The sequence below is a fragment of the Esox lucius genome, chromosome 7 (genome assembly GCF_011004845.1).
Source record: "Esox lucius isolate fEsoLuc1 chromosome 7, fEsoLuc1.pri, whole genome shotgun sequence".
Classification (NCBI taxonomy): domain Eukaryota; kingdom Metazoa; phylum Chordata; class Actinopteri; order Esociformes; family Esocidae; genus Esox; species Esox lucius.
In genome coordinates this window covers 44,736,950-44,881,128 of record NC_047575.1, presented here as the reverse complement: position 1 = coordinate 44,881,128, position 144,179 = coordinate 44,736,950, and the positions used below count along the sequence as shown (strand labels likewise).

General features: G+C 41.2%; 2 protein-coding genes and 1 long non-coding RNA gene across 3 annotated transcripts; 1 reads left to right on the top strand and 2 right to left on the bottom strand.

Annotated features, from left to right (window-relative positions):
- Window positions 1–2,501: 2,501 nt before the first annotated feature.
- LOC105011314 (glutaredoxin domain-containing cysteine-rich protein 2) lies at window positions 2,502–5,187 on the top strand. Its single transcript, XM_034293021.1, has 3 exons — window positions 2,502–2,914; window positions 3,910–4,119; window positions 4,681–5,187. Exons 1-3 carry the CDS (start codon window positions 2,579–2,581, stop codon window positions 4,855–4,857), a joined length of 723 nt encoding a protein of 240 aa, XP_034148912.1. The 5' UTR covers window positions 2,502–2,578; the 3' UTR covers window positions 4,858–5,187.
- A 12,454-nt stretch (window positions 5,188–17,641) lies between these two features.
- Window positions 17,642–21,723, bottom strand: LOC109615933. Its single transcript, XR_002196931.2, has 4 exons — window positions 21,525–21,723; window positions 20,507–20,664; window positions 19,958–20,166; window positions 17,642–19,298 (listed from the first exon to the last, which is right to left on the bottom strand). It is a non-coding gene; the product is annotated as an uncharacterized LOC109615933 (long non-coding RNA).
- A 60,097-nt stretch (window positions 21,724–81,820) lies between these two features.
- On the bottom strand, window positions 81,821–143,045 carry kctd16b (potassium channel tetramerization domain containing 16b). The gene is made up of 3 exons (XM_010871105.3): window positions 142,793–143,045; window positions 141,336–142,477; window positions 81,821–82,427 (listed from the first exon to the last, which is right to left on the bottom strand). The coding sequence occupies exons 2-3, from the start codon at window positions 142,177–142,179 to the stop codon at window positions 81,976–81,978; spliced, it is 1,296 nt and encodes a 431-aa protein (XP_010869407.2). The 5' UTR covers window positions 142,180–142,477; window positions 142,793–143,045; the 3' UTR covers window positions 81,821–81,975.
- Window positions 143,046–144,179: the final 1,134 nt, after the last annotated feature.

Here is a 144,179-nt window from a genome sequence, read left to right as displayed (position 1 = left end):
TTTGATGAAAACACTATAATTACAATAGTAACGTCTGTATAAGACCAGCCTAATGGTTTACATACCTGGTGTGTGCTTTGGTTCTGTTCAACATAGTCCTTTATCACAACCAAAACTACTGAATACTCTCTGAAACTCCTGAATGTCTGCTTTTATTTTGTTTTCTTTCAGTTGCTCAGTCTCAGTCCAAAAAATTATCATGTGTTCAGTTTGGCAATCATTTCGGTTTCAATATTTAAACCTAATATATAGCTTTTTTCCTTGTCATAAGAGGATTGAATGTGAAGGCAAAGTCAAAAAGTGTGCTGTACAGGAATAGACCCCCAAAGGCCAGTCTGGAACAAATCACCTGCAATACATTATGGATGATATTAAAAAAAGAAAAATCATTGACCACAGTATATTGGCTGCCATTCAGAAAGTATCTATTCTGGGGCTAGTCTCAGGGAAGCTATTGAAGTCAGCTTACAAAGACGAACTGTTCATTAATGACACTGAAAGGGCTGTCAGTAACGATGGCAAGTCTATAAGCACAAGGCCTACTTGAAAACGATTATTTATTGTTATATAGTTTTCTTATATGATTTATTTTTATATATCCGCAAAGGGCTAAAACATTATTACTTTGAATACATGAGTTACATGGAGACAGTGACAACCGTTTCAGCCAAACTAATAGGATTTCTGATTCCTTCACTGAGAGCCTCCAAAATAGTTTTCGCAAGAATGAACACAGGTCTGTAGAGAGCAACTTGGACTGGGTTAATGGAGACAAAAGGTGGATTGAGCCTAGCACTGACTCACAATTTAATAAGTAATCTGAAGAGATAATTGCCAGATTGATTCAGACAAGTATGGACATTAATGGAATCCATTTGTTAGATTAGTGGGCTTATCTAAAATGGCTCTCCACAGGCATTAAGCCCCAACATTAAAAGTTACTTATGTGATTTCTAAACCAAGATAATTATACACTTTGTGAGCATGATAGTGTATGAAACATGAACATGTATTAGTTCTCAGAAGCATTCACTCCCAGTAGACTACTCCACATTTGTGTTAAAACATAACATAACATCAAAATTTAGTTTTCAGCCACTGATCAACACAAAAATCTCTTGTTCTAAAATAATTTCAAATACAGTACAGAAAAATAATTAATTGCAGAAGTATTCACCAGCAATCTTTGTTAGAGCAAAATGTATTATTAATTAGAGTCATTACCCAGCGGGCACCTTGATATCAATTCAACGTCAAATATTAGTCAAGACTTGATCAAGATGCATAATTTTTTATTCAGTTTTGATGCAAATTTCTTCCAATGGTAATTGGGTGAAATAGGAAGTTAATCCCACACACTGAAATTGATTTAATGTATATGGGCCAATATGTTTGACTTTTGGATAAGTCTCTTCACATCTGGACACAAAATGTTATATCCATTCTTCACTACAAAATTTCACAAGCTCTGTCAAGTTGGGTGAACAGTCATTTTCAACTCTTCCCAAATATTGTCAGTTAGATTGAGATCTGGGCTTTGATTGGGTAACAGCATTACACTGACCTTTTAGATTTTAAGCCACTACAATGTGGCTTTGGCTGTATGTTTAGGGTCATTCTCCTGCTGTAAGATGAATCTTCTCCCAAGTAACAGGTTTATTCCAGATTTGTGTCTGGATGTCTGTGCTCACTGCATCCATTTAGTCCTCTATCTTCACAGGCTTTCCAGGCCCTGATGCAGAGAAGAATCCCCATAGCATGATGCTGCCACCATTGATGGTGATGGTGGCATGTTAGTGTTAGTCTCTATTTTGGTGCCATCCAACCATAGAATTGTCTTCTACTTTGCCTGAGAGTCACGCACATGCCCTCTGGCAAACGATAGCAGAGATTTGGTGTGCCCTGTTTCATTTTTGGCGATCCCACAAATGCCAATTTTGTGGAGCACCTGGGCTGTTGTTGCAATATGCACACTGTCTCCCAGCTCAACTCCTTTAGGGTCACCATAGGCCTCTTGGTGGCCTCCCTGATTATGGCCCTTTTCCAATGTGTGGAGTCACAGTTCTACCTTAATCTCTCCATTTCTTACTAATGAACCTTACTGTTCTCCAGGGATTTCAGTGCCTTGGAAAACATTTGAGTTCATGTTATAGCACAATAGAATTTCTAAAAGTCCAAGGGGGGTGAATTATTTTAAGAGCCACTGTAACGTGCCAATGGATAAAATATATGTGGTCAAAATGAATTGTCTGCCAGTGGCATAGTTCTGGACTGCACCGCGAAAGCAATTCTCCTCTATTTCTATGTGTACATTTCAAGATTCCCCCTGCCCAGAATCCTTGTTTTCACAACGCTCCACTACTCCTGCCAACATGATTATTTGATGCTACGGTCTCAGTTTTCCCGTTAGCCTTTAGTGAATACAATCTGACACTAAATAATTTAGCTGGAGACAGATTGCAGGTAGAGGTAGAGGCAGCTGTCCGCGGAGCCCTCGATATCTGACCAAGCTCCGTGTCCGAGTCGTTGCAAGGTCTCAGGCTGCTAGCGGCGGTCACATCTCCCCGGCAGCACGACCATGGAGGAGCTCCAGAGGACCCTGGACAAACGGTACGACGGCAAACCCAGGAAGGTGAGGTTCAAGCTGGCCTCGTCGGTTAGCGGGAGGGTGCTGAAACATGTGTACGAGGACGGCCAGGAGGTGGACAGCCCAGAGGAGAAGTACCCCCACAGCTTCCACAGCCACAAGACGCCCAGACACCTGGAGATGGGACAGCTGTGTGGCTTCCAGGAAGTGCAGGACCAGGGCTCGTTCCCTCCTATGGGGCTGATGGCACAGAGGATCAATGTCTACAGAGGCGGGGCTAACTACGGAGCCCCTGCCCAGAGCGAAGCACCAGACGGAGATCCCAACGTGGGTAGCAGTGTCTTGGTTGAAATGTTACGCTGTGGGGGGAATATTCCGTTTTATTTTAATACCCAACCTCTGGATTGCCCTTCGTTGCTGTTACCTTTCATTACCTGGGATTGCATGGTTCGTGATCTTAGATTAGATCTTAGATTCATTCTCTCCTGGTGAGTGGTTTGTCAATGAGTTTTGAAATGCCCCAGAGGTGAGTGGACCAGACCAAACACGAGTAAGACTTTCTCTTCGTTAAACAGAGGATGACTTTTTACATTGTTTTTTATTAATATTTGGCCATCCCAAAACTTTAATAGAGGAAAACAATAAAAAATATATGTTTGTCATTATTAGTGAACACTTCTTCAGCCCATATTTACTATATGATACTTCCTGGTGTAAAATACAGAAACACCATCCATTAATAACTGGCAGAATGTTGTAATCATATGATGTTTTATAACTTGCAATGTTTTATTCAAGTAGAGCTGTCGGGCTACAGCCTATTGAAATGTGAAGAAGGCAAGGGCAACATAATATTTTGGTTTTATGCTGTCATTTTGCCAACCTCAATGGGTGTACAATATTGTAGCCGTACAGCCATAAAGTATCAGCTCATCAGATAACAGTCACATCTTCAGTATTTCATTTACTGGAGGCAGTCAGGAGAAATTACTCCACTGTCTACTTTTATCACTGTGTCATATTTTTCAAAATCACCTTTCATGGAAAGACCGCTGAATAAATCACAAGGCAAGTATTACACAGGCCCATAAACCGTTTTTGATAGTAGCCAACATTTATAAAGGCCTTCAGAGTTGTCACGTTGTGTTTGCTGTACAGCAAAATTCAGACACTCAAAAATAGGCAGTAAAACACAGAAAACAGGCTATTATTACTTTATCACACTGGCCTTAAGCACTAAACCTGTAATGTATACTTCAGTCTGTCTTAATCCACACCTGTACGCTGTCATATCCACCATCATCCTTTTTGTTGTCCTCTAGTCTTCAGTATTGGACTTTGGGAAGATTATCATCTACACCAGTAATCTGCGGATCATTCGAGCCCCCCGGAGGGAAGGCGATGCCGGCAGGCGTCCTCAACCCCCAGGGGGAGCAGACAAGACTTCACAGGGACGTGACAGGGGGGCCAAGAGGAGGCCCAAAGCCGTCTGTCCTCATGGTATGGAGCAGAACACCGATCCACAGGACAAGGTAATTGTGACTGACTCGACCTCCTACAGTGATGCTATCATATGTCTGTCTCTCCCACTAATCACAGTGTCTTTCTGTCTATCCTTCTCTCTCTCTCTCGATCTGTTTCTCTCCCACTAATCACAGTGTCTTACTGTCTATCCTTCTCTCTCTCTCTCTCTGTGTTTCTCTCTGACTAATCACATTGTCTCTCTCTGACTGCCGACTGTGCACAGATACTGATGACTACTTGGTTTTTCTACTCCTGCGGCAGCTGCTGCCACTTACGAGCTAAGATGCTCTCGGTAATTTCCCATGGTCACCCCCCCCCCTCACCACCCCACCTCTCTCTCTCTTTTTCTATCTTTCTGTAAAAACTCAACAACCCAGCCTCTTTCTCTCACTGGGTTTCAAATGTCTTCCGCCTCCTCATAGAATGTTCTTTTCTTCTTCTGTTCTCTCTCTCTCTCTGTCGCTATTTTTTCACTTGTAAATGTGCCATGTTGGTTGGAATCGCCAGAAACGAGTGTGGTGTCAGTGTTCCCTGGTGATACTGGTGACAGCAATATCACCGCTTGTCAGCAGGGCGCGGCATCCGGCTGCCAGCATTGTGGGGGTTCAGGATGCGCCCCCTGTTCCCTGTGCCACGGCAGCAAGCTGTCAATGCTGGCCAACCGCTTCAACGAGTCCATCGGTGTTCTGCGATGCCAGGCCTGCTACCCCGACGGACTGGAGAGGTGCCGGTCTTGTGTCCCGTGACTCCTCCACCACTGGCTGTGTGCTGGCCCCATTGTCTGCCTTGCCTGGAGCGAAGACACCGTAATACAAATATGGTTACGACCGGAAAACGGAGGCCACTGTGTGTGTGTGTTTCAGCGAAGGAGTCGGGGTTCCCTTTCTTGGAAGGGACTGGTGCTTTCAGACGTTCCGCTGGTGGAATCACGGTGAACGGTGTGCCGTGAACACTGCATAATGAAGACCACATAACCAGTCTTTTGGTGTTTAGCCGGCCCGGCTGAGTCCCAACAGAGATAACAGGAACCTCTGACTGCTGTGACGACTTATCATTTTAATTAAAATAATGTAAAACCATTGCATTTTATTTTATCCACAAGGGGAAGCCATTCTATCATCCCCAAATTCACCAGAGAGAAAACGGCTTCTATCTCCCAAATTATGTACAAGGGTAAATTATGCTTTCATTTTCCCAAAGCTTAATGTGCCAGAGTGAGAGAGCAAAAGAAAGAGAGAGCTAGAGAAGAGCGAGAGAGCAAAAGAAAGAGAGAGCTAGAGAAGAGTTAGAGAGCAAAAGAAAGAGAGAGCTAGAGAAGAACGAGAGAGCAAAAGAAAGAGAGAGGTAGAGAAGAGTGAGAGAGCAAAAGAAAGAGAGAGCTAGAGAACCTTCAATAAAGGATGCAGAGTCTCTGGAGGTGCAATGAACTGGTTTTTTATCTTTTTGATTCTGAGGTAATTGCTTAAGAGTTGTCTTGGCAAGAATTAATAAAATGTACTCCAGCCTTATGCTCTTTCTATTAGTCAATTAAGGAATTAACTTACAGGCATTCACTTTGTAAAGCCTTTTTTTCTTACTGGAGATTTAAAAAAATTTAACGAGTGTTTCAGAAAATATCACTGAGATAACTTTTCTGAAATGAAGCAGCTGCAGGTGTCTTTCTGGATTTAGTAGCTGAAAAACACGAAAAGTAATTATTGCCTCTCTTCTATGAAAACGCTGGTCTCGTTCATTGCCTTTCCAATCCTTTGTGTGTGTGTGTGTGTGGGGGGGGCTGGGGGGGGGGCTGCTGCAGAAAAGCCTGAATACAGTGCCTTTACAGGAATCTCTCCTGCGGCACGGACAGTTATTGCTGCAATAACCCTGTGACGTTTAACCCAGAGCCTTTCATATTAGCAACAGAATAATGGTGCCTGGAAAGCTCTCATCAGATGGCAGAGGTGTGTGTGTTCCCCAACAGTGTGCTTCGCTGCTCATTTAACATTCCAAGTTATCCCAGTTCATCTGAACATTCATGAATAATTTCCAGTCATTATATGGAGTTGTTTTCCCCCAAATGTAGCCTATTTATAACTCTCGACATCTGATTACATCTATATGCTCTATACATTCTCAAAAATCTAAATTATGTATATACACACATGTAAAGTTGCTGAATATATGAACGTTCACGGCTTTGCTTATCACTAGAGATAACAAAATAGTGTAGGTTACGCACACATGAAACAAACCTTCAAAATGCCCCTGAAAATATGTTTTTGCACATGCAAGACCAGGCACGGATCAGGTAACAGTGGGGAGACTTCTGTATGAGTAACACTGTTCAGACACTGCTCAGACAATTTTCTCGAAAGGAAATCACTGGGCCTTACAGTGCATTTGCTGTGATGTTGTTCTGAGACTAACAAGACCCAGAACAAAGACTGTTTGTTATTTGCTGTACAACCACCACTTTGTCCGTATTGGTCCAGCAGCTGCCGCCTTCATCAGATTGACCTCTGCTCCATCTCAGCACTTCTCCTCTCACTCCTCCCCAGTGGTCTTCCGAAAGAACCCGGCAAATCAGAGCAATGGAAGACAACAATCAATAATTCAACTCTGAAAGCAAAAACCACAGCGCACCCTTAATTATTTGTTGTATAAGAGGTTTATGGTGTTGGGTTTATTGTTAGATGGTGTAATCCATGTCATGTCTTGATGCTATAATTGGATGAGCCCACGCAGCTGGGAACCTGGAGACCTGTTGTTAGAGGATGCAGATGATGAGACAAGATCTATCACTTCAGAACTGACTATTCTGTGTTTGGCCGCTCTTTGGTTGACACAATGTTTCTCATTCGTCTGAAGTATGATCTGTGAAAGTAGAAAGTGCACACATGTCTAAGAAGTTGAGAAAGGTACTCTGAACATTTCAAGGATTCCCACAAATCAAGTTTCCCTCCCGAATCTACAAAATGTCTCGGCTAAAAGTTGATCATACATCTGAATCTAGGCACTATAAATCCACTCCAATTTGAAATGCAAAAAAAGGAGTGCAGTGAAGCCGGCGCCTGTCAGACCTGACTTCGGCCTTGAAGTGCTTGATTTCCAAACATCCAACTTTGTCTACTTAGGCAGTTTCATTTGCTCAAAATGTCAACAAGGGGCCCCGGGAGACGGAGGGTAGCGCCAACGTTTTGACAGGCCTCTTGATGATGTCAGAATGAGTACGGCGGAAGAGATCAGAGGGCCAGTCTGCAACCGGTCCGTTGTTTGTGCTTAGCTGCTTGAAAGGTGCTCATATTCATGAATCTTTCTCTGTGCAATACGGCGTGCACTTTGGTAGCCTTTAACATTTAACCCGTAACCACTGGCGATGCAGTATTTATTGTCAGGACATCAAGTTCCCATGTATCCCGTGTGTTATGAGACTAAATCCTGCTAGCGTTGAGGTATTTTGTTGTTCATGAACGTCCAGGCATGGAAACTATTGTGCAAAGGGCAAGGTCCCCGATATCTCCTCAAGTCATGAATGTTGACCAACGCGTAATACAGATAATTAAGAATATATTACAGGACAGAATTTCTAGCCACAATAAATACTGAACTTATTCTATATAGCTACTTGGAATCAGGGCTACTTGGCTGGAAAATATCCCAAAGGTCACACCGCATGTAATGAAATTGCTAATGTGCAATTCATATTCCCCTCCAAAAGGATATTTATGACTGCAGCATCTATAGTGTTTTCTTATTATAAGGACTGTACATGAATTACTTCACAGATAAACAGTGTGTATCTGAATGTTACAAAGTGGAAGGCTGTCAAGTTGTCTTCTTTTCAGAGGACACACCACAAACTGAGTTTACACAGCACACATGATATGTGCTGAGGGACACTGGATGAACACAAAGAATCGAATCACAAAACACTATCTGGTATCAGATTTGGCATGAATTGCTTCCCTCCTCATATTTATTGTGGACTGCCGTCGACCCACAGGGCCAGTTATTTCATAGAGTCGGTAATCGTCTACCAGACCTGAAGTGAATTGAGATGAACCTTTCGGCAGTAGTTATTCAAATCCCACCTGTGTGTCAGAACTGCAAGGGGAAGATATGCACCAAGCAGACCAATCTGATAAAGGCTGTAGTTTCAATTGGCTTGTTTGATATCTGGATCAGGAGGTCCATACTTGGGTTTTCATTTGCGTTCGCGAAGATGAATTTGTCTGTGCTGTCAAAACAACAGCTCCATTACCCGACAAGGACTTTAATGCCAACTCACAACTGTTCGTCGGGGTTACCGTTAAGTGATGATAGAGTACCTTCGTAAAGAAACTAAAATCCACACATTTATTCACTGTGATCGCGACCGTGGACAGTGTCTGCTTTGGCAAGAGCACTTACTACATTAAGTACAGAGGAGGCCAGCCGCGAGTGCTAATAAGATGAACACAACAGACTGCCCTTTGAAACCACTGTGCTATAAAGTCATGGAAAATAGAATCTCACTCAGAGTAATGGGAATCATGGAGTGCAGCCATTTTCGCCGTCGATGTTGAAAAGAGAGGCTACTGTATGTAATCTGCTTGTTAGCACACAGTACTGCTGCCGGCCGCTTTCCTCTGGTGAGCCTATCTCAGCCGCGGCACCTCCGCCCACCACCTCTCTGTCCAGAGTCAGCATTCAGTGAACTTGGGCCATTTGCTGAGATTTCTCAGGCCGTTGTCACTAGATTGGATTTCCTGAGTCTGCGTAGGTCAGGGCACCACGCTGTCCCAGGAGAACGGCGGAGAGCTGCAATGTGGCGCTTGGCCTTCAAAAGGGAGCCGTTCTCCGCGGGCTCACCAGGGAGCTCGCTAATCGCTCGGAGCTCCTCTAAAAAGGAGGCGCCGAGGCATTTTGCTGACACACACACAAAACACAGCGGGCAGGCAGCGTGGATGTGGTAATTGATCAATCGTTCAATGTAGACATTAAGGGCAGCGGTAATCTGGGGTTGGTGTACGTCAATGTGATTCTATGGGGCTGTCTTAGTGAATGTGAATGGTTAAAAGAATAGTTTATGCAATTTGGGGAATTTGAAAGAAGTCTCCTTTTCAGGTTTTGTTACCTTGTCCACATATCCCCATCTACTGTCCAGACATTAACACAACGTAGTCTGTGATAAAATGAGGCCGACACGGCAGCCATTTTGTCACATGTACATGTGTAGAAATGAAAGAGATATGTGTAGAAATGAACACAGTGTAACAGTACAGATTGGTAATGGTGGCAACATTTCTGGTCGATAATTAATAAAATGTCTTTATCAACACTGAAATTCCTTTCGTGCCGGGCGAGTTTTGGGTTGGCAGCAGGGGATATATATAAGCAGGAAAAGGTTTCTCAGTGCCACACATAACAAACATACAGTACGGGAATACCTCTTAGGATCATTAGACCATACACGTCACATTCACACCCAAATCTCCCAGCTCTAACTCTAGCCTAGTAGGACAAGTCAAATCATCCCTTCAGCCCACTCTTCTTAATAAATGAACCAATGCCCTGACACCAACTTCAGCCTTTGTTTTATCTGTCGTGTGAAAAAAGAAGCCGGTCAGAAGGCAGATCAAAGCTGTGCTATTTGAGTAAACTTTTAATGAGGGCTTCCAAAGGCTAATTAATTGGAGATTTTAATTGCGGCGATATATTTGGATGGACGTGTGTGGGATTCCTGGGGTACTGGCCAATCATCCCTGCTCATATTGTTGATTGAGCAGAGGCAGAGAGTTCAGGGTGCCTTTGTCCCGATGTGTCCAGGGCTGTGGTCTGACGGTGCTTCATTAGTTCGGGAGAGCTCCTCTCCCCCCCCCCTTTTTTTTTTATATGAATATCTGCAACAATGTCATTTGCTGGGTGCAATGCTACATTAAAATGTGTATCTGCAAAAGTTACATCAATAATGATTTTTTAAACAACATGAAAGTACGTAGTGGACTGATCGAGGTAAGAATGCATAAAGATGAAGTCAAATTCGTCCTTCAGGGGTTGTTTCTTTTGGTCTCAATGTGCCACGAAAGGCAAAGTGCTTCATGTACCTATTTACTCACATTGTACAAGCTGTGAAATGATGAGGCATCTTTATAACTAAGACCAGAGGGGACTGTGGGAGGGGTGGAATCAATATGCATTCCAGTAAATACAGCAAGAACACTGACATTGCAATTCCCTACAAATCTTTTCAATGATGAAGATTTGAGTTTGGAATTTGTGCTACTTTCTGAATTCACTGGAATTGAAAGAGAACTGAGCTGAACTCTAGTCCTGGTAGTCCACTGTGAGTCAATGCAAAACCTGAGTCCGTTAAGTGACTCAAATGGGATCCAGCTACTGCATAGGATCTACTGTGTTTTATGTGATGACTATGTGTTTTACACAGCGTAGTAATGGACCGGCACTCACTGCATGCAACTCAGAGGTCATGAGATGTTATTAGTTCAGGCCAGCCATGCAAGTAAGATTAATTACAGCAGAAATGTGTGACAGTGTGGTTGCTAACTGATTTAATTATCTATTATTTGACTCACGTAAGCAGAATGCATGACAATCACATTCATTATTGTTTTCTTGAAATGAACTAATTACATGATGGTTTCTGTTTTTCTTCATCATTGCCATCATGCATAGCGTGATTTGCTAATATTTAATTCATTTCTTGTTTCAGGCCCATTAACTCAAATGATTAATTTAAAGATTTAACAATATTGTTTAGATGTGACCCGTAACCATAAACAAATTGTCGTTCCTCACGTTGATAAATCACATCCGTCTATTATACTAAATTATACTAACAAAAACCTACAATCAACTACGCAACAATAACATGGTATCTCTCTCCTACTCAAGATGGCCATCACACGTTTGTGGTATAGAGTTGTTACTGTTAGGCTGCGGGTCTGGATTGAAGACGATGTATTCAGCAGGGCAAATGTTTTCCGTCCTGTTTTCAGGTACGAGTTAGTCACACTTGCCTAAAACCCCCACATCAACCGGATCCATATTTACATTGCATTATTACGCCAGAGTTCTAAATTGATTTCATAACCTGCCACTGACCACGAGAGAAACACGTTTTTTTCTTTCCACCACTGAAATTCAGCTTCTTTCATGTCACCGCCCAACTCTCTGTCTGCCTTGTTTCAAATATTAATTTCCTTAAACTAATTCTCCATTGCCCTGTTGTGTGAAAACATTCATGAATTTGACCTCATAGTTATCAAATATCCAGAAACACATGAGCCCAGCTCGCAGATCTGCAGAAAGGGAACCCATCATTCTGTCTCCCAAAGAAAAACAGTTTCACAGAGAGGTGTAGTTCCCTCGGAGTCATCAGCATGTATTTGTGCAGCAGGAGTGCAGACAAATTGACAAAGCCACAGTGTTGGTCCCAACCCAAGAGCACCGGTTCTGTCATGGAGGGCAGAGACTCACTGAGCTAAAACTAAATATGTGGTCTCCATCTCTCCCATGGCATCCCGCTGTGTCATCCAACACCCGTGTGTGGTCAGTCAGGCAGCTTCTAGGGCTGCTATAACTCGTCACCGTTACATGTGAGCCGAGCCGGTTCATGTTAATTGCCCACTCTGGGAAGATGAAAGGGATATTTTACTTTTTTCATTTTATTTATTTGGCCTTTTGAATACACATTTCTGTTAGTGCAATAGTATCATCCATACAGGTTTCTTTTAGTGCAATAGTATCATCCATGCAGGTTTCTTTTAGTGCTATAGTATCATCCATGCAGGTTTCTTTTAGTGCTATAGTATCATCCATGCAGGTTTCTTTTAGTGCTGTAGTATCATCCATACAGGTTTCTTTTAGTGCAATAGTATCATCCATACAGGTTTCTTTTAGTGCTGTAGTATCATCCATACAGGTTTCTTTTAGTGCAATAGTATCATCCATACAGGTTTCTTTTAGTGCTGTAGTATCATCCATACAGGTTTCTTTTAGTGCTGTAGTATCATCCATACAGGTTTCTTTTAGTGCAATAGTATCATCCATGCAGGTTTCTTTTAGTGATATAGTATCATCCATGCAGGTTTCTTTTAGTGCTGTAGTATCATCCATACAGGTTTCTTTTAGTGCAATAGTATCATCCATACAGGTTTCTTTTAGTGCTGTAGTATCATCCATACAGGTTTCTTTTAGTGCTGTAGTATCATCCATACAGGTTTCTTTTAGTGCAATAGTATCATCCATACAGGTTTCTTTTAGTACTGTAGTATCATCCATACAGGTTTCTTTTAGTGCTGTAGTATCATCCATACAGGTTTTTTTAGTGCTATAGTATCATCCATGCAGGTTTCTTTTAGTGATATAGTATCATCCATACAGGTTTCTTTTAGTGATATAGTATCATCCATGCAGGTTTCTTTTTGTGCTATAGTATCATGCATACAGGTTTCTTTTAGTGCAATAGTATCATCCATACAGGTTTCTTTTTGTGCTATAGTATCATGCATACAGGTTTCTTTTAGTGCTATAGTATCATCCATACAGGTTTCTTTTAGTGCTATAGTATCATCCATACAGGTTTCTTTTAGTGCTATAGTATTATCCATGCAGGTTTCTGTTATGTATTGATGTATGGAGACAGAATTGCTTCTGAATTATTGCAAATGTGCAGACCACGATTTACAGATGTATATTACAATGTGTAATAACAATATACAATTTACAAATGAATGTAACATCCACAAACTAATGTCTCAAGATCTGCAAATACAAAACACGATCCACAAATACATTTCACTACCCATAAATGAACTCCTTTCTACTTGCACCTCAAAGCAAGGATTTGAATATATGAGAAATGATTTGCAATTATCCCTCACACCTTTGAACAGTAAATACACTATTGTGGATCACATTATATTTGTGGATTGGTTCCTATTTGTTTGTGTGATTTTGACTCAAGTTCTGTGATGTTACTACTACATATAAATCTACAATTGCACAAATTCTACAAACAAATACATCATGATCTGTAAACAGTCCAAAAATGTAATTCAAACAAACACGTTTAAAATTCACAAATACTGTACGATCTGTAAACATGAAACACGATCCGCAATCACAATTCACAATATGCAAACTATTTTTCGTCCGGTGAAGACGTATTTGTGAGTGGCATGTAAGTTTGTGGAACGTATCGTATTTGTGGATCGCAAACTGTCTATGGATTGGTTCCTGTTTGTTTACAGATTTTTTATTATCAATTAGCCTATTAAAATGATTAACGTGGATGAGCAAACACAACATGCCATTGGAACACAGCATTGATTGTTGCTGATAATGGACCTTTGTATGCCTATTTACATATTCCATTAAAAATCAGCTGTTTCCAGATACAATAGTCATTTACAACAAAAACAATGTTTACACTGTATTTCTGATCAATTTGATGTTATTTTAATGGACAAAATATTTTATTTTAAAAACAAAGACATTTTTCAGTGATCTCAAACTTTTGAACGGTAGTGTAATCACCTGTGAATTCACCTTGATTGAACTTGCAGGTGCTTAAACCATCACAAGCAGTTGCTAGAGCGAGTCAGCAAGACACACCTAGTCTAGGCCTCCAGTAAAACCTCAGCTACTGCCTTAAGTTTTGTCTTCAGCAACATCCAGGGCTTCGTGCCCTGGATGTGCATCCCACAAATCTCCGTCAATTGCAAGATGCTATCCTATCAATATGGGCCAACATTTCTAAAGAATGCTTTCAGCACCTTGTTGAATCAATGCCACGTAGAATTAAGGCAGTTCTGAAGGCGAAAGGGGGTCAAACACAGTATTAGTATGGTGTTCCTAATAATCCTTTAGGTGAGCGTACATTGCATTGCAAGCTTTTTTCATTGACTCAAATTCAAACAGCTGGTTGATGATTCTGCAGCTTGCTAGCAAACGTCAGCTAACCGCAGGCTAGTGTAGTATGACCTGTAATTCAATGCAGTGAAAATGTATGCAGGTGATGGTTATTAATGTGTCTTATTGTATTGAGTGGTAGAAGTAAAGAAAGTCATATTAATATTATTGAAATTATATAGTTATGCTTAGTGATATACTGGGGAGACAAATCATACTTTTTCCCCTAGATGAAGGGGTCCTGTCCCCCCCTTTTTTGGGACAGTTTAATGACCGCACAGGTGATGTTAAATAAAACAGCATCTGAGCCGTCTCTAAGAGGAGACATGGGGCCAATTTAGACCATGCAGAAGGTTTACTTTATAATTCATTGAAGTCCAACGGTGGCCAGAGAGTAGTGAGCAAATTTACAGTGAGGTAAACAACTTTGTAATTAGAGTCATTGATCACGCACCTGGCCTAGTGGACCATGAGAAGGTTCTGTCTGCACAGCCAACATTCTATCAATCCAGTTTCCATTATATTCAGTTGTTTCTGTGTAGTCGGCTCGGAAATTATGAAGGATTTGGATTTCAGATGTGGATAATTACAGCAACGCTATTAATTTTGTTCCCTTAGGCAAGCGGAGTTGTGAGATGCCCATGTGAGCAAAAGCACATGCTTGGATAATAGGCTCCCATTTTCATGTCTGGGGAAAAATGTCATAATTCTGTAGTCTCAATTGTATGTAATCTAACGTCTGTGTTAAGTTTCCTGAGCATGCACTGTTCATGTGTACATACTACTAAGGATATTTTAATATACATATACAATCTTTGAAATTATTTATATTAATGGGGAGCGTTTCCTTTTTACAGAATGTGACTTGACCTACTATCAACAAGGCACAATTTTCTTTCCATTAAGTGAAAAAGGAAATCATTAATATCATGTGTATGTGTTTGTTAATACATTTTATTGTGAGGACGTTATATTAGACATTTGCACTCACTACTGTAAGTCGCTCAGAATAAGGGCGTTAACTAAATTACTCAAATGTAAATGTCCAGCTCCATGTTTGCTGGTATGGGTGTAATTCGGCGAATGTTCGGCCCATAGGTGGCATCCGAGTTGGGTGCTTTTGTAAGTCAGCCTGCTTCTGCAATATAAAATGAACACCAGAACAGATCCTGCTTTGCCAATGAACTGTTTCAGTGGTCAGTTCATTACCAGTTGGCCCCAATATGTGCCTGAATTACATTAAGCCATTGTGTTAAGAACACAAGCAAATTCATGTAACATCCTAATATTTCGAACCAACATATTATGTGGTAACAGGAGGTATTTCTGACCATTTTCAATTGTTATGTGGTAGAGTTTTTCTGACTCTCTACATCTGTTAATGGTCTTACCATCCTATTGAAGAGACAATAGTTCTCCAGGTTACAAACTAGGCTTCTTGTCACTCTTTTGGCTGATGTTAGCGGGATCCATCAAACCATCCCTTCTGAGGTACGGGGTGCAGAGGCAGGTCTTCTGACTTCAATGCATCGCTCTTGTTTTCTGGACTGAAAGAAGAAAAGTAACATGTTATGAAATATACATTGAATTACAGGAAAGTCAATACGATAGTTTCCATTGGAATATGGCCCAGAGTGAGCAATAGTTAGGGTGCATGGTGCTCTGAATTCAATTCCTGCTAATATGATAATAGGCCAACTAGCTGAGGGAGACTTCCATCATCTAGACTTGTGCAGCCTGATCTGTGGGGGTTATAATTCAACACTGTCAGCAACGACGGCCCCAGCCCTCTGTACCCAGGGAAAAAAGGCCAGCACAAAACCCTGTAGCTGGTCACAAGGGGAACTCTACATACAGTAACCACAGAGATCCAGGCTACACTTGTGAGTCGCACAATACTGTTTTGAACGTTGTTTTGAAGACTGAAGCCAGGCTGAAGTTTCGACAATCTTTCATTGAAAATTATACACCATTCAAATCTAGCCAAAACGCCGGCAATTTGACCATCCCAAATTATCTTTACACCCCCTTTTATGTATAAAGGGGGTGTAAAGATAATTGTGGCGGCCAAGCCGATACATTCGTTTTTTCGGCAACAGACCTACTGATCTTTATCGTAATGTATTGGCTTAGTATGTACGTGCTGTGACTTTGATGATATAATACGACTAATAATACAGGCTGTTAGCAGGCCAGCAGTTATTAGCCAACACTTGCGATACGTCCCTGGATGGGCTGTGGTAAACGCAACTCTTTGAATCCATGTCTGACACAATGTCTGTATGAAATTAAATATTCTGGCAAACATTTCTGAGGTAATTAACATGACCAAATACATTTCATGAAGAATATTTCAGTAATCCTACAGTTCCAATCATAAAGGGATATGACTTTCAAAAATGTTAGTATGTTGTATAAAATATACGACAGCCTATTGTAATCATTGTTAAGCTGATTTGGGCAAAACACTTTCTAGTGCTCAGGCTAAATATGAATGTTTGTTAGATCTGATTTTATCACAGGGCTTTGTATAATACTGACAGTCAATGCAGAAGCGCTTGGGCAACAACCAAATTAACACGCCAAATTCTCCTGCCAAATCATTCCTATCCAGTGTCATTGAAGCAGAAGCCATGAAGCCCTACTAAGATTGCTACTAAGACTTAAAAAAAAGTAAGCAGGATATTGAGAAATATGGCAAATTATTTTCCTGAGTTTGATATAATCCTGTAATCTTCTGAACATTTTAATCTCAGATTCATACAATGTTATTATTGCTGTTACTGGCTATTTGTATGAACAATTCTTGATAATGTACCTTTGAAGACTTAAAAGTCACAACACATTTTTTGTCAGATCAGTCTTTGGACTGATCTGACAAGACTTTAAATTTGTTGTTTATTACATTATTATTTTGATTACGTATTTATTTAAAATGTCTGTTTTCTAGCCCCTCTGTCTCCCACCCCCAATATTACCATTGTATTCAAGTCCCTCTCATCCAAACAACTCCAAGCTATGTGGGAAAGTTGAAAATCACGGCAACCTTTCCTCTTAAGCCTGCACCATTTTGCTGCCACTCCTCTGCTAACTACAACTGTTTGAAGTTTGTGGTTAGTTTAGCAAGGATTTGGTACTAGGCAGTTTCATGCACAATTGTAAAGAAATGCCCCTCATGATGTGTGGAGTTCAGAACAAAAGGGCAGCAGTCAGAATGACTGTAGGCACATATTGTTCATGTTATATTCTGACCTGCAATAGTCTAAGTACAGTCAAACTATGAAATACATATGTTGCCGAAAAACAGTATCAACCCAAAGATGTAACTGATTCCAGAGGAGGGACAATACACATTTTAGGCTGTCATCTTGTCTTTTGTTTAATTTATTTGGTGTTTTACAATAGCTGATGTAAGTTGTCTGAACAATTCCCAACCACTCCAATAGCCTACATAGACTAATTAGGGTTCTAATATCAGCAAAAGCACTACTGTAATTCCCAAATGGCTATTTCCATTCTTTCACATTCCTCCCCTACAAATTATGTTGATGTAATTTGGTATTTCAAATGTATCATGATGACTTCTGTCTTAAAAACAATATATTCTGTCAAGTATTTGTGATGGATAGATTTGAACATAAGCCAAGTCATTGGAATATGTAACATTAAAAATATGTATTAATTATTATTTAACTATCAAGTCTCTGAACAGTGCAGTAAAGGTTTTGCAAATCAGCCTCACCAACCTGAAGATTCAATATTTGTTGTTTGTGGGATAAATTGTAGTATTTGGGTAACATAGATCAGGGATGGATGGCCAATTCTCTTGTGAGCTTCGGCCTGGTTTTCTGCATTCCTTTTAGAGGGAAAGTTCACCAAAATAAAGGACCTGCTCTTTTTATTTGATAATGTTTATGGACAATACGAGGCTGCTATCCATTTTATGGTTACATATTCAAAAACACTTCACAGTTTCTGGTCCAAAACCTGGGAACATAAAGATGTTTGTGTGTAGGGTTCTCTTTAATGTGCTCCGTCTTCTCCTCTACAACACATGCCCTGACAACCCCTTTAAAACGAAACGAAAAAGATTTAAGCCCAGATTTCCAGTCCTGCTGAGAATGTCCTTTTGGACTACTGAGGACTGCTGTGATTATTTTATCATAGCTGTTATGTTGTTATTGCATGGACCGAACTCTCACAACGCCAGTAGGTTACAACATGGTCAGAAATCCTGGTCTCATCGTTGCTGTGGAGCAGCATGGTTAAAGTGCTTCACCCTCTTAGCGGAGAGTCTTACAGCTCTTTTCCCGTAATACGTAACACAGCCTTGGGTCCGTCTGTTGCAGATTTATTTAGCGATGGAATTGTTGTTCTTTCTTTTAATCAGCCACAAAATGCAATTAAGCCATTACCAAACCTCTGAGATGAAGTCAATGTCACCTTCCCGGATGAAGTTTATTTGTCCCTTTTCATCCCCAGAACTTTGCAAAGAGAGGCTGTAGTAGCACAGGGCATGGGATTTAAATCTCTGACCTGGATTAGCAATTTCTTCTAAGATAACATATGTAATTGTTTTAAGATGGCCAATGCATGGATCATTTAACAATAAGATAATGAGATGCTGGACAAAAGTTTGGGGTCACTTAGAAATGTCCTTATTTCTGAAAGAGAAGCACATTTTCTGTCCATTAGAATTACATCAAATTGATCCGAAACACAGTGTAGACAGTGTTCATTCTGTAAATGACTACTGTAGCCTGAAACGGCTGATTTTCAATGGAATATCTACATAGGCATACAGAGGCCCATTATCAGCTTTTTGGGTTTAGTCTAAACTGTTCGCTTAGAACAGAACGTCAAAACGTAACATGGTTAAAAAACAGGATTCTGCCAATAACATACACAGACATTGCAAAACGTAAATTTAACTCTTGAGAGTATTCTCCAGAGACCTATCAATGACTGACACCACCCGCCGATACAAACCATTCATGTGTTCCTTCTAATTTTTCCCTTCATATTTATCTCCTTCACAGCGTGTTTCTAAGCCATGGTAGGTCGGTTATAAACATGAATTTGGCCCTCAGTCAGTCAGTGCCGAGTCCTGGGTTGAATTAAATAGTGCAAATGTTGCGAACAGAGAATGTGAGTTTCTTATCAGACATATTCAGGTCGGCGCCTCCCTGTTGTGTTTCCGTTAGGTTCCTTCTGGTTCCTGAAGAACAGAAGGTGTGTGATGAGTCCGGTGGGTCGGGACCTGGCGCCATTGTACTGCATCTCATCATCTCATCTGTAATTAAAGCTGGACAATTAGCCGTGGCCTCCTCATCCAGAGCATGCAACAGTTAAACAGGGCTATTGGTCTCGCCTCACTAATAATCTATCAAGTAATTAAATACTGAGCCAATGGGGGCCAGTCACAAGAGGTTTCCATTAGCATATTGAAGGAAATGGGCTGATTCAGAAAACCGCGTCAGTTGAATAGCTCTGTGTGAAGTTGGAAAAGACGTGAACCTATAAAAGAAAAAAAGCAACCCCGGTAAGACTGATACACTGGTATGCTTTTTAATTACCATTTTAACGGGTCTGTGGTCTGTCCTCATCGGACTGATATTACATTTCAGCCTGGACAATTTAGAGGGCCCCTATGACTAATTACATTGTCCCACTATTCATGAATTCGGTCGGGACGGATCTCATCCAAAGACAGATTGGAAGACACACTCCCCAGCGCTCTGACAGGAAACCCCTTGCGTGGCGAATGAGGTCTAACTTCATATCATACCATTAGAAACTATCAGGAGATATGGAGGTATGACTTTCCTAGTTACGCCTTCGCTTTCATTCAGCTGAGCAGTCGTTTGATTTCCTTGACTTTAAACTCACATGTCCATACTGAAGTCAGATTTTCACAGAGAGCAGATTGGACACTGCCGTTGGCTGACTCACCTGGTCCGTTGTTGATTGGTTGTGGGCTCTGGGATGCGTCCAATTGTTTCCTCTGTTTGAAATGACCCTGCTGATTTGGTACCAGGCTACTCTGGACACATCTGCTGCTAATCATATTGGCAGATTCATAAAAGCAGGTTGGGTAACCTTCTGAAGTGTCGCTCTGGGACAGGCTCAGAGATCGGACGCATTCGTCAGCTCCATCTCCCCTGTCAGTTAAGATATGAAAGAGCTATCCGTTTATTTGGAGGTTTACAATAGCATGCTCAAATACATTATGCCAGATATTATTCACCAGGCGATGGGGTTGCGGAACAAGGGTTTATTTGGTAATCATATTTGATGACTAAAATGTAAATGTGAATTTGGCTCATATTGAATGCAGCGTTGTGCCTGCAGAGATTGCAATGAGCTACTTTCATAAAACCAGTCTTGTTGTTTCATTTTTCAGCTATGTAAAGCAACATAATAAAATGTTACTACAGGTTGCCCGAGATGACTTGTTGCTGCATATGAACGTCTGATGTTTGAGGAATTCTGTAATTTTACCAAAGTATGATGGTTTCTAAGAAGACAAGGAAGTCAAAAATGGGGTCATCGGTTGGCAGACCCCTCCTGCTGCCACCTATATCCTCCTTCCAGTAACGTAGTCTGTCAGTGTCGCCTGGCATCTCATTAATTTCTCATTAGGCCGGATAATGAGGAGTCTTTGCACAGGCAACAGTGTTGGAGGGATATTCACATTGGTGTAAAAAAAGCAACAAAAAAAAAACATTAACATTAGCTTCCTGTTGACACAGAGGACAGAAGACACATCTGCTTGAAATTATACCCAGATCGGGACTCTTCTCAGGCCTGTCTCACACTTTGATCAGGCTACAGTAATAATATGGGAATATTGCAGTATTTTCTCACATTAAATTTGTTGATAAACCAAATTGCTATTTCTCCCTAAATTTAAGATGGCAGTTTCGAAATGTAGTAATCACCGTAGGTTTTGACTGATGGCTTCCAGGAAAGCCTTCAGGTAAATGCAGCAGGTTTTTTTTTAACTCTAAAAGTTAAACGAATTCAGTGGCAATCAAACGCTTCCAAGCAACCAAGCCATAACGATATATGATGTAATTATATTCTTAGCATGCAACCATTTAAATAATTCAGCGTCTAACTTATCATGAATCATTTATCGACTAAATTAGTTCAATCCCTTCTCATGTAATGGGACTTTCAATATCAGAGAGAGGCACTTTCAATCAAAGCCACTCCCTAATTGGGTAAACAATACAATGGCTTTTAGGATGCTAAGCTTATTCTTATTCAAATCATTACTTGTGTCTGGGCACCATGCCACAGTTGCGTTTAGAAGATTGAACGTTATATTTTACAGGCAATATTCTTGCTAGCTATCATCAAAGTATCTCAACTCATTCTCTCCTCGTTTTTTAATTGTATCTGCTTGTGTCTTCAGTCTCCTGCTGAGGAATGATTGATGTTAGCAGGATTTGCCAGCAACAACATTGATTCAGCATCCGTTGACACTTTGGAAGATGTAAATGAAAAGTCTTACCTGTAAATGCTAAGTGTTTTCCTTCTGTCTGTGTGAGCTGGTAGCATAGCAAAGCAAGCACGTTTATTTCTATAGCACAATTCATACATAGGAGCAATTCAATGTGCTTTTCAAAGAAAAATATAAATATAAAAATGCAATCGAATAAAAACAGAAAAAATAAGACGGACTGTTACAACTCTCCACCCTGGTATTTCAGTCCTCGCGCGCTAAGCCCTCGGATGAAGCCGTCAGCATAGGTAGCAAACAGAAATCAGCCCTGGTAGACCACCTCCTTTTTAGCTGTAATACATCTGTCAGTTGATAAGTGAGATATTGTGGTTGGACATCCATAAAAGTATAATTCTCAAATGATGACTAATTCTGATAGAGGGCATTGGGAAGATGTGGGATTTCATATTTTAAATGTTTTGACTTCAGGAGAAGCTCAGCTGCCCTTCCTCCAATTTGCCCTGGGTTGCTCCCCAGTCAACTCTATGGAGTCCTTTTGCTTTCTGGGCACCATCATCGGCCAGGGCCTCAAGTGGGTGCTGAACATCACCTCGCTTACAAAGAAAGCACAGCAGAGGATTTACTTCCTGCAGCAGCTGAAAACGTTCAACCTGCCAAAGACAATGACATGGAAGTGAGTGGGGCTGATTCCTCAAACCCTGGAAATTGACTATTCAGAACTCTACCCTCTGAATCTATAACCCCTCCCACATACACAAACAACCCTCAACTGGACAAATCTATAACCCCTCCCCACATACACACACAACCCTCAACTGGACAAATCTATAACCCCTCCCCACATTCACACACACAACCCTCAACTGGACAAATCTATATCCCCTCCCCACATACACACACAACCCTCAACTGGACAAATTTATAACGCCCCCCCACATACACACACAACCCTCAACTGGACAAATCTATAACCCCTCCCCACATACACACAACTGGACACAATCTTGCACCTTACATATTTGTTTATTTTATTGATAATTTATAATGCTCAGTCCACTGTTCTTATTTCTCCATTATTGCTATTGTATAAATTGTTGCACCAACAGCCAGAACAAATTCCTTGTTTGTTGTGGCTGCCGCTGCCGGCAGTTAGGGGGCCGCTGGCTGCCGCTGCCGGCAGGTAGGTAGGGGGCCGCTGGCTGCCGCTGCCGGCAGGTAGGTAGGGGGCCGCTGGCTGCCGCTGCCGGCAGGTAGGTAGGGGGCCGCTGGCTGCCGCTGCCGGCAGGTAGGTAGGGGGCCGCTGGCTGCCGCTGCCGGCAGGTAGGTAGGGGGCCGCTGGCTGCCGCTGCCGGCAGGTAGGTAGGGGGCCGCTGGCTGTTGCTGCCGGCAGGTAGGTAGGGGGCCGCTGGCTGCCGCTGCCGGCAGGTAGGTAGGGGGCCGCTGGCTGCAGCTGCCGGCAGGTAGGGGGCCGCTGGCTGCAGCTGCCGGCAGGTAGGTAGGGGGCCGCTGGCTGCAGCTGCCGGCAGGTAGGGGGCCGCTGGCTGCAGCTCCCGGGCAGCAGGGAACAGTCGGCGCCATGGGGCAGGCACCGGACGTAGAGGGGGCGCCGTCGGGACTTTCCTTGTGCACCCACTCAGCCCCCCCCCCCCCCCCCAAATATTTCCTGGGGGGACCTCGGTTCAGGAGGGGACCACGGACCGGGCGTTGGGCACCTCGCCCCCCTCTTCCTCCGGCCTCCCCTCCTGCGTCTCGTCTGTCCTGCCGCCTGCAAGTCCTGCAGGAGGCTTTTCACCAGCTCCTCCTGTTCTTTGGTGAGGGGCTTGACCACTCCCCATTGGTCCATGCCCCACAGCAACCCCCCCCCCAAACCCTTCTTGGGGCAACCCCCAGCATTGCTCCTCAAGGTCCTCCTCCACTCCCTCGCAGACGGTCTCCTCATCGTCCGAGGAGAGGGAGTCAGACCCCCAATCACCCCTCCAGGTGTACATCCTTTCTGGAGGGACTGCCTGCTGGTTCTGGTAGCGGTGGATCATTCTGTAATGAGGTGTAGTGTTGCGTGAGCAAGGAACCAGGTGCAGGCAGAGGTAGTAGGTGTGGATATTTTAACTGAGTAAACACACACTGAGCAAACAAAACAACAAAAGAAAAGGGCTGACTAAAGCAGCAAAACGTAGGTAGGCAACGGGTATAACGTACTTACAACAGCAACGTACACGCCAGCAAACATGACCATGATCCACACTGTGGATTAAACACTTACAAACGATATGAATTGGGACCTGGTGTGAATGATTGAAGACATGTGACAAAGCAAGTCCGGGATGTGTTCGTAAGATATGGGAAACTGAAGATGCACGGAACGGTGGTGCTGCTGCTCATCGTACCATGACAAAAACTCTGATTCTGAAAAAAGTGGAGTTGCCAAAACCCACTTTTGCACACCATATTTAATTTTGCAAATAAGCTGTTGTGGAAAGCTGTTTGGCTGTCAGTTGCGACTTGTAATAGTGAAGCAGGTTTTCTTGATCAACAAACATTGGCATGCTGGTGGGTGGGAGCACAGAAAGAACACAGCCCTGCAATGAAACCCAAGATGAAAAGAATATTCAAGTCATCTCAGAAAAAGAGATGACATCTAACTGGAGAAATCTGAGGTAAGACTTTCAGATTTGCCACTTAAATGCCAACTATACCATAGTTTGTCAGAAAGATTACCTACTGAGGTAAATTGTTGGCTTTAAGATGATGTGAAATGAGGATCCCGAGTGGTGGAGCACACAACTAAGTTCCTCAGATAATACATTTAATGTGGACTGTGTCTCTGAACGATTATTAGAAAGAAATCTAAACAGTTAGTTTTCATGGAATTGAAAATTAAATTAATGTCAAAATGGCCGAAACTTTTCAGACGGATGCAACACTTGAAATAGCTGAACTATTGAGGCGTGACCACCGGACACTCCCAACATTTTGTTGCGAATAGTCACCTGGGGTGCAAAAAATGCATGGAGAAGAAAAGACGCAAATGAACTGCAAAAGACTTGAGAAGAATTAAACATGAAGCTACCAGGAACCCATTATCCTCCAGTGCCACCATATTCCAGAACTGCAACCTACCTGGAGTGTCCAGAAGTACAAGGTGTCAAGTGCTCAGAGACATGGCCAAGTCAAGAAGGCTGAAAGAAAACCACCGCTGAATAAGATTCACACGTTGAAGCGTATATATTGGGCAAAGACTATTTTTCTAAGGTTTTATGGTCACTCTTGGATGGACCTGATGGATGGGCCTGTGGCTGGATCACTAATGGACACATGGCACTACTTCAGTCTGGCGCCAGCCAGGTGGAGGAGGGGTACTGGTATGGGCTGCCATCATTAAGGATGAGGTAGTTGGACCTTTTTTTGGTTGAAGATGGACTGAAACTCAACTCCCAAACCTACTGCCAGTTTCTGGAAGGTACTTTCTTCAAACAGTGGTACAGGAAGAAGTCCTCAGCATTCAAGAAGGCCATGATCTTCATGCAGGACAATGCTCCATCACATGCATCCAAGTACTCCACTGCTTGGCTAGCCAGCAAGGGCCACAAAGATGCCTGAATAATGACCTGGCCCCCTTCCTCTCCTGACTTAAATCCTATTGAGAATTTGTGGGCCCTTCTTAAACGTGAGATTTACAGTCAGGGAAGACAATACACCTCTTTGAACAGCATTTGGAAGGCTGTGGTTGCTGCTTCAGCGAAAGTTGATCGTGAACAGATCAGGAAACTGACAGACCCCATGGATGGAAGGCTCATGGCAGTTATTGAAAAGAAGGGTGGTTATATTGGTCACTGAATATTTTTGAACAGATAAATCATTTCATGTAACTTATTTGTTACACTTTAAAAATGTAGAATAAACAAGTGAGTTGGGAGTTTTTTTTTTTTTATTAGTTGCCTAATAATTTTGCACACCAATTGTTGCCTATAAATCTGCACTCTTCTGTATTCCCCTGAGAAAGATCAAAACTCACTTTGTTAAACATTCAGGTTTGAGGTTATATTATATTTTAGATTGACTGAGATCATTGTGTTTGTTCAACAATAAAATAAATCTTGAGGAAAACGATTGGCCTAATAATTGTGCACGCAGTGTGTGGGTCATTTTAGCTGATACATAAAAGGCTCTGGCAGACTTAAATAGGGTGGTGTTCATGCACCTAACAGTCATATCTGAAGAACCAGAGAGTGTACATTTTTAGAACTTTGCTGATACTCAGAGTGAAGTATGAAAAATACCTGAGAAGAATGCCTCTGCATCAGAAAAAAAAAAATTGGGGCCGAAAATGTCTCCACTTTCTCTCCCTGTTTCTTTTAAAATACATTGTAGATTGCTTAGCCTTAACTTATTGGCCTGGGAGAAAGCAATCAGATTTCTTGGCCATGTTGGATTGGGTCACTGGGAGGAATATATTATACAGTTGGGTCTCTGGTCTTGCCTTTCTTTCTCATCTTGTATAGCACACAGACAAAGAAGAAATGAACTAAGTAACACTTATTTATTATTAACTTCTAAATGCCACATTAAGAGAACAATATGAAGTGCATTAGGCTCATTTCAAATTCTAGTTCTACACAACCTTCAGGTTGTAGTCCAGCAGAAAATGTATACCATTGTAGGATTTCCAAATAGAGCCTTTTGTTCCTGGAAAATGATGATCCTATGATCAATGGGATTTAAATAGTTGAAGAAAAAAATTGGTTGACTGGATGGTTAATCGAAGTCTTCACTCTGAGAGCTCCAGTAGTGCCGGAGCATATCATCCAACTACTTCTCTGTTAGTCAGTTGAAATCACACTCTATTAAAGGAAAGAATCCTGAAGGATCCTTTTCATTTGGATAAATACAAAAAGAGTCAGCGTTGGTAGTCTGAAGAGCCTTTGTGACACAAAGGAGAACGGTCTTTGTAGAGTCTCCATCTAATAGTTATTGTGAAGTACACTAAATTGCTGGCACTACTGAATTAAATCCATGAACCTATTTACCTCAGTTTATGGAAGTGTTCCCTAGACACTGTACTTTCAGAATATGCAGCACAGTCATTTTTTTTTGCACAAATGGTTGGGGAACTACAGACATGTTTTTTGTTTTTTTGGAAACCTTTGTAATACAAACTTGGTGTCATGCAATGTTTTCTGTGGGACCCTGACTCTGGAAAGCTTGCAGTTTATTAGGATGCCAAAGGAATGAATAAAAATGAACTCCACTGGGAGGGGGGGGGCTCTGGTGTAAGTGCACAGTTGTATCCAATAAGTTTTGTGGGTCTTATTCTGGTAGCAAGAGCAATTGCTCTGATCCTTATTAATGTCATCACGTACGATGACTATATTTTCAAGCTGTTGGTTAGAGTGCAGGTGCCAAGATAAGAGTAGGCACATTTGCTATTAAACGGTTCTGTGATAAAGCTACTGGTATGCTGAAACCTATGCAAAAATTATCTTATGTGTCTTTTATCATTGTGTATTCCCTTCACAAAGATTCTGGTGTAAACATTGCTGGTAGGATATCCTGATGCAGAATTCATAATGCTTGCACAAATTCTGTTGCCACCTGAATGGTAACATAGTTAATTATATCGTCTGACTATCAGGATCTAGTATTCTCCCAGTTGTGCTCTGGAATATTGTTGAAGTAAGTCATCATTATATCTAATGTTTCTAACAATACTGACCCTGTTGCATTTGTCTAACATTTTTCACCTTTGCAAATGTTTTGTTTGGACCAGGTATCTCTTGAAAAATGTATTTCATACCACTAGTCACATTTTCTTTTAACTTTATTATGCAGTGAATAACCTCACAATGGAAACAAGATATTAGTAAAATGTTGTAAATGTCAACAGACAATTCCTCTGTGGACATTTTGATATTTTGAAAACATAGCTAAGGAGACCAACCTGGATAAACTGAGGTTCAATAAAATCAAAAATGATTCCTTCAGTTCACAAAGTCCAGACATTTGTCAAGGACCACTGTCGCGGTGCATTCAGGGTTAATATATTGTGCACTCACAGAAAACCTGGAAACAAAAATGATTCTCTCATGTAGACAATCGAATAACCCCGTTGGAATCCTTTTCCAAGAAATGTGTTGCTTTAATCTCACAGCCTCTCCGTCAGTTGGCTGCTTTTGAAATATGATTAGCCACTCAGACTGTATTGATTCCAAACACTGTAATGCTTGAATAACCAGACAACAACGATATTTACCCAAAGGGAAAAAACCTCAGCATTCCATGAACAGATGCAGAGCCGTCCACCTGAGGGCGAGTAGGTTCCCATTATGTCCCATACCTTGTTCATGGTCAGCGATTCCATTTAGACTCTGCAGAGTTCAAATTTAAATCAGTTTAACCTGTGCTCACTGATCAGGTGTCACTAGGCATTAGCTTAATGCTGGTGTTTTGTGAGGGCCAGTTATAGGAATAGAGGCATGGATGGATAGTGTTGAGAGATGTTAGAGGGGGAACAGGGACATGCGTGCACGGCCAACTCTCTGCCTCGGCATGGAAATCAGAATGGAATCTAAAATGCCAGGGATCTGTTTCAATAATGGTCACGCCTTTTTATGAGGCCAATGAAATTGCTCTGCAACAGGCAGGAGAAAATCTCTCTCGTTTGGGGGCCGTAAAGTGAAACAGACATTTCCTGCAAGTGTTTTTTTATGCAATGGGACTCCGAGGTGACATCAGTTTGAAGGTTTTACTGTCATATCAATGTTCAGGGGCCAATAGATTGGGATAAATAAGGCACCAACAGAGAGTTCTTGTCACAGTGATAAAACATTCTCTCTTTGAAATGACAAAGTGGGGACCAACAATTGAATGCCTGACCTTTCAATGTGATTTACATATTGTCTTGTCCGCGGTACTATTCTTGTTCTTGTATTCCCTCACCTTGCGTGCAGCATCTAGTCTAAGTGCCAGCCTCTTTATCTAACAGTCCACTCCTGGTCTTTAGCACATGACACAGAGTACCGGAATTTGAATATACTCAGGCGAATCATACCCACACTGAACAGCCTCCAGTCTGGAAATAACTTTTAATCTGATTAAAAAACACATCCTCTTTACATATAGTATAAACAAAGCACCAACGAAGGCTCTCAGTTCAGAATCTCTGATCTTTTAGTAACACACATTAACCTCACAAAAAGAAATGTTAATTCCAGGGGAAGTCGCTAGGTCTACAGTGGGGAGAACAAGTATTTGAAACACAGCAAATTTTTCACGTTTTCCCTCCTACAAAGCATGTAGAGGTCTGTAATTTTTATCATAGGTACACTTCAACTGTGAGAGACTAAAACAAAGGGAATCTAAAACAAAGGGATCTCCGAGGGAGATTGACCGTCATCTTGAACTTCTTCCATTTTCTAATAATTGTGCCAAACAGTTATTGCCTTCTCACCAAGCTGCTTGCCTATTATCCTACAGGTCTGTGAGAGACGGATTTCTTACTGGTTGGTATGTGATCAAATACTTATGTCATGCAATAAAATGCTAATTAACTACTTAAAAATCATACAATGTGGATTTTTGTTTTAGATTCTGTCACTCACAGTTGAAGTGTACCTATGATAAAAATTACAGACCTCTACATGCTTTGTAAGTGGGAAAACCTGCAAAATCGGCAGTGTATCAAATACTTGTTCTCCCCACTGTACATTACTGACGAATTTTCTTGTGACGTCCCTGGTTCATGCCATGTCCTGGGGAGATTGCTTGGTAGACCGTGAAGCTCGCAAGGCCGGGGTTGTTGGTTGGTCTGGATAAAACGGTGTGCTTAAATTATTAATACAGTAAACAGCTGAACGGCGTGTAAGGCTTAAATCATCCGTTAGTAGCCATCCACTACGGATGAGCACACAGCTAATCATTTGATTCACGACCGCGCTAATAAAGTCCCGACCAGAGCGGCCTGCGTGTCTGTGTGTACGCGGGTGGCCTTTGCCTGCTGGCGCGCGTGTGACGGACGGGTGTGGCCCAGTGGTATTGTGCCGAGTCACCCAGCGGACACGTGAGGAGTCTCCTTCGGTTTGACTGGAAGGTTTGTGGGATTCACTTACATTCGCTGTGATACGGTGAAGCTTGGAATCCTTCACGGTTTGTCACGTTCAGTCCGTTGACGCCATCCTTCCCCTCTGACACGGCGCCCTCTGGGTTAAAAGAGGAGCTGGACTCTGGTTGTAATCCTCGGGGAACAAAGCAAGTGAGCATATTAGCGGTGGATCAAATCATTGCTGCCGAGTTGAGAGGAAAGAGAGATGGGCCAAAGACCGTGGGAGTCTGTGGTGATTCGTTTCTAGAGTTTAAGACGAGTTTAAATTGCACTAAATGTGCTCGTTTACTTTACCTGTTCAAGCTGTTCCACTCTTTGCGGGGTCCTGGCCCCGTGTCACATCTCTCTTTCTCCACCCCCGGAGAAGATACCATTCAGCACTGCTTGAAGAAGGCAATTATTCTGCAGGACAAGTTCAATATTGAACTTCAAGCCTCTCTGACATTTACATTTCTGCTGCATATTATTACAAAATGTCTTAATCACTAGATTGTGGAAATTATCTTATTTGACTTTTATGTAAAAAAATCTGATAGGCTTTTTGCTTCTTTGCTGAATATTGAAACGGCAATTGTCCTAGAAATGTACTTGTGATTTATTGGAGATTTTAGTGAATATAGATTTGGAAAGGAAGTAGCATTAACCCTTCACTGCACTGGGCTAAATTGGAGACACAAAGTTTTAGGAAAGTCCTAAACAAATGTAATTCAAATCAATATTATATACCTCACACACGTGATTATTGGCTTGTAACAGACAATACCTGTACAATATCAGATAAAGAGATTGCATTCATCAAGGTTTGAATCACAATATTGCATTATATGATTTAAACATTTTTACAAAATGCCTACTTAGTTAGGTGAAGGGATATTTCAGTTTTAGAATGGTAGATCTAATTTTCCACTTACTTTTAGTGTTGAAGGATCATGGAGATGGTTGTTCTGGACGAAGTTTAACTTCAGAGATGGATTTGAGATCCGCCCTGAGTACCTCAAGACTCTGGATGTTGTGGGGCTGTCTTGGTTGACACGCCTCTGCAGCATCGCGTGACGGTCGGGGACAGTGCCTCTGGGATGGCAGACCGGGGTGGTGGTCCCTCTTTTTAAGAAGGGGGACCAGAGGGTGTGTTCCAACTACAGGGGGATCACACTTCTCAGCCTCCCCGGGAAAGTCTATGCCAGGGTACTGGAGAGGAGAATATGGCCGATAGTAGAACCTCGGATTCAGGAGGAACAGTGTGGTTTTCGTCCGGGCCGTGGAACACTGGACCAGCTCTATACCCTCTACGGGGTGTTGGAGGGTTCATGGGAGTTTGCCCAACCAATCCACATGTGTTTTGTGGATTTGGAGAAGGCATTCAACTGTGTCCCTCGCAGCATCCTGTGGAGAGTGCTTCAGGAGTATGGGGTCCTTTGCTAAGGGCTGTCAGGTCCCTGTACGACCGAAGCAGGAGCTTGGTTCGCATTGCCGGCAGTAAGTCAGACTTGTTCCCGGTGCATGTTGGACTCCGGCAGGCTGCCCTTTGTCGCCGGTTCTGTTCGTAATTTTTATGGACAGAATTTCTAGGTGCAGCCAGGGGCCGGAGGGTGTCACAATTTCGTCTCTGCTCTTTGCGGATGATGTTGTCGTGTTGGCCCCTTCAAACCAGGAACTTCAGCATGCACTGGGACGGTTTGCAGCCGAGTGTGAAGCGGTCGGGATGAAAATCAGTGCCTCCAAATTCGAGGCCATGGTCCTCAATCAAAAAAGGGTGGCTTGCCCACTTCAGGTTGGTGGAGAGTTCTTGCCTCAAGTCGAGGAGTTTAAGTATCTAGGGGTCTTGTTCACGAGTGAGGGAAGGATGGAACGGGAGATTGACAGACGGATCGGTGCAGCTTCTGCAGTAATGCGGTCGATGTATCGGTCTGTCGTGGTGAAGAAAGAGCTGAGCCGCAAGGCGAAGCTCTCGATTTACCGGTCAATCTACGTTCCTACTCTCACCTATGGTCATGAGCTTTGGGTCATGACCGAAAGGACAAGATCCCGGATACAGGCGGCCGAAATGAGCTTTCTCTGCAGGGTGGCTGGGCGATCCCTTAGAGATAGGGTGAGAAGCTCGGTCACCAGGGAGGAGCTCAAAGTAGAGCCGCTGCTCCTCCACATCGAGAGGAGTCAGCTGAGGTGGCTTGGGCATCTGTTTCGGATGCCTCCGGAACGCCTTCCTGGGAAGGTGTTCCGGGCCCGTCCCACCGGGAGGAGACCCCGGGGAAGACCTAGGACACGCTGGAGGGATTATGTCTCCCGGCTGGCCTGGGAACGCCTCGGTGTCCCCCCGGAAGAGCTGGAGGAAGTGTCTGGGGAGAGGGAAGTCTGGGCATCTCTGCTTAGACTGCTGCCCCCGCGACCTGGCCCCGGATGAAGCGGAAGAAGATGGATGGATGAATGTGATCTAACAATCTAAGATATGAGGTATCCTTTTAAGTTGTATGTTAAGGCCTATTTTGCACGGTTGGGAAATATCTCCCTCAAGTGATTCCCCAGCATCTTGTCAACATGTCCTAAGAATTAAGCAGACTGTCTGTATATACACATATGTTTATCCATAGCAAGGCCTTGGTGTGTCCTAATGTATTATTGTACAAGCAATGATAAATAACCTGGTTAGAGAGGCTGATTAAGACCTCAGCAGGTGATTTGGGTCGCTGAGGGAAGTTTTTTTTAGGTTTCAAAATTGTTACAGTTTTTTTTTGTTTCTGTGGTACTATTATCTGTAGTATTTTGTGTTTTCATTAAATCTTGCATTCAAAACAACAGACTTTGCTTTAATTTGGTTTGTAAATATCTTTCACCCCCATTTTATTGATTCAACCACTACATTTTTGGTCAGAATGAGAATATTGTTTAAGTCATCAAAACATAACATAGTGCAACTCTCTCAGTTTAGTCATTGATACAATCAGTTAGTCAAAGAACAAACAATGTAGGACATGTGTTTTGATGTTAGACTCTTTGAATTGCTAAAGGTAATCTGTTACAGTTTATTTCACTTTTAGGCAAAACTGTTACTGTATACAACCCAAAACTGACAGAAAAAGATTTCCAACATTTCTATGTGTGATCAATTAATATATCTTTTACAATAATTGATGCAAAATTAATGCAAACAATCTATTGCACCATGATTTTTTTTGTCCAATCAGTTGTAGCAAATACTATCAGAATATTTTTTCAATGTTTAGCATATACTCCAACAATTTGCGTCAATTCTGTCTTTGGCTTTTGGCCATAATGTCTTGTCTCTGTCACAATGAATATATTCATTTTTCATGCACTGAGGGAAAAATATTTTGGCGTGGCAAATTCCAAATGTGACATTAGTCACCAGTGAAGGCATAACATGGGTTATCCACAGGTTGGAGGAGGGTGACATGCTAGCCGGGATGCTATAGGAGGTTATAGGTCAGGAACCTGGGATTGACCCAAAACCATGCCTGAATTGCCCCTGAATGGTGGAACGTATCATTATCACACACAATTTCATAGAGGAACTCAATGAGGTGTGTAGCCACAGCATTGCAAGACCCAAGAAGGGGGCTTATGTCCTACCACCCTATCTTCAGATACACACATGAATATATTTCCCCACACATTGTGCATGCACACTGACCCTGTGTCAGGTTTTGGCCGGGTAGAATCCTTTTTGTCAACAAAGATGAAGCTCAGTTTACAGTTTTACCCTGTCCAGGGTCTATCTGATTTCTTCCTCTGCCTTGCTGTCTCTCCTGCTCCAGGTGGAAAGACATTGCCAGTGTTTACATGGTTTATATGCTTACCAATTGTGGTTTCTACTGTGGATGGCAGTGATTTCCTGTACCTGACAATATTGTATTGAACATAGGTAATGCAGTAATGCACCAAGGTTGTGGATTTTGAAAACAATGTAAACTATTTACAGAATACTCACCAAATGGTTGAATTTGGAACAATGAGCATTATGATGGTAAACATTATTTTGACAATAGAGAAGAAAATGAACATAATGTATTTCAATGTGAACGTTTTTCTAGACGACACACTGGTCTTGTTCATACTCAGTCAGTGTCTGATGTGCTCAGGGTTTTGATCTGAGTGGTGAAATATTAATATTTTTGTTGCTTTGGTGCTACTCACACAAGCGTGATGTAATATCATTAATATCATCATACGTGTGAATAGCACCAAAGCAACAAAAAAAAAGGTAAATTAAAGAAACAAGGATTTCCGTGTGTCCACAAGAGGGCACTGTTTTTCCTACTGTTCCAGTAAAAGGGTCTTGAAATACAGACTGGTATAAGAAAATTACATTTCTTGGAAACAACAGTAGATTTTCTGGGGTGTGTCAACAAGCTGTTGGGGATATACTAAAAGGAAATATTGACACTCTCAGCACTGAATGGTCTAATTGGCATATAGCTGCATCAGCTAACTAGGCGTTTTTCTTTGTATTTCAGTTCTCTGTGACATCTGTACGTTCTTGAGACACAAACCTCAAAACGGTGGAAATTCTGAACATGAAACAGGTGTCTTTTTTAAAAGTCCTTTATTCGCGTGTATGAAGGGTGTACTTTTACTGCGACCTACATTGGCTCTGTGGCAGTATGATGTCCTGCTGGACATCTGAATATTCCTCAGAGACATTTATCATGATATGTAAAGCACCAGGCATTCTCATACGCATCTACAATGTGTAAATAGGAAAATGCTTGGTTTTGTCCATATTGGCAGCATGCAGGCTTAGAGGTGTGTCTCTCTCTCTCTCTCTCTCTCTCTCTCTCTCTCTCACACACACACACAAACACACACACACACACAAACAAAAAGCAGACCATTATCGCAAAACCACTCAGCCCTTTTCAATCTGCCTACCTTCTCGATACAGCGATCGGAGTTGCTACTGCCTCCCTATCACAAACTCTTTCCAAACACGCTTACCACTCCGAGATAAACCGGAGAGCTGTCTTACACGATGTTCATTGGTGTCTAATCCTCTTCCCGATCCCCGATTTTGCTCCAGCGTCTAAAGATGAGCGCCTTCTGTGCTTTATGGCATTCGGCTAACCAGTGGGATTCACAGAATGAATCAGAACGTGTCCATGCCTACAATAAGACAGGAATATGGACTGGAGTTAGCTGTGGAAAACGTTTCCACAGTGCTTAATTTGTATACCGCTGCAATTTCACACTTTGGAGAAAGATAAATGAGCGCGTTCCCCTCGCTCTCATTGAACACGGGGCCATATCTCGGCCTAAGGCTTATCTCACAGCATAAACAGTGTCACTGTAGCCCACTCGTTCGGGGTCTGTGTGTGTTTTGTGTAAATCTGGCTGTTTGGTTGATCTTGATAATACGCCCTGTGAAGATTGAATAACGTTGGCGTTTCAGTCCAAATGTAAAAGCAGCAAAGAAAGGGCAAATGTAAGTATTATAGAGAAATAAAGGCAATCGATATGCTTCTTGCATTTTCATCTGATCACGTTTTGCAAGTTCTCAACATATGGATATGGATACTACTGTGACAGCTTTATTAAAGTGCTTCATTAAAGTTTACAAATTAAACTCAGCAGTGAATTAGCCTTGTCCTCAAGCTATTACGTTCAGCTCACATAAACCCAGAACAACAACCATCAGAAGTCAGCCTTAGTGGAATGGACCATATTATTCTGGGGGAGTGGCCTTACTTAGTGAATTATATTTGTCATCTTTTGTTTGTAGCAAGTATTTACCCATTACATATAGCTAAACACTAATTCCCACCTATTTTCCACTAGTCCTGGGAATGTGGCAGATGTCCTATCACATAGACAATGCAGCTCTGTTGGAATCAATAGTCTCTGGAACATGTGGGTGTGTTTACGTTTGTAGCAAGACTTCCACAAGCTTGTTAGAAAAAAAAAAGTAAGTTGAGGAGTGGCCGAGAAAAGTGAAAATCACGTTCAATAGGTGCACTTTTGTAAATAATAAATTCCTTAAAAATGAACAGTAAATGATAAAAACATTGTCTATATGGCGAAGATGATAGATGAACATTAATCTTGAAAAAATTGTATATGTCTAAACTATAGTTTGTATTACTTTTAAACCTTATCCAATAATTTATCATCTATTTTTTCTAAATTGTCTGTAATCGAGTAACAAAATGTATTTGGTTTATAACCTACTGAATTACAGTTAATGCTTTCTGTAATCCGTTTCAGATAATTGCTTTGTTGACTTCAAAAAAGCCAATGCCTATAGAGCTGGACCTTTCTTACTGGCAAATGAAGGCTCAAAGGAGTCTTATAGGATTTGAATTACTAGCATGATTAGAAAGCACCAAATTCCCATACTTATTGCCTAAATACACTCACCTAAAGGATTATTAGGAACACCATACTAATACTGTGTTTGACTCCAAATGAAATGTTGTACATGGGTACATCGTGGTCATAAAGGGATTGACATGGTCAGAAACAATGCTCAGGTAGGCCGTGGCATTTAAACGAAGCCCAATTGGCACTAAGGGGCCTAAAGTGTGCCAAGAAAACATCCCCCACACCATTACACCACCACCACCAGCCTGCACAGTGGTAACAAGGCATGATGGATCCATGTTCTCATTATGTTTACGCCAAATTCTGACTCTACCATCTGAATGTCTCAACAGAAATTGAGACTCATCAGACCAGGCAACATTCTTCCAGTCTTCAAATGTCCAAATTTGGTGAGCTCGTGCAAATTGTAGCCTCTTTTTCCTATTTGTAGTGGAGATGAGTGGTACCCGGTGGAGTCTTCTGCTGTTGTAGCCCATCTGTCTCAAGGTTGTGCGTGTTGTGGCTTCACAAATGCTTTGCTGCATACCTCGGTTGTAACAATGGTTATTTCAGACAAAGTTGCTCTTCTATCAGCTTGAATCAGTCGGCCCATTCTCCTCTGACCTCTAGCATCAATAAGGCATTTTCGCCCACAGGACTGCCGCATACTGGATGTTTTTCCCTTTTCACACCATTCTTTGTAAACCCTAGAAATGGTTGTGCGTGAAAATCCCAGTAACTGAGCAGATTGTGAAATACTCAGACTGGCCCGTTTGGCACCAACAACCATGCCACGCTCAAAATTGCTTAAATCACTTTCTTTCCCATTCTGACATTCAGTTTGGAGTTCAGGAGATTGTCTTGACCAGGACCACACCCCTAAATGCATTGAAGCAACTGCCATGTGATTGGTTGATTAGATAATTGCATTAATGAGAAATTGAACAGGTGTTCCTAATAATCCTTTAGGAGAGTGTAGTGTGCTATGTTAAGATGCAGCCCGGGACTATTGCGATAACCATAACCATTTTAAAATTTCCCATTTTCAGGAGGGTGTGTAAAATGTTATTTATTTGCGCATAATCTATAAATTCTAGTTTGAGTGGTTTTGATGACATGTGGCACAAATAGGCACCTAATCAGTGGCTAGAAATCATGGACTGCATCTTTAAATTTATGAAAACCGTGCAATTTCGCTTTAGCTCTAGATGCCAGGATGTCAGAAAAACTCTTAACATATTAGGTGGTGACATGAACAAATGGCCACTTGCATTTTCATGGATTAAAGCATTAAAAATGTAAAATTAAAGCAGCAGCACATTGTGTATTTTCTTTGCCACTTGGCACTTACTGTTTTTTGGAACTTCTATATCATTATGTACAGCAGGAGACAGTATGCAGTTTATGTCAGAAAGTGAGCAAGCCATATGTTTTCGATCAACTATTCTCAATAGAAACATAACAGCATCCCCTTGCATAGGCAGTGAGACACAGACCAGATATTCATCTAATGGATTTGGATCTGAGAGAGAGACTACCAAACATCACTGCACTGATTAAAAATAAATCAAATTCTTACATCACAAAAAAATCTGTTGTGGGTAGGTATGAATAATGAAAAGAGCTACTGTCTGCTGTCTGCATACTACATTATGAATGGGACATAGTTATGAACATTTTAAATGGATAATAATGTCTGTGCTATCAGACTTTTTGTCATATCTAGCCTGGTTATTGGAGGTGTATCATTGTACTGCTCTGACTGGGATGTTGAAGAAAAACTTGATCACAATGTTTCACTTGGTTCAGTAATTTCGTGTAGCTATTAAGAAGATATACACTGGTACTGTAACTCACAAATGTGCCTTCGGGCTTAATGCCATCACTGGAACCTCATGCTGGGGTAAAAACCACACACTGGCTGAAGGATTGAAAAATAAATCTGAAAATGTAAACATCCCTTACCCATTTCCTCTGGCAAAATTAAACACATTACTCTGACGCGGTACACATTACTCTGACGCGGTACACATTACTCTGACGCGGTACACATTACTCTGACGCGGTACACATTACTCTGACGCGGTACACATTACTCTGACGCGGTACACATTACTCTGACGCGGTACACATTACTCTGACACAGCACTGTGTCAACAGGGAACTAGACTTACAATTCGGTCTTAGTCCAGAACCCGGTTTTATTCCACTTGCCCTCAAGGCCCGTGGATTAACTTTGCTAAGATAGGGAATATCATGAATGAGAATTGAATACCCCCCTCTCTCAGCCCCAAGGTCTTATGCTGCTGTATTATTGTGCTGGGGGAGTAGGGTCAGTTCTCCTTCTCCATTATAAATCCTTCTAGATATAAGGAATGCATTTTCTAAATTTTCCCTGTCTCCTGCTGTTTTAAACTTAGGAGGACATGAGGTCCTGGCCCACACCTGAGGAGTACCTGGCTTGAAAGATCCGTTGCTGTCCCTGTCCAAAGTCCTCCTGGTTGTGTTGCATATCAGTACGATACCAGACGATTTCAGGTGCCACTGTGCTGACACCTCCCCCTCCCCCGTGTTGTCCCTGTCCTTGTCCATCTGGTCATGCTTTGGACCTGGACTAAATTTAAATAGACTCTGGACTCAGCCTCATGCATTTATTAATTGTTACAATTTGTACTCTTAATGGCCCTCATTTATCATTCTTGCGTAGAAACGGGTGTATATGTTGGCATAAGATTTTGCTTACACTCCTCTCACCGCCTGATTTATGAAGCTGTGCTTACCTTTAAAATCCAGGTGTACACAATACCTGCCCTTGATAAATGCCGCGGGTGAAAACGACCGTCATTAGAATAACACGCCCCTATATATTCAAGTCTCCACTTCCCCCACGCCCTCATTTTACGCCATGGACACACGGAAGACGGCAAAAAAGAGAAACTTCTCTGACGTGGAGATTGAGACGACCACCAGGGAGGTAGAAATAAATAAAATTGTTTCATTTGGCAGTTTAAAAAGCGGAATAAAAGATGATAATGTGATGTGGAGTACCATTCATTCACATTAATAATTGCATGACAATTTGTAATATTCGTCTTATTATTTTATGATATTTATTATTAATGACGTTTATTGTTATTTAGAAGAAGAATGTCGTTATTATTATTATTTCTATTATTATTATTATTATTTAAAGGAAGAAGAATGTCATTTCTATTATTTTGACAGTCTGAATTATATTTTGGTCATTAAAAGCCTTTTATTACTGAACCCAGTCCGTGCGCAACTGCCGGGCCTAACCCTGAAACGTCATGTAAAGCGCACAGGCTCGCATCTGAAGGAATACATATAAATCAAATGCTTTGGTAAAGTCACACAAATTAAACATTGAAGTCCATGTTGCACAAAACTAAACACTGAAGTTTTTTTTTTTTACAGTGGGTCATAATATATCATATATTTTAGTTTGTCAGTGCGTTAGGATTTTTTTTTCTGCGCATTTCCGCACTAACTCAAAACGTGCGTACACCACCTCCTGAGCTGGCGTAGGATTTGAGAGTGCCGTACGCCAACGTCCATATTGATAAATCTCAAAGTCACCGTGGTTTTGGGTGTACGCCAGGTGTACGCTGGAAATTTGGTGTACGCACTTTTGATAAATGAGGGCCAATATGTTCACCCGGCACAGCCAGAAGAGGACTGGTCACCCCTCTGAGCCTGGGTCCTCTCGAGGTTTCCTCCTAAATTTCAGCTTTCTTAGTGAGTTTTTCCTAGCCACTGAAATTCAACACTACTGGTGTTTGCTCCTTGGGGTTTAAGTACGGGTGTTACAACTGCTGATGTAAAAAGGGCTTTATAAATACATTTGATTGATTGAATACATTCACTTGGACAATGCAGCAACACTCAACACTAAGTGATGTGTGACAAATTACTTAAAATTTAATTCAGTAATATAATTAAGTAGAGCTGAAGTTAAATGTCCCTCAGTACATACCAGTTACCACTAAACATGCTATTTTATTTATGCTATCTTATCTTTTGGATCCTTACAAACTTTGAAGTCCCCATACAGTCTTGGTAATATTAATTTAAATATTCCCTGTATATCTGATACTAAAAAGATCTCGTTGGGACATCATGATGTGGGCTAAAACTTCCATCCTAGCTGATCTAACTTAGTTTATAAGAAAAATTATTCGAGACAAAAATTGCATTAACATCATTTTCCCCAATTTAAAAGTATTATTTCAAACTCATGGTTAGGGAATATATAAGGAAAAAAACATTTTCACTTCACTGCATTCCTGCCACTATAAAACTTTGTAATGCAAATGGGATTAGCTGTGGATTCCCACTTGGGATCGTCCTTGGCCCACTTCTCTTCTTACTCTTTTTTTAACGATGGCAGCCTGCTCTTGTATGTTGTTGTATGTAGATGATTCTGCTCTACAGGTGTCCCACAAAAACATGTATTTTGTTTATTTTGGACCTAAAAATATCTTGATAGTGCCTACACTTAAGAGTCAGGCAGGTACGCTACAGTGTCATTTTGATTATGCATGCGTATCAGCTACATCCCTTAACATTCATAGAATATACTAGAGACCTACAAAATCAAGCTGGGGAGAGTTGTTTTTACTGTTTTTTGTTAGTCTCTTTGATTCTATTCACACATATGTGACAATAGCTCACCAGTCTGAGTATTGTACCAAGAGTTTTAAAAATTGCAGCATACTATTGATAATAGTACTAAAGTGACAAACAAAAGAGTAAAATTCCACCTCACACTTATTTGGAGAACCAGCATTCGTGGAGAAAATGATATTATTGATTAAACTTGGTCTGATCCATAGAATTGTTACTGAGTCAGACCAGAGGTACCTATCAAACAATTAGAATTATGGATTATTAGGGACTCTAAGACTGAGTCTACCTGGTAAGAACACATTGGTATATACCGCCACGGGTGACTGGAACAAACAACCACCCCAAAGACATGCCGACGGAAACTTCCTTTCAGAAGATGTCCACAGCCACCCCAACTGTCACTAGATCTCACCTTTCACATGGCACAGCTCCATCGATAGACAACTACTTTAAAACGTAATCTAACCCTGTCCAACGACAGGAGCCTGACAAATCACCAGCGATCATAATCAAATTGAGGATCAGGCTGGCGGTGCGCGGTTTCAATGGGCTGGAATCAGTTGTCACTCTAATTCTGTCATTTAAACCAATGAATTGCTTCCAAGGTTTGCCTCAGGCAGAAGTAGATTCCAGACAGACGATCATGCGAGTGTTGTTCAGCTTTGGAGACGTTTAGTCACCAGGCATACTTTACAATAATTTGATGAAAATTATTGTTCCAGAGAAATACAAACAGACATCAAACAGCCTAAAATTGTTCTGTTTGTTTTCATTTCATCAAGGTAACTGGCTATTTCAATTAATGTGAATTGATGATGAAAATCTGCCCTAGATATATGTAGAATTAAATTCAACAAAACATTTACAGTTTCTATAAAAATGTCATACAGACTCACCTAACTTTACATTATCCTAACCATAACTCTAACTTATAATAACTGCAGTCGTGTTTGTGTGCGTGCATCTGTGACCAACTGAGTCCAGTAGGTGGTCAGACGTGTCAGACGTGCTCATCTAACTGATGCCAGACAAACTAACATTGTGTGGCTCGGGTGGGAAGGGGGTCCTTGATAATGCTTCAGGCTTTGGTAGGGCATCGGTTCGGACAGATGTCCTGGATGGGTGAAGGCACCGTCACAGTGATGCGCTGGGCCATCTTCACCACCCGCCAGAGGTTCCTGTAGTCAGTCTACATGGTGCTGCGATAGTATTTGGAGAGGAGCCAGAGTTGCAGGGCACATCTATTTAGTCGCCTTGGGGAGTAGATCTGCTTGAGCATCTTTTGACAAATCTGACTCCCTCTCCTGAAGCGCTGTTGATCTGGATTGGGCCGTGTTACTTCCTGCTTCAGTGTCTTTTGTTTTGCCGACTTATGAGCGCGAAGTTGTTATTATTCTCCCTGCGCGATGGCAGTCTCCACGCTTCCTGCCCCTAGGCTGACTCCTCGCTGTTGGTTACCAGGCGTGGTGTCGTCGGCAGATTTGAAGATGAATTTGGTGGTATGCCGGGCCGCGACACAGGAATATATTTATTAAGCATCCCGAAGTGGGACAATCAGTCTGGTCAATTCAAGGACGAATATATGCCACTTTGAATAATATAATGACTTTATGTAATGTATGTACAGTGCCAGTCAACGGTTTGGAAACACTCATACATTCGCTTGATTGAGACAACTATATATCTTTATTTATATTATGACTTACTTATTTACAGCTTTTCAAGTATTTATAATGCTCTTCTGATTACATTTCTTCAGTTTTGGGTTGGGAGGCATAGTTCTGAAACCCACAGTTTCCCACAAATTAAAATACAGTGTTTTTGTTGCTCTCTGATGGAGAAGTGCCATATTTGTTCTGAGCATGGAAACCTAGAGTCTTTAGTATTTCACTGGTCTGTGTGTGTTTCTCCCAAGTGAGTTGCTTGCACTCCTAGTTGGCTGCATCATTTTCACATGCTTTTTTTCCCCTTAAAAAACAAAAAGGAATAATATTAAAAGGGATAAACATTGAGGCAGAATGCAAATTGTTTTTCTAAAGCATTCCCCCGGCACCGCAGAGAAGCACAACAGAGAAGCAAAACAGAGCTGCTGCTATTGCTCAAAGCACCTCAGTCAGGTAGTGTTGGAGCCTGTTGTTCAGCTGCAGCAGCTACAATGTTCTTCTAGCAACTGAACCAGAACAAAAACACAGTGGACATATTCTTCTTTTGATAAGTTCCACATGCAATCTGACTAAAACAGTATTGCGTTAGTCATCATTTTGATGAAAGTAATGGACAGTTCAGTATAGTTTAAGGCTTTGCTGAATATACGACAAAGAGAAAATGCTGTAGAAACGTTTAATAAATAGTTGGGTGGGAGCCTCGTCTCTGAGAGATCTTCTAACTCAGACACTTCAATGGCAGGAAATCCAATCCAGGGTGTCAAAAAGAAAACCTTAAAGCCAAATTTGATCTGTTTATTCCAGTGTTTATTTTGTTTTCAGCATTTCAAAAAAGAGTAAAATAGCTATGTTTGAGTATCCTGAAGTTCCCAATAGTCTGTTTGAGTGGATTTGTACAACTCCCAAGATGCCTATCTCTCTGAGTGGAGCGGCTATCACCATGGCTAAGGGATATACTTTATGACGTTAGCCACTGCTAGTTTGCCGAAACAGGAAACATAAGCACTAACAATTGTCAAATTAAGTCCTGCTAACTTGATAGACCAGGAAGAAATTACAAGAAATGTTGAACAATTTCATTGCGTATTTGCCTATTTGCCACCGACATGACAAGCTGATCCCATGTCATTGTACCTGTAACGTGCCATTGGGGGTTACTGACGAGACCAACTTAGTATGACCTCCAAGTAGATCATTGAGATGATTGCATTTGCTCAAGCAGTCACCTTTGCTTAATGTCCAGCTGTCCAGCTTTGTTACAGTTATTCACATGTTCACTCACTGACCCCCACGTGCACCCAGTGCTTCAGTATAGCATATGCCTTATGCCTTCCAAATGATGGTTTGAGTGCATGCACAATTAACATCAACTGGTTAGGTTCAGGTGTGCACATCAATAAATAAATAAATGGTTGTATAGATGAGGCTAGCGGGTTTGTTATTCTGCATGAATAAAACGTGTCTGACAGGCTCCCGAGAAGCAGATCGAGACGAGTGGCCAAGTGTGCCAAAGTCACTACAACCTTCAGTGGCAAGCAGCTTTTTGGTCGCAATTTTTTTTCCCCCCACTGAGGAAAATTGTGCCTGCCAATCTGAAGCAGAGAGGGTGTGTTGTGTGGATGCATCTGGGAACGTGGACTGACACCTCTGCCGTGTGGGTTCCTTCGGTTGAAACACTGGCATTACTGGCATTGCATTATCATCACTTGACGAAGAGGAGGTGGTTTCTGAGCGCCTACAACTGCTGAAGGTTCGGTTGACCCAGGAGGGCTTTTCAGGCTGGTCCACTCATCTTTCTGACAGACAGTGACAGAGCACAAAGGGCAGCTCAGCTGAGATCCTTTCCACCACTCGTTCTTCTCTGCTCCTTCCGGTCACTCCAAGCAGTTGGGAGAGAGTTTTTCGGCCCAAGAATACAGTCATCTTGAGAAGAAAGTCCAGACTAAAGACACTGGCCCTACTAAATAAAGACCGATAAGCCCCTGCATGCTGGCCCCCCTAGATAAATACAGATAAGACCTTGTATTCTCTTTTACTTAGGTAGGTGTTATACTTGTTTTCCAATGGTGAAACACAAACTCCTCAAGAGAAGCTCACAGTCATATATTTGAATATTTCATGGCAGCCTGTTAAGTATTTATTGAACTATACATGTAACATTATACAGTAGATCAATGAAAATAATGTATTATATGTATTTTTTTATGATTTCCAATTTATGTAAAACTCCACAGTCATTGATCCAAGGTTTTATTGCACTAGATATAAATATTTATTTATTTATAAATGTAACAGTGTGCAGTTGATTAATTAAGCTTTTTAGTAACAGATTGATGGAAAAACATAATTGTCATTTTATATGAAAAATCAGTTTTCTTTTCTCAGTGACACCTATCTAACAAATAAAAATAATTTGCCTGTCTGCCCTCTGTGTGTAACATAATGTAGCAATTATCAAGCGCTGGTGAGGTGCTGGTACCTTTTTATTTCGATATTTTTTTGTTTTTATATTTTCTGTTTTTTTCACCAACTCAGTGCTTTAAAAGAAAGATGATCATCTAACTACATCCCAAGGGACCTGTAGGCAGGAACACATTCTATAACAGAACTGTCAAGTTCAGCAATTGAGGGATTATCCAATTTAGATTTTCTGACAAATGAGAAAACGTCATACAGTTCATTAGCCTAAGGTATTTAAGTGACGTTTCTCCACCTGTTTTAAAGAACTGTAAAAACAGTATTGTTTTCCCATCTATTCTCAATTTTCTCTAACGTTAAGTGCAGGTTTTCACAACATTTTTTGAACCTATAGTGGATTTTGCAATCAGAAATGACAGCCTCAAACTGAAAACAGCATAGCCATTTTGACTGAATATCAGAGTAAACAAAATCACAACACTGTCAGGTGAGTGATGTTGTTAAAGAGTGCCATTCCAATATTACTGCAGATGCATTATTGCCATTCAAAGTATTTGTAACGCAACAATCTAATCCCACATGTTGCACCTTTAATCTCACTGCTCTATACTTTAGAAAGGCATTCCTTGTAGAAAACAGCTTTGAGACCTTGTGGTTTTCATGATGACGGCATTGTGTAAAACGATAAACATTACAGTACATCAGCTAGCCAACGCTGTAACTGTGACTTTGGTTATGTTGGGTTTGTATTTGTAACGTCTGCATTTATTTATGAATTGTTATTCTCAAAGTTCAGGTTTGCCTTTCGTATTTCAGTTTACAAATTGTCTTTAAAGCCATCTCCTAATCTCCTAATGCATTAACTGAGCTAATGTTAACCTTATGTTTAACATTATGCTAACTGTCAAACTGTACACCTTAATACAGAGAGGACAGCGTAATGACAAACTCAATCAAGTTTAACATGAAAGTATTGTTCTTCTGAAAGGAAGTCATTAGCTTTAATCACCTCAAGGAATTAGCTATTGCCTGTGGCAACACTATTATCACTTGTTCTTTAGTATGGCTACTTCTTTTCTTTATCAATTAAAGACAGCTAAGACCCTGCATTATGGCCCCCTCGAAAGAGACAGATAAGACCCTGCATGCTGGCCCCACTTGATAGACAGATAAGACCCTGCATGCTGGCCCACTAAATGAAGTGTGAGCCTTCTCCTACCGAAGGGGCACAAGGATCCAGGAGCGGCCAAGCAACAACACCCTGCCCTGGGTGAGAGGAGCAACAGGTGCCGCTCGTCAGGGAAAGACTGAAAAGTCTAAATAAACACAGAAAGGACCCTGCATGCTGTCCCCCTAGATAAAGAAAATAAGGACCCTGCATGCTGGCCCCCTAGATAAAGACAGAAAAGACCCTCCATGCTGTCCCCCTAGATGAAGACAGTTAGGACACTGCATGCTGGCCCCCTAGATAAAGGCAGTAAGGACCCTGCATGCTGGCCCCCTAGATAAACACAGAAATGACCCTGCATGCTGGCCCCCTAGATAAAGACAGTAAGGACCCTGCATGCTGGCCCCCTAGATAAAGTTAGACAAGACCCTGCATGCTGGCCCCCTAGGTAAAGTTAGACAAGACCCTGCATGCTGGCCCCCTAGATAAAGTTAGACAAGACCCTGCATGCTGGCCCCCTAGATAAAGTTAGACAAGACCCTACATGCTGGCCCCCTAGATAAAGTTAGACAAGACCTTGCATGCTGGCCCCCTATATAAAGACAGAAAGGACCCTGCAGGCTAGCGCCCTAGATAAACTTAGACAAGACTCTGCATGCTGGGCCCCTATATAAAGACAGATAAGACCCTGCATGCTAGCCCCCCTAGATAAGACAGCAAAGACCCTGCATGCTGGCCCCCCTAGATAAGACAGCAAAGACCCTGCATGCTGGCCCCCCTCGATAAAGACAGAAAGACCCTGCATGCTGTCCCCCTAGATAAAGACAGCAAGGACCCTGTATGCTGGCCCCCTATATAAAGACAGAAAAGACAATGCATGCTAGTGCCCTAGATAAAGTCTGATAAGACTCTGCAGGCTGGCCCCCTAGATAAAGTAATGTAGTATATTTGTCTAAGCTCCCAACTCCGGACCACACGTTGGAGGGGGGTCAAGTCTTAGCCGACTGACTGTGCCTCTACTTTCTTTCTAACTCTACATATCTGTGTCCCTGGCCTCTGCCTTCTGTCAGTAATATATTACAGAATAAAAAAAAAGAGAATTTTTAACAAATGATCTTATAAGAATATGATTCGTTGAAGCCTTCTGATGATTTAGAAAACATTCAGTAGATGATCTAAAAATATAAAGTTACGGGTTCCGTGAACAGATTGGGTGATTGGTCTGGAACTCGAGAGGACCAGGAAATCATGCATATACATGAGGTGACACACCCACAGCCTCTCACCAGTGTATTACATTACAGAAGTGATGGAGTCTGTAAGCATGTTATAGTGGTGGAAATGACCTTGTCATTTCCATATCCTTACAAATCTGACTTTGGGGGTGTGCATGCTTCACTATGGAAACTCTGTTTCCCATGACTGCAGACAACAACAAACAACTACTACTTGAACTAAATCTTACAGTCTCACTCAATGTCAACTGTCCAATCTATATGTTAACCATACATATTTTTTTGGCAGGACCTGGTTCTTTAGAGCATCTGACACTAACCAAGAGGTTGTAAGATTAAATCTGTCCGAGGGCTGGTAAGGTAAAAACATCCTTGAGCAAGACAATTAACCCCAATTGCTCTTGTAAGTTTCTCTGGATAAAGTTGGGCGTCTGACATATAGCTACAGCAAACATATTTGCTCAGGCCTGTGCTCTGCCATTCACATTTCATGTCATTTTACAGTGCTTTCGTATTTCATTGAGTGGCAAATACCACACAGGCTAACAGATTACAGACACAATATTACCTAACTTGGGTAGAACACAAAGGTTTCGGGCATCCACCAGAGACATGTTGAATTGGCAGGAAGTCTTTCCAATTACTTGTTACGCAATTCCCCTGATTTGTTCACTGTAGTAATTGTCAGAGAAATTTTAGTTTTTGCTTATCGTTGCAAGCTCATGGCAGCTGGAGGGAATGTTGCAGAGTGATATTACAATAAACAGACTGCTACTTCACCACACAGAGTGTTTCAGCGTTATCTTGTTCACATTAACCTACTCTACTGACAACCAACATTCTCAAGCCACCTGATGCATTGTAATGACTTTGTAGGTGTTGAATAAATGGATGTTGCCCAAACTAATACTACAACAGTTAAATGACGTTAGCTTTTTCATGGATTAAAGTGGCATTACATATGTACACTGCCGTTCAAAGATTCCTTTTTAGTTTTTTTTTGAAAGAAAAGCTTTTTTTTTGTCCATTAAAATTACATCAAATGTTTCAGAAATACGGTGTAGACATTGTTGCTGTTGTAAATGACTATTTTAGCTGGAAACGGCTACATTTTCAGTGGAATATCTACACAGGCGTACAGAGGCCCGTTATCAGCAACCATCACTTCTGTGTTCCACTGGCACTGTATTTCTGATCAATTTGATGTTATTTTAATGGAGGAGAAATTTGCTTTTCTTTCAAAAACAAGGACATTTCTGAGTGACCCCAAAGTTTTGAACGGTAGTATATTTGGTACTTGAGTCAATCTGCTAAAAGACTTCAGCTGTGAGGTCACTGCTTCGATCAATGGATCTGAACACGGTTCAGATTAGGTGGCCAGCTCAACGATTGGTCTAATGGAACAAATTGATTAACCTCAACTAACAGGATAAATAATTATAGGGAGACATGCTTGAAGAGAAAATCTATTAAATGTGTAATTTGTCATTGGCTCTGAAAAAAGCATTAGATCTTCAATTACTAGATTACCTAACAATTACGAAAATTGTGATTTTTGACAAGCGTTGCAGGATTTTTCATCCTTTCCAATGCAGTTTGCGCATAATGTGTTTGCGTCGGGGTGATGAGACTAGCTTTAAAGCCGTTGGGCCATCCAAAGTGGCTGGCTGTGGAATAATGATTCATCTCATGAAGCAAGGCCGTTTAAATAGAAATGGGTGCTGATAATGTTGTTTTGCCAACAAGCAAGATTAGATTTAGCTATTAGTAGAAAAGATTAATGCCCAAAGGGGTGTGTCATAGCCAGACCCCAGCAGGCTTTCATTCAGCTCTCAGAGGTAAAGGCTTTTGTCCTGATAAAAGATAGCGGTGACCCACCCATATTTCCTAAAATATGGTACAACTATTAATTACTGATGTTGACATCATTGTTGTTGAGCCAAAATCGTTTTATGTAAAGGGTCTTGGAAGAGGTTAGGCAACAGTTTTTAGGGCTTTTAACTGTGAGGAGGCCACAGCAGATGGCTTTACCTCACCCAGGGTGAGGCTTTGTATTCTTAAAGTGAGGATGCATAATGCCAGTGAACTCTACAGATTTACAAACTATAACAAACTGGACAATGATCAAGAAACAAACTGAATAAAATACTTAGAGCTTTAGTTTAAAAAAAAAACCAGGCTCATCTTGACTGAACCTGGCAGCATGCCAAACTGTTTCTGGTCCTTTCTAACAAACAAGTTAATGACAAAGTTTTAATAGGACTGACTATCATCATGAATCTGACAAAACCTGAAATACAATACATTATGTTTAGATAATAAACATATGTAAAAAAAAAACATTTAATAGCATGACACAAAAAAATACAAATTAGATTAAATTAACTTTATTTTAGAAAATGTATAAATGTTTGCCTGTGCAAATTAATGCTCTAGACATTTGTGTGGAAAGTCATTTTTGATTTCTGTAAAACAAATAAATGTTTATATTGATATCATATTGTAATTTTTTATTTCATGTTGTGGTTCAAGTTCCTTACAAGCCTGGGTTGTTGTCATGTTTATTCTAGAAAATAGTCAAAGAACTGTGTTACCATCTCTATGACAGAGTTTGAATAGAGCAGTCCTTAAAGCAAAGCTGGTGAAGATGAAAAACTGTACTGTCTAAGAAAGGAACCCAAGGAAACTGAATAAAAGTGGAGGCGGATAAAGCTCTGTTCATTTTTGGGATGCGTTTGCTGATTAATGGTGGCAAAACCCCATTGAGGTGTCAAAGATGATGAAATGTCCTCAGGGAAAAGTGGAATCTATCACTGGCCTAATTCTGATAAATTCGGTTTCTGAAGAACAGTGTGCCTCAAAATACTTTAAACTATAGACATATCTTACTTTGAACTTCAGAGCAGAGCGCACATCAAAGGACCGATATCAGGGATGTAAATGTCAGCGATGTAAATTCATAAAGATGATTCCAGGTGTGCATGAAGGCTCATTGGCTGCCACCTGCCCTGCTCCGAGTTCCAACATGACTCTAGGTTAAGGAAGCTTAAAAGAAAGGTCTTTGCTGATCGTTCCAACCCTGGTCACCCTTTGATCCAAAAATTATGCTGTTGACAGATTGAAAAAAATACATCCGATACATATCCTTATGCATACAGGCTTAACATAAAAACAGTTTTGAACCAGGCCTGTACCTATCATTGAGGACACCAAGGTCATGTCCTCTGTATAAAACAACAGTTTTGGAACCAGGCCTGTATCTACCATTGTGGACACCAAGGTCATGTCCTCTGTATGAAACAACAGTTTTGGAACCAGGCCTGTAGCTACCATTGAGGACACCAAGGTCATGTCCTCTGTATAAAATAACAGGATTAATCAATCAAATCTGGCAACTCTGTTACTTTGACAAAGAGTCTATGCTGCAGTGTGGAATTAGTTGTGGAAAGTTGTGGAAAGAGTACTGATATTAAAAAAAGCTAGTGTAATCACAGCCTTTTATTTATTTGTCAATAACTGTTACCAGCGCAATGTCAATCTCCAGATATCATCTAAATCCTTGTGATATTTTTTGTATCATCTAAGCTAACTGGCTGGTGTTGTAGCTAGCTAATGTTGGCTAATGCTTTGAACCCAATCGGCTTTGTTGGAAACATGATTTTCTAGTAGTTTAATGTCATAATATCAAGGTGATTAGGAATCTAAGATATACAAACTTAGCTAGAGTTGATAGTTGTGATATTTACCTAAATACATTTTAATGCAGCTACTTTTATATTTAGCCTCAGTCCGTGATATCTTGACTGGTTTATGCATACTCACAGGAAGATGTCTTGATCAGGGGGTGCTGACAGTTTAGCTGGGGGGAAGACTTTCCGTTATATCAATACAGTGATTGGATCTGAGTTTCCTTTCTTGACTGACACAGAGGAAAATGGAAAGATATAGCCAAACATAGCTAAACTTTGAGAAAACAAGAGACAGCAACAGTGACATAGAAAAAAAGAGAAGGTGAGGTGATGGAGGACAGAAATAACAGGTTTTGCAGAGGCAATTACAAATAACCTAGATGATGAAATCATGCAAAAAAGAAATCCTAAATCAGTGAATACTAAAGAAACCCCTAGGTTTAGCCAATACAATGACCATGTTTGTTAGGAACTGCTTTATGTTAGTAAAGAGGTTAGATAGGGTGGGAATTTGTGCAAAAGGGCTTTGTAAACATATTTTAAAAAGAAATCTGTCAGCATTGTCAAGTGGGAGAAGACAGAGATAGGGACAGACAGTTAGCACAGAGGATATCTGTCTAAGATCTTTCTATTGTGATTGACTTTTCAGTGTTTATATTGGGAGTGTTTGGTATTGATTCTAGTGGGCAAAGAGCAGAAGTTGTTCTCTGGGCTTAAATTAAATATCGAAATCAAAAAGTATATAAAGCATTACAAATAGTGTTCTGGAGTCGTACAGACGGCACTGATTTGAACATTACTAGTCCCCATAACTTGCCCCCATTACTATCCCCCATTATTTACTGCCATTACTAGCCCCCATTACTTGCTCCCATTACTAGCCTCCATTACTTGCTCCCATTACTAGCCCTCCATTACTAGCTCCAATTACTAGCCCCCCATTACTAGCCTTCATTATTAGCTCCTACTGTATTACTATCCCCCATTACTAGCTCCCATTACTAGCCCACCATTTCCAGCCTCCATTACTAGCGCTTTCTGTATTACTAGGCCCCCATTACTAGCCTCCTTTACTAGCTCCCACTACTAGCCCCCCATTACTAGCTCTTACTGTATTACTAGCCTCTATTACTCCCAATAATACACCTAAAATGAGCATCTAAGAAGTTATTTTTGTGGTTATTTTTTTAAGTTCTTGTATTGTTCCCTGTCATTGTGTGTTTCATAAAATAGAATAAATGTGTATCTCATGATTGGCATTGTACATTTGTTTTTCTCATAATAATTATATCTACAGCCTGGCGACAGAAATACATAAATGTGAACCACAAAGGCGAACACTTCCTTCTTCTACTCACTTCAAAACAGAGTACAAACTGTAGTTAGCACCATCAAAGGAGAAAATATGGCATGCCTTATCAATTAATGTTTGTATGGCATACTGTAAGAATTTTATAGATGAAGGCTATCGTTTAGAGTAAAATACTGTGGATGGCAGACACATCTACAGTATATAAAAATACTGTAATTGATGAGTCATGAAAATAATCAATAAAAAACGAAAAAATTATGCTATAATTTCACAGGACTTTTCACAATATACTGGGAAAATAAATAATATCTTTGATAAGATAAAAAAGGGAAACATTCAGAAAATACTGCTTAAGGTGTTTGAAAAGAGGTTGCATCATTAAACCACTGTGGGAACAGAAAATAATCTCCAAATGTGAACATTTCTATTAAAGGAAATTACACGTATCTCCTTTTACTCAGGAGCTAGAGGCATTTTCATATTAAACATTGTTCAGCAGTGGAAGATGTGAAGCAGTTTTCAGCTTACTGTCACCCTGTGTCTTATGAACAGTCACAGGGAGTAAGAGAAAAGGCCCACTGGTCAGTGTTTGTATCTATTTCTATTACAATGGGATGGAGACAAAAATAAATGACTTTTAAACTGGGCTTTTCATCTCTGTCAAAATAGGATTCGTCTCTGTGGTAAAATGTCTGAGGGGACAAAAGCACTCCCCGTTTCCAAAAAGGTTGTGACACTGTGTAAAATGTAAAGAAAAACAGAATGCAATGATGTGCAAATCATTTAAACCCTAAACCCAATAGAAAACAGTGCAAAAGGCAACATATCAAATGCTGAAACTGAGCAATGTTATTGTTTCTTGAAAAATATACACCCACTTTGAATTTGATGCCAGTAACACATTTCAAAAGCTGGGACAGGGGCAACAATGGATTGGAAAAGTTGTGTAATGCATTCATGCAGAACAATATATACAGGTTTTGGAGCCACATATCCAGACTACAGAGCATCTTTTTCAGGGAAGGCCTTGCTTATTTCAGCAAGAAAATGGCAAATCACGTTTTTTTTTTACAACAGCATGGCTTCATAGTAAAAGTGTCCAGGTGGAAAACAGGCCTGCCGGCAGTCCAGACCTGTCACCCACTGAAAACATTTGGACACGAAAAAGGAGAACCTGAACAATTGAGCAGCTGCAATTCTATAACAAGCAAGAATGGAAAAATATTTTCGCGTTCAAAACTACAGCAATTTGTCTCCTCAGTTCCAAAATGCTAACAGAGTACTGTTAAAAGAAGAGGACATGCAATACAGTGATAAACATGCACCTGTCCCAACTTTTTTGAAACGTGTGAGCAGGCAAAACACATGCCTTTTATTTTTTTATAGGATTCACATTCAACTGTAGGTCATAACAGAATGGCACAATCATAAAACAAACATGGCAGCAAAGAAATAAATGTTCAAAAGTCTGCATACCCTAAGTTCTTAACACTGTGTATTGAGAACTAAGGGTTCTTGTCTCACAAAAGGACTGACGAGTTTATCCAAGCACTGGAGTGCAAGGGTGGATGGTTCAATAAACAGTCATGGTAACTGTAATTCCTTGAGGATGAATATAAAATGCATGTACAGATATGGCATGAATGTCCCATTGGAGACAGCAGAGTAATGAATTGTAACAATCTGACTGTTTTTCTTATCATTGTGAAGCACATTGAATTGCCTCTATTTGCTTCTGTGCTATATAAATGAACTTGCTTGCTATTGCCCCCTTTTGCATCAATGACAGCATGCAGTCTTTTGTAATTGTTGTCTTCGAGGCCTCCAATTCATGCAGGCGATATAGTTTGCCATTCGTTTTGCCAAAATGCCTCCAGGTAATGCAAAGTCTTTGGTAGTCTTGCATGAACCGCACGTTTGAGATCTCTCAGGTGACTGTGATGCTGTAACCACTGGAGGGTGGGGAAAAAAAGCCACAGGTGTGGGAAATTCAGCTTTAATTGCCATTTTCACCTGTGTGTGTCACATTGTGTGTCTGTTACATAATGATAACAGAAATCACCCAAATGGCCCTGATCAAAACTTTACTTACCCTTCGTAAAGTTTTGATCAGGGCCATTTGGGTGATTTCTGTTATCATTATGATTTAAAAAGGAGCCAAACAACTATGTGATAATGGCTTCATATGATCACTATCCTTATATAATTCCTTATATACACTCACCTAAAGGATTATTAGGAACACCATACTAATATTGTGTTTGACCCATAGACTGTATATATAATGGACGACGCCCTTTCGCTCTTTTCCATTGGTGAAAAATGAAGCCACCAGTGTCCTGATACGGCGCTGACATCTTGGACTTGCGTCTGCGCAGATAGCGATCTTGGGACCAGTTCTGAGCAGTAGTTATGCGCAGTAGCGAGAAGGAAGTAAAGCCGTAAAGCCGCGAAATCAACGGCGCCACCCCTGTGCCCCGCCCTCACTCTCCCTCGCAGAATGCGCATACCGTAATCAATCGCAAGTCCAAGTACAGTACAAGCTTTGCTTGTTAAACCTAGAAGATATGTTATAGCCTAACTTACATCATGTTTAACCTTAATTTAGAATAGGCCTAATACAAAAATAATTGGTAACTTCGAGCTAACGATCACCTGCTAGCTATTAACATGGCTATTAACGAGGCTTGTTGTCTTTTAGCTAACGTTAGCTAGCCCATTACATTTATTTACTAATTAAATAGCTTATAAATTGAACTTACCGAAAAAAATTCAAAGATCGATTGGAAATGCCAGATCGGTTAGCACAATGTACTGCAGAACAACCCATTATGTCCGTGTGAAATTATATCAATTATAGAAATTTAGAGATTAAATGTAAAGTTCCAATCTCCTCAGTCCTCCGAAGATTCAGTGGCTCCTCGGCTCAGATAGCTGTCAATCACAGCTGTGAATCACGACATCTCACCACCGTTTTTAGAGCATTAGATAACTAACTAAAAACAAACTTATTTTAAAAACAAACTCTTGAATTTACATTAGCGTGATACAAACTACAGTAAATGACAGAAACCAGCTTCGGAAAAAATATATTTGAAGGGTAATTTAATTGTTTAGTTGATCTCGCGTCCCATTGAATAACATGGGGAGGGCGGGGTTTATGACCTATACTGGGACCACTCACCAGGGGGCGATCGAGACGTTTTGGCTTCACTTTTCAGGGCTTGTGCGGCACGTTTGGTTTGACCCCCTATCGCCTTCAGAACTGCCTTAATTCTATGTGGCATTGATTCAACAAGGTGCTGAAAGCATTCTTTAGAAATGTTGGCCCATATTGATAGCATAGCATCTTGCAGTTGATGGTGATTTGTGGGATGCACATCCAGGGCACGAAGCTCCTGTTCCACCACATCCCAAAGATGCTCTATTGGGTTGAGATCTGGTGACTGTGGGGGCCATTTCAGTACAGTGAACTCATTGTCATGTCCAAGAAACCAATTTGAAATGATTCGAGCTTTGTGACATGGTGCATTATCCTGCTGGAAGTAGCCATCAGAGGATGGGTACATGGTGGTCATAAAGGGATTGACATGGTCAGAAACAATTCTCAGGTAGGCCGTGGCATTTAAACGATGCCCAATTGGCACTAAGGGGCCTAAAGTGTGCCAAGAAAACATCCCCCACACCATTACACCACCACCACCAGCAGCCTGCACAGTGGTAACAAGGCATGATGGATCCATGTTCTCATTCTGTTTACGCCAAATTCTGACTCTACCATCTGAATGTCTCAACAGAAATCGAGACTCATCAGACCAGGCAACATTCTTCCAGTCTTCAACTGTCCAATTTTGGTGAGCTTGTGCAAATTGTAGCCTCTTATTTATAGTGCAGATGAGTGGTACCCGGTGGGGTTTTCTGCTGTTGTAGCCCATCCGCATCAAGGTTGTGCGTGTTGTGGCTTCACAAATGCTTTGCTGCATACCTCGTTTGTAACAGGTGGTTATTTCAGTCAAAGTTGCTCTTCTATCAGCTTGAATCAGTCGGCCCATTCTCCTCTGACCTCTAGCATCAATAAGGCATTTTCGCCCACAGGACTGCCGCATACTGGATGTTTTTCCCTTTTCACACCATTCTTTGTAAACCCTAGAAATGGTTGTGCGTGAAAATCCCAGTAACTGAGCAGATTGTGAAATACTCAGACTGGCCCGTTTGGCACCAACAACCATGCCACATTCAAAATTGCTTAAATCACTTTCTTTCCCATTCTGACATTCAGTTTGGAGTTCAGGAGATTGTCTTGACCAGGACCACACCCCTAAATGCATTGAAGCAACTGCCATGTGATTGGTTGATTAGATAATTGCATTAATGAGAAATTGAACAGGTGTTCCTAATAATCCTTTAGGTGAGTGTATATATAGTTTCTTTGCATAATCAGTCATTTTCAAAATCAATGCCAAAATTTTACAATTTCTGCCAGGGTATGCAAACTTATGTTGTGACACAGAAGAAGGGTGTTCTACTAATACTGTCCAAGTAGTGTACTATATATCAGCAATATATTCCTACTTTTATCAGACAGCAAATTATTTAATTAAATACAATTTTCAGATGTCTTTTCTTTTCAAAATAGTTATCCTGGTTTTGCAATAACACAGTTTACTGGGAGTAATGTAATTGCTGAGGCATTAGAGAGTGAAGGATACAGCATCTCTGAACGAAAAGTTCATACAGAATTTCTTAGTTTAATTCAATCTTTTGGTAAAATGTCCTATATATGGCGTTATGGTATTAGTAAGCTTGGAAAATAATGAATCTGGGTTGTCTGTAGGTTTAGTGTCAGAAGTTGAATTTTTAATTGAGGGATATATATATACAGTATCTCACAGAAGTGAGTACACCCCTCACATTTATGTAAATATTAGATTATATCTTTTCATGTGAGAACACTGAAGAAATGACACTTTGTTACAATGTAAAGTAGTGAGTGTGCAGCTTGTATAACAGTGTACATTTGCTGTCTCAAAATAACTCAACACACAGCCATTAATGTCTAAACCGCTGGCAACAAAAGTGAGTACACAAGTAAAAAGCTCCAAATTGGGCTCAATTAGCCATTTTCCCTCCCCTGTGTCATGTGACTCGTAAGTGTTACAAGGTCTCAGGTGTGAATGGAGAGCAGGTGTGTTAAATTTGGTGTCATCGCTCTCACACTATTTCATACTGGTCTCTGGAAGTTCAACATGGCACCTCATGGCAAAGAATTGTTGCTCTACATAAAGATGGCCTAGGCTATAAGAAGATTGCCAAGACCCTGAAACTGAGCTGCAGCACGTTAGCCAAGACCATACAACGGTTTAACAGGACAGGTTCCACTCAGAACAGGTCTCGCTATACTGCATGTGCTCAGCGTCATATCCAGAGGTTGACTTTGGAAAATAGATGTATGAGTGCTGCCAGCATTGCTGCAGAGGTTGAAGGGGTTGGGGGTCAGGGCTCAGACCACACGCCGCAGACTGCATCAAATTGGTCTGCATGGCTGTCATCCCAGAAGGAAGCCTCTTCTAAAGATAATGCACAAGAATGCCCGCAAACAGTTTGCTGAAGACAAGCAGACCAAGGGTATGGATTACTGGAACCATATCCTGTGGTCTGATGAGACTAAACTTATTTGGTTCAGATGGTGTCAAGCGTGTGTGGTGACAACCAGGTGAGGAGTACAAAGACAAGTGTTTCTTGCCTAAAGTCAAGCATGTTGGTGGGAGTGTCATGGTCTGGGGCTGCATGAGTGCTGCCGGCACTGGGGAGCTATAGTTCATTGAGGGAACCATAAATACAAAAATGTACTGTGACATACTGAAGCAGAGCATGATCCCCCCCTTTGGAGACTGGGCTGCAGGGGAGTATTCCAACATGATAACGCCAAACACACCTCCAAGACGACCACTGCCTTGCTAAAGAAGCTGAGGGTAAAGGTGATGTACTGGCCAAGCATGTCTCCAGACCTAAACACTATTGAGCATCTGTGGGGCATCCTCAAACGGAAGGTGGAGGAGTGCAAGGTCTGTAACATCCACCAGCTCCGTGATGTCGTCATGTAGGAGTGGAAGAGGACTCCAGTGGCAACCTGTGAAGCTCTGGTGAACTCCATGCCCAAGAGGGTTAAGGCAGTGCTGGAAAAAAATCGTGGCCACAAAATATATTGACACTTTGGGCCCAATTTGGACATTTTCACCTAGGGGTGTACTCACTTTTGTTGCCAGCAGTTTAGACATTAATTGCTGTGAGTTATTTTGAGGGGACAGCAAATGTACACTGTTATACAAGCTGTACACTCACTACTTTACATTGTAACAAAGTGTCATTTCTTCAGTGTTCTCACATGAAAAGATATAATCAAATATTTACAAAAATGTGAGGGGTGTACTCACTTCTGTGAGATACTGTATATCCGTAAATATATAAGATTGAGGACAAAGCGACGAAGAAGCTGAGAAACAGAGAGACAGCTAGGGTGGCGTAGACAGACTGACAGGCAAAGAGAAGAAGAACAACAGAGTGTGTTTGTTAAACAGACAGAGATGGAAAAACAAAGAGACTGAGAGATTAAAGGAGGAACAACAGAGGGAGACTGAAAGGATTGAAGTAAAGGCCAGAGAGAGAGAGAGTTAGAGAAGGACCGGGTAGGGAAAAGGCAGACCAAGATGACCGAAAAAGAATGGGATGGGCAGAACAAAAGATGCAGGAGCCTTGGAAAGAGCAAATCAGGCTGAGACTAAGACAGAATGGGGGAGGGAGGGAGAGGAGGAAGGACAGAGAGAGTGGAAGCGACAGAGATCAGGATCAAGACCCAGGTAGCTGAGCAGACGCAGGTTCTGAAAGAGGAGCAGAATGAGGCGGCCGGAGAGTGGGAAGACGAAGAACAGAGGAACGACAAACACGCACACTTGGAAAGGCCCAATAAGCTGGTCAGTTTCTAACAGAGGAATAGTCCAGCCAACCAGCAGAAGACCTGAGAAGGAAATCTCCTGGACAAGTTGTCAAGGAGACTAGGCCTGACGTGGCCATGCTAGTTCCTCTGCTTATTATCTGAAAACCAAGGCCAAAAATGGGTTGGCGTGCAGGGACCCAATCACAGACCACACTCCCAAACCTGAGGTTGTTCCTGAGTGGGAGGTTCTAGAAATTGAATGGATGTGAATGAACGTGTGGGTGTGGAGGTGACGTACCAGGGCAGATTTACATGAAGAGGTGAATAGCTAGTTCCTGGTAGAGCCTCTTCACACCCAGCAAAGGATTCATTTTGCACAGCCAAAAACCCACCCAAATAAGTTTTTTTAGGCAGAAGGGGGAAATAAGATTTCAGGATGATTCATTGTTTTTTCCACAGTGATGTAGAGGGCAAATCTAGTTCTGAACAGGAAGAAGGAAGCAACATCTTTCAGAAAGAGCTTAGCCAGCCTCCCTGGAATAAAAGCAAGACGAGGTCTGTGACTGGTGTCTGTGAGCCTATGTTGGAGTGAACCGTGCTGTGTGGGAAGAGGACCAAAGTCCTGAAAGCTGAAGCAAAACGAAAGAAGACTGGGGACCATTGACTCGAATGAGTGATATCAAAAGTGAGAACTAAAGAGATCAAGAAGATACAAAACGAGGGTACTAATGGCTATTGAAGATGGAAAAACTCTGCTTGCCCACACTGCATGCATTCTAATCGATTGCCCATTCACTGTCCTTCTTCCAGCTCTGCTGCTCTACACAACTGATCAAACTTGAAAATCACACCAGAAAATAGAATATATACTCTTTTCCATCTTTCAATCAATCAATCAAATGTATTTATAAAGCCCTTTTTACAACAGCAGTTGTCACAAAGTGCTTTACAGAGACACCCGGCCTTAAACCCCAAGGAGCAAACAACAGTAGTGTTGGATTTCAGTGGCTAGGAAAAACTCCCTAAGAAGGCCGAATTTTAGGAAAAAACCTAGAGAGGATCCAGGCTCAGAGGGGTGACCAGTCCTCTTCTGGTTGTGCCGGGTGAGATATTAAGAGTCCAATTAGAATAATAAATACATTTCTCTGGGCTAAATCCAGAGTCTATTTGATTCTAGACTAGGTCAAAAGTATGATCAGATGGACAAGGACAGGGACAGCAACGGGCCACCCAAACCAGGTACTCCGCAGGTGTGGACCAGGACCTCATCTCCTCCTAAAATTTTAACTGGAGGAGACTGAGAAAATTTAGAAAGTGCATTCCCCATATCCCCCAGAACAATAATATAGCAGCGTAACACCTTGGAACTGAGACGGGGGGGTCCGGCGACACTGTGGCCCTACCCGGGGGAGGCCCCGGACAGGGCCCAACAGGCAGGAAGTCAATCCACCCACATTGCCAGGCATCAACCAAAGGGACACCCACCAACCGCAACCCCCCTGAAAGAGGGCAGAGTATTGCCAGCAGCGTACAGCCCAATTGCACAAGTGCGCAACAGAGAGAAAACAACAAGCCAGTGACTCTTCCCCCGAAAGGCATTGGAGGGAGGGCATCCCAGTGGCGACGAGAGCCCACTTGGCAAGACAGCAAGGGTGGACAGTATCAAGCCTACTGGTCACCTTCACGCCCCTGGGCCAGGCTACACCTAATTATAAACCGTGCTGTAAAGATGGGTTTTTAGTAGACACTTGAAAGTTTGCACTGAGTTTGCGTTTCTAACCTTAATTGGCAGATCATTACACAGTAGTGGAGCTCTATGAGAAAAGGCCCTGCCGCCAGCTGTTTGTTTAGAAATTCTAGGTACAATTAAAAGGCCTGCATCTTGCGATCGTAGGTTACGTGTAGGTATGTATGGCTGGATCATTTTAGCAAGGTAAGTAGGAACAAGTCCATGTGTTGATTTATAGGTTAAGAGTAAAACCTTAAAATCAGCCCTAACCCTAACAGGCAGCCAGTGTAAGGACGCTAGGACAGGAGTAATGTGTTCACATTTTTTTGTTCTAGTTAGGATTCTAGCAGCCGTGTGCAGCACTAATTGAAGTTTATTTATTAATTTGTCTGGATAACCAGAGAGAAGAGCATTGCAGTAATCTAGTCTAGAAGTAACTAAAGCATGGATTAATTTTTCTGCATCAGTTTTTGATAGAAAGTTTCAAATTTTTGCAATGTTTCGAAGATGAAAATAAGCAACTCTTGAGACATATTTTATATGTTCTTCAAAGGAGAGGTCAGGGTCAAGGGTAACGCCAAGGTTTTTTACAGTTTTTTGGGAAACAACCATGCAGCCATCGAGGTTCACAGTGAGATCTGCTAACAACGCTATTTGTTTCTTGGGTCCTAAAACGAGCATTTCTGTTTTCCTTGAGTTTAAGAGCAAGAAATTCTCTGTCATCCACTTCCTAATATCTGAAACGCATGCTTCCAAAGTAGCTAATTTAGGGGCTTCTCCATGCTTCATTAAAATATATAACTGTGTGTCATCAGCATAACAGTGAAAGTTTACATTGTGATTTCGGATTACATCGCCCAGAGGGAGCATATATAGTGAGAACAATAATGGGCCCAGAACCGAGTGAAAGTTTACATTGTGATTTCGGATTACATCGCCCAGAGGGAGCATATATAGTGAGAACAATAATGGGCCCAAAACCGAGCCTTGAGGAACACCAAAGCATACCTTTGACTTGTCAGAGGATATGCCATCCACACTAACAAACTGATAACTTTCATATAAATAAGATTTGATCGTTTACAGATTTTTTTTACTCTGTCGTTAATGAGCAAACTTGAGCAAACTAAGAATATCAAGGAATTTATTTGTAGTCCGAGAATTTATAGTATGGCTTTTGAAACTCATTGTTTGCGGAGCAAGTGGATTTCTTGTTTTAACGGTAAATATAATAAGACAGTGATCTGATATTCCAGGATTTTGGGGAATTATTATAAAATTTACAATATCTATTTCTCGTGACAGGACTAAATCTAAGGTGTGATTGTGGCAATGTGTTGGACCTGAGACATGTTGGATAAAACCCATTGATTCAATTATGACTTCAAAGGCTTTTTGAAGAGGATCATTGGACTTTTCCATATGAATATTGAAATTGGCAAAACTTTGAATACTATCTGCCATGACTACAAGGTTAGAAAAGAATTCTGGAAACTCAGTGAGGAACATTGTGTATGGCCCGGGGGGCCTATAAATAGTAGCTATGTAAAACGATTTATCGGCCTGGTTAACTTTCATTAGTAAAACTTCAAAAGAATGAAACTATGTTTACTATATGTTTGAGAGTAAATTTATATTTACTGTCATAAATATTAGTGACACCCCCTCCTTTTCGGGATGCACAAGGGATATGATTACTAGTATAACCAGGAAGAGAGGCCTCATTTAAGGCAGTGAATTCATTAGGCTTTAGCCACATTTCACATAAACCAATAACATCTAGTTTATGGTCAGAGATTAATTCATTTACGGCAACTGCCTTTGGAGCAAGGGATCTAACATTTAGGAGTCCCATTTTGAGATGCTAGGTGATACAGTCATTTTTATTTTTGACTGAGGCGGAGGAAGGCTTTATCTTAATAAGGTTGTTTTTGTTAGCACTACCTTGTTTAACTTTTCTCAGCCTGGAACGAGTCACAGTGGCAATAGGTAAAGCTGTACTAACTACTCTGGCTATGCTATCGACAGACTCCACTATGCTAGCAGGCTGGCTAACAGCCTGCGGCCTGACCTGCACCCTATCTCATGTTAAGGCTATGGGAGTGAGACTCCTGTCAATGTTCCTAGATAAAAGAAGAGCACCACTCCAGCTAGGATGGAGTCCGTCGCTCCTCAGCAGATCAGGCCTGGCACTATTTCTGGGAGAGTCCCAAAAAGTAAGCCAGTTATTTACAAACTCTACCTCCTGCGACGGGCAGAACTCAGTTTTCAGCCAGCGATTGAGTTGCGCAAGTCTGTGGAAGAGCTCGTCACCACCCCTAGCTGGGAGGGGCCCAGAGACAATTACTCGACACATCTTTCTAGCTAGTTTACTTGCTGATGCTATGTTCTGCTTCGTAACCTCTGACTGTTTCATCCTAACATTGTTGGTGCCAACGTGAATAACAATATCTCTGTACTCTCTATACTTGCCAGTTTTAGACTTCGCTAGCACCAACCCCAGATTTGCGGCTACGTTGGTGGCTCTGCCCCCCGGTAAACAATGTACCATCGCCGGCTGATTCTTTAGTCTAATACTGCGTGTAATGGAATCGCCGATGTCTAAAGTTTTTAGTTTTTCAAGGCCACCGGTAGAAAATGCCTGCCGATCATTCCCCTCCAAAGACGGCTCGGGCCTTGACTCCGACTCCAGTGGGGAAAACCTGTTCAAAGACTCAGTTGAATTTAGCAACGATTCAGGTTTAACTGGTCGACGGCATTTCTTCCCAGTGACCAAGAGAAAGTTCTTGCCCGGCTGCAGGAGCTGTGCCTGGGGGCTAACAAAACTATTGTTTCTTCCTGGTGGCACTGACGCAGTTTTTTCTATTTCTACACTAGCATAATCCTTGCCTGACATTTGCGTCAGAAGCCGAGCCTCTAACTCTGCTATCTTTAACTGAAGACGATAGTTCTCCTCCGTGTTGTTGCTACAACAATTACAGTGGTAAGGCATTGTAATGATACTTAGCCTCGGGTGTTCAGGGGTGAGTAGTTCCGTTAATTATGTCCAAAAAGAGTCCCGGTGTAGTAAAGTTGGGTAAGAGGTCAACAGATAAAAATATTGCCTTGGTAAAACTCTTAAAATAGAATTTTGACCAATTAGTTTATATAGAGTATATTCGAAAAAAGTTTGGCAGGTAGGTAACAGCAGGCAGCGTACAGCACGTCAAAAATCCGCAATCCCACAACGCAATATTCATGTGTATTCTGTTTCTTCTTCTACCACTTCATATTTCTCTTATTATTTTGCTTTTCAGTACAATTTGCAATCTTGTAATTAATTGTCGCTTTGGTTTTTTTCAGCATTCTTTTAGACAGGCTTCATGGTTCGCTTGAACACGCCTGCGTGTTTGCAGCTCAGCTCCTTCAACTTCCTGTTGCAGTCCCCCTAGGAAAGCATGACTTGTCTTATTGATATTTATGCTCCGATTCGGCCTCTATAGTGGCCTGGCTGTTTACTCAGCAGAGCCATTTGATTGTTGCCTGTTGTGGGAAAGGCAGTGATACATTTGTCATCCATTGCCCAAAGCCGTGTAAGACGCTGTTCTTCTGTGTGTCGCATTTTCTACACAAACAAAGCAAAATATGTATCCTTATTCATATATTATATTGATACATAATGTAGGTGAAATGGTAAAATAACAATTGATCGTGCAAATAGGACAGGTTGGAGATGATTGAAGGGATTTGATTGAAAAGATGTGCCAACTGGTGTTTTAATGTCAACATGTGAAAACAGCAGGAACATAAGAGCAAGAAAACAAATGTTACAGCACATTTCAAAAATAGATCTCATTATTCTCTCCATTTTACATGAGATGACTGGCTACGATGTAATCTAGAGATTTACAAGTTCTCTTGTGATTCGATTAGTATTCACTTGCAGGCAATCCTTTGTTGTTATTTATGACTTCTGTTTGTGATCACTTCAGTTTAGGTCCCGAGATAATCTTTCTCAACCATTTCCCTTCCAAGTTTCCTCAGTCGATGTGTGATCTTCCCTGGTACTTTGAGAAGATGTAGAATTGCTCCCAGTGAGATTGTTTCAGTATTAATATTTTATAGGAACATATCATGTATTACAGTCTTTTCACTCAATTGCGAGATGCAGATTTCAAAGACATTTTTGAATTCTTGAAGAGATTGAATTGGGTTATTTATAGAATTTCACTTAAGAGTTATTCTTTGCGTGGCATCGGGCATTAGTCCCCAACAAAAGCTGAAAGATATTCGGTTGAGCAGACAGAGATCGTGTGTAGTGAGACAAAGAGAAAAAGAGAGGTACAGAGAGAGAGGAGAGAGACTGAGCGAGAAAGAGAGAGTGACAGAGAGAGACTGGTGCTGTGTGGGAGTTTTGATGCTGTTAAGCAACCAGATCCATATTTTGGTCTTTTAAAACAAATCCCATAGAAAAGGAGGAGGCTGTCTTTTTCTTTGTGTTTTATAGAAACCCATAATTTGTTTATCATCAGAAACAGCTGTGTGTCTATATCAAAATACTGGCAGGGGTGTTTTTATCGGAAACAGTCACTTAAGTTCCCAGTTCCAGGTTCCAGGTGAATCTGAATAAACGCAGATAAATCCCCCACCTCATTAAAGGGGTTGGTCTGTCTCCCCGAAGGTATTCTGTTATAGGCTAGTGATTTATGTGCAACATTTTGTGACATGAAAACTAACGCAGTGACTCAAAAGCAATTATCCCACTCGCCTGCTGTCTAACAAGCATGTCCACCAACTAACTTCAGATTCCCCTGTGCCGCCAAGCCAAATAGCTTTATTTAAGGAAAAATGAGCAAAATGGCTGTCAGGCTGCCTGAGAGGGAGATCTAGGGGTGATAGTGAATGTCTTGCAATGACACTAGCACACAATAATGTTTAACATACACATACAGGAAGAGAGGACTTGCCCCTTAATCTAAATCCTTCTCTGGGAGGTGATATCGTCTTGAGTCTCTTGGTGACACAATGTTATTTATTTTTTTAAACACAGCTGTGCATTTCAGTAAAACATGGTGAAGCTCCAACTTTGCCTATCCTGGAAGACTGTTAAAGACGTTTATTTAAATCAGAAAAAAATCTAATACTAATTTTAAGAGATTTGCTATCAGAACTCACATTGAACCTCAGTGGTTATACAGTGAAGAAGCTCTGAGTTACTCTGTACTTCAATTTATCTTTTGAGGAACATATTTCAAGAGCAACTTTTTTTCATCTCTGGAACACTGCAAAGATTTAAAACCTTTTGTAGAAAAGCCCATCCATGCATTTCTTACTTAAGACTAGACTATAGCAATGCACTTCTCTTCAGTAAGCATTATAAGTACACAAAATAAACAATTAGTGCTAATTACGGATGCTAGAATCTTAACTGGAACAAACAATGCAGCACATCATTCCAGTAACCTCTCATTTGTCCTGTCGTACATGCCTATTCAAACTCTATGGTCACAACACACAGGCCTCCATTATGTAGCTACAATTCCTACACAAACAGCTGGTGGCAGGGTTTTATCCCATAGAGCTCTATTTTTGTGGAATGAGCTGCTTTTAATAATATTAGAGATGCAGACTCGGTCTCAGAAGTAATTACTGAAGACTCATCTCTTCAGCAAGATCTATGATTAAGTGTATTCTGAACCAGAGGTGTGAAGGGGAACTGTGAGGTCAAGACCGGGATGACGGATCTTTACAACCTCAGTTCCAAAAAAGTTAGGAAGCTGCGTAAAATGCAAATAAAAACAGAATGCAATGATGTGCAAATCATTATCCCTGTATTTAACTTAAAATAGTTCAAAGACAACATGTCAAATGTTGAAACTGAGAAATGTAATTGTTTTGGGAAAAATTCCTTGCACATTTTAAATTTGATGGCAGCAACAATTTAAAAAAGTGTTGGGACTTTCTCCTTATTGTACTGCCCATGTGGAGACTAATGACTTTCTCTTTATCCTGCCCATGTGGAGACTAATTACTTTCTCCTTATTGTACTGCCCATGTGGAGACTAATGACTTTCTCTTTATCCTGCCCATGTGGAGACTAATGACTTTCTTCTTATTGTCCTGCCCATGTGGAGACTAATTACTTTCTCCTTATTGTCCTGCCCATGTGGAGACTAATGACTTTCTTCTTATTGTCCTGCCCATGTGGAGACTAATGACTTTCTCCTTATTTTACTGCCCAAGTGGAGACTAATGCATTTCTCCTTATTGTCCTGCCCATAAGGAGACTGATGACTTTCTATTTATTGTCCTGGCCATTTGGAGAATAATGACTTTCTCCTTATTTTACTGCCCATGTGGAGACTAATCACTTTCTCCTTATTATCCTGCCCATGTGGAGACTAATGACTTTCTCCTTATTGTCCTGCCCATGTGGAGACTAATGACTAAGTCTAATCTTCCTCCTGCTATTTTCCCTGCCCCTAAGCAGAGCGTTTAGAGAACACCCCTCCCTCTACCCATTCAGCATACCAGATCTGTAAATCATGGGTGTGTAGTGAAGTAATATTCGGTATATAGTGTACACCTTATCTCTAACATGTTTGGGATGGACTGTGCAAGTGAATAAACTAAGTACTAAAAGGTAATCAGACTCAAATTTCCAGTTTCTAAATTTGGTCAATCAATAATTTGAATAATTTTTGTCTTGATATGAAACTCTGTAGGCTACTTATGTCTGTTTCGCGAGTTGCTTGTGGTTGCATATGATTATATATCCACACTGTTCGCGTAATTTCAGATAGCCAACTGGGCATGTCTGTTCTTGTAATTGTACGGAGAGCATTTCACAACCACCTATGCAATATCCCGACAATTCCGGGTAGGCTTCATTTTTCAGCATCAGAGTTTGCCCCTCGGTGTCCCATAGGCACTGTGAGGCACCTTGGCTAGGAGAAACTTTCGCCTGCAATTCCTTTTCACGTGACCATGTGCGCAGGGCACTGTGGGATACCGAGTAGTGTGAAGCAAGAACTGATAAATAGAGCCACGGGCTATATTATGCAAATGTGAGATTCATTTTGCTTGCCGGCAGTGGGAAACAGCCACGGCCATCAGGAAAGTCGTGTCTGGTACACTTTTCCGCTGGTTCCTTTACAATAGTTCCTACCATACAATCTTTCCTTTAGCAAAATGGACCAAAGATTTATCAGTCGTATTGAAATACTAAACAGAATACTTATGACAATACTACTCATAAGCAGGCAGACATTTCCTTTGGTATTATAAAGCTACATCGTCATCAAATACACAAACATTTGCTACATAGCCAGCTCCTATGACACTATTACTAGTAGTAGCTATAGCAGCTGCTATAACTCCTATAGAGCAATTTTGATTTTAATTAAGCTAATAAACGTGTGGATTTACATCATACTACTACTACTACTACTACTATGTAGCTGTACTAGGTAGCTAGCTACAAGAGCTAGTAAACATGAACTCTTTGCATTAATATACAACAAATAGTGTACACGTCCACAAGAGGCTAGCGATGAGTGAATCAAGCGGAAAGGCCAAAAAGCAGATGGACACTCATCGTAAAGGCCCATGTCCACTATGGCCTTTAGCATTTTTGCTTATTTCGCTGTTCGGTGGGCGCTTGTAGGCGTGTTCGTTTGTTACGAAAAGCTTTATGGTTTTCTTATCAACAAAGGAAGTTACATTAACTAGCTTATGTGGCTAGCAATATTTTGATGACAATCAATTTTTTGGAGGACAGGTAAGGATTAGAGATAATTAGGTTAATAAAAATAAACCTTTATTTTTTTTTTGTTCTATGGAAGAAGAAAGTAGCTACAGGGCAGTACTTGGCTACAATAACTAGTGTAGTGTTTGTGTATTTGATGACAACCTATTATATTAGCTAGCTATTAATAATACCAAATGAAATGTCTTCCAGCTCAGTAGTAGTATTTGAACAGGGACACATTGTACAGCTCTGGAAGTACAGACACCACAATAAAAAAAAATCCTCCATGTTGCCTGTAGAATAGTGAGATATTAGGCTTTGGTAGGACCTTTTCATAGAGGTACCGCGGAAAGGAGGAACAGACACACCTTTTCTGATTGGTTATTGCTCAACGCCGGCTAGCGAAATTCATCACAAATTTGCATATTATAGAGGGGAGCTCTGTTTTCCAGCTCCTCTCACGCCAGCCTCGTGCTGCCAAGTATACCAGGCTGCCTCGCGCACAAAGTCATGTGACTCCATTGACAATTAATGGGAGGCAAAATTTCAGTGGCTGAATTTCATCTTTAAAACGCTTAGTGGACACAGCCCGGAACACTCACCCCTCCTGACAAGAGAGTAACAGCCTCCTGTTAGCGAGCGAAACAGAGACTGCTAAAGCCCACGCAAGGAAAAATTCAAAATGCTTGTAATATATAGTTGAAGAAATAAATCGTGGACCAAAAAAAGTTGCATGCATTATTTTAATTCTGAATTGATTAATGAAAAGATAATAGATTATACTTTTAAACACACCATGTAATAACCGGAGCTTCCTTCGTGTGAAGACTTCAAACAAAACTGAACATGCTCCTAGTAACCTGCACCGTGAGCAGTTTTCCGTTTTGTCAGAAGAATTGAAGTTGTAAAGTCACCCACTAACTACAATTTATTGGGCAATATGAAAGTGCTCCGTTCAAGACATCAAAAACAATACGAACATTCTGCTGAATCAACATGCTTCTGTACAACAGTGTTCATTTGTGACGGAAGAACTGAATGCGGCTAATGGGGTCTTTGCGCCAAAAGGCCCGCGAAGTGTTCCATTTTGAGCGGCCAAGGCGTCTCGTGTCAATTTGCGCCTTGCCAATGTATCTTCATGAGACAGACATCTCTAGCGAACAGGCATTTGTCCAGATCATAAGGTACACCTGTGAATGGCCTGTTAGCAATGTAAAGTTAGTCTACAATTAATTAATTATAGAAATGCTCTGCAGTTCGCAAGCTATGTGCATATCACCCTTGCAGTTGTCAAGCAAACAATTCAATCTAATTGTTTTGGAGCCTCAACTAGACCTACAGTAGTTTTAATTGCATTAATAAATGTAAAACAATATTATGCCTAGCAGTTACCAGCGTTACTGACTCAAATGAATGAGATCAGTTAAAATATTTGTGCTTTTTACTGAATGACTCAAAGATCTGAGTATGTAAAAACCATTGAACTTCCTAGTCCTTGTTGGCCATAGTGTAATCTAGCAAAGATTTACTAAAATGTAAATCAACCCTAGAGAAATCCAAGGTTAAAAATAATCTTGTTAATAGGTGTATTAGGTGTGGGCATAATTGCATTTATTAATTTTTAAACATAAAGGCGTACACCACAATGCTAATAGCCTAATCATAGATGCATAGAACAGCAGTCTAAATATGAAATTGAATGAAATTACATAATTAAACTTAATGTCAAAATAAAATAATTATAATTATTTTATGTCAACAATTAACTATTATATGAAACTTGTTTGGGGGGCTGCAACCAAATCATGTTCTGGTGCCTCCAGCTGAAAAACTCAGTGGAAAATTTTGGAGCCCTGCTCTAAGGATTAGGGCATTAATCAGAATTTGCAGGCGAGCTATATAAATCAGTAAGTTGATGGCAAGAATGAGTCTGAGAATTGAATTATACGGGCAAATAGATTTTCTTTTACATTGTAAAATGAATGATTATATTAGATAAGCCCTAAGGCTTAAATTACAAGATAGTACTAACATTTACAAATCATTATTCTAGACATGATCAGGGAGGGAGAGAGATGAAGACATGTTTAGCTAGAACCCCATGGGGAGGGAGAGAGAGAAGCACAGAACATACAGTATCTCACCAGGGCAGGATACCAGTAAAATGCGAGAGAGAAATGGAGTCTTGGATACTTTTATATCCTTCAACCTGTTCAGATGTAAACAGGTTAGATGTCCAATAGTGTGACTGTAAAGATGACAACTATAGGGTGTAAAGACAGCAGAACATCCGTTCACGAAGGTGGCAGAACGGTAGCTGAAGAGAGCAACACAGTATCCCTAAGGATGCGTTTTGGACAATAACAATTGACCTGATGAGAAATTCATTGAAATGACATTTACATAAAATGTGAATACTCATCAGTTCATAAAGATCCTAATTGTATTATGTTGTCTAAAAGTGTAACAACAAACGTGATAGCTTATGGGCAGGGGACATTCAGTCTGTAATGTACAGTAAAGAAAGACTTTTAATGCTCCTTGTTTTATCATTCAGCCCAAATTGGAATGTTTAAAACATTTATATTTTTTTAATTGCGAAAGTCCAGGGACCTAGTCCAGCAGCTGACTAATTATGGAATATTTTTGTTTTAGGTTTACCAAGATTATGTTAATGAGAATCCACCATTAATCAAAATGGATTCTTACATAAACACAATATCACACCCCAACAACCACAAGATGGGTTGTTTAAATGTACATTAAGCACAACGTCATAAAGCATTGATCATATGCACACACAGCAGCAATGCATGGCATCACTTCCATTTACATATTGCTGTCTTATGTAAAAGTATTTTCACATGAAAATTAGTTTAGCCATTTAGATTTAAGAGGTGATTTTGCAAAGGGCATGTGAAGTTCCCTTCCCACGATGGTGTACTGTAGCAAGGCTAATTAACACTGTAAGTATTCAAACATTAAGCAATAACAATGTCACCAGTTTTTCTTTATAGGCCATTTTCCAGGAATCCATTGTTAGTTGCAATAATCAGACACTCAAGGAGGAATCAATTGCAACTGCAATTGGCAAATGACCCTGGACAGATGTCTTTAGCTATTTAGGTGGCTTAGACAGATTGGTGGAAACACTGGGAAGATGTATATTGAGTGTGCTTCTAACTGACCCATGTGGTTGAGGTAGGAAATTGTTATAATGTGGAGGTCCATATGGCAATTTTCATGTCAATGTCCAGGTTCAAAATAAAGTCACAGTAATTACGATGTGCATTTCCTTTAAATGAAAGTCTCTTGCAAAGTCAATGAAGAAGTCATGTCTAATTGGGGATTGGGCTGCTGTGTCAATGCTACAAAGGGAAATATTGACTTCAAATGTAAAGCAGCAAAGACAAACAAATCAGCTTCCAACTACAACTGTGAGCCTGTGTGTTAATTTATGCAAATCAATAGCTTTGTTTTACTAAGCTTCCCTAAACATTGCTTTTCCACTGACATCATATCTCCTTCATGTTAGAGAACTGAAAGACAACAAAGGATGACTTGAAATGTGAAATGTGAAGGAAGAGCGAAAGAAAATCATCACCCGAGGCTTCAACAGCTGTACATTCAAAGTCTATTTGAAGATCGCTGATTTAGCCCTCAAATTATTTTGTTTGTGAAGTTTTGGTAGCTATTGGCTATTTGTGAGAGAAATGGGAGGCGGGATGTAAAGCGTGAGAAGGAGTGAGAGGGCCTATTTACACTGTTAAACTCACTGGAGGTTTACGATGCCCTAGCTGGACTTTAAGAGTTTAAGGTGGTTTTGTTCCATTATTCAAATGTTTAATAGATTTGAAATATTAAATAAATTACAAAGTATTATAACAAAAATGCTAGCAGCTATGTAAATACAAAAAACATTGAAATGTAATTCCAAAACATCTAGTAAATGTGAAAACTGCCCAAGAATGAGAGCGATAATATTCATAACACATACTATGTCTTCCCTCCCCAAGAATGCCGAGGACTTGTTGCCCTCTGCCCTGCCGATGCTTGAAGCAATGTCTCCAACAAGTTGATCACAAACTAACAGTAACTCACCACCCATTTTTGTGTAGCTTGCCAAACAATTCTGAAGGCACATGCAGTTTTCATGTGTTCCTTTACAAACGCTGTCAAACAACCTACCAGTTATCACTATCAAGCACAGCAGGCTCCCAGCCTGTGAAGGTGAAACATCCTGTTGTTCCTGTGCATGGCAGTTAACCCTGTCTGAGGTCAGTCCAGAACAGTGAGTTTCACCTGCAGTCTGAGACCAGAACAGAACAGTGAGTTTCCCTGCAGTCTGAGGTCAGCCAAGAACAGTGAGTTTCCCCAACAGTCTGAGGTTGGTCCATTGCTGATGTAGCTGCCTCTGGCTGATATCGAAAAATGATTTCCTTGAAACATGATGATGTGTTCCATCATGAGTGACAAAACCTCCAAGAACAAACAGTGGTCATCCAAAACTTAATCCATAAACACATTTACTTATCTATCTTTATGTAACCTAAGAGGCATTGCTAGGATCACAAGACATTCGGGGCTTAGCCCCCAGACAGAAAGTACAGGGTTTTGAATGTACATGAGGAAAATGTCGATGTACACACTAGCGACCTACACTGTCATTAATCTACATTGTCATAATGCACGATCAGAAATATAGATGAATTGATCTGGGGCTTTACATTTTTTGGTCAATTTGAGATCGGGGGCAATAGCCCCGGACGCCCAGGTCTAACGATGCCACGGTGTAGCCTGATATTTTACCAGGTGATTATATGAATTACACATTCAATTACTGACCCATTCAATTACAACCCTTCAATTACTGACCCAGTGCTCTTTGACCACTAGGCTGCCCTGACACCCCAGGAGAACCTAACCCTATCCTTATCCTCAAGCTAACCTCAATAAACTTACATTTACACCTAAATTTAACCTGGCCTAATGCCCAATCCTAAACCTAACTAGTAATGCCTAACCCTTAACCTAATCCTAATTCTCACCCTATAAACCTTTACTGTAACTTTTTAGTAACCAAAGTTTGAGGACACTGTTGAAGCCATGCTTTTGAAGATTTGGATGTGTGTTTTGGGTCGTTGTCATGCTGAAAGCTGAACTTCATCTTCAGCTTTCTAACAGACGCCCGAAGGTTTTGTGCCAAACTTGCCTGGTATTTGGTACTGTTCATAATTCCCTCCATCCTGACTAAAGCCCCGGTTCCAACTGAAGAAAAACCACCCCAAAGCATGATGCTGCCACTACCATACTTCACTGTGGGTATGGTGTTCTTTGGGTGATGTGCAGTGTTGTTTTTGCACCAAATATATGTTTTGGAATTATGGCCAAAAAGTTCAACCTTGGTTTCATCAGACCATAACACATTTTCCCACATGCTTTTGGGGGACTTGATGTTTGTTTTTGCAAACTTTAGCTGGGCTTGGATGTTTTTCTTTGTAAGAAAAGGCTTCTGTCTTGCCACCCTACCCCACAGCCCATTCACATGAAGAATACGGGAGATTGTTGTCATATGTAGCACACATACAGTACTTGCCAGAAATTCCTGCAGTTCCTTTAATGTTGCTGTAGGCCTCATGGAAGCTTCCTTGACCAGTTTTCTTCTCGTCTTTTCATCCATCTTGGAGGGACGTCCAGTTCTTGGTAATGTCTCTGTTGCGCCATATTTTCTCCACTTGATGATGACTGTCTTCACTGTGTTCCATGGTATATCTAATGCTTTGGAAAAAAATGTGTGCCCTTCTCCTGACTGATATCTTTAAACAAAGAGATCCCTCTGATGCTTTGGAAGCTCTCTGCGGACCCTGGCTTTTGCTCTGAGATGCAACTAAGAGGAAAATCCTACTAACAGAGCTGAACTTTATTTGTGATTAATCAGAGTGTCTTTAAATGATGGCAGGTGTGTAATGACTTCTATTTAACATGAGTTTGAATGTGATTGGTAAATTTAGAACACAGCCACATCCCCAGTTATAAGAGGGTGTGCACACTTATGCAACCAGGTTATTGTAAGGTTATAATTTTTTAAAAATCCCCCTCGAAGATTTCAGTTTGTTTTTCAATTGAATTGTTCACATTATAGGTCAGATTCAAAGTGGAAAAAGTTCTGACAGGATTTATCTTTGAACCTGGCATTTTAACAGGGGAGTGTAGACTTTTTATATCCACTGTAGTTGATACCACACACATGCTAGCATATGCAGTCACTGCTTCTTTTCTGTGATATACAACTTACATCGTCTTTACACCTCAGTGTCGCTTGGATAAGAGTCCCTGGAAGGTGGCGTGCGACAATTACCATTTTTATCCATTTGCCAATATATCTTTTAAAATCTCAGTCTCGTACATCTGAATAAAACTATCGTAGTGTAAAAACCCTTAAGCCTGGTTTTGCCTACACAGATTAAGTCTAGGACAAAAAATTAAAGCTATATCAAGCTGTATAGATTATTTTTTTTGTTGTAGATTTGGATTAATCTGTCAGTGTAAACCCAGCCCTTTAAGTTCAGGAATGCCCAGACCCACCCCACCAAACATGCAATGTCAATCATTTCCATTGATAGTCAACATTCCAAGGCCTATTCTAGCTATTCAAGTCATTGGTTAATAATATCTGGTTGCATATATCCTGATCTTTATGCTATTGTATAAATTTAGCTTATGGAATATTACCACATCATAGCTGCTCCTTTTTTTTTTTTACCATGAACTTCCAGTAAACTGTCTATGGGGCAAATAAATAATGGTTTATCAGTGAGAGCCATTCTGTCGTATTGTGGGAAGGACTGCTTCCCCTGTGGCAGACAAAAGTGGGATATACACTCGTCATCTGATTGCTGCACAAGAGCGAAAGCTTTCATCCGAAAAATAGATCATGTTGCATCTTTATCTGAGAGCTGGGACTGACAGTCCCACAGTCTCCTGAGCCCCTGCTTCTGAGATACAGATGGCATACAGAACACAGTCCACAGCACAGTCTTAGAGAAATTGTTCTACCATTTGCAGCCCTGTTCTACTATTTCCAGCTCATAAACATTGCATGAAGAATGGATGTGTTCAATAGCAAGAGGCATGAATGAAATCCTGTTTCACCGTTCCTGTCATTTTGCTTTTGAAATCTACAGTTGTTTGCCGTATGAGGGGATAAACATCTCACCACAACAGAATGTAGAATGGAATAGTGTGAAGCCCACTCTTTTCATCCCACACATACTACAACTTCTGTCTTCTATCAATAATCATTTGTTTGTTAGGATCATCTATGTAACGGTGGGTGTTTGTGATTGACTTCGTTCAAGATCAAACCCATTTACATTGCATGTTGGGGTGGCCCTGATCACTGTATACAACTCTTTTTCTTTCCTTTCCAAAAAGGTAGAAAAGGAAAGTTTTGAGTGAGGAACATTTAGAATTTGGTGTTCCAAGAGCCTATTTGGAGTACAACAATGTTTCATTTGTCATAACAAATTAATTGAAATAACATTAGTATAATATGTAAATACAATAATAATTATTATTACAGGTATTATTTTTTTCTGTTTCTGTGTATACGTGGAGCCTGAAGGACATCAGAACCAGCTGGACTTCAGAACCTGCATCTGTCATCCTTCTGCTAATTCCACTTCAATACATATTATGTAAAATAATCATCTTTATACCACAGTAGTCGCCGGGAGTATCTGTCAAAAAAGTGTCTCATGTTACTTTGGAAGGTGATATGTAGCAATTGACCTTTTCACCTGTTTACATTATTAGAAAATATATCTCAGACACAAATCTGGCAACAATTCTCATAGAAAAATAAATACAACATTTGTATTGTAAAAAGACAGACCCCCCCACCCACATTCCCCGATATATACTTTTCTTATCTCCCAACACTATCCTCCAACTTCCAACACCAAACCAACACACTTCAGAACACCAAGACACTTCACAACCCACTCAGTGGTCTCATTTTAGCGACTCTACCATATAAATGTATCTTGTCTTTTCACAAGTAGAGAAGAAACGCAACTGACAAGTCATTGTACAGAACGTATTTTGTTTTTATTTCATGTACTTGTACATTTTCAAAATACCTATTCTTTACATGTACAGATGTTTAATTGGAAGTGGTTGTCTTTTATCCATTCAGGTTATACAATTGTGGAGAAACATCAGCAGACAATCCACAATTTTGTGCTTATCTTTTTTTTTGCAAATATTTTGGTAATTATATCAGTTTTGACATTTTCACAATAACAGACAACTGTATCTGCAATAATTTGTATACCAACATGCGCACAATGTTTTGAACCTTTTGTACTCAAAACAACATCAAACAACACCCTCCGTTTAAGTGTCCTGGTCTATCGTGGCTGCTTCATTCAACTATATTGTGGGGTTCTCTATGGATCACATATTCAAAAGGGTTTGTAATGAGAACAAAATGATGGGACTTGCAGTCACTTACAAAGACTTAGCCACTGGGTGTAACTAGCTAGAAAACAATGTAAGAGGACTTTTTGCTTTACCTAACGGAAATAGAAAATTGCATACTTTATTCTTGCTCTGTCTACTAGTACATGTCTTTGACCTCAAACGGATGCATTCTGATTTGCGTTCATATCAACATTGATTCCTTAGACTGCAATAAGATACAAGTTATAATAATGTTAAGTTGTGAATATCATGTTTGTTTGGGGTAGTAAGTGTCTGTTTTTGATTATTATTGAATTATTCAAATGTATTGAAATACAATCCTTTCTGACGAATGGTCTATGGTTACTCCATGTGGCTATATAGTGTCTGTGCATTTAGTGATTATGTACAGCTTTGTCTTAATTCAAATACTTTCTTGTTATGTACAATATAATTCACCCAACATTGTGCGAAAGAAAATTCCAATCTACATTTGAAGGCCACTGTGTGTTATTTGTTATTCCACTGTGTGTTATTTGTTATTCCACTGAGCTCTTTTTCAGAACTTGTAAACTAGAGTACTAACCCAAGTGAAAACATCACAATTTTTGAATATACTGAACCCAGTCTATAACAATTCTAAATACATTAAATGTATTAAATTACATTTATTTGTGTTTTATTACCATTTATATATATATATATATATATATATATATATATATATATATATATATATATAGATATATTAACATTCTATTTGGAAATCCTTTTTGTGTACTTTGTTCCAATTGACAAATAATAATTAATAAAACACAAATAAAATGTACGTAAAATACAGTAAATGTATTCACAATTATATCAACTAAGATAATTTACAATATATTTAAAGATATTTATATTTCTCTTGGGGAGACTGACCTTTTTGAACTGGATGTTAGTATGGTGACAGTGAACAATATAAAAACAACTCAATAATGATGGTAAAATGAAACTGCACTTGGATCCTCACTGTCTGCTCAGTGTCTCCTGATGCTTCCACTGTGTTCAGTATAATGTACAGAGAATGGAAATTATGCCATATTTACACCTCTGAAAAACTGGGCAGTATTCACTTATGCATCTCTATCATGGCATTGTTGTTCAGCGTTTAACATGCTGAGTGATGCTGGGGAAAACGTAGAGTCACGATGCTGGCTCTCCTCTAACTGAGTTACATTTGGGAGACAGCCAGGTGTTTTGAATTCCCTCCTCCCATTGCTGTCATTAATGTCAACATTAACAGAGTTGTATGAAACACAGTAATTAGTGATTGTATAATCTCTAAGCAATCAGAGTATCAATTCAAATATAAAATATTGCTTTAGCCACTGCTGTTCTGGCTTTGGCCCAAACCATTGGTTTCGTGGGCCAGTGAGAGTCCTCAGATCGTTTTTTGTGATCTACAAATTGTCCCGAATGTCCTCAGATAAAGACTCCTTTCTGAGAAGTAACTAGCGTGAAAGGACGTGGCGTGGCGTTTGGCCGTTTGCCAGGCAATTTGTTCCCTGCTTTACTAGTTTTTGTTACTCTCACTAAGTCATGAGTTATGTCCCACTACTCACAAACCAGTACAGACTCCTGCCACTATCATTCTAAAGAAACAGTTTGATGGAGAGGAAAACATTAATTGTGGACTACTGAATTACTTACACCTCCGTTTGGTTCTCAGAGGGACGACAAAGCACTTACACCCACTTGATGGATGTCATTTTAATACATTTTTGGGTTACTCAGAATGTGGTATGTACTGTATCTGTGATATGTTCTGTAGCGATCATATGCAAAGGCTAAGTGGGCTAACCTCATAAACTCTAAATACTAAAATGTAAAATGTAAGGGACAAAATTGAATACCCTGACAAGGTAGACGTATAATATGAATGACTGAATGAATGCAGAAAACCAATAATGATTGCCAAGCCTTTGTTTATATAGAGAACTAAACTGTACTGTATGGAATAGCTTTATAGTCAAAATGCATGGCTTGTAAATCTGTTATTTAACAAACACTTGTTTTTAGGAAATCAGCAACTACTGTATATTTAATCTGTATATTTAAATGTATGGATATCCAAGATTGTGATTTTGGAAAATACATTTTACGGGCAGCGCAGATATAGAAATATAAATACAGTATTGCATCAACTAAATACATATATTTTTCTTGTGTTGATAGCCAACTTCAAAAAGATCTGAATCAAACATAACTACTGATATCTGACAGTCGGATGTAGAGTGTCATTTTCGATACAATTGTGCTTTGAAGATGTGATTGTATCAAAAATCTGTGTGTATCATTCGATTTTCTAGAAGCATTATTGATCCTTTGCCTTGATATCCATAAAATCCACATCATTCTGTACATCCATTTCCTTTCACGTCATAGCGCTTTAGATACAGACAACGCCAAAATAATAACCCAAAACTGTGAAGTCATTAGGAAAAGCATAGCATTCAGTAGCAATGCCTAATGGAAATTAGTAAAAAGCTCAACTATTGACCATGCTGTTTAAATACAGAGCATTTTCAGGTTGAAGAAACAAGAGCAGCATCACCATAGTTGTGACCCTTAAATCCAGTGCTATTGTGAAAGAACGTCCTACAGTACGGTGCTGAGGTGAATGGAGCACATCAGGTGGAAGTGCTCAGCTGCACATCATCGTCACGCGCGGCTCTTTGACATGGAAATTATTGAAAATGTTATCTTTCCGTTAGCACTGGACATGTTAGCAGCTAGCTCTATAGAACTGAAGTTTACTGCAGCAGCAATTAAACGTACAATGCAGTCCATATATACATCTCATGATAAGAAAAGAAGATTTGGAAAGTCGTGTCAAATTTCTGTCGTTTTTGAAACAAGACGACGTGAACTCACCTACATCCTGTTTCGTCATACTGTTATAATAAAGGAGGATTTCACTATTGTGAAATCTAATGAAAGGTGGTTGCTCACTGTGAAAGTAGTCCGTGGGCCAAAAAATATAATATTTCTGTTTTCTTAGCTTCTTCAACATACTTCAGCAATCGCTAGGTTTATATCTACGATTGTGATGTGTGTGTGCGAGCTTGTGAATAGAAAATCTATCAAGAAGCCACTTGAAGTAAATTCCATATTTGGTTTGGTTACTTAAAGGTGGTTGGGTCATGAAATAAAAATGTCAAAATGCTAACATACCACTATAACGTTCATTTATTTTTAGCATGAGTTGGTTAAAGTTTGCAAAAGCTGTTTAAAGAAATGTAAACCTTGAAGTAGTCTGTTGGCAGATAGACTATTTTCATTGTAAGTAACCATCTAGCATCAAGATAGTGAATTTCTCCTTTAAGAGTAATATCCTACAAAACTATTAAATCCATGCTAACTGTTTTTTCCTTTATAATTCTCAAATTCTTAGTTTAAGAAGTTTAAAAATAAATGGTCACATGGGCCTGATTCATACTTGGGATAGAAACAACATTTAGCCAACTTCTCTCAAATCTGAGTCAGGCCCATAATGAACTTCTCTGTTGTGCCATTAATAACACTCCCTCTTAAGCTCTCAGGTATTAAACAAAGCACCAGGATCATAACCAGTGCACGTAAAGGATTAATCAAACAAGCAATATTTCAAAGTGGTATTCAGTGGAAACTGGAACAGTGTGTTCCCATCAATAATCTACAAGCCTCAACATCAGCAGGGATGTCTCTAACCATGTCTATTAGCCTAATCAATGCACTCGACACCTAATCATCAATATCTACTGACCACCATGTCAACTGCGGACACAGAAACCATCAGTCTTATCCTGTCTGATCTCTTCTGCACCCTTTTCACATAGCCATTGTTGAAATGAGCCCCATGTTAATCTCTGTGTGTGTGTGTGTGTGTGTGTGTGGAAGAATACTTTAGCTGCAGGTAACACCTTTGGGGGAAGCACCTGCACACAGGGCTACGCCCCCTTTCAGTTCTTGGTTTTTCTTCTGTATAAAAACAAACCCAACCTTAAGGAGCACCATCTGTATATATTTCTATTTCTGTCTGAAAGTTGTTTTGATGTATCTTTCAGTGTTTTTAAAATGTGGTTTTCTCCATATTAGCAGGTACGACAGCGGTTTGATACTCCAGGGTCTGTAAAGAACGTTGGCCGTACCTCCTCTGGAGTCTCCTGTGGTCCTCAAAGTGCTGAAATGGAACCAGCTATTCATTCCCTCCACACTGGCAGCAGGTATTTTTAGAAAGAGCATTGTCGGGACAGTGTGAATAATTTATCATTCTGATACCACATTTATCTCCGACCTCTGTGCCACCGGCATGAAGCCACTGCACCAAAAACATGATGGGGTCAAAACTCAGCAGTGTGTAACACAATCTATCTCTCTCTCTGTATCACACACACACGCACACAGACACATGAACACACAGACACACCCAAACGCTGCTCTTCACTGACTTCAAAATATTTAGGGGTAGAACTGTGCGATCAGATAACATCTGAGAATAAGCAGTTGGTGAGTCTTTTCCATTTCATTATTACAGTAAGATGGTAGACACTACCAGTTACATACATACATGTACCACTTACATACATATATACCACATACATACAACATATATACCACATACATACATACATACATACATACACACCGCATACATACCACATACATACATACATACATACATACATACAGTACTACATACACACTACATACATACATACATACATACTACATAAATATACACATACATACATACATACATACACAGATACACACTACATGCATACTACATACACATAAGCGTACATAAATACTACATACATACTAGATCCATACTACATACATACTACATACATACATGCTACATACATACATTCTACATACATACATCAATATATAATACATATTACATACATACCAGATACATACCACATACATACATGCATACATCCTACATACATACATACATACATACATACAAACATACAGTTATCTAAACAGTCATGGTTTTATTCTTGTGTGATTATTTGTTTTCATTTTTTGCAGTCTCTATGACTCCAACAGTAGCTGGCCTGGGTTCCTTTCAAAGGCGGTACTTCCTCAGCAGATCTGCCTGCCAATTATACTTCCTCTCTGGAAAGCGTTCAGGGATCTTGATCTTACGGAAGTCCTGGATGCACTTTTCCAGCTCCTCCTCAACGGTCATTTTCTCCTTGACTGGTCTTTTCTTACAGGTGCTGGTGTCTCGGGAGCTAGCGGTTAGCGTACGAAGGAGGTCACTCTTCCTGCGCTGCTCAGACTGCTGCAGCATCTGCACTGGGCCCTTCTTTAGTGGGCGGTCCAGAGTCTGGACATGGGAGTGTGGCTGCCGGTTGACCGGGCCACAGATAACGGTGCCCTGAGGGGAGCTGGCCTCTGACTGGCTCTCAGAGCTGGACGTGGAAAGCTCGTTGAAGGAGGTGCCGCTTTCACCATCACCTTTGTGGTTCTTGCAGCAGCAGTCGCAAGGTGGGGAAGACCACCGAGAGCTGCCACCTGGAACAGAGAGTGGAGAGATGTGAGACAGCGTGTAACAACACCACACAATAAGGGATGTGAGACAGCGTGTAACAACATCACACAATAAGGGATGTGAGACATCATGTTACAACACCACACAATAAGACATGTGAGACAGCATGTTACAACACCACACAATAAGACATGTGAGACAGCATGTTACAACACCCCACAATATGAGATGGTGAGACAGCATGTAACAACACCACACAATAACAGATGGTGGGACAGCATGTAACAACACCACACAATAACAGATGGTGGGACAGCATGTAACAACACCACACAATAACAGATGGTGGGACAGCATGTAACAACACCACACAATAACAGATGGTGGGACAGCATGTAGCAACACCACACAATAACAGATGGTGGGACAGCATGTAACAACACCACACAATAACACATGGCGGGACAGCATGTAACAACACCACACAATAACAGATGGTGAGACAGAATCTACACATTAATGTAGGCAGTTTGGCAACCGGCAATAAGCTGTTGTCACTGCATTGCAAACTGTTGAGCATCAACATAAAGAGAATAGGAATGGACTCTAAAGGAATGAACACACCAATAATATGAGGTCTCTGACACAATAGTGGAACAGGAAGAATAGATCAAAATTTGTTCCAAAATGAAATCCTTCACTGAATGACATGGTGGTTTACATACAATCAAAGATCGAAACAACAGTTGTTTTAGTCACATTCAGTCACATTTAGTCACAGTAGATGGGTCAGAAAAGCTTAGGGACTGTTTTGCTTTAATCCTCTGATGTCTTTGAACCAGACAGCACACTCACCTGCACTAGACAGTGCTTTGTAAACTGTCTTTGACATTCCACTATTGTTTGAATGCAATTTTGTTGTTCTGTATGAAATGTCTGTGCATAGTCTGGTTGTATAGTACAGTACCATTCTAAGCTCTCGTGTTGAGGGACTAACATACAGCATACATGCATTGAGATTTCACAGCTCACACAGCCGGAAACAAACGCTAACTCATTTTTCATGGCTACCTCTTAAATAATTAATTAAAGAGGCAGTTTCAAGACATCCCGTCTTGAAACACCTGTTAACTTTGCACATATTTCCTTTCATTGTCTTCGAAATTAGCTGCCTTAATAAAATGTTACCTGAATGGGAAGTCAAATTGATAGTTTTTACTAGAGATCTCAGCAACCTAATCCTACTCCACATTTTCCTAAAGCAAAATATCTGACTGTGTAAGTCTGCACACCCCAGGCTTAATACTTGGTGAAAGCATCTTTGGCAGTCATGGCAGATGTGATTTTTTTTTAACAATTTTGTTAGAAATTCCATAACTTTTGCACATATCTGGGATCAATATATTTATAAAAATATATAAATACATATTTACTCAGGACCTCAGACTGGGGCGAAGCTTCACCTTCCAACCGGACTACCACCTTGAGCAAACAGCCAAGCATGCCGTATGGTTTCTGGCCCAGTCTATGAAGGCCCTTAAGTGGCCCAGGCAGAGTCCATGCTTGAACCCAATCGTACATCTCTGGAAAGATCTAAATATTATTTTAGAATAAGGCTGTAAAGTAACAAAATGTGGAAAAAAGTGAAAGGGTCTGAATACTTTCCAAATGCACTGTATATACGTTGGGAAATTGTCTATTAACATGGGGAAAGTCAGAGAACATACAAGAAATAAGGTTGTTGCAATGGATATTAAAAAAAGCTGCACGACTGACAATATCTCAACTCAAGTTTCAATCAACAGAAGCTGACCTGAAGGTGGAAGGAGCACAAAGAAAAGGTTTAGCCCAAGAATAAAAACTTGAGGAAGACCAACAGATAATTCCAGAGGTGTAGACAGCAGGCCCTCAAATTTGACACCCTATAAATGATTAACAAAATAGTTTCAAACCAGGCTAGACAATCCCCTTGGTTGTCAAATAATTACAAAGACTTTTCAGAGTTTGAGATATATCCATTGCCAGGTCTATGGTGAATGACTTCACCATAGACCTCAAGCCTGACTTCATAAAACACAAATGGGACTCAAGAAGGGCGGTTTAATGTTTTTGGACCAGGCTTTCAGAACTATTAGACAGGCAGGGCACATTTGATATGACAATCAGGATCTACACAGACCTATCACCGTGGGGGTCAAGCCGGTCGCCTCTGTTTAATAAAGGAATGATGGCAGAATCTTTGCAATCCTGTGAGAACACCGATGTTTGTAATCAGAGGTGGAACGGGCCGGTGGTAGACGCTGAGATAATAGACCCCTTCTGCAACTGTGTTAGCATTTCAAAGATGGATCCCAGCAACGGCTGCACCTTGATCAATGGGACCTGATTACATTATGGAGATTGAAGAGAGCTTGTGGTGAGGATTTTCACTGATCTGTATTCCGTACAGTGGCGGCAGCGGAGGCATCAGCCAAGTGGGTCCTACATGCTGGTTGGTCAGGAGTTAGTCCAGGCTACAGAGGGGCTGAGCTGAGGACAACAACAGGGTCAGCAAGCCAACTCCGTTAACATCACCTGGCAACACGTGCCGCGGAAACGCTGAGGCTAACTAGCAAGCAAAAACAAATCACCATCATCTGACTCAGTTCAGCAGCTTTAGATCACTGATCTACTGAGGGACAGTTGTAGGCTGTGACTCTGTCCTCCTTGTACATTTCATTTTCCATTTTTTTGACTATTAATGTGTAAAGCTCTATCTATCTACCTTAGAAATACATTCTTATAGGCCATAAAAAAAAAAAAAAACTTTAATTGTCTCAGCTGAAAATAGAAATAGCTTTTGCAAGGTTAGGTTTACAAAAGACTGAAGAAAGTAATGTTTATCTGGATGACAACTGGAAGATTATTATGCCAAAAACACATGAGTTGCCCAAGCAATCTTGTGTTTCCATGAATGGTCCAGTCTCCACCCTGACTGATATCTGCATTACAAATATGTCACAGAGTTGCTGTCCATCATAACTCCCAAGCAAATATAATCAGAATTGGTTTACAGCTAAAGGCTGTCAAAGGTGGTTCCAACAAGTAATTACTCTGGGGTTTGAAGGGATTAACACTCAACACATTCTGATTTTCTTTTACTTACTAATTACTTTCACTTTAAAAAGTTTTATGTGCAGGATTTTATCTTTTTTGGTAGATTTAATGTCTTTGTACATCTGAAAACTGTGGAAGGGCTGTGTAGTGTGTTCCACTATCAACTGTAGATAACATGGCTTTCAATCATCTAAACCCGTACACAGACAGGTCACAAATTAAAGGAAAAACCAACATAAAGTGATTCAGTAAGCCATCAGAATTGCTTCAATGTACCTTGGTATAGATTCTATGAGCCTCTGTAACTCTACTAGAGGAATGGAACACCATTCCTCCCAAAGGTATTCCCTCATTTGGTGTTACGATGATGGAGCTGGAGAGCACTGTCTAACAGTCAGATAATTTTCTTCTTGCCATCTTGATCAAAAATCAAAGTCAACTGGGCATGCTCAGCATTTTTATACATACCATAAAGCATGATAGGACGTTAATTGCTTAATTGCATCATGCAGTACACCTGTATGGAAACATCTGCATTCACTCGTTATGTTCCTCCACCCATTTATTCAGGTTTTCCCCTTAACATTTATAGCTATTCACATCTTTCACTTAATTTAATTAAGTAAAACCTGTGCATAGTAGTACACGGTTCGAGTGCTACCTCAGTTGATTCAGCACGCCCATCAAAGTGAGAGAACTACACTGCCAGCCACCCAGCAACTCCGGCTGCCACCCAGCGTCCCACTTCCACTGCGGTGCACTATGTTGGACTGCACTACACAGGGAATAGGGCAACATTTGGGACGCAACCTCTAATTACCACCGACCTCCCAATACAACTTTCACCTCTCGGTGACCGGACCGGGGAGTACTGGGCTAACAGCTGACATGGGCGATGGGGGTTTATGTGCCAGGGAAGGCAACAGTATTCATTTGTGTCATTCAGCATGAAAAGGAACCTTTGATGGATGAGCTGGCGCCTCATAATTGGTGTTGTGAAAAATGGACCCTGACTCTACAGAACGGCCACATCTGCAGCAAGCCAATTTTCAGAAGGTGTGAGCCCTTTCAGCTGTGTTGGACTTGAGATAATACTGTAAGTTCATAATGCATGTGATCAACGTTGCTTGAGATTCGCGACAGAACACACAGTATATTATAATAATGCTCCCCCAGTTGCATCATACTCCGTCTTTATGATTACATAAGAAAACGTCCATAGTTAAAGTAACCTTGAAATGTGACCATTAAAATGTGACTCATTCTAAAGGCTGAATAAATAGTGTTACAGTAGTTTGTAATATCGCCTTGACGTTGTTTTGGTTTGACAACATAACCGAAGAGGGTTTTTAGAAGTAGTTCTATTTAGCTGAATGAGACTTGATGCCAGATTTGCATCGGAGAGGCAATTGCTACATTGTAAGCGGATGAAAATAGCAACTGTCGCACGTCTCCTTCCGACATATTGTGGGACACCTTTTCCAGAGATTCTCCCCATTGCCACTGAGGTCTAAAAAAATATCTCACTCAGTGTGTGTTGGAGTGGAGTGCGCGCTGACACAGAAAGTCTGGCTCTGTAAGTCCTTTCAGCTCCTTAAACAGAAAAAAAATCATTAGAATTTTTTTTTTTGGGGAAGCAGCTAAAAGTATTTCCAATTGGCACTGAAAAACAACTGTACTTGCAACAGCACTTGCTTGCCATTAAGTGCAATTTATCAGGTAAGCAAGATTGTCTGTGAATATACAAGTGCTGGTCATATAATTAGAATATACTCAAAAAGTTTATTTCAGTAATTGTGAAACTTGTATAATGTATACATTCATTCCACACAGAGTGATATATTTCAAGTGTTTGATTCTTTTAATTTTGATGATTATAAGTGACAACTAATGAAAACCCCAAATTCAGTATCTCAGAATCTTTGAATATTGTGAAAAGGTTCAATATTGAAGACACCTGGTGCCACACTCTAATCAGCTAATTAACCCAAAACACCTGCAAAGGCCTTTAAATGGCCTCTCAGTCTAGTTCTGTAGGCAACACAATCATGGGGAAGACTGCTGACTTGACAGCTGTCCAAAAGACGACCATTGACACCTTGCACAAGGATGGCAAGACACAAAAGGTCATTGCTAAAGAGGCTGGCTGTTGACAGAGCTCTGTGTCCAAGCACATTAAAAGAGAGGCGAAGGGAAGGAAAAGATGTGGTAAAAAAAAGTATACAAGCAATAGGGATAACCGCACCCTGAAGAGGATTGTGAAACAAAACCCATTCAAAAATGTGGGGGAGATTCACAAAGAGTGGACTGCAGCTGGAGTCAGTGCTTCAAGAACCACCACGCACAAACGTATGCAGGACATGGGTTTCAGCTATCACATTCCTTGTGTCAAGCCACTCTTGAACAAGACACAGCGCCAGAAGTGTCTCGCCTGGGCTAAAGACAAAAAGGACTGGACTGCTGCTGTGTGGTCCAAAGTTATGTTCTCTGATGAAAGTACATTTTGCATTTCTTTTGGAAATCAAGGTCCCAGAGTCTGGAGGAAGAGGCACAGAATCCATGTTGCTTGAAGTCCAGTATAAAGTTTACACAGTCAGTGATGGTTTGGGTTGCCATGTCATCTGCTGTGTTTTCTGAGGTCCAAGGTCAACGCAGCCGTCTACCAGGATGTTTTAGAGCACTTCATGCTTCCTGCTGCTGATCAACTTTATGGAGATGCAGATTTCATTTTCCAACAGGACTCTGCACCTGCACACAGTGCCAATGCTACTAGTACCTTGTTTAAGGACCATGGTATCCCTGTTCTTAATTGGCCAGCAAACTCACCTGACATTAACCCTATAGAAAATCTATGGAGTATTGTGAAGAGGAACATGCGATACTCCAGACCCAACAATGCAGAAGAGCTGAAGGCCACTATCAGAGCAACCTGGGCTCTCATAACACCTGAGCAGTGCCACAGACTGATGGACTCCATACCACGCCGCATTGCTGCAGTAATTCAGGCAAAAGGAGCCCCAACTAAGTATTGAGCGCTGTACTTGCTCATACTTTTCATGTTCATACCTTTCAGTTGGCCAACATTTCTAAAAAATGTTTCAAAAAAATATTGGATTTAAGTAATATTCTAATTTTCTGAGATACTGAATTTGGGATTTTCATTAGTTGTCAGTTATAATCATCCCAATTAAAATAAATAAACATTTGAAATACATACAGTCTGTGTGCAATGCATTAATATAATATACAAGTTTAACTTTTTTAATGGAATTACTGAAATAATTCTACTTTTTGATGATATTCTAATTATATGACCAGCACCTGTATACTCCTTCCTCATGATGTAGTGAGAGCTAGTGTGAAGTGAAAATTGTACATACATTTTCTGTAAATGTTATTTTGTTAACATCGATTGTTTATCATTTACATTCAATGTTTTAGACGCTGGTTAAAATTTGATGAAAACTAGCTGTTTTGACCCACTTCCGGAGCTGCAGTGCTTCTCAAAGTATTCTGTTTGAGCGTTGTACCCATAGCGATAGTGAATGACAGTTTCTCAGCTGTTTTTTAAAAACATTTTCTTTTCCAAAACACATACCCTATAGGTCTTACCACTGTGTGAAAAACCTACATGTTTATGAACTCACATCTCCAGTGAAAATATTTTTTAAAAGGCTACCTGAACAGTACTCCCTTGTGCAAATACAACTGTCACGAGTTCTCTGGTGCTGACAACAGTGAGAGCCCAGTTGAAACAATGTTGAAGTAGACCTATGCAAGTTTACTAGAACGAGAGTATAAGCCAGACCAAGAGAGGCAGATAGGCAAAGCAAGAGAGATGAATGCTGAAAAAAGTGTCCTGACGCAGCGGCAATGTGTTGCAAATGTGATTTTCATCGCCATAGCCTGTATTTCCCTTAGTTGGAATTTCACATATTTTGCGACAGACCATGATCCGACCTGTGATCCAAAGGTCAGCTACAGAACTTTGGGTCCGATTCAGTCATACACTGCATGGGATCTTTGAGTATTTGGGTTTCTGACTGGAATCATTTAAGACAATTCCTGTGTTCCTGTTTTCTCTAAAACCAGCCATGTGTTCGCGTCAGCAGTTAGTAGGGTTAGGGTTAATATTAGGGCAAGGGACCATGCAATTTCTATTTTCTGGTCCCCATGAGGGTAGGTGTACAAACTTGTGTGTGTGTGTGTGTGTGTGTGTGTCTTTTCATCCTTCAGATATCTTGGCCAGTCGTAACACAGTTCACCGCAAAATATAAATCACTTCCTAGTTGTGCAGCCGTCTGTAGCCGTGAGTGGACCGTCGGAGCCCCAAAAGCAGGACCTCTACCAGGCTTTTCTGTGCTTTCCTTGTCATTAGCGTCACTCTTAATTAGGGACATCTGTTACCAGGCTATTGACAAAAAGGGTATTTTTAAGTTTAGCTTTCAGACTCCTAAACTTGTTAACAGTGACCAAGCCCAAGTAAATGAATGGTACCAATTAGTGTCTGACATAGAGCTGAGTCACAGAGTAATTAAAACCCTGCTTCATGTGTTGAAGGGACTGCAGGTCACTCTCCTGGGAGCACAGCCAAATCTGACTGTGTTTTCCCTTACAGGCCCCCAGGCCAGGGCTCATCCACTCTTTTATTTGGGCCTCTACTCTTACAGTGACTTACTATAGACTCAAATGCTGTGAGGTTGCACTCTAGAGTTAGGAATCTATTATTTACAAGCATGGTTTAAAAGGTATATTGACCGGAATATACAGTAAAAGGCACACCCTAACTAAGAGTATTTTCAAAGGGAAAGTGGGGGGAATACTCAGATGACCTGAGCAGAAATGGCCACTCAGAACTCATGCCTTCCTCACCCTGGAAGACATCTGACATCCGACAAGCTCCAAAACCAACCCAGCAGAACTAAATGATAAAGCCCCGATGGCGTTGGTGTCAGTGGTTGTGAAGTGCATTGAGTACCTCGACCTAACACGCCCCAGGTTTCATGGCTGATGCAATGGCAACTAGGTCACACTAAACACCAAGAAAACCCAAATAAAACTGCCGGCTGACCTCCGGTGATAAGGTAGAACCGGCGAGTCACCTTCTCCGGGTGAGTTTCATGTCCCTGGGGAAACATTACTGACAGAAGATCTCGGTGCCGACACTCCAAAACATCAATGACAATGACTATTACTGAACGAGCAAACAGAATATTACCAACCAGATGCTCTCTAGCTAAAATGCCTTGCGTACAGAGAGCGTGCCGCCGACTCTTCTGGCTTCCCGCGGTGAACTGTCAGGAGCCAACAAGGACATCCTCAGGAGGACTCAAAACTGGGGGTTGTTGTAGAGAGGGCTTCCGGGCCTCTATGATCGATGGGTAAGGGCTGAGGCCGAGGCGTGGTAGAGTACCCTACACACAAACTCGCCTGATGATGTGAATTGTTGCCCTATTGGAGGAAGATAGCAACCGCCTAGTGGGAACTAAACGCAGGCTTATTTAATTGCATCAGCCTTCAGACTGCTGAACAGTGGGGCGTAGTAGGGATATTGGCTGTACACATTCATTATTATGGTCCCAGTATTTTCCATGTCGTTCTCCAAAGTGTCCTGCTTTTCTTGTGTGCTTATTTGCTGGCTTCTCAAAATGCTTTAACAGGAAGATTCCCTCGGGAGGCCATCCAAACCTTCTGAAACTATTATAGACAATGATTTGGTTCAGGGTTGGGGTCTGAGCTTGGACCATCTTTGAAAAGCCTTTGGGATGACGTACCCTGCATCACTGGCTGTCCTGGGAAATCGAAAGGTTATATTCAAAACCCCAAAAAAATACACAGATCACATATTTTTCACAATAAATAAATACTTAAATGACCAGCACTAGTAGGAGTCCTGACACTTCCAAAAACAGGGTCCAATAGACGTTTTTCATGTCACTATACGTGTTGTTGGGTTTTGACATGGTTCCATGACACTGGTCAGTCTCCCTGTCGTTTCTAACACAGCGTTGGGCAGAACGGTCATTACAGCATTGGGCACGCTCCAGCCCACTGGCCTCTGATGAATTATTAACTAATGATCTCAATACAAACCTCCCATAATCTGCTAACAATAAGAATATCCATTATCACGGCCCAGCAGAGCTTGTCCTGCACTCTCTCTCTCTCTCTCTCTCTCTCTCTCTGTTTCCTGAGCATTTTCTTTAGCCCCTCGCTCCGTCTTTCAATCTCTCTCCATCCGCCTCGACCCTTTCACTCTCTCCCTCATTTGTGTCCCTCTCCCGCTGTCCGCCAGGGCTGCTTACAGAGAGCAGACATATTGGCACGGCCATGCTGACTTCTTTATCTTCCTCCCTGCAGGAGCAAAGTGTTGATGCTGCATCCAGGGCAGAGTGGTCTGGGAGGCCGCGGGATGTTGACGACAGATTAAGGATGTGACAGAATTGGATGCTGAGCTCCAGGACGCAAACCACAACGGAAATTAGCAATTCATCCACTCCCCCTTAGCAAACAATCGAACGCCGGATTAATGTCCAACTTTCCTAAAAGAAAACCAACCTTTTCTGGGTCTTCTGAGGGATGTAAGAGTGCGTGGGGCTCGGGTCAAATTGATGGGTGTCAGATCAATATGCTATATTGGCCATAAATCCCTTCATCCTGTCCCCTGATCCCACCTGTGGCCTGGCCTGTCGTCAGACCTGACACTTTTCTTAAAGGGTATGTGAAGAAGGTAACGAGGGAAATTGGGTCCAACAACATTCTCATTGCAGCGGGGGAGGTGTCTCTGTCTGCTGTCCCCTACACTGTGTGTGTGTGTGTGTGTGTGTGTGTGTGTGTGTGTGTAGACTCACTGGGGAAGCAGTAGGCGTACAGTATATGCCTCAACAAAAAGTGTCTGTTAATTAGGCTGACCCTGCTCCTAGCTAGTTGCAAACAGTTTTATATTTAGCAGATGTTGGTAGAGTATCCTGGAGAGTAAACAAACCCATTGACCACATATTGCAATATACAGTACAGTATGTTACAGGGCTGCTGGCTTCTATATTATGCCTCAATCAACTTTATATGTAGCTATGCTTTTCTAGCAGTTGCTTATTAAACACAGGAAGTATGGATTTTCCTTCATCATTGCCAACTTGTCCAGACTAAAACGCAATATCCTAATGACACACAGTTGTGATTCCAGGGCCGAAAACAAGTGACAGAAAAAAAACTAAAAAAGGTGATAATGTGCTATATTCATCAATACAATGCATAGATAACACACTGAAAATCCCGCCTGTGGACAAATATAACGCATCTTAAAATAACTTTGGTGACGGTGCCAGGGTGTTCTCACCAAATGGGCCAAACGCAGGCCTTGAGTTTCAAAGGCAGCTAGAAACAGTCTTGGAACGAGCGGAGCCCTTCCCAGGAGTCTCATTATGACCGGTGCTCACTGTGAAGGCTGGGCAAATGAAACCGCTTGAAGGATGTGGAGAGGGCCTTAAAATATGGCAGAATTATGCTAATTCAAGCCGCAATTAAGCCATGTGTTTGTCAGCTTATCCGTGGTGACTCAGAGGCGTTTGGATAAATGCTAGCTCATCACAACTTAAGACGGAGAGAGGTTCAATAAGCTTGGCAGTGTCAATGCAATTTAATTCAGAGTCAATACGCTTCAGTGGCTAATTGAATTCTCACTTTTTAGGCAAACTTAATGGCATTAAATGTGATGTGTGCATCAGCTCGGCTTACAGCGCTTAGTTGTGTATCATTATGTACAACTGTTTTGGCTCATTGTGACTTTTCAACTCGTTCCCATGCTTGCTCTCAAAGAAACCTGGAACACTAGCCAGCTAAATCGGTGAGCCTGTTGTAGGGTGTGGCACGAAAGACTAGGCAGCAGAGCCTACCGAAATAGACATGTCAATTGTGTTGTGCTTGTTTTGACCAACTGAGGGAGCTGCTCGCTATAGCAGCTTCATTCACTCTTCTACTAAATACTTGCTCATGCTAGTTTTAGAGAAAACTGTTGTGGAAAACTTGACCCAAAGCTAGCTGTCAAGTGAATGAACAATGTCACCACAAACGTCTTTTCAAGCCAGGTTTCACCCAGTGAGCAATCGATCTCAATTTGCATAAGCTAATATGCATCTCAAGCGGCATTCCACCAGCGGCCCGACTGCTTTACGCTGGCAGCTAGCCGCCGAAGAGAGGGCGTGCGCTGTGATTCGCTGTATCTGCTTGTGTTGCCATTTTCTTCCAGCAGAGATGCTATTGTACCCCTTTAACTCTTGTACTGATTATTTGTATTAAATTTATTTTAATATTGTTAAAGTTAGTGTACATCATTTTGGTACAACATTGGTATTTTGTAAATAAAATAGACTTTATCTTTTGCACTATTGCTTGTGTAAAGGACCTTTGTGTAGATATGTACAGTAAACACATAGAAACAGCAATCTCTCGCCATTAGTTACCATAATATTTTCCTGAACTAATGGCCAGTTTCCACTGCATGGTACCAGCTCAACTACTCGCCCATAGCCCCGACTTTAATACTTCATGGGGGACAGTTCTTTACTGTGTTTAAACACTGCCGTGTCCGTAGATGGTGCTATAGCGAATGTGAATTGCACGTAAGGCAAGACAATCACCACTTTGAAAGCTAGGAATCCCATGCTGTAGTACCATGAAAGCTAGTAGGATCATTTTAGTTATTTGGTTCTTTCGTTGAGGAACAGGAACAACTATTGTTCAAAGTGTATAAGGTATGAGCTATATGCTCTGAATTGGACAATACAACATGCGGATTATGACATTGTTTTACTACAATTTGATGAACTCCCGAAACAAACGAAGATCAAGATTTTTCTGGACATCGGACTGAAGATTATTGAACACTGAGTCACCCACATAGCTATGGTGAGTTCTGTTCTGCGCTATTATAAATAACTAGCATTAAGTGTTGTTAGGTTACTGAGTAAGAACGTATTTCAATTAATATGCACATGTTTATTTAGTATACGTGCAGTATAATGCATGTTTTTTTATGCATCTTGCACTATTTGAAATAAATTGTTTAGATTTTATTCAGTTCATTGTCATTTGTGATATGACCAAAATTACTGTATAGGATTATTATAAATAAAACCTAATATTGGGGCGTGAGGCGTCCCGCTGGGTTTAGTGCATCAGGGCGGATCAGGGTATTGTTGGAAGGCATTGTAATGAAAGCGGCCCACCGGTGACCTGACTGCGACGCGCGCTATAAAAAAGCGAAGAGGCCGCGGCAGCAGAATGCTAGTGGGCTGCCGGTGAGCCACTGGCATGTTGCTTGCTGGGCAATCGTTTGAGATACTACCTAGAGATATCATAGAGTCACAATGAATTAAATAGATGATCTGCTCTATAAGGTTTTAAATAGGTTATGCCAGCTAACGTTAGCTGTGTAAACTAAGTTAGATAGGTATTGTCATGTTAGCTAGGTTAATAAACGTGCAGTGGGTGCAAAAATATATAATTATATTAAATGAATGCACAATTAGTTATAAGAATATTTATTTGGCATTATAATGAGTAATGTGAAAATATATTTAGAAATGTTCATGATAACAATGTGACAAGCAATCCTGAAATACATTGAGAAATATTCAGATTAGGTTGTATTTACCAATCTCATCATCATCTTATTTCTTTATTATGTTGTTAAGTGGTTCACAAAACTAAGTTCTCTTCTGGTCTTATTATACCCAGACTACTAGGACCACTGAATGGTTTTTCAGATTGGACAGTATGGTCTTGTCTGTAGTGTTTCTGTAATATAGTTGTTTTCTCTGTCTCCACAGTGTGCCTGTTAGACTAAATACATGGAATTGTCTCCCTTTTTTATTTCATGGATATTAACAGTGGATGTTTTAATTAAATATTGACCGCCAAACTGAAAATGTCCCCAGTTTTCATTTCAGAAATCTGGTCACCTTAGCCTGTTGCCACAAAGATTGGCCATTAGATTAATGCCAATGGATCTCATGGAGTTAGATATCTGCCCAAAGTTAAGCATACCTATGGAATTGTAAGAAAATCCATACGTAAATGGGTATGATCGTAAAAAATAAGTAATACATAAAACACTAGTATAACAATCCTAAAATACAATATTACGATCTGGAGTTTTGGTAGATCCCAAAAAGCATAACCAAAATTTTTCAGGAGGAGTGAACAACAGGAAATAAGGGAAACTAGAAATAGGTATTGTGTAAGATTTCAATTTAAGTTTCATGTGTAATAGAAAATAATTTAATCTTTAGAAAATGTATTGTTGTGTAGGCCACACACTTGTTGTGTTGCCAAATACTCAAACAGGGTTGCTTAGTGGGTCTTTGTTTTTGTCCCTAGGTTGTTGCTGTAAAATGAGAACTTGTTAAAACACTGAATAACTAAAACTAAATCACTACAGTAGTTCAAGGCCACACGCAGCCATCATTACATATGATGGACAGAACACAACCATGAAATAGCACATGCCAGACTGTAATATTTAAAGCAATTCTTTTGACCTAAATCACTTAAATATATTTTGCAGCTGACATTTTCACACACAAGTATTTTACTTAGTACCTAAAAGCATTGTAGTTTACTGGTGTAATGTCGTTATGCAGTCATAAAATTCAGCTATGGACTTTTTTTTTACAATCATACCAATTTACATATGGATTTTCTTCCAATCATAACCAGGGCATAGGTTTGTTTTCAGATGTGAGGGGGACAAATATTTTTTTGCCAATGCCTGTGGTTTTTGAATGGTCCATTGACCATCACACCAACAAGCTCACATGTGTGATGGTCGTGGGACCACATACATTTGGCCATAATAAGCTCATAGGTGTGATGGTCGTGGGACCACATACATTTGGCCATAACAAGCTCACAGGTGTGATGTTCGTGGGACCACATACATTTGGCCATAACAAGCTCACAGGTGTGATGGTCGTGGGACCACATACATTTGGCCATAACAAGCTCATAGGTGTGATGGACGTGGGACAACATACATTTGGCCATATGGTGTATGTGCACTGGTGGACATCACTTTGATTCTGCTAGAATAAACATGAAAAATATGGCTTTCAGCCATTTCATGTAATATTACTTATTTAAGATATTGTCTGTGAAGTGTGCTCTTAGTGAAGAGCTACTATACAGATCTCTGTATTTCAATGTGTGTGGGTGATATAATGTGATCTACATCTTGCCTGTACTGTACTTGAATTTCACAACCTCACCTCCCAAGCTCCACCACAACCCATCTGGCATGAATACACTGGTTTCAAGATATGGGCTACAAATTATAAAATAAATAATTGTACCTAAATGTTACAGTCTACAGTGCACTCGCGATGTTCTGCACACTCCACTCGTGGTATTCTGTACAGTGTGTGCGTCAATAAAAAATTAATTCTACCAAGTTAAATATGATTTGAATACCCAAATCAAGTTGAATTTCTACTCATTCCAACTAAATCATTGTGGAGACATTGGCAGTTTCCCTCGCTACAAGAAGTAACGGAGGTACACCGGTTTCTTTGGAAAAAATGGCAGGGCGGAAGGAAAGGGTACAGGTGCGACGCGGATGGGTGAGACCGGCTTGGGAAAACCATTTTTTTCACCAGACGTTTTAATGATGAACTATTAAATATGAATAACATACTATGAAATATTATTACGTTACTATTTCAAGATTGTCAGGTATATATAAAACCACGTCGACATTGAAAAGTTGTTTCCACGCGGCGCGTCCAACTTTTTTTCCCCATTGGATTTCAGAAATACTGTCATGCTCTCAAACTGCAGTGCAGGCTACTATACCCGTTTGTACACGGCACAGATTTTTCTGTTTGGCGCCTGATCACAAAATGATTTGTATATATGAGAATAAATAAGACTTCTTGTAAGTTCTGTGGTTAAATGTGTCTTAATCACACCAAAATCACAGGAGAAAAAAAACACTACAGAAAACAGCGAGTTACATGACGCTGTACGGAATATCGTGACATTTCACCGTATACTATACAGCGTCCGAGGGTCCAGTTTTTCCGATTTTTCTCAAGTACTATTGGTCCATTTTCATGTCAATGAAGTATCGAAAATTACACATTTACTATAGTTAGATTGGTTGTCGTTGTAGCCTCGTTTGAACGCGGTAGTACAGAACACCGTGAGTGCGCTGTACTACTATACAGCAACACTTCATCTCAGCTCCACGGTTGACCTTTTCTCCCTGGCTGTCTGATCATGTTGTGACAGGGACCCCTGTCACGGTCACCAACTGATCCTGCTAAAATGCCGTACAGATTATGACATGAACAGCTTGATCTACATTGACGCCTGCAGAACCTGATGGCAATGTTTGATCTATAAGATCCACATTCTGAAATGTAAAATGCAACCACCTGTGTAGGGAACTACATAACGTCAGCTAACTTTTCAAGAGACCAACTATTAAGCTAGTTATTTAGCTATCTTTTATTATCTCATAGCTAGCTAGCTGTAGCACTCACTTTTTCTTTGCATAGAAAAATCGTCTGTATGTCTAACTTAAGTCTCTTCTTGGCTGGTGTCATCTCAGTGCTAGCTGTGAGATGAATACCATTAATGTGTTAAATTGTTTGCTAGCTACCGGGACAAAATGTTTGCTAGCAAGCTAATATATATTTCGCAACTATCGTTAATATTAGGGTGACCACATTTTCAAAACCCCAAATCGGGACCTGTGTAACCGCACTCTACCTCAGTCTCATGTTATGGGAGGTAGTTGCTGGAGGTAATGTCAGCAAAATTATCTAACTTTAATGAGCCAGAGATCACAGTTGCAAGTAGCAATGGTTGCCTCTACATTACTGCGGTAACCAGCCCCGTGTGCATGAACTTTCCAGCAGCAGTGCCTGCGTGTGGTCTTAAAGACAGTCTGAATTACAAATTTCCGCACTTGCTTACCGTTCTAAAGCATAGAGATTGAGCCTCTCTTATAATAGTTTTGTTGATAAAAAGTGTGGGGAGGGGATGCCATTTTCAAAAAGTGGTGGGGTCATGTCCCACATATAACAATACTCACGTTTCCCCTATTGGCAGATACTCCATGATCCCTCTGTGAAACATTTATACTCACTAAAGTCAACTGAATAGGTTATCTCAATTGCAATAATCAATAATGCTTTATGTGAATAGGATATGCCCATTGTCAACAAGGGGAAAGGAAATAGATCTCAACTATCAGCTACACATTTGACAAATGAATCAAAACCATGAATGTGTTTTATTTAGAATCATATGATATGGTATCATAATACATTCAAACATGAGCAAATATTGTCTATACTAACAGGCTTTTTGTAAATGATAATACATTTATATAATCTCATTGTGTGGCGGACCTCTTTTTGCCAGACCGCGTAAGCGGAGCCGGCTAAGAATAGTGAATGTCTCAGACTGAGTGACTGACTACCCTTTGCTAAAGAGCATAGTGGATAAAGACACAGACTGCCATACAGGAGACTGGGTATCGAATCTCACCTGAGACAAGAACGATTGGCTGTCAAGCAGGCTACAAGTATCAGTTGCTACATGCAGCAAACCAAGCAAACAAGCCAAAAGGAAAATACAGCCGAATCAGCTTAACTTTCTACAAATGTAGAGCTAAAATCCACTAGTATGAAATACAAAGGTGACTTAGAGTACCTCGGTCGTGGCTAGAAGGGATAAAACCCCTCAACCTAGCCAGGACTACTGTCCAGAAAAAAACGAATGGTAATGATGTTTTCCCCCTAGCAAACATATTGATTTGAATTCAGGTTTCTAACTGGGAAAGCTGCCCAAAACAAAGCTAGCTGATGATGGATGGAAACGAAAAAAACATATCAAAAACCAAACAAAATCAAAGTATTTTTATTGTCAAATGCACAAAAAAACACTGAGCAGTGAAAATTCTTATGACATGCCACGCGACATGGGGGAAACACTGATTGTGAGTCTGGAAGTGCATGTCCCGATGCTCCAATAAAGTCTACATGACGGCAAAAGCGTGAAAAGACCATAGCCTGGGTGGCTGTAGTCTTTTATGATGTTTCTTGTTTTCCAAAGGCATTGTGTGTGGTAGATGCCTTGCACAGAGGGGAGATGACAACCGATGACTTCAGCACCCTCTGGAAGGCCTTGCGATCAGCAGGGAGCAGCTGCTGTACCAGGCAGTAATGCAGCCGGAAAGGATGCTCTCAATCGTGCACCTGTAAAAGTTGGTGAGGGTTTTTGCAGACATGCCAAACTTCCTGAGTCTCCTCGGGAAGTAAAGGGGGTTTTGGGCCATATTCACTGCAGAGTCTGCTTGCCTGGCCCAAGTGAGGTCATCTTAATTTGTTTAATTTACATAGCTAATTATCAATGTGTCCTCATTTCAATACTTCAAATTTTTTCTAACGTCTTTGTTGTTGGTCATGTTTGGACCCAGTCCATTCAACTGCTATTGATATTAGCTAGTTATCTTTGGGGCAACAGGGTTAGCCGAGCTATTTTGTTATAACCTTAGTTATTGTGGAGATCTTTTCGTATACAGTATACTGTTGAGCTATTCAATTTGGTTCTGCATTATTAAGGTGTTGTAGGATGAAGTGCATGCCCATGTTGACTGCATTATCCCTGAAGTCCTCCACTGACAGAAGCTAAATTACAGGGATTACTGTAGCTTCTCCAGCATTTTTCTCCTGATAATTTTTGTAACTTTCCCCACTTGACAAGCTGGGTTCATGGGCACTACTGACGTCTTCCCCCTATGGTAGTAAATCAAGCCAAGAATAATACAGCTTCCAAATACAATCATTTTCTGATTTTATTTCAAATTAAATAATTAATTTGAAATAAAATAAAATAATAAATAAAATAAATTAATAATAAAATAATCATTGTGTTGCGCTTTTGATCTCCCACTCATTCTAGCTATGAAAAATATTTAGTTTCCAGTCTGCCCAGTGTGGAATCTGAGCATTAACAATTACAATGTGAATGTATGTTTCATTGGAAGTGAATGTGCCTAGATAATGGGAACAACAGAAACCTCTCTGTTTAGATTATCTCTCTGTAGGTTGCGCTCTGATAACCACAGGAATGTTTACATTGACCATTTGGCATGGGGGTTACTGTCTTGGAAACCTAATCATTGCTAGGTAGACACACCCTTCAATGTATATATATATCAGCTTGTAACCAACATTACAGTGAGAAGAGATTGAGTGAGATGAGATTGAGGTTGTATAAGGAAGACTAGGTCTGTAACCTCATGAACAAGACTTTCTAATGCTGCAATAAATAATTGAATTACTCTCTCCCTTGACAAACGGGTATGCGATAATTATTACAACCACTAAACGAAATGGCTGATTTCTAACACCAAGCTAGACAGATAGACAATGCCGGATCTGCAGATTCGTTAGTTGAATAAAATCAAAGTGTCCTGATCAACACATTAGGCTACTCTTCATGCATGTCTTTAATATTTCTGAAATTCTGCATAGTAACTTTTCACTGTTCAGGAATATAGTGGATTGCGCGTACAATCGTTGGAATACCCGTCCGATTGTTGGAATGCCTTAATGGTAGCTAGAGGTTCTGGTGTGATGGTGTTAAATGCAGAGCTAAAATACACAAATTGGACCCTTGCATAGGCTCCTGGATTATCAACTTGTAGGATAAGGTGCAGGTCCGTCCACACATGCTGATATCACGTACAATATAATCTATAGGAAAGTCTTCTCACAAGATGGCCTTGACCCAGAAGTAACTGCTCTCCAACCCTCCTAATTGGCTCAACATTGTCACTTCTACGCGCGGAATGACTGACCCAGGTTTGCCTAGTTTTTCTTGTTTATAAATGCAAATATTAATTTTAAAATGTATGTTTTAGTGGTGGCCCTGTTTGTCCTGAGTTTCTCATTGTCAATCATTTGTGAGGCAAAATCTGAGGGAAGAGCCAATAAATGAAAGTGGATGGGTGGAACATATTTTAGCTTTTACCTCATTTTTGATTAGGTTAATGAATATTAGATTAGATTCAACATCATTGTCATTGAAATGCATGTAGCATCTAACCAGAAGTGCAAATAGAAGAGGGCAGGAAATGTACAAGTCTGAAGTATAGTGTATGTTAAAAGTGGAATATATAGATGTGCAATGTACAAAGGCAAAAGGCAAATACAGTGCAAATGGTAATTCTAAATGAGCAAGGAAGGCAAACTGAAGGTGCAAGGTGGCATGTGCAACTGAAATGCAGGGTTGGCAGCAATTAATATCACTAACATAGACCATTGTGAGGGATTGTGTCAGCCACCAGGATGTCCACAAAAACAAAGGAACAAAGTCAATCTATAGTGTTAGTTTTTTTGGAACGCTCGCCCCTACTCCCGCCCCCAAACCCCTGCTCAGAACGTTGGGAGACAGTATGCAGCACCTGTGACGCCTTCTGGGGGGTGAAAAGCAGGAAGCGTTGACGGTGAGCGAGGCTTAAACAGAAGGCTACAGTACGTGCGCCTCAATGAGCTGATTCAGTGGCGGTGCAGCGGGAGGTGGGAAACACTGTCGGTTGTTCGAGTGTCTGACAAAACAATCCGGTCGTTGCGCATTTGGAAGTATTAAACGATGACGACTTACTCAGTGACCGAGAACTAATGGAAATTAGTGGTGCCTGAACGGGAATTGGGGATTTCAGTAAGCCCACGGGCTGCTATTTACTCATCATGGCACGGATGTCAGAAGAAGTATTATTGTGAACCCACCACTGAAATGTATTACACAAAATGCATACATCAATCAATCAACTGGGGGTTCACTACTGTGTTTTTTTTTTTTACTGTGAAATAACATACATTCTGGTTTGATTTTCATCACACCAGAAAGTTCTATGCAATTCAGTTATTTGGGAGAAACGTAACCCTTTGATGTAGCTTTCATGCTTGCTGGACCCTGCTCCCCCCCGGGCAAGAGAGCTGCAAGCTTAGACAGACAGTCCAACGATGACTCAAAGGTATTCATGATTAAAAAGAAAATCCCATAATGAGCATTAAAGTCATCATTGACCATCAGTGACACCAGCGTTGTCAACTGGGCACCGTAGATACTCCTCCTCCTCCTAAAATGTATGCCCTACGAAGTCTAATGCAATCACTGTGCTATTGCTATTGTTGGTTGTAATTGTTATCTGCTTTGTATCACTTCTGTCACAATCCATCTTAATAATCCATCTTTCCGATCAGATGTGCCATGTACAAAGACAGGCTTAGGTTCTCAACCTAATTGCTTTGTATTTCATCCGAGGCGTGTGTAGAAACTGCACAGCTTCTACATCTGGCAGACTTTCTCTCCCTGAGTGGGTGTCAAGCGTTTTCTAAAGCTTGGCAAAAAAACGTTGGGTAACTCATTTTTGACTGCCTCCTCCGTGGTTCAGTTTATGACCTTCCATTTGCAAGAGAATAAGCCCAGTAAGACTCGTCAAAATGTCTGCTCCCATCTTAAGTGTGGAAGGCAGATGTTGCTCTGTCATAACTCCACCGTGTGGCTTCCCTTTAGCGTTGTTTAGACACAGAAGGCCTTCACAGGAACTGGAGTGTGGAGCTCTAATTCAACCAGATCCTGCCTCTTATTTTGCATTCTGGGCCACAGCCAGCCATCCCTCTGCTCACTTTCTCTTCTCTCTCTGCCAGACAGGTCCCCAGTGTATCCAGTCTGCCAGCAAGCACCAGGAGGTGCACCTATTTAATCTCCTAATTGGCAAACAGTCACTGCCATTACCTGAATGATGGGTAAGAGAATCAATAGAGGCGAATGCTAAATGCCATGTCATGCTCTCTATTCCACCCATGGTACAGGAAAACCCTGTAGCAGGAGTCATCCTTTTCAGGAGAGCAATCAAAAACAGCACTGTTAAATATTTCTTGCTTTAAAAATTGAATGCATTGAGTTTCGTAATCTCCTTCCAACATATACAAGAACAGTGATGATCAATCCAACAGCTTTCAGTCAATGTCTGGGGATTTTCTCAGATGATACATTTTCCTTTCATTCAATGACGTTTCAATGCTAGTTTTAATAGACTTTGATAGAATCTGTAAATGAAGGGAAAATCATGTTGAAAGAATAGCCAGACGGTGCCCATTTAACAAAATGAAAAATGCCCTGTTAATAATTTAACGATTTGAGACATTAATATTTCAAGACCTCCCAAACGTGCAGTACAGAAGCATCCCTCCCAAAACGTACGGGGGTACTGAAATTAACATTCCATGTCATCTGCCTTGTGGTTCACTGACGAAAAGATTTAAAACGTTGATGAAATATGATAGATAATCCACTCTGACAGTGAATATAATTCAATAAATTATTTTTGATATATTCACAATTGCATATGATTGTCATAACGCCCAGCCGAAAGAGCAGTCGGAACGCACACCTCAGATGCTATTCAATTATAAATAACCAACACATAATTACCTGACTGTTATTCAAACTTTGCAGGATAGAAGGTCACTATAGATCTGTTGTGATGTCCAGAGTAAACAACTGTTTAACAATGAGTAAATGCTATCGGCCCAATGAACTTTGCCAAGATCATCACTCTATACTCTTCATTTTTTGGACAAGATGATGGATGCCTTCCATTATTTGACTGTAATTGTCAACGTAGACTGTCAAGCTGATTTTATGTTGCAGTTTGAATATCTGGCATTAGCAACTTTTGTCATTAAAAGCCCAAATGTACAGGATCTACTGAATGTCAAAGATGACATGAAAATTGAGAAACAAGACGTTGCCCTGTGAAATGGAAATATAATTTCCCCCAACCTTATTTACGACAAACAATATTAAGCTAGACACGATCAGGAAACTAGAGTGACACTGCGAAGCCCTTAAATACATTTACAGTTGTGCTCAAATGTTTGCATACCCTTGGAGAATTGGTAATATATGTACCATTTGTAATGAAAACATGAGTGTGCAGGCAAAACATGTCTTTTATTTCTTATGGGATTCACATTCAACTGTAGGTCATAACAGAATTGCACAATCATAAAACAAAACATGGCAACAAAGAAAAAAAGTAACTGACCCCTGTTCAAAAGTCTGCATACCCTTAGTTCTTAATACTGTTTAATGCCCCCTTTAGCATCAATGACAGTGTGCAGTCTTTTGTAATAGTTGTCTATGAGACCCTGAATTCTTGCAGGTGGTATAACTGCCCATTCGACTTGGAAAAAAGCCTCCAGGTCATGCAAATATTTGGTCGTCTTGCATGAACCACACGTTTGAGATCTCCCCAGAGTGGCTCTATGATATTAAGGTCAGGACACTGTGATGGCCACTCCAGAACCTTCACCTTTTTCTGCTGTAACTACTAGAGGGTCAACTTGGCCTTGTGTTTAGGGTCATTGTCATGCTGGAAAGTCCAAGAGTGTCCCATGCGCAGCTTTCGTGCAGAAGAATGCAAATTGTCTGCCAGTATTTTCTGATAACATGCTGCATTTATCTTGCCCTCCATTTTCACAAGATTCCATGTGCTGTTAGAGCTCACAAACCCCCAAAACATCAGTGAGCCACCAGCATGTTTCACAGTGGGTATGGTATTCTGTTCACTATAAGACTTGTTGACCCTTCTCCAAACATAGCGCTTATGGTTGTGACCATAAAGCCCTATTTTGGTCTCATCACTCCAAATTACAGTGTGCCAGAAGCTGTGAGGCTTCTCATTATTGTTCCAAGTATCATCGTATTATGCTCCTTGAAACAACCACACCATCTTTTTCCAGAGCAGCCTATATTTCTCCTGAGGTTACCTGTGGGTTTTTCTTTGTATCTCGAACAATTCTTCTGGCAGTTTTGGCTGAAATCTTTCTGGGTCTACCTGACCGTGTCTTGGTATCAAGATGTCCCAGGATTTTCTACTTCGTAATAAGTGATTGAACAGCACTGACTGGCATTTGCCAGGCTTCGGATATCTTTATATATCCTTTTCCATCTTATAAAGTTCCAATACCTTGTTATGCAGGTCTTTTGACAGTTCCTGCTCCCCATGCCTCAGTATCTAGCCTGCTCAGTGCATCAATGTGAGAGCTAACAAACTCACTGACTATTTATACACAGACACTAATTGCAATTTAAAAAGGCACAGGTGTGGGAAAATCACCTTTAATTGCCATTTTCACCTGTGTGTGTCACCTTGTGTGTCTGTAACAAGGCCAAACATTCAAGGGTATGTAAACTTTTGATCAGGGCCATTTGGGTGATTTCTGTTATCATCATGATTTAAAAAGGAGCCAAACAACTATGTGATAATAAATGGCTTCATATGATCACTATCCTTAAATCAAAGACAGTTTTGACATATTTTCAAAATCAATGACAGACATTTCACAATTTCTGCCAGGGTATGCAAACTAATGAGCACAACTGTATGTCACTATATGTTGACAAACAGGCCACATGGAGGTTGGTTTTTGAATGGATTAAAATCCTTTCTACCTGTTCACCTGTGAAGATGTAACATCTCAAATGTATAAGTATGTAAGCAGCACCAACCGATTTGACAACAGCACAATGTAGCACATGGTAAACCCAAGCACCAACAAACAGCATTAACATGTCATATTTAACTGGAGCACATTATTAACAGAAGTAATGTAAAAGGGTGAGAAATTAACGTGTGCCATTGTGAAAACACATAAAGGATGGGATTCATTTAAACCAGCCACAACGACGTTTTACCTGTGTCTTGACGGACAGTTGTCATCCCAAACCAAACTTCTGAGAAGTGAAAGCCTTCCTTTGCGGAGTGTTGCCCAGGTAACAGTCTAGGTTTATGTTAATGAACTAAGTTATTTCATTCATTGACCTTTGAGAAGAGCCACGGCGTGAACCTTATAATGCGGGTTTGATTGAACTGAGCACACGGTTAGCTAGCAGACAGCCTTGCAGGTATCATTTGGCGCTTTCTGTGTTCAGCTCCACTAAACTGCGCACAGTCCTAAAAAGGCTCTTAATTTAATCCACCAATTAGTGTCTTGTCTTTGGGATGGCCTCCTAGTCCCTCAAAGGTATTCTACTGCTCGACTTTCCTCCAAACTTCACAGCAGAATTCATTAGCATGTGAAGCACAGAGCCAATTATATGGCGTTAGAGTCTGTCTGGCTAAAAGGCTTACCTACATGACCGTGTTAATCACAGATGGATCAACTCAAACACAATAACAAACTTGACAACTAAATATCATTCTATTTGTGTTCTCTGTAATGCCAGTAACACACAATCAAAAACGTAATTTAGGATTGACCAGAAAACGAAAGGTTCATCAATGGAGCTTAAAGATTTTTTGCCCAATGGTTTTAAAAGTGTAGCTTCCGAGGCAGAAAGGGTCCCTAAGAATTGTGTACAATAAAATGTATGTGCTGATCATCAAAACTACTGGCTTTCAAACATAAACAGCTAAATCAGGTTAGCTGTTAGCTACTCCTTTTGTCACAAGCCTAACATTAAAATGACATGTGTTTCTGGATCCACCCAGACTGGTTAGAAACCCAGAACTCAGGGATGCACCCAAACGGCACGTGTCCCAGGGACCACACAAGACTGTTCAGAGACCCAGAACTCAGGGATGCACCCAAACGGCACGTGTCCCAGGGACCACACAGACTGTTCAGAGACCCAGAACTCAGGGATGCACCCAAACGGCACCTGTCCCAGGGACCACACAGACTGTTCAGAGACCCAGAACTCAGGGATGCACCCAAACGGCACGTGTCCCAGGGACCACACAGACTGTTCAGAGACCCAGAACTCAGGGATGTCTGGTCACTTCTACTTACGTGTGTGTGTGTGTGTGTGTGTGTGATGATCAGTAGCGTTACGAGCTTGAATGTGAAGATGAACGAGGACCACCGTAGGAACCCATATAAGTACAAATCCAAAAAGTACAAAAGTCACAATACAAAATATTGTTACATGCCAACACAATTCTACGTCATCCCAACTAGTCTAAAAGTCTACTAAGTATACCATGAGACACACTATAGCACAAAGGTGTGCTAGGAGCTTCTGTTAATTATAGACTCTTAAATATGACTACAAAATGACGTTTTGGGAGGTCTCATTAATGATGAAAAACTCAACTTAATAACTTTTTGGAGACATGGCTAGTTATCCAAAAATCAGACATATCTAAAATACTCCCCCAAATAGGCATTAACATTACTTTACCTTGGCAAACACAATGAACACAAAGGACAGGAACAGTCCCAGTTAATCAATGCTAAATTATCGAATGGATGGGGCATTGCCGCCAGGTCTGACATGCAACAAGGACAATCATTTCTACAATTTTCTTGTGAAATTTGATCCATAAGCCGTAAAAGCATAATAGACTATTCAGCCCTTTATGGGGAACAGGAGAAATCCAAACACTACAGATAAATGTCCACAATATCAATCATTTAGTTACATTCGCTCGGCGTTTCACACCTCTCCAGGTGAGCTCAGGAGGGTGGAGCTGATGGCCCACACCTGGTGTTCCGGATCGAAGCCAATGTTATGCAGGACCCCTGATTAACATCACCAAGGATGTGTTGGAGACTTGGTGGGGCCAGACGTGCCTCTTTGTCAAATACACTTCCACGCTTCCTCAACAGACATTTCACATTACACTACAAATGCCTATCAAGGTGCTTTAATCAGTAAGTCAGAATAAAAACTGTTAATAAATAATGCTTGGATAAAATGTATGAATTACAGTAAAGATATAGATTAAAATAAAATAATACGTGTTTAGAACAAATGAGAGAACTGATTACATAAAGTTAATGTTAAGAGTTGAAGAAAAAACTTTCAGAAAGCCCAGGCAATAAAGGTTTGTCTGAAGACCTTTATTAAAAATGTCAACAGTATCTGACTAACTGAAGTGTGATAGAATGTAATGGCTCACTGAAGTATGATAGCGATTCAAGTTCATGTGATGCAAAAATAAACAGATTTCACCGCCAGCCCAAAAGGGGAGTTTAAAATAACATGCTGTCAGTTACAGAAGTCGCAGACTGCATCTTTAAGTACATCTAGGTGTAGTAGCAGGCATAGGTTATCTGCCAGTCCTTCCAAATCGGATGGATGGAAAATCTTACAGCAAGACCCAGGCATTATATGAATGCATTGATGGACAGACAGATATTGCCTCCTAATCTCTCTGTCTCAAGTACAAACACACACACACACACACACAAAACAATGCACACCTACACACACACTGATTTCTATAATCAGTGCTGTGGATCAGACACCCCCAAGCTCAGTCTGAAGGACAATGTGAAAGGACAATACGCACACACAACACAGAGGAGTGTACCATAGTAGTAGTCTCCCCAAGAATAGAAATCCAATCATTTGACATTTTCTACACGTTCGACATGTGCCTCCGTTCCTTTTCGTGACAGTCAGAGAGTAACGTCTCCACTGATGTTGGTAAGGGTTTTGCTGTGTTCTTTTTGATGTGCCCACGACCTGATTGTGAGCATGACCTGGTTCTGCAAATGAGAATCTGTTCCTCAAACCTCAAACATGGAATAGAAATGAGCGCTGCTTCAGTCAGCTGTCGGAGGAGAGAGACGTGGGCTGAGACAAAGGGCGGGGGGGGGGGGGGCTGATCATAGGGACACATTGAAGTTCTGGGTGCCTCTGAAGGAGAGAGGTCTGAATTGGAAATCAGCCCTTATGTCTCCTGTAGGGCAAGATGAAATGACTGTTCATTGAGTTAAGCCAGTTGTGGGGGTCAGATTGTGTAGGTGGCTTATAGGAACGAGTGAAAATGCTTTGCTGTACATTTTATCTCAGTTTATCAATGCTGGAATGTTGCAGTGACACAGGTCAGTTATAATTAAAGTGTCCATCTCACAGGTCAATTATAATGAAGTCACAGGATAGTTATAATGAAGTCACAAGATAGTTATAATAAAGTCACAGATCATTTATAATAAAGTCACCGGTCATTTATAATAAAGCCATAGGTCAGTTATAATGAAGTCCCAGGTCATTTCTGATAAAGTCACAGGCCAATTATCCTATTGTGTACTTTATTGAATTAATTCACGATTGTTAGTTAACCAACAATTATTTTTTCAGTACTGTAGTCCAACATACTGTATAATTGGCTAATGTATAAAAACATGGCCACAATATTTACATATTTTCATATTAAAATGACTACCCATTTCAGTCATATTTTCAAGAATTGTTTACTTTCAATTCCTAGAAATATTAATTAAATGGTTTTCCTCCAAAAGACTAGTATGTTAAAAGCAGTTTATCTGTGTTGGAATTTGGGCCGGCCGAACAACAGATTGGTGCGGGTGTGTCCAAATCCTAGTCAGGTGAGTAGACCCCTGATTGGCCGGCTCGTCCTCTTCAACAGTCTTACATTAGCAGGGTTTTTACCTCTAATTCATGCCTTGGTCCCAAATACGACTGCAGAATGAGCAAACAACATTATCTAAGTAAGATATAGAGATGGACCGATATATCGTTCTACTATTCAGCCCTGTTCTATCGGCCGCTCACCCATAGGCCATCTCCATATGAACGCATCCAACATTTTACTACCGCCAATGGAAAGCCATCAGGGGCCGTATTCACAAAACATGTTATCTTACCACTAGGAGGACTCCTAAATAGCACTAAAAGATCCTAGCTAAGAGTTTCCTCCTAAAACCTATTCACAAAGCTGGTAAGACCAACTTTCACTAAGGAACGGGGAGAAATCTTAAGCTATGAGAAAGGTTGGGGTTGACCCTGTTGCTATGGATGATGTTGTGTTCCACGATCAAGCTTACTTACGATGCCCACAGTGATTGGCTGATAGTGGAGGGGTTTGTCAGTGAATTTATCATAGGAATACTATAGAAAGATGTGTCATGTTGCCAATATTGAAATAAAGATAATCAAATAAAAATGTAGGTGTCACTGGCAGCTCATAAAGAGATCCACCTTCATCTTTTGATGGTGCAATAATTTTTGCAATTATGTGCCCCACCACCAGCTACACTGGGTGGTCGAGCTATGGCCAGGAAGTCGGGTTTGTTTCTTTATAGTTGGTGAACATCATGAGGAAACCGAATGATTTGTCGCACATTACGGGGTCTGTTGAGAGCATTTCTTGTTTGATGTAATATTCCAATGACAGATGACTTTGATATATACGTAGTTCTTCTGCACTGCATAGCTGCATTCTCCCTGTGGCCAAGTAGCGTAGAGTTGTCTCAGCCTTGATGTCCGATGTTATTGGGTGGTTTCTGTTTGTTGGTGAAGTGACTGCATCCCTGACTAGCTCTACTATGATCATAATACCCTCGCGATTAAGCCGATACCTTGTTAAAAGCTCAGCATCAATACATGTTTCTAGAATGTTGACCGGATTACGAGGCAAATTGCCGGCAGCAGCCTTTAGGATTGTTTGTGATTTGGTCTTAGTGACTTGGGAGTCCTCCTGACTACTCCTGACAGATTTCACTAGTAAGAAATGCATGTGTAAAAGGGACATTTTCACTGGGCCGTTACTTTACTCTAAGAATGATTTAAGAAACAGAATGGCGTGATAGCTATATTTTCTCCAAGCTCTCACACGCCTTGCCTCTTCTGTTGGTTTGAATCTGACCTGATGGCTTGGATAATCTGGCAGGTGTGACTCCTAGCTGTCGAATGCCAGATGTACAAAGCCAAGTCAGCGGTGTCTTTAATGTGCGTCATGGTGGCATGATGACAACTTGGCTTTGACATGAAAGTAGACAAGGAAACATCAGAGGAACGTCCAAGGCCTCTGTTCATCGTGCAGTTCCCCCGTCCACGCATGACCCCTTCCCCCACGTCAGGTAGGGCAACAGAGGAACAGACATCCAGACCTTTTACTCCTTCTACCCCGTACATCCATGCCGCCGCAGATGACCACCACAGCTCTGACGTGAGAACTTCCTGGGTGGTTCTGCGCGTGAAGAGTGTTCTTGTATTTATGGTTCCCGGCGCCAGAGCCTCCTGTTCAGTCACTAGAGAGGCCTGTCTCCATCAGTCGTCTGACCTGCTGAAGTTAATGAGGCAGAGGACACACGCGCTGCACCGAACCTTTCCACAAACTGTCTCCCCCTCCTCCGCCCTGTACCTCCTCACACCCCTCCCTCCCTTCCCTCTGTCTCCCCCTCCACCCCGTACCTCCTCACACCCCTCCCTCCCGTCCCTCTGTCTCCCTCTCCACCACTCCTGTACCTCCTCACACCCCTCCCTCCCTTCCCTCTGTCTCCCCCTCCTCCACCCCTGTACCTCCTCACACCCCTCCCTCCCGTCCCTCTGTCTCCCCCTCCGCCCCGTACCTCCTCACACCCCTCCCTCCCGTCCCTCTGTCTCCCCCTCCGCCCCGTACCTCCTCACACCCCTCCCTCCCGTCCCTCTGTCTCCCTCTCCACCACTCCTGTACCTCCTCACACCCCTCCCTCCCGTCCCTCTGTCTCCCTCTCCGCCCCATACCTCCTCACACCCCTCCCTCCCGTCCCTCTGTCTCCCCCTCCACCACCCCTGTACCTCCTCACACCCCTCCCTCCCTTCCCTCTGTCTCCCCCTCCTCCGCCCCCGTACCTCCTCACACCCCTCCCTCCCTTCCCTCTGTCTCCCCCTCCGCCCCGTACCTCCTCACACCCCTCCCTCCCGTCCCTCTGTCTCCCCCTCCTCCACCTCCGTACCTCCTCCCTCCCTTCCCTCTGTCTCCTCCTCCGCCCCTGTACCTCCTCACACCCCTCCCTCTCTTAACCGCCTCCGCCCGTCCCTCACCCCATCCCAGCCACTCACCATCTTCCTCTTTACGTATTCATGAGTCTTTGCCGAGGCAGATTACTTATTCAGAAGAAAGTCTATAACTCATGTCACACAGAGAGCGGCCTGGCTGAATTATAGCTTGAATTATGGCTTTGCTGGAATTTTTTGCCGTACTGACAACTAAGTCCAGCACTGAATTCATTTTAGCTTCTTAGACAAGACTGAATGCTGATGTGAAAGCTGCAAAACTAAAATACATTTATTTCATGACAAACATGTCGTTATATTGATGTGTGGAAATAGCCCCATTTTACTTGCTAAATAGGCAGGTCAATGTAGTAGGAAAGGTGAACCACTGTTATAACTGCGGGTGCGCTTGGTGTCGTCTGAGACACTACATGAGGGTAGTTAACGGAGAAGTGGAAGGGGATGGTCTTTACACCAACACTAACACCAACCAACACTAACACCAACCAGCACTAACACCAACCAACACTAACACCAACCAACACTAACACCAACCAGCACTAACACCAACCAGCACTAACACCAACCAACACTAACACCAACCAGCACTAACACCAACCAGCACTAACACCAACCAGCACTAACACCAACCAACACTAACACCAACCAGCACTAACACCAACCAACACTAACACCAACCAGCACTAACACCAACCAGCACTAACACCAACCAACACTAACACCAACCAGCACTAACACCAACCAACACAAACACCAACCAACACAAACACCAACCAACACTAACACCAACCAACACTAACACCAACCAGCACTAACACCAACCAGCACTAACACCAACCAGCACTAACACCAACCAACACTAACACCAACCTCAACACCAAAAAGAGTGAAAGATGCCGTATAATAACCTCCATTACCGTCTTCACTCTTGTATTCAAATGCAGCCGTTTTCGTTCTCCTTCTAGAAATGGCCCAAAATAGTTTTTAATGGTAAATTATGCATTGTGATTAAAATAGATGAACCCCCACCCTCACACTCCTCGTCTTCTCAGTGATCTATTCTCTCCAGAGTATATCCTCTCATTAATCGTCCCAACCTTTCTCAGCTCTGACTCAGCTGATGTGATGGAGGCCATCTTGACAGGCCCATATTAACTTCAGTAAGGGTGGAGCCTTTCCTATTTTAGTTTATTTGCTTTGCCTCCTCCTCCACAATTACGGCAGAGGGCCTTTCAATGCACTCTCATTAGGAATGCAAATAGCATTTTGTTCAGAGAGCCCTACAGCAAGTTGGTCTGTTTTTTCCCCCACATCAGTCTAACAGCCCGATAGAGAGTACTACACAGGAAGGCCTTAACGCGTTTCTGGGAAATGTGGTTCATTTACATGCTGGATTTGCCTGAAAGGCAATGCAAACATACATTTTATTAAGAAGGAGGTAGTGGGAAGCACACATGTCTGGTTATTAAGATCTTGCAGATTAATGGGCATACTGACATTGTTTATCTACTTTCCAATTCCATGGTGCCATTAATGTGCCATATGAGATAAAACCACGAATCATGCAATTACCTTCTACATGGGGGTAATGGTTGATAATCACCAGATCCGCGCTGGGGTAATGGTTGATAATCAACAGGTCCGCGCAGGGGTAATGGTTGATAATCACCAATTGCACCAAGTGGTAATGGTTGATAATTACCAGTTCCACACAGAGATAATAATTGGTAATCACCAGTTCCACACAGGGTTAATTGTTGATAATTACCAGTTGCACAAAGGGGTAATGGTTGATAATCACCAGTTCTACACAGGGATAATGGTTGATAATCACCAGTTCTACACAGGGATAATGGTTGATAATCACCATTTCCACACAGGGATAATGTTTGGTAATCACCATTTCCACACAGGGGTAATGGTTGGTAATCACCATTTCCACACGGGGTAATGTTTTGATAATGAATTAATAGCTGTATTCTAATGGACAACAGGCTTACCTATTTTATGTGTCCACGGTCCCCATTCATCGGTTAAATGCCAACCATTATAACTAGGGCTGTAACCATACATTTATTTGTATCCATATTGGGCACCTCTTAGCGGTTTGCACGTGAATCCGAATGAACACATCTGCAAAAAATGTGAAATATATAGCCATCTACACTGTGTTGCATGCCTCTTCAGTAAGACTGAGCTGGAAAAAAAAAACACATTAGGCTATTCTGTTTAAACAGGAGCCCTTGAAATTATAATACTGCTGGAGCTTTTTCCAGCTTCATTTAAATCTCCTGTAAAGCAGCATTTTGGCATTCCAGTAAGCAATTACTGTCAATTGTATGTCATCACTGCTTGATGAAAGTAGCCTATGTATCATCTAACAAATAAAATATTACACTATGTGTAGTTTGCGAACAATTAATTATTTTTGAACAACTATTTTTACTGTCTTGAGAGTTACTGTCTTTTTGTAATTATTCGTTCAACTGAATCATTCATTCGAACAGCTAGCAGGAGATTTCTAAAGCATGTGTCTTCCTGACGGTGTTGATTTTACAGAACAACCCGAAAATATTTGAGTCAGTATTCATTCTTGAACTTCCAAGCACTACGCCATAGTTACATATTGCACACTATTTGAAATTGTGCTCTCATCAGGCATTATGGCATCAGGCATATATTCTCTCTGAATTGGTGCTGTGTCTTTTATCAAGTAGTCTAAAGACTGACTTTCAGTAACTGTTGAGAATAAATGTTTGCGCTGTCCCAAACTGTGACCCTCAAATCGCAGTACGTACCGAACCGTGACCACAAACTACAGTACATTCCAAACTGCGACCATCAAACCACAGTACATTCCAAACTGTGACCATCAAACCACAGTACATTCAAAACTGCGACCATCAAACCACAGTACATTCCAAACTGCGACCATCAAACCACAGTACATTCCAAACTGTGACCATCAAACCACAGTACATTCCAAACTGCGACCATCAAACCACAGTACGTTCCGAACCATGACCCTCAAACCACAGTACATTCCAAACTGCAACCATCAAACCACAGTACGTTCCGAACCATGACCCTCAAACCACAGTACATTCCAAACTGTGACCATCAAACCACAGTACATTCCAAACTGCGACCATCAAACCACAGTACGTTCCGAACCATGACCCTCAAACCACAGTACATTCCAAACTGTGACCATCAAACCACAGTACGTTCCGAACCATGACCCTCAAACCACAGTACATTCCAAACTGCGTCCATCAAACCACAGTACGTTCCGAACCATGACCCTCAAACCACAGTACATTCCAAACTGCGACCATCAAACCACAGTACGTTCCGAACCATGACCCTCAAACCACAGTACATTCCAAACTGCGACCATCAAACCACAGTACGTTCCGAACCATGACCCTCAAACCACAGTACGTACCTTGTGTAACCGTACCATCACACACCTACTTATAACACTACCTATTTGCTTGCTAACAAGTTGCTAGCCCTTGTTCAGTTGTAAAAAACACAAAAAAGATGAAGACATCACTTAAATGGCTTGAGGGCCTTCATTTCATATGAATGACTTTAAAGCGAAACACATTTTCTGAATTATTGCGTTGTTTTTAATTAACTGTAATTTGTTTCCTTCTCCCATGACGTATTGCCATTAAAAAAGCCTTTGCTCTATTACCGGATAACACTGATGAACACTGTACCAACAGTGTCGCCAAGCCTTTCAGTTGAACAGGGCTTATGGCAACTCACAGCCATTCATCAGTGACTGGTACGAACTGCGATCAATGCGCTGAACATTTAGGAAATAATTAACAATCCCTCCTTCGCACTGCAGAGCTAAAATTGCTTTGTGTAAAATGACTACCGCCGGTAATGGTGATATTTTCCAAGGTGATGGACGAGAGGAGGGGAGAGCACTCGAAATGAAGTTATTGACTTGTTCTAAGACTGAGTAAACCCGACACCGTGATCCAGCGCACCCGAGCCATCCTCTAGCTCACCTCTCAACAGCCCAGCCAAGAGGAGAGGAGAGCTCTATTAGTCAGCCAGGGAATCCCACGCAATCCAAGCGCTGATGGCTGGCGGGCCACAGACACAGCCTCCTGAACTGGTGGAGATCCTGATGGGCCCTGATTGGAGGACAGCCCCCGGGGGAGGTATCCCTGGGCTGGGTCAAGGTGGGTGGGGGAGGGGCTAAGTGATACAACTGCTGTTGTAAAAAGCGCTTTATAAATAAATTTTGATTGATTTTTTTTTTTGATTGAAGTGATGCAGTTCTCGCTGCTCTGTTGGATTAGACAATGACTCTAGCTTCAGCTGGGTTCCTAGGTGAGGAGTTTCTGAAGATTATCTTGAGAGGCACTTGACTTGACATTCCCCCCCTGTCTGCTTGGTGCCGTTACAGCCCAGAACAGACACAGCGGAGGCCGTGCACAGCTGGGCTCCAACGGCTGCCAGACCCGAGTCAACACAGCCCAGCAAGCAGAAAATGGCTTTAACTGTTGTAGAGCAGTTTCAATTGGACTGTAATTAATGTTTTTCAATCCATTTTGAAATCAATAAAATGTGGACGTATTTTATTATATGACTTAAATGGGTACCACCTGCGGTTATATTTTCTCAGAGAACATAGTCCCATAATTTCCTCAGAGACAGCGGTTTGATTTTCTAACATGAAGAAGGATTCTTACAGAAACACGGTCAATACAGACTGAAAATAAATAATACAGCAAAAGCATAGGAGTTTGACCGCCAAGTGTACAGATGTTGTGCGGTACAAATTGCAGGTCGGCCCCAAAATGTGGAGGAGCCCCATGGAAAAACTCTTTTTTCTAGCGCTGCAGCCACTGCTAATATCTATTATTAATTTTTTTTTACATAAGAGTGAGCCAAAAACTGAAAAGCAGCAGCAATTGAATACTGTTTATCCCCTGTCTATAATATTCACAAACTCAAGCATAGTCATGTTTTTTTTAAATGTGACTATTCATAAAAATAACAAAACAACAAAACAAACCTTCTTAGGTGTCCTGAATATTAAATATGAATATATAAGTTGCAGTTAACACTGAAAAGGGTTTATCTGACACGTCGGTCGTCATGAGAGGACGCTTTCACTACCGTTCAAACGCTTGGGCTCGCTTAGAAATGTCCCAGTTAAAAAAGAAATAATGAAATACAGTGTAGACACTGTTAATGCTGAGAATGGCTATTATACAGTGGGGAGAACAAGTATTTGATACACTGCCGATTTTGCAAGCTGCTTGCCTATTGTCCTGTAGCCCATCCCAGCCTTGTGCAGGTCTACAATTTTATCCCTGATGTCCTTACACAGCTCTCTGGTCTTGGCCATTGCGGAGAGTTTGGAGACTGTTTGATTGAGTGTGTGGACAGGTGTCTTTTATACAGGTAACCAGTTCAAACAGGTGCAGTTAATACAGGTAATGAGTGGAGAACAAGAGGGCTTCTTAAAGAAAAACTAACAGGTCTGTGAGAGCCGGAATTCTTACTGGTTGGTAGGTGATCAAATACTTATGTCATGCAATAAAATGCTAATTAATTATTTAAAAATCATACAATGTGATTTTGTGGATTTTGGTTTTAGATTCTGTCTCTCACAGTTGAAGTGTACCTATGATAAAAATTACAGACTTCTACATGCTTTGTAAGTAGGAATACCTGCAAAATCGGCGGTTGTTCTCCCCACAGTAGCTGGAAACTGCAGATTTTTATGGTATATCCATGTAGGCCTGCAGAGGCCCATTTTCAGCTACCATCACTCCTGCGTTCCAATGACACGTTGTGTTTGCTCATCCAAGTTCATCATTTTAAAATGGGTTCTTCCCCTTTCTGTGTTATTTTGCCCATTTTAATAATTTCTTTTATTGGCCAGTCTGAAATATGTCTTTTCCATTGCAACTCTGCCTAGAAGGCAGAGATCCCGGAGTTGCCTCTTCACTGATCCCATTGGGACTGGTGTTTTGCAGGTAAAATGTAATGTAGCTGCCAGTTGAGGACCTGTGAGGCATCTTTTTATCAAACTAAACACTAATATACTTCTCATTTCCAACTTTAACAAGGTCTACACTGTATTTCTGATCAAATGTTAGTTTAATCTACAAAAAAATCAAGGAAATGTCCAAACTTTTGAACGCTAGTGAATGTTCACATTTTGCTGGCAATAACAAAATATCCCTGCAGTCCAAAAAGAAACAGATGAGGGCTCAGGGGCAGTCCACACGTTGTTTCCAAAGTGACACAGAATAAGGAAACAGATATTTTAGTGTTAAAACTCTTGGAAAATGAATGCAACACTGTAAGGAATAATTCAGTGACATGAAAGCAATGGCACAGGAACGAGCATCCTCTTGGTTCAGCAGTTTCTTTCTGTTTCAGAAACACAACTTTACTGCTTTACCAGACCCTGACAACATGTATGTGCCAGTGATGAAGCACTAGTTGCATCAGCTGTGTCGCTGGCATCAATTTACAAGGACGATCTTTCACCTGAATTCCCACCGCAGCTACCATCTTTTCATAACGCTTTGAGGCCATAAATCAGGTTATTAGAAGCGATGCAATGGCCGATCTAACAATCCTGCTCGTAAAACGCAGTCCTGTTCTGCCTTCAATGTTGAGGATGTTGGCACAGCTTCAAAACAATTTCTTACCGTGCCAGTGGTGGCGGCGGTTGCTGAACTTCAGTGACCCAGGACAGACTCACTGTACTAGGAACTCTCAGTGGACTAGCAACTCTCAGTGGACTAGCAATTCTGTGTTGAGAATCAACAAGCTCACCATTTGGATTATAACAGCAATGGTGACAGAGTTCGCCCTAAGGAATGCAATGAGAAGCAAGTAGACGTTTTCCAACTTGAAGGTAGGCATGAATCAGTATTTATTTAAGCCTGGCCTTGGCATAACCAGATCATTGTTTGCTTCGGCAACATGTTGCCTGAACGGCACACATTAGCAACAACACATCACTTATGAAATAGTGATTCCTGTGGTAGGTGGATTAGCTTTGATGGGCAAATATCCACTATTATCCAGCTTCAAAGAGCAAATTTCACTTTACGTTTATCATTCCCTATATGTCCACGTCTGACCCAAAAAGGAAAATAAGGACATTTCCGATTTGCTTGGCAAGAGTTTTTGTTACAAATTGTCTGTGCCGAGACAGCAGGTGCTTAGATTGTTTTTGACAAAGCAATCAGAAGAGATAGCTTAGTCTCTCATCTCCTGTGTCCATGCAGAGACTGTGTTTTTTAGAAATGTTCATGAATAAGAGCTGAAGGGGCAAAGGAGAAGAGAAATAGGAGAAGAGTGACGGTTTTCCCACTGAGCACCTATGTCTCCATTCAAAATAAATGGACAAGGCCCAGAACTGACCTCTGTCTGATCCTGTGTCCAGGGGCCCTGAGTATGTAGTCAAAGGAATGAATGGTTGGTCCTGTTGGGAAGAGGGAGGAAAACAGGGTGATTTATTAACCTGCTTCACAGGAAGGCAACTGCTAGGAAATGATGGACCCAAGCTCCTCTACATTCATCTAAAACCTCTCTTTACAGCATCGGACAAAAAACCATGGAGAACTGCCTTAGAAAACGCAACCAGTAGTGAAAATAGAGCCAAATAAGATTGGGAGAGAATCAAGACCAGACAGGAGACTTTAAGCCCTGACCTAACGCCCTGCTTAAGCTCTGACCTCATGCCCTGGGCTGGGCCCTCCCCCTGTCTGCTGCTGGTGCTCCCTAGAACAGAGCGGCTGTCTTCTTCAACATGCATCAGCATGTCAGTCATTTACACGCTGCTTGCTGTCAACAATGGGAGCATCCCGTCCCCAGGAGGACCACCAGGAGGACCACCAGGAGGACCACCAGGAGGACCACCAGGAGAGCCCGGACAGGAGCCTGGACAGGGTTCCACTGACCCAGCTCTAACAGTGCAACGTGGACGACTGGCAGGCATTCTGACGCCTGTGTTTTCGTATTGGTGGGTGACAGAGGCAGCCCGACCGTCCCATTCTTTCCTTCTCTTCCGTCGTTTTGGCCACGGCGTAAACGGCCAGGTAAGACCTGGTGGCCGGGCGGAGGCCTGGATCTGTCATCCTGGTTCAGACTTCACCCTGACGGGCCGACCAGCAACTGCTGGTTGCAGCCAGTTTGTGTTGTGGCTTCGGACTTGGGCCTAAGTTGTTCAGGTCTGGCATTTCAAGACGCAGCTTTACGCTGGCTTTACGCTGGCTTTACGCTGGCTTTCATTCCACTTCCCTATTTAACCTCACAGGGCACAGGGGTTATTGATCGTCTCTGGCTGTTGTAAAATGACGGGACGGTCACTGAACTACGGAAATCCTCATTATTATTGCCATCACAGCCGGAGCACTTCTCTGCCTTGATTTTGTTGGCCTCAGCGAAGTATTTGGATAAGGAGGGCAGCGCAAGCATTCACGCTTGGGATAAAAGTCTGAGGGCTGGCTCCGGACTGGCTGAGTGGGGTCAGGGGTCAGAGGAAAACAAATACATAATTTTCCCGAGCTGTAAACTAGGGCTGGCCTTCTGAACATTGAACTTATTGTGCCTGCATTCATTTAAGGGTCTGTCTCCCTCTTTGATATTTACAGCTCATAATAAAAAGCAAGGCTTCTTGATGAGAATAAACAGGGATGTCGGAGTGATTTAATGCCACAATCCATACTGAAAAAAACATAGATTATTTGCATTGCTAAGCAGCCAGCGTAATTTGATCTTGAGTTTGTTCTTCCTTACAATACAATACATGTTCTACATATCAAATGCCTGTCATCCAATATAACAAACAATCCATGTTCAAGACATTGCTCACCAGGCATGGAAGCCTGCTTCAACAACATAACTGGCTCATATGGATCCCAGATGATGATGCAATAGATATGTGGTCCCCAGTGACTGGGTGTAATGTAGGTCCAACAGCTTTTAGCTAATGTAATGGCTAAGTGCTAGAGACCCAGACGGCCACTGCTGTTCTCTCTCTCTCTCTCTCTCTCTCTCTCCCCCCAGTCTCTCTTTCTCTCCGCCTTCAGAGGTTTTGTCTCGTATGATTACTAGGAAGAGAGACAGCGACAGAGACACAGTGGGAGAGAGCACCAAAGGGAGGGAAAGAGGGAGAAAGTTGGAGGAAGACCAAGAGGAAGAGGAGAGAAGGGGAGAAGTGAATACAGAGAGTTAGAGAGAGAAGTGGCGAGAGACAGAGACCCATTGCATAGAAGCAATTTAGACAGATCTAATCACATTCATATTGAATGTGCAGGAATTAGAAGCTAGCCAAAGGGCCCCCAAGCCAACACAACACAAAACCCTCCACCACTGAAACTTTCACTTCCAATAACTATTTGGATTTAATTCAAGCTCAAGCAACCAGCTTATTCTATTATTTATCGAAATGAGCAGAAATGAACTCTTTTTTTCCCTAAATTACTTTACTTTATTGTGTTAGACAAACAACAACATAATTCTAACTGTGGAAGTATTGAGGATTTAGCCAGGGCATGGGAAAAGCCTATAGCAATTACTGATGGAGATAATGATAAACTGCTACAGCTCCATGGTCATTTAGCGTTAGTCAGCTTCATATTGTCAGTAAATGTAAATGTTATGCTACCTGGTAATGGATAAAATGTGGTTTTTGTATGTGCCTGATAATGTATTAGAATTGAATAGGAACAATAATCTCTGAAACTGTGCTGCTGGCTGATGAAGTGGGGGTAACCACTGCTCAACATCTCGGAAGATTTCCATGCCATCACATCCTATCTTTCTAGATCCCAGGATTACAATCTCACTTATTTGTTTCCGTTGCAGAATTGGTGCAATGAGGCAAACTGAGTTACGAAAAGGAACTAGGAGAGCGAGAGGGTGAGTGAATTTCTGTCAGAGAGAAAAATCGCAAAAGAATGGCACATCAGACTAGAAGTGTTTTTTTTTTCTCCCAGAGAGTGGATTAGCAACTCGTGTTTGTCTTCAGTCTTCTGGGCTGGCCAGGGACGCTTTCCTGCTAGAGCCACGGCTCCTCAGAGCTGCAGTCAGAGAGACATAAATGGCAGAGCCCAACAGATCGTCTTTCTGCCTCCACTGCTGCTCCTGGTATTTGCTGCAGAGCTAATTCAGTTACCGTGTGAGACTGCTGCATTATGAAGTGTCTAAAGCAGTGCATTTCTGCTCTCCGTGCCTGAGTGGATGTGGAAACAGAATAGTGTCCGTCTAACATTTAGCTCTCTCCCTCTCTCTGTCCCCCTCTCTCCCTCCCCCAGTCCCCCTGTCTCCCTGCCTCTCTCCCTCCCCCAGTCCCCCTGTCTCCCTGCCTCTCTCCCTCCCCCAGTCCCCCTGTCTCCCTGCCTCTCTCCCTCTCCCTCCCTTATGGAAACCTGACTGGGCTTTGATGTCTGTGAGACTTCCAGGAAAACTTCAGCTGTCTCTCGGAAGGTTTCAAACGTGGAAACCGTTTGAAGAGGGAATGTAAACTTCCCTAATGGTGTGTGGGTGGAGGAATGAAAGAGAAGCTGAAATGATCTCACAATTTGCCAATGAAAGCATTCAAAACTAGGTGTTCGCTGGCTATTCAATTTCAGTGGTTGTACCCGACTGGCTTCTTAAAGCAAGACACTGGACTTCACAAAGCTTGTACAGACAATCATTGAGGCTACGCTCATTCCCCTCAAAGGAGTCCTCCTGCTGCCTCCCACCATGGCGCTTTGTGTAAGGAAGGCAGAGTTCAAAGAACACAGAGACGTCAGAGAGAAATTATCTTTACAATTTAAATCCCTGCCACTCAAACTTAGTCCTCAAGGCCTACCTGCTCTCTTGTAGACCTTTCTGAGTAAGAGCGGAAGTAATCTGAGTAAGAGCGGAAGTAAACCGCTAATATAGTTACAGTAGCTAAACAAGCTAACAGGAAAAAACGTCCAACATTCTGCAGTTACACCACACTGTAACTGGAGTTATACTTCATTTGAATTGCACTCTAATGGCAATCTTTTTGTGAAGGGGGAGACCTGTGAAACATGCTAAACCCTGTCTGGAGATGTTGGTCCATAAAAGGCTTTTCCTAATTCAAATGTTTTTGTTGCTTATAGAGTTGTTGTGCAAGTGTTTAAGATGTGTTGTTGTTATTGTTATTAACCCAAATTGCCTTGTTATGTTGGGAATGTTTATTTTCTATTGGGAATGTTTATTTATATTGGGAATGTTTATTTTATGTTGGGAATGTTTATTTATATTGGGAATGTTTATTTTATGTTGGGAATGTTTATTTATATTGGGAATGTTTATTTTATATTGCAAATGTTTATTGATATTGGGAATGTTTATTTTATATTGCAAATGTTTATTGATATTGGGACTGTTTAGTTTATGTTGGGAATGTTAATTGATATTGGGAATGTTTATTTTATATTGGGAATGTTTATTGATATTGCGAATGTTTATTGATATTGCGAATGTTTATTGATATTGTCATCAACCTAAAGGTTACTTTCTGTTCAGAAGGAGGTTCTTAATCATGATGCAACAGGATCCTACATGAAATGTGCACCTACGAAGGTATGAAGGTATGAAGGTATGAAGGTATGAAGGTATGGACTGCCAGTTAGGTGTTTTGGTGCATGTATATAATTTATGTATCAAGAGTCATTGCAGATGTATTTTTGTTTACTGTTAAATGACATGCATTTACACTTGGCTTGCATGCACACAAAAGAGAACCCTCCACAGTCTAACTGAAGAAATATCTTCACTCAGTTTGTGTTTACTTTCAATTCCAACCAGACTTAGAGTATGAAAGCAAAAAGCCACATTCTTGGATCAGTTCCATTTTATATAAATGTTTATCAAAGTCAAGCAAAACAACTAAGAGCCTTCTTGAGGGAGAGAGTGCCCAATTGTCCTTAGCTAGCAGTATTCCACTGCTCATTGGTAGGAGAGCTGTAGCAACCATGTGATTGTTGACTCAGGCATTCTCATGTAGAAGAGGGAATTGTGTGCTAATTAGCCCAGATGATCTTGCAAACATTTGTCTTACAATGTACACTTGCATGATAAGCAAACTGTAAGCAAATAGGTTCGCAACAGAAGGATAATATTGTTAAGATATCACAAGCTTCCTGTTTTGTAATTATTACTAGAGATGTTAGTCAGCACTGGCAGGTGGCCGCAGAATGCAGTTCAAAAGGCCACTTTATTACCGTTTCGAAGGAGATAATAACTCATGATATTCACCATACATTGATCATAATTGTTATTGTTACACCCAGAGATAACATTTGGAGAATCAATAGTAATGGGAGCTTTGCAAGAAAAGCAGAGAACCAAATTCTTTGTAGCACAAAAGACTTGCAAACCTCAAGGGTACTTGGTTGCATGTTAGACATTTTCTAATTAATTTCTACTGTTTGAGTGGAAGAGATTGCTTCCACTAGGATTACAGTAGTACGTTTTTGAAGCAATTATATTTCTGTTATTTTGTCTTCGACCTGATTGAACATCAGTCATTACACAGAAGTATTTGCAGTTTTTAACCTTAATTTAAAAAGAAAATTCTATAAGGAAATCTGCTGTTCTTTTACCATGTTGCTGAAGTAAAATTAATTAACTTATTTCATTCACCAAGTATGTACACTGTAACTTTAGACAATTGCATGGAAAGAATTATCACAGGTCTGCTACTCTAAGACAGCATGAAACAAGAATTTAATAGCTTTTTTTTGTTTTACGATATGAAGCCATTTAAATAATGTATTCTGTTTTGTAGCCTTCTAGTGATTAGTTAATTAAGTACGTCATGATGTCTAGTATATGACCAATATACAAAGGCAAAGAACTGTACTGGGGTATCAGCATTCATGACTCAAACCATTCATTTTATATTATTGTATACACATATACAGCTCCAGAAGAAATTAAGAGACCCCTTCACCTTTTTTTTCCTTTCCAAAAAAGTTGTAAAGGAAAGTTTTGAGTGAGGAACAGAAGCGTTCAATTTGCAGTGAATTTCTTAATTTTAACCCTTCTGTTCTTCACTCAAAACCTTCCTTTCCAACTTTTTTTGGAAAGGAAAGAAAAAGGTGCAGTGGTCTCTTAATTTGTTCCAGAGATTATATATACTACTATCATAATTCATCCATACATCAAAGAATTACATAGGTAAGCATGCATGTCGTCGTTGCATGTTATTTTTCTTTCAAAAAAATAAATACATCTCCCCATCTTTACAGAGGTTAAGCGTTGGTCATGATAAAGTATATAAGCCTGACTGACAGGCCTTACAAAATGAAAACGCTGAATATCACTCAGAGGGAGGAGCAGTCCGAAGGGAACATCCCAGTGCGAAACGAGCAGACACCTTCCCTCTCAGGGGTCCTTCTCTGGCAAAAAGTGGGCCGTTACTTGAAATTAACACAGAATTAAAAGCCCTGGACATATTTAACGCCGAAGCTCTTTATGGCGCTTGATTAAATTACTGCTGCCTAGCCATCATTTCCTTTCATATTCTTAACCGTTGTGTTTGTGTTTGTCATGTCTTGTCACTCAGACAGGAGAGGACTCCTTAAGATGGCTCCTCTGACAGGTACATCCCAAATGGCACTATATCCCCTGCCTTAGCAACAATACGAGCACTATTTACGATGACATCTGAGAAGCAGATAAAGAGACACCCGCAACATAAGTCCTGCATTACAAGAGGAGCTTTGTCATAATCACTCAACATTCCATAATGTGATGGAATGGCATGCAGATTGGTTAGGGAGGATATCGAATTGGTCTAATTGATTTAAAAAGCAATATAGGCATAGATGCACGTCCTACTTTAACTTTTTCAGGTAAATGAAAGCGTTTAATATACCCAACATTCTTTTTATAGGAATACTGTCACTGCAAAATGTGTGGTATAATTAAAGCTACAATTTGCACATGTTCTATGTCAACAGTATTGGCTATACAAACTCTCTACTCTAATATGTACTTATATATTTGTAATGGAAAATATCAGAGCAAAAGAGGTCGAGAAGGCAAGAAGGACTGCAGAGAGCTGCTCACTAATATAGGTTAATTTATTTACAAGGGCAGAAGTTCCATCCCTGAAGATAGAATTCAGGTTCTATACAGTACTTACAAATGTACAGGAAGGGGACAATGACTCTATGTTTTTTTTCTAGGTCAAAGGCCCAACGAACCGTAGACACATGCCCAGCAATACATTTATTAAAACAAGTACCAAGAAAACTGTCTGCTGAGGTTTTTACCTAAACTAGCTGAGCTGACATTAGTCATTACGGCTACTTTACTAGTTCCCATAGGGCAGAGCCAGTTTACACAAGCAAGACTAACTGTGTTTTAGACATTTTCTTTTTATTCCATTTCTTAGTTCTGCCATTGTTTGGTGGAACTTCTGTGTGTGTGTGTGTGTGTGTGTGTGTGTGTGTGTGTGTGTGTGTGTGTGTGTGTGTGTGTGTGTGTGTGTGTGTGTGTGTGTGTGTGCGCGTGTTGTATTTGGTTTTGATCACTGTTAACCTTGTCCAGGTGGAAAGTTAAGTCTACATTTTTCTGTGTGAATAGAAAAAGGCATTAGAGAGGGTACTACAGTGAATCAACAAATGAATTCACATTATCAACCCAATAATGATAAAAGCTCATCACTCATTAGAATTTAAACTCTTAAATAAATTATCAAGAACCAGAATTAGGCAAATGGATCCTCCAGTGAGCATAATCAAAACATTAATACAATTCAGATTAATTGCGGTGTCCAGCTAGCTGCTAGCATTCTTCTCATTTGTTAAAATGTTAGATGAAATCATATCACACAGCATCTTTTTAGCGTAATAAAAACCAGCCTTCCTCGTATTTTCTGTATCATTTTGGGAGGCAAGTTCCCATGGTTGTTGTTAAGAAGCTTCACGTAGAACTGATCCCACAGACTATTCATTCATAGTAAGAAGTTGTATAAGCTGATCCTAGTGCCCCTATTCCTAACTGATTGGCCGGCACCAGTTAAACTGTTGCACAATTCTACCTGGTTCTTAATAGCAAGCGTAGCTATTGCATACCAATGAATTCAAATGTTTCCTTGGCCATAATAATTGATATATCGCATACCCTTCGACAGATACTAAATCACAATTTAAAATAGCCTTTTTCAAGCCAAACCAAACCTATTTTTGATTCCACCTCACTTAATTTTTCGGAAGTGCCCCAGAGCACAGAGCACAGAATTTCTTTAAGACCAGTTTGAATATTTTATTACAAGTAAAAAAACACCATTCTCTAATTGTCTCTCTTTCAGTAAATGTTTGAAATTGTCCATTTCCTGACAGCCAGCGGAGCCCAGCCAAATGGCCGGGACTGTCCTGCGAGTCAGTCCGTAATGGCTGGACGGTTTCACATACCGCGAAACCATTACTAACTGAAAAATTGATCGATTCAACTCTCTGAAATCCATTTGGAGTTGTTCCAATGAGACAGGGTAGTGGAAACAGTCAGACATGATAGAATCAGGAAAGGGTGGAAAAGAGAGTAAAAAAAAAAAAGAACAAATGTATTGATATGAATTTGCTTTATCAAATAAACATGCGACAAACGAGAACCTAAGTGGCTGTATCTGCCCCATGTGGTATTCAATGTTTACTGAATCTCCCTCAAATTGGTTTTCAAGTATCACGTCTCTCAGAGGGGTAGGAGCCTCAGGCAAGTCTTCATCAAGTCTCCAAACCTGTCAGAGATCCCACTATCCAATGATCAACTGGACTCTATCAAGATGCCACAAAGGCTACTGAACTGAAACAAAATATGAGATGATGACGCTTCATTTTCCCAAAACCATGTGATCGTGTGAATGAATGATCCACTTAACGCTCGGGGGAAATTCAGAGTGAATGATTTCATGTTTAGAAAAGCAGTCACGACACATAAACGTCAGTCCAATGCTATTTGACGCACAAACTGCTTTGACCTACTGTAGATGCCAGCTGTCAAGCATAATTCAATTTGATGTTTGTGAACATTCAATTCAAATTTACATAAAGATGAATAAATATACATTTAAGAATACACACAATCTCTGAACATCCATAGTAGCTTATGTTTTACAAAATATTCTATAGCTACATACATAACAGGTGGAAAGTTAAGTCTACATTGTTCGGTGTGAATAGAAAAAGGCATTAGAGAGGGTACTACAGTGAATCAACAAATGAATTCACATTATCAACCCAATAATTATAAAAGCTCATCACTCATTAGATGATGAAAATAAATTATTAAATAAATTATCAAGCACCAAAAATAGGCAAATGGATCCTCCAGTAAGCACAGGACTACCCAGGACCTTCTAGGCCAGTCCTGGTTGGGGTGGGAAAGGAAGTTATTTTGTGAAGCCGAGGACAAGCTGAGACATTCTTCTGTCGCCACTTACTGTCTGCCAAACCCAGACGGACAGGTTAACAGTTTCACCTTGTGATTGACAATCAGGGCCCTTTCTCTGAGTAACAGAGGGCTCCAGGAGATATCCGTACTGCACTTAGAGACGTGGAAATAAAGAGAGATGAGACCGAAAGAGAGCACCTCCCCGGAAAGTTAACACCTTCCTAGGTTCCTCAATAAATCAGTGTCAATGGGAAACAACAGAAACCAGGGGCCTCGTTAATCATCAGTATGTACACTTCTCACATAACTCTGGTGCACTTGGGGATCCCAGGATTTGGGATTAATCAAACTGTTGCATATACACACGTTTCCATTACAATCAGAGAGATATTGTACTGGTTTAAGTGTTCCAACCGCCCCAGGGAAGCCCCTCCATTCACTATTCATGTTGAAAACAGATTTGGTTATGACACTTCAGCAGTCCTGTCTGCTTGGGGAATCAAATCAGCAAACTTTGAGAGATGGGCCTGATGCTCGAACAACTAGGCTACAGTACATGCCAACCCATATATAACATACAGTAGATATAGTACATTAATATATAATATAAAATAGATACAGTAGAGTCACATATACAGTAGATACAGTGTATTTTCTGTCATACTTTCAATTCTATACTGAAATATAATATACAGCAGAATCGTAATATACAGTGGATGCAGTAGAACCGTAACATACAGAGGATGCAGTAGAATCGTAACATACAGTGGATGCAGTAGAATCGTAACATACAGTGGATGCAGTAGAACCGTAACATACAGAGGATGCAGTAGAACCGTAACATACAGAGGATGCAGTAGAACCGTAACATACAGTGGATACAGTAGAACCGTAACATACAGTGGATGCAGTAGAACCGTAACATACAGTGGATGCAGTAGAACCGTAACATACAGAGGATACAGTAGAATCGTAACATACAGTGGATGCAGTAGAACCGTAACATACAGAGGATGCAGTAGAACAGTAACATACAGAGGATGCAGTAGAACCGTAACATACAGTGGATACAGTAGAACCGTAACATACAGTGGATGCAGTAGAACCGTAACATACAGAGGATGCAGTAGAATCGTAACATACAGTGGATGCAGTAGAATCGTAACATACAGTGGATGCAGTAGAACCGTAACATACAGAGGATGCAGTAGAATCGTAACATACAGTGGATGCAGTAGAATCGTAACATACAGTGGATGCAGTAGAACCGTAACATACAGAGGATGCAGTAGAACCGTAACATACAGTGGATACAGTAGAACCATAACATACAGTGGATGCAGTAGAACCGTAACATACAGTGGATGCAGTAGAACCGTAACATACAGAGGATACAGTAGAATCGTAACATACAGTGGATGCAGTAGAACCGTAACATACAGAGGATGCAGTAGAACAGTAACATACAGAGGATGCAGTAGAACCGTAACATACAGTGGATACAGTAGAACCGTAACATACAGTGGATGCAGTAGAACCGTAACATACAGTGGATGCAGTAGAACCGTAACATACAGTGGATACAGTAGAATCGTAACATACAGTGGATACAGTAGAATCGTAACATACAGTGGATGCAGTAGAACCGTAACATACAGAGGATGCAGTAGATTCATAATATACAGTGGATGCAGTAGAACCATAACATACAGAGGATGCAGTAGATTCATAATATACAGTGGATGCAGTAGAACCGTAACATACAGAGGATGCAGTAGATTCATAATATACAGTGGATGCAGTAGAACCGTAACATACAGAGGATGCAGTAGATTCGTAATATACAGTGGATACAGTAGAACCGTAACATACAGCTCTGTAACAGTGTGGGTGGAACTTTTCATTCTTTTGCTGTGATTTTCCAAACTGAACAGGCCCACCACTTATCACTGGCCAGGCTTTCTGTCATTTGGCAGATACTCTTAACCTAGTCAACTTGCCACGAGTGGATACATTTTACCACTACCTCATTTTGGCCCAGCATGGCATTGCAATTGCAACCACAACCCTGGCATTGCAATTGCCGTTCTCTACCAACTGAGCCACACCATAACCTGCACACATCATCAGGAGATAATTGTTTTTCTGTCTGTTTACCACCTTAAAATAGATTAAATAGGAAATGATCTGGAGCGCAAACAGCAGAAGCAAAACAACAGCGAAGCCTACCAAAGACAGTCTATTAATTTTATCACGGTTGGCTGAATGAGCCAGGGATTAATGGTGATATTTGTCGTAAGCCTGAACCAAGAATAAACCAGTCACATCAGAAAAAGAGCGGGTTCTTGCATCTTCAGAAATAAGGCCTGTAAGTGAATTGCACGTACGACATAGACAAATGCCCTTATGCCAACTCTCAATAGGTTTTCATTATTTTAATAGCATTAAAAGAATGATTGTGGTTTTGTTTGTGCGCATCAATAGTCTGACATTTGTGGAGAGATACGCACACTTTCCCATTAAGGTAAACAATGTATCAATGCTAATCAATCGTGGAAAAGTACAGCATGCGAGGGTTTCTGTGCACTGAAACTTTTGAAAAATGAGGCCCAGGTGTCAGCAATGCCAACCATCTCCCTCAGCTGTGTGTGTGCAATGCATTATGGTTGTCGAAGGCCCCGCATTACGATGTAGCTACGTCATTGCAACACAGGGGTCAAATCTTAGTTGTTCAAACCGTGCCCGGGAGGCCTGCAATTGTTGGATATTAGCTGGATGATTTTCATCCTCCAAGACCCTTTATTCTGGCCTACTTCCTGGTAATCAGTGTGATAAAACAGCTGTGATGTGCTTCAGAGGACACATGTCCCAATCTTTGACTTTCCTGAGAACACTGAGATTGACTGCAATGAGACAAGGTGATTATACCAAATTGGACACCATGAAATTGGGGTGAAAAAAAAACTCTCCAGTGTAAGGTTGGAAATTCGAAGCAAGTAAGCAGGAAAAGGAAATCTCGAACCAATTTTGCCCCACTCGTATGGTGACAGTAGAATTCCAAGCTGAAAATGGCATACACTATATGCTGTATATATGAGCAAGTAAACCTTTACTGTCAGCCACTGCATTCCAACAAAACTAATGACCACATTGTATCTCACTACTTTCTAACCCCTGCTTTGACACAGAAAGCTATGGCAAGATTACATCTCACTCCTTTCTCACTCTCTGAAGACAGGACATTTTCCTGCCCTGAATCAGCGGCGTCTCATCTAGTCATCAACCTCCTGCAGTAAAAGGGCAGTAACTGGTGTCAGCTGTGTCACGGAGCTTCTTTACATTACTGGCTCTCTGTCATTTGGCTAGATGTATTCCTCAAACACCGGGAATATCAGATCCTCCTCTCCAGTCTCTCAGGGCCTCTCATCTCTGTATGGATGTCGGCACACAACCTCAAGCTCAACATTGACAAGAGGGACCTGCTAGAACCAAACCAAACTCACACAGGAACACATAATTCAGGCACTTGGTTTGAGCACTCCCTGCTCATGCCATCAAACCCATCCAACATAGCCAGAATGCCACAGCCTGTCTGGTGTTCAACCTTCCCCAAGTTTTTCCATGTCACCTAACACCTACACACTCCACTGGCTTCTAACTGAAGCTTGAATTTACTATAAGACCATACTGTATATAAGACCGTATATATGACCATACTGTATATAAGACCGTATATATGACCATACTGTATATAAGACCGTATATATGACCATACTGTAGTGAGGGGAACCGTCCCTTTCTACCTTCAGGCCAAGCTCAATCCCTACCCAACCTGGCTTCATGCCTCCCAACGCTACAGGAGGATGCATGACCCAGTAAAGGATTTGATCAGGGACAGAAGGGTCATGAATATTAATGTTGTGTTTATTAAATTCAAGGCTAGGCAGTAGTGTGGTTCCGTACATGAACCGACTTGGTGACCTGGTTCCTGGGGGAGCAGTAACTCTGATGTCATGAGGGGATGTGTGAACCAACTGCAGCCTCCCATCAGGACCTCGGCCCTGCATGCTTCGAGTAACGTAAAAAGAATCCATGGAATCCATAGAAACGCTATTTCAGCGCTGTCATGCTCTAAATGCCACACATTGATCTGAGAAACGGGTGGACATTAAACTCCCCGGTAAATCCCAGCAAAACAGTGTAGTGATGCTTACTGGGACTGAGAGAAACCTTTTCTGGAACCACAACCACAGCTGCCTGAGTAGCTGATTGTCTTTTGTTTGCCTCTTCATACAGGAACAAATAGTTAACTTTCTGTAGGAGTTCAAGAGAAACCAAAAATGAGAGGGTGATGTCTGGAGGAGCTGACAAAATGATTGGGTGATGTCTGGAGGAGCTGACAAAATGATTGGGTGATGTCTGGAGGAGCTGACAAAATGATTGGGTGTTGGAAGACAAAAGGGAAAATTATCCAAAGCCAATGACTTTGTCGGGGGGCGGGGTGAAGTTGTCCTTCAGTTGGCTTGGTACAATATAATTTGGAAGAATGATCTCTGCCACTCAATGATCTGCCGATCTGTGGCAGAACTTCTGATCCGGACAGATCATTACTCCATTTTCCAGTTTAGCAGATAGTATACTTATCCCACTTCATAACATGCAGTTTAAAGAGCTTAGCCAGTGTTGAGCATTTCTCTATCATATGCTAATTGCTGACAGTCCAGCCACATAGTCCCTAGTTGGTGTTTTGCTGGATAGACTGGAGCTATTTTCAGACATCCAGGCAGAATTAAGGCAAATGGTGACATGATTAAAAAGTAGCCAAACAATGTCAGACTGTAATATGACTAATTGGCTGAAATAAGATTCAGGGGTGATGGATTTTGATTAGTATCTGCTCTGTTCACCTTTTCCTCGCAAACACACACATGAACGCAACCACAAATGTGCTCACACACCAGTCAAACAGACACACACACACACAGACACACACACACACACAGGCACACACTGCATCCTGCATATCACAGTGTTATACCTCCACCCAGAGAGCCAAACATGCTTATCTCACCATCAGATGCGTACCTTTGAGGCTCGTTGGCACTCTTTCCTAAGCTAGCCAATTGACCAGTGCCTTGACTTCTTATTTTTAAAATAGCTGTTTTCCAAAGCCAGTACATCATTGCCTACTAGCCCCTGATAAAAACATATCACATTTTTCATACACAAGGGACGAAAAATTCAGAGCGCACAGGAGATTTATCTGAGGCTCAGTATCCAGCTCTTTCAAACATGTAAGAGGACTTTCAAGGCGGGGTACATCTACAGTAGCTTACAATCACAAACACGCACACACACACACAAACAGCGAGACCAAAGTATATCTGTCATCTGTGGGATTATAAAAAGCTAAGAAGATTTGAAAAGAATATATTCCAGTCTGGGATCACATGTCCATGAGCACAGCTGCACATGGAGCTCAGGTTTCGGGATTAAGGACTACATTCTTACTGGAATCTTGTTCCAGTTAAATATGACTTCTCAAATCCATGTCAGCGTTGCCACAGGTCATCCGGCTATAGAGCAAAGCATTAGCATTTCTTACGTAAAACATGGACGCGACGCTCTGCCACCCATGAGGAAACACTGGCCATGAATTAGTGGGATTCTATTAAAATAAGGGATTCTGCTCTCCAAAAAGGAGGACATCATGGCCAGAATCGTTACGGTTTCAAAAGGATTTATTGGTAAAAGAACAAAACAAATGTGCGTATGCGTGTTTGCGTGTAAAAGGGCTCCGAGGTTCAGGCCAGAGGGCTGGGCAGATAGTAGGACTGCCAGATTCGGCCAATTCACATGGAAATCCCTATTAGTGACATGAGCAACATTCATATTGCAAGAGCACGCCATCTTTTGAAAGTTCCTCAGTCACCTGCATTATAATGTCAGTTTTATAATTCCAGATTTCATTCTTGTCTTTCAACTGCTTTCCACACACACCAAGCCCCCAGTCTCTCCTCTTCGCTGTTAGATTCACTATCATTTTGCATGCTTTTCTGTTTGGTCAAAAAACAGTCAACTGATTGTTTCACACAAGACCAATGTTTCTCTGTGTCTTTGTTAGTGTCTTAGTCCATTACGCACAAATAATCGAAATCCCAATTAGGTATTTTGCACATACTATACCTCCCTAGCAGAATGTTATTTCAACAGCCTGATAGCACGGAGGTCGATTCTTTCCCCAGTTTCTCCGTCCTGGTTATGATATTCCTGAAATGTCTCTCCGCCCATCTGGTAGCAGAAGAAAACGCCCCTGACTCGGCTGGCTGAGGTCAACGTGCTCTTTCGGCGTGCTCACCTCACCAGGTCTCACCGTGAGCCCAGCCGTCGTGGGCGGTACAGCTGCCATGCAAGGCCGTGGCGCGGTACAGATGCCATGCAAGGCGGTGGCGTGGTACAGGAGTGCGCATGCGATCCATACAATGTCTCAGTTATGTTGTTGTCACGCAGTTGGGGAATGAATCGCCTTTTATGCATGTTTCACCGGACAACATAATACACAAAAAATGAAATGTAATTCCTGAAATAAGCAGGATTGCGTGCAGGAATGTGCCCCAGATTCATTAATCTGTATTGTCAAAATCAATTTCCATGTTTTCAATAATAAGGCTTGTCTGCTAATAGGTTTGTAGACTATCCTCTGGCGAGCCGAAACACAATCCCCAACAGAAACATGTAAAGGTGTATGCAATGGAGACACAAAACTGATGTGAATGTATAATCCTTACTCCATGCCAAAGAAAGTACCTGTAAAGGAAGATCACAGTGATGTAGATGATGACATAGGAGTAACCCACAGTTACGTTAAAGCAGGAATAACCAAACTTTATTCCCACAGTGTTGTGTATAATCATAGAGTCGCCGCGTAGCGTTCTGAGATTATAGTCTTGACTGTGATGCTACCCGACAAGTGGCTGCAAAGACCCAGTGCCATCCCAAAGGTATCACCAGGGGACTGGGGAGGCATGGACAGCAGGCCTTTCTTTGTCCATACAGACTCTAGGGACTCCATCAGGAAGCTCATGTGGTTGTCATTTGGGAGACCCGAATCTATTGGATTGGACCCTAGATATAATTAGAAATTGATCAATTATTAATGATTGGTATGGGTCAGTCAGTATAATGAGAAAAACACTCATCGCTATAGATTTTCAAATTCAAAAGACTCCTTTATTGTTTTTATGGTGCAGGCTCTGCCTGGGGGTTAGTGACACCCGGCCTGTAGGTAGAGCATCGCACCAGTCACCAAACGCCGCCAGATTACATCTCTGGCTGGCAAGGTTGTTTTGCCCCTGTGCAAGGCATTTATCCCAAACTGCTAGTTGAACTTCAAGTTCATGTTTTTTTTTTTTTAACTAATGTCCGGGTAATTTGTTAACACCTGCGCAAGCCGAGAAGTGCCCAGTGTTTTGATATGCAGTTCAGCGTCAGTGTATTTGTGGTCCTCCGGCTCGGTGGCCCATCACTGGCTGGACCTCAGGGAGCCCTCGCCCCGCCAGAACGGCAGAGGACTGGACCTCTGTGAACCACTGTGCACACAAACACGATGCATCTGAGCACAAAATGGATTCACACACAGAATGGGAACAGGCCGTTTGCCCTATGCTATCTTAGTCAAATGCATGGCGTCTCCAGAGGTCACAAGATTGCCTCGCAGTTATTACACAGTTTGGAGAGCAGGTCATGAGGCCAGCCAGACAATCGAGTCCCCCCACCGGTTCTGTCTGAACAACGCAGACTGTTGACTCGGTGGCAGCTCCAGTGGCAGACCGGACTGGGGAAGCAGCTGCACCTATCACACAAGACCAAAACATTGGGTCTTGTGTGAAGCTGCACCTATCAGCAGTCTTCGAGCTGTCACAGCCTATCTGCGGCTAAGCCAATCAGGCGAACAGAAAAAACGTGTGTGTCTTCTGGTGCCACCCCCCGAGGAGGCGCGAGGGCCTTGGAAGTGTCAGGTCACAAATGATGCCATGCCCCCCCTGTTCCCCACCTGCCACAGCACATTACAAACATCCACTTGTGTTTGGAGAGCGAATAGGCTTCCGTGTCACACACGACTTACCGTCGTCATAGGACACGCTGTTTGAAGCGACAGAGCGTTCGTTATCGTAGTCGTTTGATTCACACATTCAGGTCAAGAGGAAGGGACCCAGACCCAAATGAACCATTTTCCGCAAAACGATTTCAAAATGATCACGTCGCCCCGAAAGTGTGATTGTGCAATTTGGTATGTCTGCGGCGTACACACCCTAGCGGTGAGTCCCTCGACTGCCACGGCAGACGATTGATTATCAATCACTCGAAACCATGCGACAAATTGGTAAATAAATGTGCCTGCTGGGGGGGTGGCGGGCGAGTCAGCCCGCCGAGACGGAGCGCTGAGGCCTGTAAAAGGCAACTGACGCGCTCTGCCAGAGGCAACAGGGAGCCTGAGCGTGCCAGGGAGGCAGGGAGGAAGAGCAGACGGGCAAGAGGCTGTCACCGACTTCCTTGATTGCTCGGGGTGCCTTCAACCTTTACAAACTTCCTGTGTGCACTCACCGGCTACGAACAGGTTGACGGGATCCGGAAAGCATTGTTATTTCCCAGGCAACAAGGAGAGGTCTTCGGAGCATACTCTCATCAACAAACAGACCGGGTGTCACTCGAACTTGCCTTTGTGTACTACACACGGCGGAAAGGTTCAGGTGCATGCTACTCATCTGAAGTGTATGAGTCACACACAGGTTTACCTGCTGGGAATTTTTTATATTTTTTTAAGGAAAAACCCTCTGGATTGTTGCACTTTTCAAAGCATCCATGTTGTTTTTGCGTACCGTTACCTTATTTACAAAAAAACGTACCTATACATACAGTGGGGTGAACAAGTATTTGATACACTGCCGATTTTGCAGGTGTTTCCTACTTACAAAGCATGCAGAGGTCTGTAATTTTTATCATAGGTACACTTCAACTCTGACAGACGGAATCCTAAAATAATCCAGAAAATCACATTGTATGATTTTAAAATAATTAATTTGCATTTTATTGCATGACATAAGTATTTGATCACCTACCAACCAGTAAGAATTCCGTCTCTCACAGACCTGTTAGTTTTTCTTTAAGAAGCCCTCCTGTTCTCCACTCATTACCTGTATTAACTGCACCTGTTCTCCCCACTGTATTTACATAGTGTATTTTTCTGTCCTTTATTTATTTGTCCTATTTTTATGATGGTGTAGAGCCGGGGAGCCAGTGTTTGTCAGAGTGGATGGTTAGGGGACAAAATAAGAATAAGACCCTGTTTCCCAAAACCTTGGTATGCTGTGTAAAATGCAAAACAAAACAAAAAACGTATCAAATGTTGAAAATGAAACTTTATTGTTTCTTGAAAAAGATATGCCCCCTTTGAATTTGATGGCAACAACATGTTTCAAAAAAGTTGGGACAGGGGCAAAAAAAGATACAAATAAATATGGAGGAACATCTCACAGCTAAATAGGTTAATTGGCAACAAATCAGTAACATGATTGGGTATAAAACAAACATCCCAGAGAGGATGAGTCTTTCAGAAGTGAAGATGGGGAGGGTTTCACCACTCGGTGAAAGACTGCACGGGCAAAGAGTGCAACAATTTAAGAATAATGGGTCTCAATCATTTTCCTCCGGAAAATAAAAAGGAGAGGGATCATCCAGCTTCTTATCAGCGCACAGTTCAAAGGTCAGCATCCATTATGGTATGGGGGTGCATTAGTGTACATGACATGAGTGATTTGCACATCTCTGAAGGCACCATTAATGCTGAACAATATATACAGGTTTTGGGGAAACATATGCTGCCATCCAGACAGTGTCTTTTTCAGTGAAGGCCTTGGTTATTTCAGCAGGATAATGCCAAATCACATTCTGCACGTATTACAACTGCATGGCCCTGCATTAAAAGAGTCCAGGTGCTAAACTGGCCTGCCTGCAGTCCAGACCTGTAGTCCATTGAAAACATTTGACACATTATGAAAGAAATAATACAACAAGGGAGACCCTGAACTGTTGGGCAGCTACAATCCTATATCAAGCAAGACTGGGAAAACATTTCACTTTCAAAACTACAGCAGTTGATCCCCAGTGTTCCCAAACGCTTACAGAGTATTGTTTAAAGAAGAGGTGATGCAACACAGTGGTAAAAATGCCCAACCCAACTTTTTTTAAACATGTTACTGGCCTCAAGTTCAAAATGGGCATATCTTTAACCATAAACAGAAACATTTATTTTGTTCAACATATGATGTGTTGTCTTTGTACTATTTTAAATTAAATATAGGGATAAATGATTTGCACATCATTGCCTTCTGTTTTAATTTGCATTTTACCCAGCGTCCCAACTGTTTTGGAAACAGGGTTGTAAGAAAATGACATTTCCAAACTGGACACAACTAAGACCAAAACCAAAAATTATTTGAAAAGAATATAAATGTGTGGCTTAAGGGTTCAAATAAAGGCACCCTGCTATTTTAAGCAAACACTCTATGTTGTTGACCGTCTAAGCTCTATTTCTTTTTACAATTCTTAACAGAAATCTCTTGCAGGTCTTTTGGACAAAGGCTGCCTTTTGCCCACCACTGGTCAGTAGCCTACCCCCTCACTCAGATGAAAAGTCATTGGTCTATTAGTACAAGTACACAAAAGACATCATCCCATAAAATCCAAGGTATTCTTTGCAAACAGCTCTGAAATAGACACATTTAAGATAGATAAGAAGGGAATAGATAAATGTCACAATTTCAGAGAGTTATTTGGACTTGTTTTGAAAAGAGTGTGGAATGGGTAAATCACTTTTCTGAATCCACATGCCCTTCAATAAAGAAACATGAAGTGCTTACAGCAGAAAGCGCTTGTCGGGGGTCAAATTGTGGCATTTTTTTCGGAGAAATGGCACAGCAAGAAAATCCAGTCTCAGTTTGAGCTTGCTTTGCATTCCACCTTTTAGCAGGGTGTCTGTTGCCAAGGAAGAAATATACGAGATGCAGTGTTGCACATCAAATTTTACGAGAGTTATTATAAAACCCATCAACCTTGCCTACCTTAAAGTGATGGACTGCAGAGAAATGCAGGACGTCTGTAAAATGCTCAGTGTGGATTTGAACACGAATATAAAACTTCTCTGGTAATTTCTGGAAACCAGTGGGTTTAGATCCATAAGGGAATACGATTGAGCAGTAGGAGTGAACTTACATAACTAAATTAAAAGGAGTGAGCTCCAATTACATTGGTTCTAAAGTGGGCAGACAGATTGTCCTTGTCAACATTACACCAGCATTCACACTGTTATGATGGTAAAGCCGTAGTAGGCAATTTGCTGTTTTTTCTCCAACACTTGAAATTCAGGCCAAGAAGACAAGAGGGGAAAAGTATGTCTTTATGGAGAGGTATAAGGTTATAAAATAAACATTTATTCTGCCTCAGCATCTCATCTCTGACCTGGGACAGAGATTTCTACCTACATCTCAGACTATTATTTCTGTCCCTATACTTTGAAAAATGCAATTGTCTTACATTTTCCTTCTTGACTGGATATTTCTAGACATATAAGGTTGTTCTTGATAGTGTTCACAATGGCTAGTTCTTGGACCTTAGAAACCATGCGTGGTCCACCAACATCAACTGGTCTCTCTCAGTTCTACAAATAGAAGAGAAATTGTTTGGATTCCATATACATGTTACGAGTACCAATTCAAGTCTTGAGTTCATGAAAAAAAATTCTACTTTCCTGCGTGTGCTAATGCATACTGATTCAGAGTACATAAAACATGGTCAGCATTAGTATTCAGATTTACTTTCAGTTTCTTATTTACTTATTTCTTAAATTGGTGCAACAGTGAAACAGCTGAGGTTTCGCCTGTGCTCTTAGCCCAGCTTCCATCACTGTCATATCACAACAGGAACATGTTTAAGTACAGGGTCACAAAACTCATTAGATTTCTTCCCTCGCCCACCTCCTCTCTCTCCATCTCTCTCTCTCTCTCTCACTCTCTCTCTCTCTCTCTCTCTCCATCTCTCTCTCTCTGGTGTTGTCATCCATTGTTTCAAAACACTAGTGTGCCCTTTTTATTATTGCCAGAATCCTGAGGAGTTCATTATGCATGTTAGTGCACAACTGTGATTTGAGAGTGTTAGAATTGCAATGATTTCAGTTTGGTGTGTCGACTAGCAGTGTTTTCCACATGGCAACATGTTGACAGTTGTGCCCAAGAAATAGTGTAGTAGGCTTTTGCAAACAAAGGTTGAATGAAACTGACAGCTGTGTGAAGACAGGTGAAAGGTGCTTATGGGTTGGTGTAAATAGTCTTATTTCTGGAAGTAGTTTTTGTGTGTATTGTTCATAGAACCATTTTCAGTGTGTTATCAATTGTGTCAAGCTGCAAAATCAGGATGACTGTGGAAAACCGGTATAACAAGTGCGCTTTCTAGTGGTAACTCGGGGGAATGTATGGGACGTGTATAGTTGAACCTGCAGAGCAACAATGAAAGCTACTTACGATAGAAGATGTATTCAGTGTAACTGGACCAGATCTTGTCCTCCGTGTGTTGGTTTACGGAGGACGCTGTGACCGAAGAATTGCAGGCCACCATCAGGAAACCACACTCCGACAACATATCGAAGGATCTCTCGAGGTGTTTGAACTTCAGGTAAAACCGGGAAGTATATCGATCTGGTGTCCTGTCCGGGTCCCGACTCTCGTTCAGGGTCTCGCCAAAAACTTCCTTGGCAAGTGCAACTCTCCCACAAATCAAAATCCGCGGGACCCTTCTGAATTTCGCGTCGGTTTGACTCTCTCTGCCCATCGTGCAAGAGCCCCGGTAACCAACTGTAATGAAACCACATTTTCGGTCCGCCGGGACGAGTGAGGACGGCGGACACATCTTGTGGTCGCTGCCTTGAGAACCATCTTCAAAATCACTGTGGAAGTATTCGTCTGGACTGTGTTTTAAATCGTCAGGGGTCAACAGTTTGACCAAGTCTGGCAACTGGAAGTACTCCGCCTCTTTCCTAAGCCTCCCCTTCTCTGGAAAATTATCTGGTAGTACAACTTGTTTGTCTCTGAGGTAGTCCAACACGTATCGAAATAAGAATCCATCTCTGTCGATAAAATAGCGTCCCTTAGGGTCCCGCGCCAAGTCGTTAGTAGCATCTTTTTTGGATGAGAATATTTTGCCCAGCAACGAATTCGGGGTGCTTACTAAAGTTGCATGTCGCGTGTAATACACCTGCCCCCCGACATTTAGTTCAACAACATCAGGGAAACTATTCTGAACCAATCCGTGTTCTTTGGACGTTGGGTTAGTCCTACAGTTACCACTCAATGCCATTGTTTCCGTCATGAATTACCACAATTGTCACTATATTTGTCTAAAAAATAAACGGTTGATGGAAGTCCAAAAGTTGCTATTAGGTGTACTTTAAATAACACCAGGCAGCCAGTCTTGGTGTTTGAAAAATAAAAAAAATGTATTTTAACCCACTCAACGTAAATGTGGACAAATACTTATAATAAAGCCATTGATCCACCTACCCGTCGCAGTAGCCTAGTCGTCGGAAAATAGCCTAGTGGAGGATGTCCTCGATGTCCCCACTCAGCATTTAGAAAGGACAGAGCTGGACATTTGAAAAATCTGTGTTCTGAGAGTAGAAAAAAATAAGTACGCGTCAAGGGTTTGCACCTTACCAGTGTGCATCCGTTGTTCTGCCTCCATTTCCCTAGAATAACATTGCCGATGAAAATGACGGATGTTCATTAGAATCACCGCGGCCAGATCAAATAGAAACGCTGTCTAACAGAACATCAATTGCCTGCTGTTTTCTGCTTGCTCGAGCAGAATCAATAGGCTCTACATAATCTTCTGCATATATGCATTAACGTTTACCAACATTAATCGAGAAACTCCCCCAGAAACTTCTAAATGTCCAAAGGTAAAGGTATCGTTATCGTTTTACCTTTAACTTCCTTTGAACGCGAAGATTTGTTCTTCCTGATTAAAAAGGCTATCTGAAGAGTAACTTCACAAGAGGATGAATACCTTCCGCCCTAAGGAGTCTTCTAGCGTAGTACTAGCCTATTAATAAAACCACTTCACCTGGTCCAGAATTAATCTATCCAGTTGCTCAGACAATTCCCTCTCCCCAGTGGTCAGGTTGTGCCGTTAGCGGTTCGAAGCACACATTTTGTCATCGGTGTGCGCGCCCCCAAGGCTGGATAGCGGAGCTGTAGAAGGAGCTGAAACGATTCTCCCAGACTCCTCCAAGCAGGGTGGTGCCGGGTAAAAAAATAAATAAAATCCTAGCTGATGTTGCCTCAGTGTTGCAGGGATAAATCATAATGGGTGATGAATCATTACACTATATCAACACAATATACTAAAATGTAATGTAGCAAAATATACATTTAACATTGTTTATGTCAAACCCAATGACAGTAGGCCTTTAGGTTAAACTTATGCCAATTGTGAATCTCCCTAATAAGATTACGTTTCAAGAGCCAACACCCAATCCGAGTGCGGTCTTTTCTCCAACATCACAGTGCATGAGAAGTTATTTTAAATGTTAAAAAATGTCAGGCTTGGGTAGAATGGACCATAGTTTTGTCAACCAGAGTAGGCAATGATGATATAACTGCAGAATTAACGGTATGAACTTGCACTGCAATTAATTACATGATCTGTTATTGCACATTGCCTCAACCGTTAAATTCAACATTCTGATTAATATGCAACAGCGCCTCTCGCTGTATGTTCGACGCTCCGAAATAAAGCTGCCCATTTCAGGACCACAGACAGCTCTACCTCCTCACGGATACCATGCACGGCCACTTGCCACTGGTACACGTTTGGGCAATTATTTTATTTTTTTATAAACTCAACCTGAAAGTCTGTGTTGTTAATGTCGACTAATGTCATGGTGACCAACGGAATGAGGGGTTTAAATATAATATAATCGTATAATATATATATTTTTTATAATACCAGGCTTTCAGCCAATCAGCATTCAGGTTTCCAACCTGCCCCTGGGGTTGCAAATCCTGCTTTTTGGCTGAAAGCCATGGTATAATTAAGCAAGAAGGCTTGAGGTGGTGTCTACCTGGCCAATATACCATGGCTAACAGCTGTTCTTAGGCACAACGCATTGCAGGATGCCTTATTGATATAAACCATTTACCAACGCACTTAGAGCAGTTAAAAGCAATGTGATGTCATATCAGTGGTATTAGGTTACATATACCATGGCTATCAGCTAATTAGCATTGATGGCTCATAAGACCCGTTTTGTAATGGACAGTATACCTCCAGTATGACATCACATCCCTTTCAGCTCCACCTCAGGGTTT

What these genes read in the sequence shown, in the direction of transcription:
- LOC105011314 (XM_034293021.1), top strand. Translation starts at nt 2,579, where the DNA reads ATGGAGGAGCTCCAGAGGACCCTGGACAAACGGTACGACGGCAAACCC. An exon ending in CACCAGACGGAGATCCCAAC is followed by an intron (nt 2,915 to 3,909) that starts GTGGGTAGCAGT and finishes GTTGTCCTCTAG; the next exon opens with TCTTCAGTATTGGACTTTGG. An exon ending in ACACCGATCCACAGGACAAG is followed by an intron (nt 4,120 to 4,680) that starts GTAATTGTGACT and finishes ACCGCTTGTCAG; the next exon opens with CAGGGCGCGGCATCCGGCTG.
- kctd16b (XM_010871105.3), bottom strand. Translation starts at nt 142,179, where the DNA reads ATGACGGAAACAATGGCATTGAGTGGTAACTGTAGGACTAACCCAACG. An exon ending in CACTGAATACATCTTCTATC is followed by an intron (nt 82,428 to 141,335) that starts GTAAGTAGCTTT and finishes TCTCTGTTCCAG; the next exon opens with GTGGCAGCTCTCGGTGGTCT.